Source organism: Coregonus clupeaformis, chromosome 12 (assembly GCF_020615455.1).
Source record: "Coregonus clupeaformis isolate EN_2021a chromosome 12, ASM2061545v1, whole genome shotgun sequence".
Classification (NCBI taxonomy): Eukaryota; Metazoa; Chordata; class Actinopteri; order Salmoniformes; family Salmonidae; genus Coregonus; species Coregonus clupeaformis.
In genome coordinates this window covers 33,307,801-33,451,979 of record NC_059203.1, presented here as the reverse complement: position 1 = coordinate 33,451,979, position 144,179 = coordinate 33,307,801, and the positions used below count along the sequence as shown (strand labels likewise).

At 42.6% G+C, this 144,179-nt stretch overlaps 3 protein-coding genes and 2 long non-coding RNA genes across 7 annotated transcripts; 1 reads left to right on the top strand and 4 right to left on the bottom strand.

Annotated features, from left to right (window-relative positions):
• Positions 1-2,535: 2,535 nt before the first annotated feature.
• Positions 2,536-4,595, bottom strand: LOC121578634 (D(1B) dopamine receptor-like). Its single transcript, XM_041893003.1, has one exon. The coding sequence runs from the start codon at positions 4,334-4,336 to the stop codon at positions 2,957-2,959; it is 1,380 nt and encodes a 459-aa protein (XP_041748937.1). The 5' UTR covers positions 4,337-4,595; the 3' UTR covers positions 2,536-2,956.
• Positions 4,596-19,047: 14,452 nt separating this feature from the next.
• On the bottom strand, positions 19,048-25,090 carry LOC121578633 (proton channel OTOP1-like). The gene is made up of 6 exons (XM_041893001.1): positions 24,300-25,090; positions 23,671-23,807; positions 22,830-22,888; positions 22,448-22,578; positions 20,340-21,244; positions 19,048-20,055 (listed from the first exon to the last, which is right to left on the bottom strand). Exons 1-6 carry the CDS (start codon positions 24,679-24,681, stop codon positions 19,885-19,887), a joined length of 1,785 nt encoding a protein of 594 aa, XP_041748935.1. The 5' UTR covers positions 24,682-25,090; the 3' UTR covers positions 19,048-19,884.
• A 27,746-nt stretch (positions 25,091-52,836) lies between these two features.
• LOC121578632 lies at positions 52,837-54,476 on the top strand. The gene is made up of 3 exons (XR_006002798.1): positions 52,837-52,877; positions 54,038-54,160; positions 54,280-54,476. It is a non-coding gene; the product is annotated as an uncharacterized LOC121578632 (long non-coding RNA).
• Positions 54,477-55,656: 1,180 nt separating this feature from the next.
• On the bottom strand, positions 55,657-66,293 carry LOC121578031 (transmembrane protein 128). 3 transcript variants are annotated; one of them, XM_041892083.2, is made up of 5 exons: positions 66,095-66,292; positions 61,710-61,842; positions 61,120-61,281; positions 57,346-57,454; positions 56,468-56,507 (listed from the first exon to the last, which is right to left on the bottom strand). In XM_041892083.2, exons 1-4 carry the CDS (start codon positions 66,192-66,194, stop codon positions 57,355-57,357), a joined length of 495 nt encoding a protein of 164 aa, XP_041748017.1. In that variant the 5' UTR covers positions 66,195-66,292; the 3' UTR covers positions 56,468-56,507; positions 57,346-57,354. The 3 variants fall into 3 exon arrangements, with proteins under 3 accessions (XP_041748019.1, XP_041748017.1, XP_041748018.1); XM_041892084.2 differs by lacking the exon at positions 56,468-56,507 and adding an exon at positions 57,173-57,188; XM_041892085.2 differs by lacking the exon at positions 57,346-57,454 and having other exon boundaries at positions 55,657-56,507; positions 66,095-66,293.
• An 8,451-nt stretch (positions 66,294-74,744) lies between these two features.
• Positions 74,745-125,922, bottom strand: LOC121578033. Its single transcript, XR_006002725.1, has 4 exons — positions 125,820-125,922; positions 125,596-125,705; positions 75,475-75,562; positions 74,745-74,823 (listed from the first exon to the last, which is right to left on the bottom strand). It is a non-coding gene; the product is annotated as an uncharacterized LOC121578033 (long non-coding RNA).
• Positions 125,923-144,179: the final 18,257 nt, after the last annotated feature.

The window sequence follows — 144,179 nt, the reverse complement described above, 5'->3', positions numbered from 1 at the left end:
ATCCCTTTACAGATGGTATAGTGTGTGTTTGAAACAAGAAAACATAGGGCTGTATTCAATTCGTAAAGCTGAACCGTTACAGATTCCATGATAGAAATGTAAAGGTAATTTCCGATTGAGACAACATATTTACTGTGAACGCAGTCTCCGCTAAAGAGGGAACGTTGCCTTTAAATTTCAATCATGCTGTAAAGCTGAACTTCCGAGATGTGGATTGAATAGAGCCCTAACCCTCAGATGGACAGAGAGGTTTGAAGTTGTTTTTGCATCCAACTTTCTGTTTGCAATGTTTGCAAATGGCTTTGAATTACTCTGCAGTATGTTCAGGTATCATCAAATTTATTGCAGCTTTCAACCTTTTCAGTGGCATGTTGAAAGAGCTATACAGTAGTTGAGCATCACAACTTATTTATACGTATCTGTGCAAAACATCATTGGTTAAATGGTTTGACTTGATTATGTACATCTGGGGCAATGGACATTCAGGAGAATGGACATTTACTAAATGTTCAGATAGAAACGTATTGCGTAGATCAAATATGAATGTCAGATAGATTGGAATAGTATAGGAAATTGTGTGTGATCTATTAATTGTATTTCTATCTTGAACATGCAGTTACATAGACAACCCTGCCATTAGTTGAAGGCAGCCAATCCAATAGTTTCCAATAATACAAAGATCTGTTTTAAAATAGGTACGAAAAAGTAGTCACTTTCTGAGATCTGTTTTCAAATAGTTTTGAAAAGTAGTCACTTTCTGTGATCTGTATTCAAATAGTTTTGAAAAGTATTCATTTTTGGGGATCTGTATTCAAAAAAAAAATATTCCCCCGGGAAAATTATTAATTTCCACAAAGCATAGTTATCCCGGATCTGAGAGAGCGAGAGAGAGAGAGAGAGAGAGAGAGAGAGAGAGAGAGAGAGAGAGAGAGAGATGCATCTCTGTGGGAATTGAGAGATGGTTTTGACGGATGTGTAGTGATGGATAGAGAAACCCCCTTGAGCCTGCCTCCGCTTCTTTTCCAAACCTGTCATTGCAGAACATCAAGACCAACTACCTTTCACATCTCCTCAGCACGGGGAGGGGAGGACGAGCGCCAGCACATTGCTAAGCCCATATGGTTTCATCGAGGTGAGAGTATGACGCGCAGCCATCTCCCTACGTTTGAGTCTTTTCCTCAGAGACAAAATTAGGACAATTAACAGTATAAATAAACTCTGTTTTATAGGAAGGAAAAAGGGACAACCGAGGACTCAAAAAACTCTACACAGATGCAAGCTGAGACCAAAGTCTGGAAGATTTCCCTCTGGGTGATTTTGTCTGAGCAAAGTGTGTCTTTTTTCGATTGGAAATGTACTTCTGACAGTTAAGACATGAATGGTTGGTTGGCCTGTGATGGTGGCATGTCCAACTCTGAGTGGAGACCTTGAACAACATAAAGGTGCAACTTTCTTTATTCCTAAATACCAAAAGAGCATTTAAGCGCTTAAGCACTTAACTTAAGATAAATAGCCATCTACAAGTGTGTAGGCCTATTAGCAGTATCATATGTAATTATTTCATGGTATTCTCCTTATTAACTAAGAATGTATGAAATTAGAGATTGCAAATATCAAGTACAGCATTGTTTTCCCGCAAGGGACTAAAACAGGAAGAAGTTCCTTGACTAACTTCTTGTGACTACGTGGCTTTCCTAATATGGACACTGTATATTTGTCAATTTTCATTCTACAAGAACAGTGACCACTAGAATAAATTGAAATCTCTGCTAAATAGCATTTTATTACAAAATGGTTACACACTTCACTGTTAGAATGACAGTATACATTCAAATATCATTTGAACATTATCAAAAGCTGGACATTAGCTGAGGTGAAATGTAGGCTACATCCAGCTGACCATGGTCCCACTGTGGAGTTTCACACCAAGATTCGTATTACCTCATTGCACATCATCTGAATTGTTGATTCATTTGTTGACATATGTGATCTTAAAAGTGTATCATTAACTGGCTACAAGGGAGATGCATAAAGCCAATTAGCTTTCTGGATGTTGTCTGGTGGACTTCCTAATATGGATGCCGTACTTTGGAGCATGGTGAACGGTTGGATTTGTGCATCTTGGCCATTTTTCTCACCAAATAGAGAGGTAGAATATCACACAAAGAATAGAACATCTGCAAGTAATAATTAAGCTTATCGTACATAGCAGGTGTTCACCATAATCATTCAAATTAAGGTTTCCAACAGTTCCTAATTAGATTTGAATCGGTGTGGATTTATTATGGGTAAAGTCAAGTAAGCCTGCTGTATGTGCATAATTCGATTGAGAAAGATTTGTCTGATGTGTGCGTGCGCAAATGTGCTATGCAGTTACGTCTGTGTACGTGTAGAGAGCAGGGAGAGAGAGAGAGAGAGAGAGAGAGAGAGAGAGAGAGAGAGAGAGAGAGAGAGAGAGAGAGAGAGCGAGAGAGACAGAGACACACACACAGAGAGAGAGAGAGAGAGAGAGAGAGAGAGAGAGAGAGAGAGAGAGAGAGAGAGAGAGAATGATTCAGCATTTTAAATATTTTGGCATCATTTAAATTAAACATATTCCAATCATGTAACATTCCCCTTGTTTCAAAACTATATTGCACTCTTACCCAGAATAAATAAGGCGTTTTAAACAACTGCATGTGATGAACGTGCGTGGTTACAATACCCTTGTAAGGCTTTCCTCCTTTTCCAAATAGAGTCCACTGTGTCAATAAGAGCAAATGGTTGCAATACACCTGCTGCTCCGAATACATCAAACTTAGAAGCCATAACCTTAGAACAAATTAATACACATAGACTTTTCTTATGTAATAAGACACCAATTTACGTCACTTTTCAGCATGGGACAACAACACCACATCTCAAATATCTGATTTAAGCAACACATTCTTTTACGCACGAGATGATACAAGTGTATTCAATGTAAACCATTGGGGGTGAATGGTGTCATCCTGTCGAGGCTAATATCTGCCTCACAGTCTTCCAAGTCACAAACAGAGTCGGTGGCATTTTCATTGTTGTGCGATAACTGTGATATCCTGTCAAATATGTCCTCGTGCTCAATGCATTCCACTACGTTGGGGATCATATTGACGTAGGCATTCACGATTTCTTTGTGGACAAGGGTGTCCTGGTTGTAAGAGACCAGCTCGTTGCTAATGTTCACAGTTTCAACTGGTGTTCTGGAGCAGAAATTACGACAACCCAGCAGACTGGCAAATGCTTTTCTGAACTCTGCGTTAAAAGCGTAAATAATAGGATTCATGGATGAATTAGTCCAGCCGAACCAAACAAAGACGTCAAAAGTTGTCTCGCTGACGCACGGGAGACCTGCGTCTTTGTCAGTCGGTGGTTTATCACAGAATGGAACTATGCAGTTCAAAATAAAGAACGGTAACCAACAACACACAAATACGCCCATAATGATCGATAACGTTTTTAAAACTTTGGTTTCCCTTTTAATAGAAGTTTTCAAGGTATTGTGGTGTTGGCACTCGAGTCTGTTGTTGGTCCTGCAACTTGTCGCGTGCTCAGCGGCGCGCTCTAGGGAAGCTATCCTCCTGATTTGGATCTGAGCAATCCGATAGATTCTCGTGTATGTCACAATCATAATTGCTACGGGTATGTAGAAACTTATTAAAGATGAAGATATGGCGTATTCTCTGTTGAGGCTAGAGTCACAGTTTTCCTCTACATCACGGAAGGAGGCGTTATGCACTCCAACTGTTTCGTCTTCGCTGGCTTTGTGCCAGTTCAGTTGGACTGGTATGAATGAAATGAGTACAGACAACGTCCACGTGACGCTTATCATAACAAAGGCAACTCGTTGGGTCATTTTTCTCTCGTACCGGAACGGACTTGATATGGCCCAATATCTATCCACGCTGATAATGCAGAGGTTGAGGATGGACGCAGTTGAGCACATGATGTCAAAAGCCACCCAGTAATTACAAAAAGTACCAAACGGCCAATACCCCGCCACCTCGGCCACAGCTTTCCATGGCATCACCAGAATTGCAACGAATAAATCCGACACAGCCAAAGAAACGATGAAAATGTTGGTCACTTTACTTCGCAAGTGCCGAACTCGGAGCACGGCGGAGCACACCATAATGTTTCCCAGTAGTGTCCACAGGATGAGTAGGGAGAGCAAGCAGCCCGTCACTGTCCGGATGACCAATTCCTTTCCACCGTTGCATGTTGCCTCCGATTCGGTCGAGTTCCACATAATCTCCCCAAGAGGTAACGGGACGGAGTGGCTGTCGTGCACTGAGAGGTATTTCGCGGGGTTCTCCATGTGTCCTCCTCTCAAGTGGAAAGCCAGTCCATAGCTCCATGCGCGTCTGGGGACGCAGTAGTAACCAACTCACGGGGCTCTGTCGTCTCCACAACTGCCATTCTATTTGAAATAAATATACAAACGAAAGATTTGAGATTGCTTAGTGAATTTGCAACAAATGTGTTGCGTCCACGTTGAGCCGAACTGGGCGTTCGGTTCGCGAAATCCAAAAGATTGAAGCGCGTCGCTCATTGGCGACCGGATGTTATTACCTAGAGTGTCGTCTGACATCCCTAGCCGAAGTAAGGCAGCCGCACTGAAACTGTTGGTCGGAGATATTTTCAGTTCGTGAGTGTTTTGAGAAGGGAGGGAGTCCCCTGAGCCAACGCGCACACATGCTCGTGTACACACACACATACATCGGGTGTGGAAACACGCACTTGCACTGCATCACAGTTGTGTGAAAATCAGAATGAGTTAGGCTACCCACGACGCGTAGCCTAAATTACAAACTATAACCTCATTCAAGGATGGAGGTTCTACTTGTCTTGGTAGAAAGCTAACAATGAGCATTCTATTTGATTTATAGGTTGCACACTCATAGCCTACTCCAGTTGTGGGCTTCTATTATATATATATATATATATATATATATATATATATATATATATATATATATATATATATATATATATATAAACATAAACTATGACAGGCCTTTCAAAAGCAACAATTTAATTAGCAAACATTAAGCCATTTTTTACTTAATGTTTTATATAATCTACACTTTTCTATAAACAGTGAACAAATGATGGAGCATTTCATTGCTGTGGGGATAATGATTCACTACTGTATATCCAGTGGTGTTGTCCGTGGTGCTGAAATTGCGCTCGGAACAACTCTCCCTCAGGAATGCGAATTTTACACACGACACTATGTTTGAGAATTAAGCCTTCTTTTGTGGCTGAAATTATATTGTTAATAGACGTTTTCTGTGTGAAAATAAACACTGCATGTGAGGAAGTTCTGCATTTATAAAGGTCATCACTAGCCTACGTTGTGAGCAATTGATGGACAGCTCTCAAATTATGCACGCGTTTGGAATGAGCGAGATGTTTTCAGTTTAATTTCAATTTCAGGCTTCTGCAGACTGCAGCAGGTAGGCTAGACTAACATCCTAGGTGAGTCACTCTCGCAATCTTTACGTGCAAGTAGAGACACAATAACTAAATGCGCTTTAACATCTGCATGTGCAGTGTTTCCTCTTGGCAGTTTCCGGTATTTAAACGTCATTTTTATTTTTAGATGCGTCGACAACATGCCTGTCAAATCATTTTGACACCCCATCAAAATAATCTCTGTGTCCTGTCAAATTCTCTCGAGTACAATCTAGGCTATGTTATGTTAAATTCTGACATTATTTACTTATTTTATTCATGAAACATCGTGTCTATGGTCATCTTTCTTTTTGACTGACTTTCACCTGCCCTGAATAGTGAGTGAGCGTTTATATATATATATATATATATATATATATATATATATATATATATATATATATATATATATATAATGAATTTGTTAGGCATACAATGTCATCAGTGACAAAGATTTATACAAATTGTAAATTAAAATGTATACTATTTATAATAGACTAGCATATGCAAATAGGCTAATATAAAGCATGAAATACATTCAGATAATACCCTGCATTTTTAAATGATTGACGTTATAATTCCGATAATTAATATGTGTATAGTTTGTCAAATACTTAGGGAATATAGTCACAAACGGTTTGGAATAATTTGGGAATTCCATTCCAACAAACGATGGGACTAGGCTAAATGACAAAAATGCGTAAAATTTACATTGGCAGACCTTTATTGAAGAGTTGAATACAAAGATAATGTAGCAAACTGAATTAGGCATCAACCTTTGCAACGTATCTCATTCTGATAGGGGTTTTATGCACTAACGCATAGTCTGCAAGAACGGTAACATTTGTCGCCACCACGTGGCCATTGTGGCGAGTTATTGCATCAAGGCTGAGACTGGGGGTGTGAGCTGACTTCTGGATAAATTTGATTCATCTTGTTGCCAAAAATATGGTTTCAACTCTAGGCACTTGTGGTGAAAGAAGATGATTTCTGCTATTTGAGCATTGAGTTATGATATAGGCCTATGCTCCGATGAAGGTCCACAGTGTAGTTATGAACTTTCCGCTATCGAACGAGAGAGACCAGGGGCTCCTACAAACAGTGGAGGGATATAGGACCCATGCATTTAGGGCCTACATCTATAACGTTTTTTTATGTGAGCAATGTCTTCACTGTTTGTGGATTCGGTTCCCACGGGGGGCCAGTATGAAAAATGTATGCACTCACTAACTGTAAGTCGCTCTGGATAAGAGCATCTGCTAAATGACTAAAATGTAAATGTATTGTGAGTCATGTCTTCAACTAAACTGAAGATAATGGCCCAAATAGCCCTTGATAATTAAATACAGTATAATCTCATTTACATAAGTATTCACACCTCTGAGTCAATACATGTTAGAATCACCTTTGGCAGCATTTACAGCTCTGAGTCTTTCTGGGTAAGACTCTAAGAGCTTTGCGCAACAGTTTGGACACACCTACTCATTCAAGGGTTTTTCTTTATTTTTACTATTTTCTACATTGTAGAATAATAGTGAAGACATCAAAATATGAAATAACACACATGGAATCATGTAGTAACCAAAAAAGTGTTAAACAAATCAAAATATATTTTATATTTGAGATTCTTCAAATAGCCACCCTTTGTCTTGATGACAGCTTTGCACACTCTTGGCATTCTCTCAACCAGCTTCACCTGGAATGCTTTTCCAACAGTCTAGAAGGAGTTCCCACATATGCTGAGCACTTGTTGGCTGCTTTTCCTTCACTCTGCAGTCCAACTCATCCCAAACCATCTCAATTGGGTTGAGGTCGGGTGATTGTGGAGGCCAGGTCATCTGATGCAGCACTCCATCACTCTCCTTCTTGGTCAAATAGCCCTTACACAGCCTGGAGGTGTGTTTTGGGTTTTGAACTTATCCTCTGTAGCAGAGATCATTCTGGGTCTTCCATTCCTGTGGTGGTGCTCATGAGATCCAGTTTCATCATAGCGCTTGATGGCTTTTGCGACTGCATTTGAAGAATCTTTCAAAGTTCTTGAAATGTTGGTATTTGGTATTTTATTAGGATAACCATTAGCTGTTGCAAAAGCAGCAGCTACTCTTCCTGGGGTCCACACAAAACATGAAACATGACATAATACAGAACATTAATAGACAAGAACAGCTCAAGGACAGAACTACATAAAACATTTTTAAAGGCAAACGTAGCCTACATATCAATACATACACACAAACTATCTAGGTCAAATAAGGGAGAGGTGTTGTGCCGTGAGGTGTTGCTTTATCTGTTTTTTGAAACCAGGTTTGCTGTTTATTTGAGCAATATGAGATGGAACGGAGTTCCATGCAATAATGGCTCAATATAATACTGTACACTTTCTTGAATTTGTTCTGGATTTGGGGACTGTGAAAAGACCCCTGGTGGCATGTTTGGTGGGGTAAGTGTGTGTGTCAGAGCTGTGTGTAAGTTGACTATGCAAACAATTTGGGATTTTCATCACATTAATGTTTCTAATAAAAAGTAGAAGTGATGCAGTCAGTCTCTCCTCAACTCTTAGCCAAGAGAGACTGGCATGCATAGTATTTATATCAGCCCTCTGATTACAATGAAGAGCAAGACGTGCCACTCTGTTTTTGAGCCAGCTGCAGCTTAACTAGGTCTTTCCTTGCAGCACTGGACCACACGACTGGACATTAATCAAGATTAGACAAAACTAGAGCCTGCAGAACTTGCTTTTTGGAGTGTAGTGTCAAAAAATCAGAGCATCTCTTTATTACGGACAGACCTCTCCCCATCTTTACAACCATTGAATGTATATGTTTTGACCATGATAGTTTACAATCTAAGGTAAAGCCAAGTAATTTAGTATCCTCAACTTGTTCAACAGCCACACCATTCATTGCCAGATTCAGCTGAGGTCTAGAACTTAGGGAATGATTTGTACCAAATACAATGCTCTTAGTTTTAGAGATGTTCAGGACCAGTTTATTAGTGGCCACCCATTCCAAAACAGACTGCACCTCTGTTAAGGGTTTCAGTGCCTTCATTGGCTGTGGTTACTGATGCATATATGGTTGAATCATCAGCATACATAGACACACATGCTTTGTTTAATGCCAGTGGCAGGTCATTGGTAAAAATAGAAAAGAGTAGAGGGCCTAGAGAGCTGCCCTGTGGTACACCACACATTACATGTTTGACATTAGAGAAGCTTCCATTAAAGAAAACCCTTTGAGTTATATTAGATAGATAGCTCTGAATCCACGATATGGCAGAGGTTGAAACGCCATAACACAAGTTTTTTCAACAACAGGTTATGGTAAAAAATATAAACGACTGCACTGAAATCTAACAGTATAGCTCCCACAATCTTCTTATTATCAATTTCTTTCTACCAATCATCAGTCAATTGTGTCAGTGCAGTACATGTTGAGTGCCCTTCCCTATAAGCATGCTGAAAGTCTGTTGTTAATTTGTTTACAGAGAAATAGCATTGTATTTGGTCAAACACATTTTTTTCCAACAGTTTGCTAAGAGCTGGCAGCAAGCTTATAGGGCTGCTGTTAGAACAAGTAAAGGCCACTTTACCATTCTTGGGTAGTGGAATTACTTTGGCTTCCCTCAGGCCTGAGGACAAAGAGTTTCCTCTAGGCTCAGATTAAAAATATGACAGATAGGAGTGGCTATTGTCACGCCCTGACTTATGGGACTCTAGTATGTTGAGTCAGGGTGTGGAGATCTATGTTGTTATTTCTATGTTTACTTTCTAGGTGTTGTATTTCTATGTTTGGCCGGGTGTGATTCCCAATCAGAGACAGCTGTCGCTTGTTGTCTCTGATTGGGGATCATACTTAGGCAGCCTGTTGGCAATCATTAGTTGTGGGATCTTGTTCCGTGTAGAGGCTTGCATTGTGTTTAGCCTGAGGACTTCACGTTACGTTGTTTTTGTTCGTGTGTTTATCCTTATAATAAACATGTATGCATTTCACGCTGAGCCTTGGTCTGACCCGTCCTTCAACGAACGTGACAGCTATAGTCACCTACCATCCTCAGTAGATTTCCATCTAAATTGTCAATGCCAGGAGGTTTGTCATTATTGATCGATAACAATACTTTTTCCACCTCTCCCACACTAACTTAAAAAAATTCAAATATGCAATGCTTTTCTTTCATTATTTGTTTTTTATGCATGAATAGGATAGCTCACTGTTCATTGTTGGCATTTCCTGCCTAAGTTTGCCCACCTTGCCAATGAAGTAATCATTAAAATAATTGGCAACATCAAATGGTTTTGTGATAAATAAGCCATCTGATTCGATGAAAGATGGAGTTGAATTTGTCTTTCTGCCCATACTTTCATTTAAAGTACTCCAAAGTTTTTTTTCCTTCATTCTTTATATCATTGATCTTGGCTTCAAAATACAGTTTCTTCTTCTGTTTGTTGAGTTTAGTCATATAATTTCTCAATTTGCAGTATGTCAGCCAGTCAGATGTGCAGCCAGACTTATTAGCCACTCCTGTTGCCCCATCTCTTTCAACCATATGGTTTTTAAATTCCTCATCAACCCATGGAGCCTTAACAGTTCTAACAGTCAGTTTCCTAACAGGTGCATGTTTATCAATAATTGGAAGAAGCAATTTCATGAATTCATCAAGTGCAGCGTCTGGATGCTCCTTATTAATCACATCAGACCAACAAATATTTTTTACATCATCCATATATGAGTCATAGCTAAATCTTTTGTATGATCTCTTATACATTATTTTAGGCTCAGCTTTTGGAACTTTGGCTTTCCTGGATATAGCCACTATATTGTGATCACTGCATCCGGATTACGGATACAGCTTTAGAGCAAAGTTCTACAGGATTAGTAAAAATGTGATCGATACATGTGGATGATCTTGTTCCTGTAGTGTTTGTAAACACCCTGGTAGGTTGATTAAAAACCTGAACCAGTTTACAGGCACTGGTTACAGTAAGAAGCTTCCTCTTGAGCAGACAGCTTGATGAAAAACAGTCAATATTCAGGTACCCAAGAAAGTAGACCTCTCTGTTTACATCACATACACTATCAAGCATTTCACACATATTATTTAGATACTGAATGTTCGCTCTTGGTGGCCTATAGCAACACCCCAAAAGCAAAGGCTTTAGATGTGGCAAGTGAACCTGCAACCACAACACTTCAATAACACTTGACATAAGATCTTCTCTAAGCATTACAGGGATATGGCTCTGAATATATACACCTCCCCCATAAGCATTTCTGTCTCTTCTATAGATGTTATATTCTTGTATTGCTATTGCTGTTTCATCAAATGAATTATCTAAGTGAGTCTCAGAAATGGCTAATATATGAATGTTATCTGATGTTAGCAAGTTATTGATTTCATTAAACTTATTTCTAAGGCTACATATATTAATATGGGCTAATTTCAGCCCTTTCCTGGGTAGCTTATCAGAGATAGACATAATACTGAAAATAGCAAACAAAGCAAGAGAAAAAATGTACATTCAGCAGTACAATAATCAATTGGTGTGTGTGTGTGTGTTTGCTGCGGGGTTGAAGCTACGAACCCATAGGCTCTATCATCCCTTCCAGGCTTCTGGGAGGGAGGGTGGACAATGAGCCTGTCATAGCGGATGTAAGCACTAAGCTAAGGACCCTGGGACTAAACACCTCCCTCTGCAACTGGATCCTGGACTTCCTGACGGCCGCCCCCAGGTGGTAAGGGTAGGTAACAACACATCCTCCACGTTGATCCTCAACACAGGGGCCTCTCAGGGGTGCGTGCCCCCCCCCCCTCCCTATACTCCCTGTTCACTCATGACTGCATGGCCAGGCATGACTCCAACACCATCATTAAGTTTGCCGATGACACAACAGTGGTAGGCCTGATCACCGACAACGACGAGACAACCTATAGGGAGGAGGTCAGAGACCTGGCCGTGTGGTGCCAGGACAACAACCTCTCCCTCAACATGATCAAGACAAAGGAGATGATTGTGGACTACAGGAAAAAGAAGAGGACCGAGCACGCCCCCATTCTCATCGACGGGGCTGTAGTGAAGGCCCTGAAAATTGTCAAAGACTCCAGCCACCCTAGTCATAGAATGTTCTCTCTGCTACCGCACGGCAAGCGGTACCGGAGTGCCAAGTTTAGGTCCAAGAGGCTTCTAAACAGCTTCTACCCCTAAGCCATAAGACTCCTGAACATCTAATCAAATGGCTACCCAGACTATTTGCATTGCCCCCCCTTTTACACTGCTGCTACTCTCTGTTTATTGTCTATGCATAGTCACTTTAGTAACTCTACCTACATGTACATATTACCTCGACTAACCGGTGCCACTGCACATTGACTTGGTACCGGTACCCCCTGTATATAGCCTCGCTATTGTTATTTTTACTGCTGCTCTTCAATTATTTGTTACTTTTATTTCGTATTATTTTATATTTCATTTTGTGTGATTTTTTTTGGTATTCTTTCTTAAAACTGCATTTTTGGTTAAGGGCTTGTAAGTAAGCATTTCACTGTAAGGTCTACACCTGTTGTGTAAGGCGCAACAGTGCCTTAGACCGCAGCGGTCTAAGGCACTGCATCTCAGTGCTTGAGGCGTCACTACAGACCCCCTGGTTCGATTCCAGGCTGTATCACAACCGGCCGTGATTGGGAGTCCCATAGGGCGGCACACAATTGGCCCAGCGTCGTCCGGGTTTGGCCGGTGTAGGCCGTCATTGTAAATAAGAATTTGTTCTTAACTGACTTGCCTAGTTAAATAAAGGTAAAATAAAATAAAATAAAAATAAATAAATAAATGTGACAAATACCATTTGATTTGAATTGATGTAAGCAATGTCCCCACGCACTTTGGCAGCGTTCATGGCTGGGATACATTCTTTCCTCTTCTGGCACACAGCTTCAGGACAGTCCTTGTTGAGAAAGATATACGTTCCTCTCAAGTTCTTGGCTCTTTCCAGAACAGCTACCTTGTCCTTGAACCTCAGGAACATGACCACTATTGGCCTGGGCCTGTCACCTAGGCCGGTGGTGAGTTTTCCAGTCCTGTGGGCGCACTCCACCTCAATCTTCCTGTCGTCCATCTTCAATTTCTCAGAGATCATTTACCGCCCAGGTCTCGTGGAGATTCTGCAATTCCCTCCACAACCATGTTGTTACGCCTTGATTTTCACTCGAGATAGTCGGATTTATCCGTCATTGTTATCATGGATTCACACACAGAACTTATGTCCTCTCTCAATAACTTACAGATTACTGTAATCTTGCCATTCTCCTGTTTCAACTCATCGAGCTGACCCTGGGAGAACTGCAAACTTTTCTTTAGGTCCTGGACCTCTCTGGTCAGGTCATCCATTATTTTATTAGTCGAATCCACCAGTATTTGGACAAAGTACTTGAAGCTATTTCTTGTTGTTGTAACAACTGCTTGTTGAACTTTTTTTTTTAAAGATCCTTCACGTGTGATAGAGAGACACCACTGTCCTCGACAACGGCACTCATGTCGGCTTTTGTCTTTGTCATTGTAGCTAACAAAGTTGGTTACGCTGTTACTCCTTGCATTTCCAGACAGGGCAAGTCACAGGGAAGATTAAAAACAACAAACAGCAGGGATCTAGACAGCCACAAACCTAGGACAATCTGCGGTCCCAGCCACAATGGCTAACTGCGTCGCGGGCTGACTGACCTTCATGTCTTAAAGCAATGATCGACTGTCGTTTCTCTTTGCTTATTTGAGCCGTTCTTGCCATAATATGGACTTAGTCTTTTACCAAATAGGGCTATCTTCTGTATACCCCCCTACCGTGTCACAACACAACTGATTTGCTGAAAAGCATTAAGGAAAGAAATTCCATAAATTAAGTTTTAAGAAGGCACACCTGTTAATTGAAATGCATTCCAGGTGACTACCTCATGAAGCTGGTTGAGAGAACGCCAAGATTAAGGCAAAGGTTGGCTATTTGAAGAATCTCAAATATAAAGTATATTTTGATTTGTTTAACACTTTTTTGGTTACTACATGATTCCATATGTGTTATTTAGTTTTGATGTCTTCACTATTATTCTACAATGTAAAAAATTGTAAAAATAAAGGAAAATCCTTGAATGAGTAGGTGTGCCCAATTTTTTTCTGGTAGTGTAAGTCAAAACTGTAACTATGCCACTCAGGAACATTCAATGTCATCTTGGTAAGCAACCTCAGTGTATTTCTCTTTGTGTTTTAGGTTATTGTCCTGCTGAAATGTGAATTTATCTCCCAGTGTCTGGTGGAAAGCAGACTGAACCATGTTTTCCTGTAGGATTTTTCAGAATGTATCCTGAAAAACTCCCCAGTCCTTAACGATTACAGGCATACCCATAACATGACGCAGCCACCACTATGCTTGAAAGTATGGTAGAGAGGTACTCAGTAATGTGGTGTATTGGATTTGCCCCAAACATTCAGGACAAAAAGTTAATTGACTTGCCCCCCAAAAAAATCCAGCATTACTTTAGTGCCTTGTTGCAAACAGGATGCATGTTTTGGAATATTTTTACTCTGTATAGGTTTCCTTCTTTTCACTCTATCAATCAGGTTAGTATTGTGGAGTAACTACAATTTTGTTGATCTATCATCAGTTTTCTTCTATCACTGCCATTAAACTCTGTAACTGTTTTAAAGTCACCATTGGCCTCATGGTGAAATCCTTCCTCTACGGCAACTGAGTTAGGAAGGACTCCTGCATCTTTGTAGTGACTGGGTGTATTGATACACCATCCAAAGTGTAATTAATAACTTCACCATGCTCAAACAGATATTCAATATCTGCTTTTTTATTTTTACCCATCTACCAATAGGTGTCCTTCTTCGCAAGGCATTAGAAAACCCTCCATGGTCTTTGTGGTTGAACTTGTGTTTGAAATTCATTGCTCAAATGAGGGACCTTACAGATGATTGTATGTGTGGGGTACAGAGACGAGGTAGTCATTCAAAAATCATGTTAAACACTATTATTGCACACAGAGTCCATGCAACTTGTTATGTGACTTGTTAAGCACGTCTTTACTCCTGAACTTATTTAGGCTTGCCATAACAAAGGAGTTGAATACTTATTGACTCAAGGACATTTCTGATATACACAGTGGGGAAAAAAAGTATTTAGTCAGCCACCAATTGTGCAACTTCTCCCACTTAAAAAGATGAGAGAGGCCTGTAATTTTCATCATATGTACACGTCAACTATGACAGACAAATTGAGAATTTTTTTCTCCAGAAAATCACATTGTAGGATTTTTAATGAATTTATTTGCAAATTATGGTGGAAAATAAGTATTTGGTCACCTACAAACAAGCAAGATTTCTGGCTCTCACAGACCTGTAACTTCTTGTTTAAGAGGCTCCTATGTCCTCCACTCGTTACCTGTATTAATGGCACCTGTTTGAACTTGTTATCAGTATAAAAGACACCTGTCCACAACATCAAACAGTCACACTCCAAACTCCACTATGGCCAAGACCAGAAACAAAATTGTAGACCTGCACCAGGCTGGGAAGACTGAATCTGCAATAGGTAAGCAGCTTGGTTTGAAGAAATCAACTGTGGGAGCAATTATTAGGAAATGGAAGACATACAAGACCACTGATAATCTCCCTCGATCTGGGGCTCCACGCAAGATCTCACCCCGTGGGGTAAAAATGATCACAAGAACGGTGAGCATAAATCCCAGAACCACACGGGGGGACCTAGTGAATGACCTGCAGAGAGCTGGGACCAAAGTAACAAAGCCTACCATCAGTAACACACTACACCGCCAGGGACTTAAATCCTGCAGTGCCAGACGTGTCCCCCTGCTTAAGCCAGTACATGTCCAGGCCCGTCTGAAGTTTGCTAGAGTGCATTTGGATGATCCAGAAGAGGATTGGGAGAATGTCATATGGTCAGATGAAACCAAAATATAACTTTTTGGTAAAAACTCAACTCGTCGTGTTTGGAGGACAAAGAATGCTGAGTTGCATCCAAAGAACACCATACCTACTGTGAAGCATGGGGGTGGAAACATCATGCTTTCGGGCTGTTTTTCTGCAAAGGGACCAGGACGACTGATCAGTGTAAAGGAAATAATTAATGGGGCCATGTATCGTGAGATTTTGAGTGAAAACCTCCTTCCATCAGCAAGGGCATTGAAGATGAAACGTGGCTGGGTCTTTCAGCATGACAATGATCCCAAACACACCGCCCGGGCAACGAAGGAGTGGCTTCGTAAGAAGCATTTCCAAGGTCCTGGAGTGGCCTAGCCAGTCTCCAGATCTCAACCCCATAGAAAATCTTTGGAGGGAGTTGAAAGTCCGTGTTCCCCAGCGACAGCCCCAAAACATCACTGCTCTAGAGGAGATCTGCATGGAGGAATGGGCCAAAATACCAGCAACAGTGTGTGAAAACCTTGTGAAGACTTACAGAAAACGTTTGACCTGTGTCATTGCCAAGAAAGGGTATATAACAAAGTATTGAGAAACTTTTGTTATTGACCAAATACTTATTTTCCACCATAATTTGCAAATAAATTCATTAAATATCCTACAATGTGATTTTCTGGATTTTTTTTTTCTCATTTTGTCTGTCGTAGTTGACGTGTACCTATGATGAATATCATCTTTTTAAGTGGGAGAACTTGCACAATTGGTGGCTGACTAAATACTTTTTTTCCCCACTGTATATATATATATATATATATATATTTTTTTGTAACGATTTCAAAAAACATAATCCCACTTGACATTGTTTTAAATTCAGGCTGTAACACAACAAAATGTGGAAAAAGTCAAGCTGTGTGAATATTTTCTGAAGGCACTGTATAATTTCGTTCTGACCCCCTGACCATCTGCTCAATAAAAACAATAGTCCCATGGCTGAATAAGAAATGATGGACCCCTGACCTACAGTATGCATATAATTTAACTTAAAATATTTGTCATATTGTCACAATTTTTATCACAGTTGCTTTAATCCAGTACCGTCAGATACAGTGAGGGAAAAAAGTATTTGATCCCCTGCTGATTTTGTACGTTTGCCCACTGACAAAGACATGATCAGTCTATCATTTTAATGGTAGGTTTATTTGAACAGTGAGAGACAGAATAACAACAACAAAATCCAGAAAAATGCATGTCAAAAATGTTATAAATTGATTGGCATTTTAATGAGGGAAATAAGTATTTGACCCCTCTGCAAAACATGACTTAGTACTTGGTGGCAGAACCCTTGTTGGCAATCACAGAGGTCAGACGTTTCTTGTAGTTGGCCACCAGGTTTGCACACATCTCAGGAGGGATTTTGTCCCACTCCTCTTTGCAGATCTTCTCCAAGTCATTAAAGTTTCGAGGCTGACGTTTGGCAACTCAAACCTTCAGCTCCCTCCACAGATTTTCTATGGGATTAAGGTCTGGAGACTGGCTAGGCCACTCCAGGACCTTAATGTGCTGCTTCTTGAGCCACTCCATTGTTGCCTTGGCCGTGTGTTTTGGGTCATTGTCATGCTGGAATACCCATCCACAACCCATTTTCAATGCCCTGGTTGAGGGAAGGAGGTTCTCACCCAAGATTTGATGGTACATGGCCCCGTCCATCGTCCCTTTGATGCAGTGAAGTTGTCCTGTCCCCTTAGCAGAAAAACACCCCCAAAGCATAATGTTTCCACCTCCATGTTTGACGGTGGGGATGGTGTTCTTGGGGTCATAGGCAGCATTCCTCCTCCTCCAAACACGGCGAGTTGAGTTGATGCCAAAGAGCTCGATTTTGGTCTCATCTGACCACAACACTTTTACCCATTTCTCCTCTGAATCATTCAGATGTTCATTGGCAAACTTTAGACGGCCCTGTATATGTGCTTTCTTGAGCAGGGGGACCTTGCGGGCGCTGCAGGATTTCAGTCCTTCACGGCGTAGTGTGTTACCAATTGTTTTCTTGGTGACTATGGTCCCAGCTGCCTTGAGATCATTGACAATATCCTCCCGTGTAGTTCTGGGCTGATTCCTCACTGTTCTCATGATCATTGCAACTCCACGAGGTGAGATCTTGCATGGAGCCCCAGGCCGAGGGAGATTGACAGTTCTTTTGTGTTTCTTCCATTTGCGAATAATCGCACCAACTGTTGTCACCTTCTCACCAAGCTGCTTGGCGATGGTCTTGTAGCCCATTCCAGCCTTGTGTAGGTCTACAATCTTGTCCCTGACATCCTTGGAGAGCTCTTTCGTCTTGGCCATGGTGGAGAGTTTGGAATCTGATTGATTGATTGCTTCTGTGGACAGGTGTCGTTTTTACAGGTAACAAACTGAGATTAGGAGCACTCCCTTTAAGAGTGTGCTCCTAATCTCAGCTCGTTACCTGTATAAAAGACACCTGGGAGCCAGAAATCTTTCTGATTGAGAGGGGGTCAAATACTTATTTCCCTCAATAAAAGCAAATCAATTTATAACATTTTTGACATGCGTTTTTCTGGATGTTTTTGTTGTTATTCTGTTTCTCACTGTTCAAATAAACCTACCATTAAAATTATAGACTGATCATTTCTTTGTCAGTGGGCAAACGTACAAAATCAGCAGGGGATCAAATACTTTTTTCCCTCACTGTATGTACACAGAGGATGTAGTATTGGTGCAGGTTTGCCAATAAGCATTGTCCACAGATTGGCACATACAACTGAGAACAATGTAAAGTAGTTACCATCAATGTAGAACTCCGTTTTTTGATAGTCCACCACAGCCTCAATATGTTGTTCTAAATGCAACTATACTGTAGGGCTACATTTGAGTAATTCATCAATCAACAACTTTACAGAATAAGATTATTTTCAATGCTCACTTTTCAAAACGACATCAATCAAGATAAATGGTTCAGTTTCAGAATTGTTTGTTTGAACCAACATATTTGCTTTTTGGAAAATGAATGTCAGTCAATACTGTATATACTGCACATCTGTGTAAATATTGTATTGTTTCCCTTTTCAATAACATAACAACAGCCCCATCCTTCAGCTGTTTACCAAAACAGTGGTGGCGTGTCTGCTTTGTTGTTGTCTGAACTGCAGATTGCCCCTTTAAAATCCAAAAGGGTTACATAATGTGAAATAAAATGGTGAAATAAAATGGTGAACGCAGCAAAGGCTGTTTCCACCAGGCTAGGCTTAATATGGATCAAATATTGTTCCCTAATTGAAATTGTTAAATATGTTTTATGAAAACACGTCTGTATTTTTGAGGTACATTAGTATAAAATCTAAAAGGAAAGTATTGCCAACAGTCCAATGGATGTTTGCGAGACATTCTGAGAACTACAGTCCAATGGACGTTTGCAGAAGAGCATCCAAAAGGTACAAAACGGCAGGCAGGCTCAGGGTCAGGGCAGGCAGAATGGTCAAAACTAGAAAACAGGAACTAGAGAAAAACAGGAGTACGGGAAAAACCGCTGGTAGGCTTCACGAGACAAGACGAACTGGCAACAGACAAACAGAGAACACAGGTTAAATACCCTGGGGATAATGGGGAAGATGGGCGACACCTGGAGGGGGGTGGAGACAAGCACAAAGATAGGTGAAACAGATCAGGGTGTGACATTAAATAACCAAAGCGAGAGCTGCTTTGGCTTCTTTATGATGTTGGAGTAGCATAATGCTGCGAACACGGTGGTGGATTTGAAAAATGAATGTGGCATGGCAGTTCAATTTAAGTTGTTTCACTGCACTATCTACTTTCTAAAGTTTGCATGGTATCATCATGTTACTCCCTCATAATGCATTCATACATAGCTTGGCTTACATCTGTACTAGATCAGAGACGAGTCAAAACTTTTAACTATTTACATATGCGTTGAATAACACTGGACTTCAGCGACACTTGGATGAAAATCAAAGACAAACCCAAACACTTATGATAGACCTAAATTCAAATGTAATTTTAACTTTTTAGTGCAGTAACACACAACAAAGCAATATCAGACCTGGGTATAAATACTATTTGAAATCTTTCAAATACTTTGGAGGTGCCAGTTCTGGCACATTTCGGGCTAATCCATTGGTTACATTGTACCCTGCCAGCTCAATCATGCACAGCTCAAGTATTTGAAAGATTTCGAATACTGTTTGAACCCAGGGTCTCATATCAATGTCATTTGTTGTTTCGACCAGGTGCTATAAAATGCTTCAAAAGATGCATTGCTACAAGGGACATCTATCTAGTATAAGCCCCCTAAACTGACAAATGTGTTTCCATGCTTATTTGGAAGTCAAAGTACATGACAAGAGCACCTCCTGAAAGGTTGACCTGTATTGCTATTAATTGCCTATATGGAGCCCTTGGTGACAAGTGTTCTTGTGCATGTTATGTTGTCTCGTCGGTGCCTCTTCGTCTTGTCATACTCTTTGGAACACTTCGAAGAGGGAGGCCACAGAGTGCATGCGGTAGAAGAGGTTAATGGGCATGGCAAAATTGAGAACTGTGGTCCATATGGTGAAGCCGAACGTCTCCTCCTCCAGGCCGTTGTCATACTGCGGTCTGCAGCCGAAGGCAGGGAGTATCCAGAGCTGCAGTAAGGAGACACCAAATAAGGTTAAACTTAACTTGGTATTGTTTTTTTTGTATGGTAAATGCGTGTTGTATTTCATAAACTCCTAGCGGCGCAATACATTTCCCTACTGGGATATTGAATGAAAGGTAGATAGTAAAGGTAGCTAGTAGGGTAGGAAATGGGGTAGAATCATACAGTATGTGTGCTTGAGAGCTAGCTATGCCCTATGACAATAACATAAATACTGACTTATCAATAAATTAATCATAATAAATTATAAGTAAAGAACAGGAAGCTTACTGAGATGTTGCACATGAAGAGGAAGACGGCGATGTTCTTCAGGATCTGCCTCTTCTTGCTCGGGTTCACCTCCACGTTGTTCTCCACCTGCAGGGGCACTTCCAAATGTTTCTGTGGGCACCCAGTCCCCTGTCCATTCTCCTTCTGCTCGTTCTCCAGCGTGACGCAGCCCTTGTCCGGGTTCTCGTACGCCTGGTTGATGATGCCATTGTAGGTCGGAGCCAAGGAGGAGGTCACAGAGAATATCTCCGGCGCAGGCCCCCCCACCTCAGCGTCCTCCCTCTCACCGTCCTCCCGCTGGCGGTAGAGGGACTCAATGATGAACAGGTTCTGGATGTATTTCTCCAGGATGCTGAGCAGCGAGTACATCAGGTTGGTCCAGCGGTAGCTCGGGCTGCTGCGTGAGGCTGACACGGCCACCACGCTGCACCAGGACATGAGCCAGGAGCCCACCGACGAACCGAACAGGAGCTCTGTGTCCAGCTTCCGCGAGGGGTTCTTGGTGGTGTCCATGGGCATGGGGTCGGCACGGTAGATGAGCAGACCCGTGATCCCGGCCGAGCACATGAACACCAGCATGACGATGCCGTAGTAGTAAAACATTGCGATGGTCGACTCACGGATGTCCAGGGCATCTTCCACATGGATGATGTAGACCACCAGCACGCCGATGGTGCTGGCCAGGGCGGTGAGACCCAAGATGGGGCCGACCACCAGCCACTGGGTCCTGGTAGCCAGCCTTTTCCGGTTGTACTGGAGGTCAATGGTGCGCCCTATGTTCTTCCACATGACGAAGAGCATTACAGAGACAAAGATGTGGTACTCAATGTTGAAGGGATAAAGGTAGTAGAGGCCGTCAGCGAACATGGAGCAGCCACTGATAGTGCAATTACATTGAGGCTCCACTGAAACACACATTAAAAAAACACAATATCGTGTCAATTTCAAGCCCTGTGCGATCCCACTTTATGTTCTTTACAAAACAGATACCTCCAATTTGTGTATACAAGTAGACTACACAGAGGTTATAAACGCTCAAGTTGTTAAAATATTTAAAAGAATATGTATGGCTATAATGTTTATTTCAATGCTTTTTGCATGAGGCCAGTTGTTTTCTCTGGGTCTTACAGTGCATTCAGAAAGTATTCAGACCTCTTCACCTTTTCCACATTTTGTTACATTACAGCCTTACTTGAAAATTGATTAAATAGTTTTTTCCCCCCACATCACCCCATTATGACAAAAAATAATTCTAACCATTTTAGAATAAGGCTGTAACGTAACAAAATGTGGAAAAAGTGAAGGGGTCTGAATACTTTCTGAATGCACTGAATATAACAGAATGAATCAATCCTTTGCAACAATACACTTTAGAGGGTGGTAGGAAGGGAATTTAGAGTCCAGGCATTTACCAAATGAACTGACGTAGTGCTGTTTGGGCTTCACAGCGCAATGTCCTATTCATTTCAGCTTTGAAAATCTTAATGTAGCAGTGGGTGGTGTGATCAATTTCACCACAAACTGCTCTTCACATGTGTGATGACAATATCAGATTGCTGGATGAAGTGTATCAATCAACTTTCTCAACACCAAAATACACAATTCAGCACAATTTCCTTGTACTTGTTGAAGCCCTACCATTTCCTAATGCTGCCCTCTAAAGACAGCTTCTTAACTCAACCCTGTAGCACCACTACCCCTACCCCTCCTCAAAAAGTAGCACTACGGTGTTGCTCCCTTTAATTAAAAACGGAACACAGTCAGCCTCACAATCGGATGGATTTGAGGGGGCCCGATGGAGCAGCCCTGGCTTAAGATGTATCAGTCACTGTAATTGCAAAGCCCTTGGGAGCAGCCCGGCCTGGGACAATGGTGTCTGAGGTCACTCGAGCTGGGGGGCGGGTGTTGGGGGCCAGCGACCGTGCGTGTCTCGTGAAACCTAAGAGAGAGGCGTTCGATACAAACAAGACCTGCCGGACTGCATAATCCATTCCCCTTTCCCTCCCCTCCAACCCCACCTCCACCCCTGTCTTTCATCCAATGAAGTGAGCTTCTCAAGTGAACTATTGTCCTTTTTTCAAGCAGCCATTCAGCCCTGGTCCCCTTACCTATGGTGAGGTTTACAAAGCCCAGGGCATTGAGCCTTGTATTGTGGTGGTTAAGGAAGTGATTGGCCTCAGACATCACACCGCTGCACCACAGCAGCAGGTTGGTGAAGACTGCATGGATGACGCCAAACCTGATGGGAAACATCCATGAATCAAAATAGAAATGTATTGTCACAATAGTAATTGCTGGTTAGATAAATTACAGGCTGTAGATTCAACTTTGTGAGTACAATGGTTATAACAGGATAAATACACTCAACTGTTTTATTAAATTCCACCAATGAAAAATGTACATGAGGATAACCTAAACATACCATAGGCCTGAGAGGCTTGCATGGCTTGTGACAATCTCATAATACTGGTTTATTATATTTCACAATACCTTTCAAAGGTCTCAAAGGACTTGATGACGTCTTTGATGTGAAACCAAAGGAAATGCACCTAAAACAAAACTCAAAATAAAAGTTGTACCAAACTAGCACTGACAAGACACTCACTATATCAGTCTAAAAAAACTTTTCTGGCAAAGGCTATCATTTGGACTGTGAAAATGAATCACCAGAATTTGAGAACATATCAAGTGACCTCTCAACTGAAGGATTACCTCTGCCTGTGCTACGTTTTACTCCAATAACATGGACAATGACAGGATTATGTTGTACAGACAACTCTCTTTCTTGCCTGAGAAACAAAGTGTACATTATTCCACTTAAGATAAAGCTCTCTACATTACCTGCTTAAGTTGTATTTCGATACCTTTATTGAATAACTTCTGAACAGAGCAGCCAGCTTACCTATAAGGTTAACATATTTAAGATAATTTATAAAAGGGGTTTATACATGGTTAGTAAGTTGTTAATTATTACATTATAAGTCTAAAATAAATAGTTAGCCTATGTACATTGTAATTGTAGGCTCTAATAATACATTGGTTTAAACTGTGTGCTTGTCATTTAGCTGCTTGCCAAATACTGAAGTTATGGCTGCACTGTCAATAATAATCAATAACAGTACATTCATATATAAGCATATTATTAAGCAAGCACCAAAATAACACAATTTCCATCTATGTGTTATAACTGTTTATTACAGCTTTATAAATCATCTATAAATGGAATAATACATTTATAAATTACAAACCACTTTATAAATCCTTGTAAGTATAGGCCATCCTCTAATGAAAAGCGTTATCAAATCAACATAGAATGGGGGTTGTGTCTTACCTGTGCTATTGTGTGAGTTGCGTGGATGATGGGGTATACCACTTCAACAGCCGACAGGCATGATCGATAGCCCACAAAATACCCAATACGGAAGGCATCCATGATCAACGAGAGGAGCGCAAGAAGAGTTAACCCACCTAGAGTCAATGAAACATTCGTTGTTATGGGGCTGCATTGAAACGAAAAAGTATGAAAAAGTAGCCTTTAATTGCTTTTGATGTCAATTGGTAGAGCATGGTAGAGCATGGCGCTTGTAACGCCAGGGTAGTGGGTTCGATCCCCGGGACCACCCATATGTAAAAATATATGCGCACATGACTGTAAGTCCCTTTGGATAAAAGCGTCTGCTAAATGGTATATTATTATATTATTATTTATTATTATTATTATTATTATTATTATTATTAATTAAATGTTTGCTTGTTTCCCCCCCATAAACCAAAACAAATAGATTTGGAAAATCCACATCAGCTACTTGAGAAGCATTTAACTATACAAAAAATTGAATATCATTTAATACCATATTATTCTTATTATGGATTGATAACGTCCTCGAGATATACATTCACAACACCATTTTACGCATGGGAAAGCCTAATCTTCCAAATATGCCCGTGCGTCATCTGCACCTTTTATCCAAGAGGTAGTAGCATGCACATCCTTTTCTGCCTGTAGGTTACTCTGCATGCCTCTCCTCACGATGTACCACATCATCCATAGCAGCTGGACGAGTATGAGGGTCGTGATAAACGACAGCAGGTACTCTTCCTTCACGGATGCGCCATTGTTCCCAATAGCCAGCATCAAGGACACGCCGATCAAAAGTAAATTAGTCCCGTACTGGCCGCTCAGAATCTCCGCATTCTTCCGCGGATAGTCGTCAGTCAAACTGACTTTCAACTTGGTGAATATTTCATTTTCTTGCTCTGAGCTGGAGGACAAGGTGGAGGAACTGTGACAGTCTAACTTATTTAAAGACATACTATCAAGGCCACCGTCGTGCTCAGCCATCGCGCCGAAATCTGTATCATTCGAGTCCGAAAGGAAGCTCAATGTCAACACGGTGTGCTATAAGTACATTTGTGGAAAGCAAAGTGCTAAACCTGTTGCGATAAGGTGGGGACGCAAATGGATACAAACTTTGCCAACTGCAAGTTGATTCAGTCCAAAGACGGTGTCAATTGTTTCTCATGCTTTCATTCAGTGTCCATCTTTACTAACATGGTGTGTTTTACGTATTCTTGTCACCCTGGACCATTTAGCTGAAATTACTTTATATCGCCTTATATACCCGTTGCTGGGTGAATTAAGATGAATAGATTGAATTCCAGCCATCGGTGACCCACATCCGTTGTCCAGTTCGACCCGCCATACGTTTTTTTTGTTGCTAAATTGGTGAACTAAAAGTGCCAATCATACACATAATCTACTTGATCATGGAATAGCTTAATCCCCAAAAAGGTTTTTCTTCCACGGCTCCTGGTTTCTATGGCCGTTGCCAACTAGCACTGGTCGTGTCTACATGCGACTTCTGCTATCAGAATTCGAAGATTTCATAGAAAAGACACGTCCTAGACGCACAAAAGTCGCATTGTGGTCTGATTGTGTTCAGATCTGACTGACCACCTCTGGAGGTGGTTGGATTGTGTGCGGATTTCTCCTCAGTCTGGAAGCAATCAGGCTACCGAAAGCGAGAGGCACCTTCCCTTTTATTATGGGACCACTCTTTTCACAGCATTTTGCCCTGTGGGCGGTGCTATATGTCACGGTGGACGTGGGTTTCAAAGTGCGATGCACGTCCACGTTCAACCTAGAACCCTCTTCCTTGCCACTCCTGTCATTTACCCAAAGTTATTCCTGGTAATTTCCCATGTATTTGGCAAATTATATGGAGTACAAGGAGTGGAATGAAATAGCTGAACAGAGACTGCAACCAGGTTTCTCTGCCTGGGACCTCAAATCAACAGTAGCAGTGTGGGTAAAATCACTGGAGAAGCTGAGCCATAAAAATAAATTGCATTGTTTGCTCTATAACCTGTTAGTTCATATGTCTTGCAACCATGATATATAGGCATAAGGCTGAGACAATAAGAAGACACAGTGGCAGAATAAATTCAACCACACCTTTGTTTCATCACAAAACCGGAAAGCAACCTCTTTCTGGTGAAGTCCACAACGCATATTGTATGTGACAAACAGTTACATAACCTACAACATGGTCAAGCAAGTTAATGTTTCGGACTACTAAACAACTATTGATTTAGAACCATAGAGAGTTACCGGAAGTCGCAAAGAAAACAGGAGCTGCCTCCACTATTCCAGCACCATTTCAACTTCAATATTTCAACATCATCAAATCACCTATTCTTAGACTAATACAGTGACATCTAAAAGATTCCAAAAACAATTGAGTCCAATCAATGTAAGCTAAATATATGGCTGTCCATGGTTCTGACTTCTCTGTGTGTGTGTGCGTGCCATAGGTTCATGCAAGTAGAAAAAACATGTTGACTCACCCTACTCGTAGAGAAACTCCAATGCCACCCTCCTCTCTCTCATGTTGATGAAATGGTCTATGACTGTCATACTATACACCCTTTTATTTTTTGTTGTCCTAGGCTACCTGACTAAAATGCTTGCTGGCTAGACTAACTTCCTTTCATGGGCAACGTTAGCTACTTAACATTAGCCTTCTAAATCTACAGTGCATTTGGAAAGTATTCAGACCCCTTATCTTTATCCACATTTTGTTGTTTTACAGCCTGAATTTGAAATGGATTAAATTGAGATGTTCTGTTACTGGCCTACACACAATACCCCATAATGTCAAAGTAGAATTATGTTTTAGAAATTTTTACTAATGAATTAAAAATGAAAAGCTGAAATGTCTTGAGTAAATAAGTATTCAACCCCTGTGCTATGGCAAGCCTAAATACGTTCAGGAGTAAAAATGTGCTTAACAAGTCACATAACAAGCAATAATAGTGTTTAACATGATTTTTGAATGACTACCTCATCTCTGTAACCCACACATACAATTATTTGTAAGGTCCCTCAGTCGAGCAGTGAAATTCAACCACAAAGACACCCAGTCACTACAAAGCTACAGGCGACCTTCCTAACTCAGTTGCTGGAAAGTAAGGAACCGCTCAGGGATTTCACCATGAGGCCAATGGTGATTTTAAAACAGTTACAGAGTTTAATGGCTGTGATAGGAGAAAACTGAGGATGGATCAACAACATTGTAGTTACTCCACAATACTAACTTAAATGACAGAGTGAAAAGAATGAAGCCTGTACAGAAGAAACATATTCCAAAACATGCATCCTGTTTGCAACAAGGCGCTAAAGTAATACTGAAAAGAATGTGGCAAAGCAATTCTCTTTTTGTCCTGAATACAGAGTTTTATGTTTGGAGAAAATCCAATACAACACATTACTGAGTACCACTCTCCATATTTTCAAGCACAGTGGTGGCTGCATCATGTTATGGGTATGCTTGTAATCGTTAAGGACTGGGGAGTTTTTCAGAAAAAAAAAAAAACTGAATGGAGCTAAGCAAAGGCAAAATCCTAGAGGAAAACATGGTTCAGTCTGCTTTCCACCAGACACTGCGAGATGAATTCACCTTTCAGCAGGACAATAACCTAAAACGCAAGCCTAAATCTACACTGGAGTTTCTTACCAAGAACACAGTGAATGTTCCTGAGTGGCGGAGTTACAGATTTGACTTAAATCTACTTTAAAATATATGGCAAGACCTGAAAATGGTTTGACCAATTTGACAAATCTTGAAGAATTTTGAAAAGAATAAAGGGCAAATGTTGCACAATCCATGTATTTGCCATATTCAAAAAATGCTCATGTGCCAACATATGGCCAAGGTTCCTGCCATGGTCAAACTTGCACTCCTGTAGATCTGAAATTGGATGGTGAAACTTGCCAGCCAACCAGAAAAAGCAAGGGGAAGCAATTCAGGCATTCTTGAAAGTCAGGACAATCCTTGTCCTGCAGAAACATTATTTTTAATAGTTGAAATGTTTTTATGTTGCAAGCAGTAGGCATTTATAATTAAATGTGAAGTGTAGTTTTAGTTACCGGTGACATTACGTGCCACACATACATTCAAAATGATTCGGCAATCATCATTTATTCGAAAAACACCATTCCCATCATCATTTGTCACAATGAAGAAAGTTCGACAGAAGAAAAATCCACCCCTGTGAAACAGATAAAAATGTTGTCGATCTTTAAAAAATGTATCCTTTACCTGTTTCCATTGTCACAAGGATTGGGTTTTCGACATTGCTTATGTCGAATAAATCTGGGTCAATAAAAACAACAGTGTCCATAGGCCTATTCTACACAAAATAGAATATGACGTTTATCTAAACCGTATAGCTCCACATTGACATGATTGGGTGACGGTATGTGGGGACCGAAGGTCCTATATAAACACAAACTCACTTCCTTCACAACAGCTCTGCGCTGCTCGGTGATGGCAAGAAGTATAAATGCCCTGACTACTGCACAGGCCATATCACCGTAAATGCTGCACGGCCAATGCAGACGTTGGATTGAACATGTAGCGTATTTTATGGACGCACCGCCTATGAGTAACATCCATTACTGTAGTTAGGCTTAGCCAACCTGTAGTCTTATTGCTGCTTTTCGACTAAAAGCCAACTAATGCTTGATCCGAAAATGTGGTCGGAGGCTTCATATGGAGGGTGTGACGCAATTGCGGAGCCTCTGGAGGCATGCAGAGGCCAAATTGAGCTCCGTACTGTTTCGCCACGCGCCGCACAAATTTTGTAACAATGTGGAGGGCTCCGTAGAGCTCCTGCACTATACAAATTCAACAGTCAACTAACTGGGACTTCAAATAGGCCTATGGCACGTCAAGGGAACTGTAGCCTACTGTTCAGGTGGGTTAAATGGAAACTGAAATCTAGACACTGACTGTAGGTCTATATCCTTTCACATAGCCTTAATAATAACTCCTGCAGAATTAAGCATTTCTTGCACTGCTCTTTAACCACTTCACCAAATCTTTCCCAAACATTACATTTCTCTTCTTTTTATTTTCAACTGTCTATTTAGCAGCTTTTCTCTTGTTGAATTAACCCCCGACATTAGCTGTTTCCATTAACTTGTCCAGTATTTTTTGTCAATATTTAGAAAGTTCGCATAGAAAATAGATGCGACAATTGCCTGCTAGCGTGCGTTGCCATTTAACTATATTTTCGATAAAAACAGCTGGACGTAATGACGTCACACATAAAACAAATTATTTTCCGCAACAACCTATAGTGTTGAATAAAAATGTAGGCTAGTGGTTGAAGTGTTTTCATTAACCATTTAAGCATATTGCGCATTAATAAATTGGCGACAGCCTGTATGGCCTTCATGTCTCAGGTAGGCCTATAGCCCGCAAAAGCCAACAGGTAGGCTATAGAATGCAATAATTGCCATATTCTAAAAATTCTCATGTGCCAACGTATCGCCACGGTTCGTGCCATGGGCAAACCGAACTTGCACTACTGTAGATCTGAAATTGGATGGTGAAACTTACCAGCCAACCAGAAAATCAAGGCGAAGCAATTCAGGCATTCTTGAAAGTCAGGACAATCCTTGTCCTGCAAAGAAACATCATTTTTATTGTTGAAGAAATTGATTTAGCAAGCAGCAGGCATTTAGAATTAATTGTAGAGTGGAGCTTTATAGTTACGCGGTGACATCAGTTCTGTCTCCTAGAGATGAACGTACTTTGGTGCAAAAGGTGCAAATCAACAGTGCAAATCAACAACAGTAACGGACCTTGTAAATATGCTGGTACAAAACAGGTACAAAAGTATCTATATCCACAGTAAAACGAGTCCTATATCGACATAACCTGAAAGGCCGCTCAGCAAGGAAGAAGCCACTGCTCCAAAACCGCCATAAAAAAGACAGACTATGGTTTGCAACTGCACATGGGGACAAAGATCGTACTTTTTGGAGAAATGTCCTCTGGTCTGATGAAACAAAAATAGAACTGTTTGGCTATAATGACCATCGTTATGTTTGGAAGAAAAAGGGGGATGCTTGCAAGCCGAAGAACAACATCCCAACCGTGAAGCACGGGGGTGGCAGCATCATGCTGTGGGGGTGCTTTGCTGCAGGAGGGACTGGTGCACTTCACAAAATAGATGGCATCAAGATGGAAGGAAAATTATGTGGATATATTGAAGCAGCATCTCAAGACATCAGTCTGGAAGTTAAAGCTTGGTCGCAAATGGGTCTTCCAAATGGACAATGACCCCAAGCATACTGGGCTCCCGAGTGGCGCAGCGGTCTAAGGCACTGCATCTCAGTGCTTGAGGCGTCACTACAGACCCCCTGGTTCGATTCCAGGCTGTATCACAACCGGCCGTGATTGGGAGTCCCATAGGGCGGCGCACAATTGGCCCAGTGTCATCCGGGTTTGGCCGGTGTAGGCCGCCATTGTAAATAAGAATTTGTTCTTAACTGACTTGCCTAGTTAAATAAAGGTTAATATTATTATTATTATTTTTTTTTTATATTTCCAAAGTTGTGGCAACATGACTTAAGGACAACAAAGTCAAGGTATTTGAGGGGCCATCACAAAGCCCTGACCTCAATCCTATAGAAAAAGTGTGGGCAGAACTGAAAAAGTGTGTGCGAGCAAGGAGGCCTACAAACCTGACTCAGTTACATCAGCTCTGTCAGGAGGAATGGGCCAAAATTCACCCAACTTATTGTGGGAAGCTTGTGAAAGGCTACCTGAAACGTTTGACCCAAGTTAAACAATTTAAAAGAAATGCTACCAAATACTAATTGAGTGTATGTAAGCTTCTGACCCACTGGGAATGTGATGAAATAAATAAAAGTTATGAAAAACTGAGTTTAAATATATTTGGCTAAGGTGTATGTAAACTTCCGACTTCAACTGTATATACAGTGGGGAAAAAAAGTATTTAGTCAGCCACCAATTGTGCAAGTTCTCCCACTTAAAAAGATGAGACAGGCCTGTAATTTTCATAATAGGTACACGTCAACTATGACAGATAAAATGAGAAAAAATAATCCAGAAAATCACATTGTAGAATTTTTAATGAATTTATTTGCAAATTATGGTGGAAAATAAGTATTTGGTCAATAACAAAAGTTTCTCAATACATTGTTATATACCCTTTGTTGGCAATGACACAGGTCAAACGTTTTCTGTAAGTCTTCACAAGGTTTTCACACACTGTTGCTGGTATTTTGGCCCATTCCTCCATGCAGATCTCCTCTAGAGCAGTGATGTGTTGGGGCTGTCGCTGGGCAACACGGACTTTCAACTCCCTCCAAAGATTTTCTATGGGGTTGAGATCTGGAGACTGGCTAGGCCACTCCAGGACCTTGAAATGCTTCTTACGAAGCCACTCCTTCGTTGCCCGGGCGGTGTGTTTGGGATCATTGTCATGCTGAAAGACCCAGCCACGTTTCATCTCCAATGCCCTTGCTGATGGAAGGAGGTTTTCACTCAAAATCTCACGATACATGGCCCCATTCATTCTTTCCTTTACACGGATCAGTCGTCCTGGTCCCTTTGCAGAAAAACAGCCCCAAAGCATGATGTTTCCACCCCCATGCTTCACAGTAGGTATGGTGTTCTTTGGATGCAATTCAGCATTCTTTGTCCTCCAAACACGATGAGTTGAGTTTTTACCAAAAGGTTCTATTTTGGTTTCATCTGACCATATGACATTCTCCCAATCCTCTTCTGGATCATCCAAATGCACTCTAGCAAACTTCAGACGGGCCTGGACATGTACTGGCTTAAGCAGGGGGACACGTCTGGCACTGCAGGATTTGAGTCCCTGGCGGCGTAGTGTGTTACTGATGGTAGGCTTTGTTACTTTGGTCCCAGCTCTCTGCAGGTCATTCACTAGGTCCTCCCGTGTGGTTCTGGGATTTTTGCTCACCGTTCTTGTGATCATTTTGACCCCACGGGGTGAGATCTTGCGTGGAGCCCCAGATCGAGGGAGATTATCAGTGGTCTTGTATGTCTTCCATTTCCTTATAATTGCTCCCACAGTTGATTGCTTCAAACCAAGCTGCTTACCTATTGCAGATTCAGTCTTCCCAGCCTGGTGCAGGTCTACAATTTTGTTTCTAGTGTCCTTTGACAGCTCTTTGGTCTTGGCCATAGTGGAGTTTGGAGTGTGACTGTTTGAGGTTGTGGACAGGTGTCTTTTATACTGATAACAAGTTCAAACAGGTGCCATTAATACAGGTAACAAGTGGAGGACAGAGGAGCCTCTTAAAGAAGAAGTTACAGGTCTGTGAGAGCCAGATATCTTGCTTGTTTGTAGGTGACCAAATACTTATTTTCCACCATAATTTGCAAATAAATTCATTAAAAATCCTACAATGTGATTTTCTGGATTATTTTTTCTCATTTTGTCTGTCATAGTTGACGTGTACCTATGATGAAAATTACAGGCCTCTCTCATCTTTTTAAGTGGGAGAACTTGCACAATTGGTGGCTGACTAAATACTTTTTTTCCCCACTGTATATATATATTTCAGAGAAGAAGAAAAAACATATGGGGGATTGGAAGTGATGCAGACAATTACATTGATGGAAGTTACAATCTAGCTGCAATATTAAAGCTGATCTTCCCCCTAACAAAAATATTATAATAATAATACAAAAACAAAAATGAAATGGAACCCCATTGCCACTCCCAATCCCATGGAGATGTCCTCCGGCTCTTCAGTGAGAAGCTCCTCTCCATCCAGGAATACTTGGACGTGGCTCTCATCCGCAAAGCTATTCCCCTCTATTCTTATGGTAGGTGATGGGATTTAAAAATATATATATTAAGGTTACTCAAACCATGTCTCAAACAGTAAATTAACAACTGAGCACACCTTACACAGTATAACTACTAACTTTGAACTGTCTGTGACGTTGGATCATCCTTGAGGAGGCATGGGAGGGGCAAAATGGCTGAAGTGACCTTGAGACCGTAAATTGTAGGGTGTACACTACCGGTCAAAAGTTTTAGAACCCCTACTCATTCAAGGGTTTTTCTTAATTTTTTTACTATTTTCTACATTGTAGAATAATAGTGAAGACATCAAAACTATGAAATAACATATATGGAATCATGTAGTAACCAAAAAAGTGTTAAACAAATCAAAATATATGTTATATTTGAGATTCTTCAAATAGCCACCCTTTGCCTTGATGACAGTTTTGCACATTCTTGGCATTCTCTCAACCAGCTTCACCTGGAATGCTTCTTGAAAGAGTTCCCACAAATGCTGAGCACTTGTTGGCTGCTTTTCCTTCACTCTGCCGTCCGACTCATCACAAACCATCTCAATTGGGTTGAGGTCGGGGGATTGTGGAGGCCAGGTCATCTGATTCAGCACTCCATCACTCTCCTTCTTGGTAAAATAGCCCTTACACAGCCTGGAGGTGTGTTGGGTCATTGTCCTGTTGAAAAACAAATGATAGTCCCACTAAGCCCAAACCAGATGGGATGGCGTATCGCTGCAGAATGCTGTGGCTGGTATTTCTGAGGCTGGTAACTCTAATTAACTTATCCTCTGCAGCAGAGGTAACTCTGGGTCTTCCATTCCTGTGGTGGTCCTCATGATAGCCAGTTTCATCATAGCGCTTGATGGTTTTTGCGACTGCACTTGAAAAAACTTTCAAAGTTCTTGACATTTTCCCGAATTGACTGACCTTCATGTCTTAAAGTAATGATGGACTGTCGTTTATCTTTGCTTATTTGAGCTGTTCTTGCCATAATATGGACTTGGTCTTTTACCAAAGAGGGCTATCTTCTGTATACCCCCCTACCTTGTCACAACACAACTGATTGGCTCAAACACATTAAGAAGGAAAGAAATTCCACAAATTAACTTTTAAGAAGGCACACCTGTTAATTGAAATGCATTCCAGGTGACTACCTCATGAAGCTGGTTGAGAGAATGCCAAGAGTGTGCAAAGCTGTCATCAAGGCAAAGGGTGGCTATTTGAAGACTCTCAAATATAAAATATATTTTGATTTGTTTAACACTTTTTTGGTTACTACATGATTCCATATGTGTTATTTCATAGTTTTGATGTCTTCACTATTATTCTACAATGTAGAAAATAGTAAAAGTAAAGAAAAACCCTGGAATGAGTAGGTGTGTCCAAACTTTTGACTGGTACTGTACATCCAAATACTTTATATAGAGGCTAACCTGTTTGTAGATCCATAGTGAGCTTTAGAAATAGTCTTGCTTTGGTCTGAAATACTGATGACAGAACAGGTCGCCCCACCAGCCTGAAAGACATCAAAGACATATTTTTGTCACGTTTAAAATAACTTACATTGAGCTCTCTCTCTCTCTCTCTCTCTCTCTCTCTCTCTCTCTCTCTCTCTCTCTCTCTCTCTCTCTCTCTCTCTCTCTCTCTCTCTCTCTCTCTCTCTCTCTCTCTCTCTCTCTCTCTCTCTCTCTCTCTCTCTCTCTCTCTCTCTCTCTCTCTCTCTCTCTCTCTCTCTCTCTCTCTCTCTCTCTCACTCTCTCTCTCTCTCTGGGCAGAGTAAGACAGGGACTAAAGGGAGGAGGATAGAAAGTGAGAGTGTATCGTTGGGTCATCTGTCTGTGCGTCTTACCTGTTTGTGGACCCAAACTCTATGAAACCAGGTCACCCCGACACACCAGCCTGAAATACATACATTTGAGACATTCAACATGAGTAGTTAAACATCTAATAAAATGTAACATCTAATGTTATTTTTTTTATGTCAAGTTTAACAATCTAGATTGGGTCATCTCTCTTTCTCTCTGTCCCACTGGGCACACACGCCATTTCAACGTCTGTTCCACGTTAATTCAACGTAATTTCATTGAAATTGATTCAATCAGTGTGTGGGGTGAGTGTGTGTATTGTGTGTCTTACCTGTTTGTGGAGGCTGAGTTTCTCACAGCACCCAAACTCTCTACAACTTAACTGGGGCATGAAAAGACAGGGACTAAAGTCTTAAAGGGAGGAGGATGGAAGGAGATGGCGAGAGACTGTATCATGGGTTTAAATGAGGACATATACATTTCTCAATATTTAATCTACCTATCTAAAATAACTTTAACTAGCTAACTTTAGCTAAAACATAAACAATTATACAACAATTACCAGCTAACATTTCAGGCCATGTAGCTTGGCTAGCTGATGAAAAACAAAGAGTACATTACATGATGTATTGTTTTTTGATAGTAGTTTGATCAATTAATATCTTAGCTAGCGAATAGTTAATGTTTACTCACCTTTCATGTCGATCCGATAGAGAAATATAAGAGTTTCCAATATCATCAAACACCAATTAGTAGACAATTAGTAGGCAATGTCTACTCACAATTGTTCAAAATCACACCTATGATGTCATTGGAAACACTTATCTTCCTACATCTGTTTTACTACAAAACATAGAAATGCACTATTTTCACATACAGTATGTTGATGATGGAGTGGTGCTGGAGATGATGAATATGAAGTTGAAAAATGGTGCAGTTTCCCTTTAAGATTCCTTTTTTAACCTTATATTATCTTAAAGGATCCTCCAGGAACCTTTTCTTTTTAGAGTGTACAGTTAGGCGCTAACATTTAGGCTTATGCATTAATGCCAGATAATCTAAAAGAATGAAAGAAAAACATAAATGTAAACTATAGATATAAATTGGACAAGAATTATACATTTATGGATTTTTAAAGATATTGTTTTCTCTTTATTCAACCCACCCGCCCTTCATCCACACAATATTTCATGACCCTATGAGTCAACTTGCGCATCACTAATGCACGCTGAAATCTCCCACCACTAGCAATGCTCTCCGGGAGAAATTGTATAAAAAGAGTGTGTCCTAAGGGTCCCTTTTCATTATAATGCTGGGGGAAATACGCACCAAGCATGAGAGGAACGTGTTTGTTGGCCTCAAATGCAATAGCGGTGCATGAGTAAAATCACTGGGGAAGCCAAGCCAGGACAAAAAGCCATATTACATCCTATGTTTTGTGATAATTGCGTTGTTTGCTCTTTAACCTCTTAAGGACCGGACCCTTTTTTTTCAATTTTCGCCTAAAATGACATACCCAAATCTAACTGCCTGTAGCTCAGGACCTGAAGAAAGGATATGCATATTCTTGATACCATTTGAAAGGAAACACTTTGAAGTTTGTGGAAATGTGAAATTAATGTAGGAGAATATAACACATTAGATCTGGTAAAAGATAATACAAACAAAAAAAACATGCGTTTTTTTTATATATTTTTTTATCATCTTTGAAATGGAAGAGAAATGCCACAATATAAGCAGGGATGTAGCTCAGTTGGTAGAGCATGGCGTTTGCAACGCCATGGTTGTGGGTTTGATTCCCACGGGGGGCTAGTATGAAAAAATCTAAAAAATTAATGTATGCACTCACTAACTGTAAGTCGCTCTGGATAAGAGCGTCTGCTAAATGACAAAACATTTTTGTATTAATAATAATAATAATAATAAAAATAATTGCCATTTAGGCGCAATTTAGATTTCGGCCACTAGATGGCATCAGTGTTTCAGATTGATCCAGTGAAGCATTGCAATACTAGACTATTTTATATCAAGCCTGCCCAAATGTGCCGAATTGGTCAATTGATACATTTTCTAGTACATAACTAAAGAGAACATACAAAAATGATATGGTAATACAAAATGTAAGTTTACACACTCCCAGGAATGTCATACGTGATGGATCATTAGCTTCTACACTAACGTTCACACATCTAGATGGCCAGGCGGAGTGGGTGTGGAGCCAGAGACAGCAGGGGTTCAAACTGTAGAACCCAGTTCCTACATTTGAATTTAAAAATTGATTTTATCAAACAAAACTATGCTACATTTTATCTCTGGGACCCTTAGGATGACAAATCAGAGCAAGATTACTGAATGTAAGTATGTGATATGTTTTTTGTTGTTATGCACTCTCCTCAAACAATAGCATGGTATTTTTTCACTGTCATAGCTACTGTAAATTGGACGGTGCAGTTAGATTAACAAGAATTTAAGCTTTCTGCTCATATAAGACATGTCTATGTTCTGGAAAGTTTGCTGTTACTTACAACAGTCATGCTAATCACATTGGCGCACGTTAGCTCAACCGTCCCGTATATGGGACACCGATCCCGTAGAGGATAACCTGTTAGTTTAATTGCCTTGACACCGTGATATATAGACACAGTGGCAGAATACATTCAACCACACCTTTGTTTCATCACAAAACCGGAGAGCAACATCTGTCTGGTGGAGTCCACAAAGTATATTGCATGACCTACAGCTTGGTCAATCAAGTTAATGTTTCTGACATTTTCGGACTACTAAACAACTATTGATTTAGAAGACCGGAGAATTATCGCAAGTTGCAAAGAAAACAGGAGCTGCCTCCACTATTCCAGTACCATTTCAACTTCAACATCATCAAATCACCAATGCTTAGTCTAATAAAGTGACAACTAAAAGAGTCCAAAAGCAATTTAGTCCAATCAAAGTAAGCTAAATATCGTGTGGCTGTCCATGATACCGATTTCTGTGTGTGTGTGTGTGTGTGCGAACACTGGAGTGGAGCAGCTGACCGGAGCTAGACTTGGCACCGGTGGTGCGGACTGCTCTGGCACTGGAGTGGAGCAGCTAAACCGGAGCTGGACTAGGCACCTGTGGAGCAGACTGCTCTGACCCTGGACTGGACCGTACCGGGCTGGGGACATGCACCACTGGTTTGGTGCAAGGAGCAGGTACGGGGCGCACCGGGCTGGCGACATGCACCACTGGTTTGGTGCGAGGAGCAGGTACGGGCCGTACAGGACTGGAGACACGCACCACTAGTTTGGTGTGGGGAGCAGGTACGGGGCGTACCGGGCTGGCGACACGCACCACTGGTTTGGTGCGAGGAGCGGGTACGGGCCGTACAGGTCTGGAGACACGCACCACTGGTTTGGTGCGGGGAGCAGGTACGGGGCGTTCCGGGCTGGCGACACGCACCACTAGTTTGGTGCGAAGAGCAGGTACGGGCCATACAGGACTGGAGACACGCACCACTGGTTTGGTGCGGGGAGCAGGTACGGGGTGAACCGGGCTGGCGACACGCACCACTGGTTTAGTGCGAGGAGCAGGTACGGGCCGTACCGGACTGGAGACACGCACCACTGGTTTGGTGCGGGGAGCAGGTACGGGGCGAACCGGGCTGGCGACACGCACCACTGGTTTAGTGCGAGGAGCAGGTACGGGCCGTACCGGACTGGAGACACGCACCACTGGTTTGGTGCGAGGAGCAGGTACGGTGCGCACCGGGATGGAGACACGCACCACTGGGTTGGTGCGAGGAGCAGGCACGGGCCGTACCGGTCTGTGAAGGCGCACTGGCGGCACAGTGCGTAAAGCATGCGTATAGCCTGGTGCCTGCACGGTCACACGCTCCTCAAAGCGAGTGCGGGGAGTTGGCTCTGCTAAACCTGGCTCCGCCAGCCTCTGCTCTAAGGCCCGAGCTCTCTGCTGCTGGAGGGTTAACTCCTCTCTCAGCTCCTCCTGTTGCCTGGCCTGCTCCTCTCTCCGTGCATCCACTGACTCCTCCCTGTGGGCCTCCTGCAGCACCTCCCTCTGAAGGGAGAGCTCCTGCTCCCTCTTCTCTATCAGCCTCCGTAAGGTGGTGGTCTCCTCTCTCAGAGTGCTGAGCTGAAGGTCTTTCAGGGCCTCCTGCTGCTTCGCCCACCACCCCGTGTGCCCCCCCCAAAAATGTATTGGGGCTGCCTCTCGGGCTTCCTTAGCGGTCGGCACCATCGGCGTCGCTGTTGATTCTCCCTCGCTGTCTCCGTCTGCTCCCAAGGAAGGCGATCCATACCTGCCTGGATCTCTTCCCAAGTCCAGGATCCCTTACCGTCCAAAATATCCTCCCATGTCCATGTTGTCTGCTCTTCCTGTACACGCTGCTTTCGGTGGGATCTTCTGTCACGTTCGTCGTGTAAACGATTGGACCAAGGTGCAGCGTGGTATGCGTGCATAATCGTTTATTATATTAAACACCAACAAAACAACAAAAGCAACGTAACGTGAAGTTCAAAAGGCTAAACATCCAACAAGCCAAACTGAAACAAGATCCCACAACATAGGTGTGCAAAATGGCTACCTAAGTATGATCCCCAATCAGAGACAATGATCGACAGCTGCCTCTGATTGGGAACCACACCCGGCCAACATAGACATAGATAACATAGATCTACACGTAGAATTTCACACCCTGACCAAACCAACTAGAGATCTCTATGTCAGGGCGTGACACCTCCTCTCTTTCATGTTGCCGAAACGGTCAATGACTGTCATACAGTACACACTTTTTGTTGTCCTAGGCTACCTGGCTAAAATGCTTGCTCACTACCCTACCTTCCTTTCATGGGCAACGATGAGCCAGCTAGTTAAAATTAGCCTACTCTATCTAGCTACAAATTGAACTTCCATCCTCCCAGGCCAGGGTCAGAATGTATGAATTTATGGTTGGATCAGATTCGCCATTATAATCATTGGCCAGTAAGGAGAATCAAGTAAAACCACAAGTCCAAATCCCTATATCCATCCATGGCTAATTTAGGAAAGGGACAATTTTAGCTAGCTAGCTAGCCACCAGAGGACAACAACACAATGAGATACAATAATTCAATTTTTTTCTGTCAATAACATTTGGCTTTTAATGTGATGTGATTGGTCTGAAGCCAAATCCAAACTGGCTTCCCTTGACACTTATTTTGGGGTGTTCCAGGACCATTTACCGTTGAGCTCACTCAGTGTAGCACAACGCTGATTGGCTATTATTATTAAAGATGTTCTTTAGATAGGGATGCCAAATGATCGCTGGCTTCTTTTGCATTCAATGCTTCGGGCAGCAACAATATCACACTCTTTTTGACCAGACAGCATCAGATAGATGGGCTACACATACAGATATGCACTGTTTCACTTGCTCTGATGCTTTCTCTGGTGACATACATTCAGCCTCATGCAAATTTGAGGAAAATTATGAAACACAGAGAGACGAAAGATACATCATTTTATATATGTAAAAATATATATTGCTAAAAAAAATTGGGAAGCCCGGCTACCATGAATACATGCCACTGCTCCAATACTAGCCCAAAAGCTAATATTTAGAAGGAAAAAAATTGTTAACCCGTTTGCAATTCCTTTAGCTTTGCTTGTTAGATTGCTGGCTAGCTACAGAGGTTGCCTGGCTAGTAAGCTACAGCCATCAAGTTGTTGTGTTATTATCATATTTTGCCCAGACCCGCGCCAGGATAAAGTGACTATGGGGCAGTTGAAATCAGTGAGGGGGCACAATTTTGGGGGGTTCTTGCGTTGGAAATATACAGAATTCTGCTTATATCAAGCTATACCACAATAAACAAAGTTCAAATGCAGAGACTCCGAGACCATTGATTGAGTGCTTTTGAAGTGACAGGTTGACGCAAAATCTGTAGCCTATCTCCGCTGCGATGTATCAGCACAATGCACAGCGCCCTACACACTAAAGCAAGACAGTTTTGGTAATAAATATAGGCTACAAGATAGGTGAATTATCCTATTACAAACAGCTTTTGTGAATGCAGCCGTACACACAGTTGTCTTACCAAAATAATGCTAACTAAATGCTGAAAATAGTAGCCTAGTCATTCATGCATGCAAACAAAAATACTGAATAACAGTTTGGTTTAGAATACAGACAACTGCAAATGCGAACAAATTAATTTAAACAGAACAAAACAGAAGTAACCAAGTAGGCCTAGTAAACAAAATATCAGATCGATAAAGGCATGACACTATCTATATTTAGGCTAGTTACATTAATAGTAAACAAAAGCAGTAAACAAAAGGCGACTGGAGATCCAAATAACCAAAACACAGCCTACAGCCTACTACAGTGAGATGCAGCCAAGCACAGCTGTCTTGCTAAATAAATAGGCCTATAGGCCTGCTTCAAAACAGGGAACATTTTGCCGCTCATGAGTTCAGCAACACGTTGTGATATGGCACAGTATACTTCTGTGGATAACATTTGACCCACATATTCAATTAAGCAATGCCAGCCTACCAATACTTACAGTTCCATTTACAACCACGAAAACCAATAAGCTACCAAGAAAACCATAATATAATTGATCAATTTCTATGATGAAACATACTGCTACTATCATGTTTCAGGAGAAGACCCAGATGCAGACAGTGTCGAAGTAACACAAGTTTATTACAAAAACAGGGGGCAGGCAAACGACAGGTCAAGGGCAGGCATAGGTCAGTAATCCAGATCAGAGTCCAAAAGGTGCAGAACGGCAGGCAGTCTCAGGGCAGGCAGAGGTCAATAATCCAGGGTTGTGTGACAAGGTACAGAACGGCAGTCAGACTCAGGGTCAGGGCAGGCAGAATGGTCAAAACTGGGAAAACAGGAATTTGAGAAAGACAGGAGCAAGGGGAAAAACGCTGGTAGGCTTGACAAAATAAAATGAACTGTAAACAGACAAACAGTGAACACAGGTATAAATACACTGGAGATAATGGGGAATATGGGCGACACCTGGAGGGGGGTGGAGACAATCACAAAGACAGGTGAAACAGATCAGGGTGTGACAGCTCCAGTATGTAGCTATACCCAGGGGCGTCATTTGGGTTCTTGCATTGGAATGATTGAATTCTGCTTATATCACGCTATACTATACCACAATAAACATAAATGTTCAAATGCCGAGACCATTGAGTGCTTTTGACCAAGAAGTGACAGGTTGGCGCAAAATCTCTGCTGTGGTCTATCAGCACCATCAACAGCGCCCTACACATTAAAGCAAGGCTGTTGAAAACCTAAGCTGGCTAAGGAAGTGATTTTGCCATTCCATACCCTAGGTTTTTGCTGAAATGATGCCACTGGCTATACCACCAATATTTTGATTTTAAAAAACAATCAGATAGATTGTTTCTTATCTTTTCAGAAGAGTTGCAGCCTCCTTGATGCTGAGTAATCGATCATTCCATTCTCCCCAAAATCTTCTTGTAAGATCCCCCTCGACTGCCAGTTGGATTAGTTGAGCTTTCCTCAGGTGTAGCATGCTTCTTCTGTGCTAACTGAACACGTTTGTTTAGTGGAAAATGAGTTCTCGCATGTAGCTGTGGACGCCCCAAAAGTCAACCAATGTTTTAGTGCAGTAAGCACGGTCGGCATAGCAGAGAGGCCCAGAGAATCATTGCAGGATATCAAGTGGGGTCCATTTGTCCTCATTGGAGCCAGAGTGGTCGATTTTAGTCTGCAAAAAGGCCTTGTCTGCGTTAGCATTTGACCCAACACAGACCTTTTGACATGGGAAACAAAATGCTGCATCTGCAGTAACTGAGAATTCCAGCCACGCTCGACCTATGAACCAGTTGCTATTAAATTAATGTTTTTGGACAGAAAACCTGGGCTGGCTGCAAGATCGTCAGGAACAGTCGGAGGTGGAGGGGGCTGTGGAGCCATTATCTTGGCGGCGCTTGTGGAAGAGGGGGGGGCGGTAGGCTCTGCACGCAGCACTAGCTCTGGGGCGGCAGGTAGCCTAGTGGTTAGCGAGTTGGGCCAGTAACTGAAAGGTTGCTGGTTCTAATCCCAGAGCTGACAAGGCTATGTTGATGTGCCCTTGAGCAAGGCACTTAACCCTAGTTGCTCTGGATAAGAGCGTCTGATAAATGACTCAAATGTTGCTGTTGCTTGGCCACGGTGGTTTGATACTGCTCATCGCTCTCGTTTAGTTACTTTGGCTAAGCCAATTTCTGATATCCATCATGGCAGAGGCAGATTAGTTGGTTAAAGCTAGTTAAATAGGCTAAGGCACTAATGCTTTTTGCAGCTAGCTAAGAAACTAACTAAATGCTGTAGTGGTGGGGCGTGAGGCAGAGTTGAGTGAAGCAGCTTCAGCTGTAAACTTGACCCTGCCCTTATAAATCAAAATCAAATATTACAGGCGGAGGCGTATCACGTCACTTAGCCTACCACAAATGAGAAGCGTTTTTTCCCACTTTTTATGGAAACCCAAAGGAGTCATACCTAACCGCCCCAGTGGCTTTCCAAAGCCCCCTTACACACATGGTGGCGTGCTCTGTCTATTGTGCTGAAACAGCGCAGCGGAGATACTGAATCTGCGGCAACCTGTTACTCAATCATTTGAACTTTTTTGCTATTTTTATATAGGGACATGAAGCTAAAACTGGGGCACAAGTTTCACAAGAATAGGCTAAATCTGGAGCCGGGCCAGATTTAGCCTATTCCACCATTTGCAGAATGCATACTGGCGGGAAAAGGAATCCAGACACAATGTGGAGATGGTGGACACATTTAACTGTAAGTGTAGATGCATGATGTGTTCGGAATACCATGATCAGAATGCAAAAACTGCATAACTGTCAAATCTAGACATGGATCTCTGTCAAGTCCAGACATGGATCTCTGTCAAGTCTAGACATGGATCTCTGTCAAGTCTAGACATGGATCTCTGTGAAATCCGTTTCGAGGGGTTGTCCCGTGGCACACATAAGATAAAAAGAAAACTATATTTGTCAAACAAACAAACCTCTTAGGCAAGGTTGTACAGGTCGGCTATGGAGCTAAGACTGTCCCCAACTCTACAAATGTCCTATTACCCAAACACGCCTCAGTCCAATAGCCCGTAACCTTTTAACTCCATGTCATGGTTAATAACTATACTTTTCAAGATTGAAAAAAACTAAATCGGATTTCAATGGTCGAATTTGCATTGGCCCTTTTTGTAAATGGCTTTGTTGAACTAGGAAGACTACTCTTCAGTCAGAATCGTTCCCCGTGTGCGGACGTTGTTGGTTGAAATACACTGCTCCAAAAAATTAAGGGAACACTAAAATAACACATCCTAGATCTGAATGAATGAAATAATCTTATTAAATACTTATTTCTTTACATAGTTGAATGTGCTGACAACAAAATCACACAAAAATGATCAATGGAAATCAAATGTATCAACCCATGGAGGTCTGGATTTGGAGTCACCCTCAAAATTAAAGTGGAAAACCACACTACAGGCTGATCCAACTTTGATGTAATGTCCTTAAAACAAGTCAAAATGAGGCTCAGTAGTGTGTGTAGCCTCCATGTGCCTGTATGACCTCCCTACAATGCCTGGGCATGCTCCTGATGAGGTGGCGGATGGTCTCCTGAGGGATCTCCTCCCAGACCTGGACTAAAGCATCCGCCAACTCCTGGACAGTCTGTGGTGCAATGTGGCGTTGGTGGATGGAGCGAGACATGATGTCCCAGATGTGCTCAATTGGATTCAGGTCTGGGGAACGGGCGGGCCAGTCCATAGCATCAATGCCTTCCTCTTGCAGGAACTGCTGACACACTCCAGCCACATGAGGTCTAGCATTGTCTTGCATTAGGAGGAACCCAGGGCCAACCGCACCAGCATATGGTCTCACAAGGGGTCTGAGGATCTCATCTCGGTACCTAATGGCAGTCAGGCTACCTCTGGCGAGCACATGTTGGGCTGTGCGGCCCCCCAAAGAAATGCCACCCCACACCATGACTTACCCACCGCCAAACCGGTCATGTTGGAGGATGTTGCAGGCAGCAGAACGTTCTCCACGGCGTCTCCAGACTCTGTCACGTCTGTCACATGTGCTCAGTGTGAACCTGCTTTCATCTGTGAAGAGCACAGGGCGCCAGTGGCGAATTTGCCAATCTTGGTCTTCTCTGGCAAATGCCAAACGTCCTGCACGGTGTTGGGCTGTAAGCCCAACCCCCACCTGTGGATGTTGGGCCCTCATACCACCCTCATGGAGTCTGTTTCTGACCGTTTGAGCAGACACATGCACATTTGTGGCCTGCTGGAGGTCATTTTGCAGGGCTCTGGCAGTGCTCCTCCTGCTCCTCCTTGCACAAAGGCGGAGGTAGCAGTCCTGCTGCTGGGTTGTTGCCCTCCTACGGCCTCCTCCACGTCTCCTGATGTACTGGCCTGTCTCCTGGTAGCACCTCCATGCTCTGGACACTACGCTGACAGACACAGCAAACCTTCTTGCCACAGCTCGCATTGATATGCCATCCTGGATGAGCTGCACTACCTGAGCCACTTGTGTGGGTTGTAGACTCCGTCTAATGCTACCACTAGAGTGAAAGCACCGCCAGCATTCAAAAGTGACCAAAACATCAGCCAGGAAGCATAGGAACTGAGAAGTGGTCTGTGGTCACCACCTGCAAAACCAGTCCTTTATTGGGGGTGTCTTGCTAATTGCCTATAATTTCCACCTGTTGTCTATTCCATTTGCACAGCAGCATGTGCATTTTATTGTCAATCAGTGTTGCTTCTTAAGTGGACAGTTTGATTTCACAGAAGTGTGATTGACTTGGAGTTACATTGTGTTGTTTAAGTGTTCCCTTTATTTTTTTGAGCAGTGTATATCGTATTTGGCAACATTTAGCACTAAAAGCCAATTTATGCTTGAACAGAAAATGTGGTCGGAGGCTCCGTATGGAGGGTTTGACGAAATTGCAGAGCCTCCGGAGGCATGCAGAGGCCAAATGAAACTCAGTACCGCATCGCAGTGCGCCTCCCAAATTCTGTAATAATGCAGAGGGTTCCGTATAGCTCTGCATTGACATGATTGGTTGACGGTAGGTGGTGGCGGGAGGTATGAACACAAACTCACTTCCTTGACAACTTCCTTCACAACAGCTCTGCCAAGCACAAGAAGTATGAATGCCCTGACTTCTGCAGAGGCCATATCACCGTAAATGCTGCACGGCCAATGCAGAGGTTGGATTGACCATGAAGAGCCTTTTAGGCTGTGTTTCCCAAACTCAGTCCTAGGGCCCCCTGGGTGCACGTTTTGGGTTTTGCCCTAGCACTACACAGCTGATTCAAATAACGAACTCATCATCAAGCTTTGATTATTTGAATCAGCTGTGTAGTGCTAAGGTAAAAACCAAAACATGCACCCCTTGGGGTCCCCAGGAATGAGTTTGGGAAAAGTTGCACTAAGGCCAAGAGTGAAATCAATATAACTATTGTTGGAACTCAAACAAGTGAACAAAGGAGGATTTTGTTTTTAAAAATGGGAGGGGGGATACATAAAAATGTACCCAGGCTAGGCTACTTCTTGTGGCCACTCAATCAGGTTAATGCATTTTTCCCTTCAAACAAATGTATCAAATGCATAATGACATATTTCAATATGAATATGCGGTAAATTAGAGATGCAATTAGTGAAATTGATACAGGTAGGACTTATGGTTGAATAATGGGCCCCATTATATTTTAATATTCTTCCGGACCTCTGGGAAAATCTGACCAGGCAACCCCTAATTTAGATTTACTCCCAAGTGGTTTCCACCTTTTACCCATGATTCCAAATTCCCTTTAGTGCTTTTTGTTACCATAGCTGCAGTATTATAGGCTGAAGATTATAAATTGACAGGGTGCATTGAATAGTGCATACAGGAGAGGCATAAAACAAATAAAGGACCATACGATTATGATCAACTTGCTCATGAGATGTGTTGGCCTATATCGAAACTCAATACTCTACATGCGAAATCAAGTCGTCGTTTCTGTTGTTGTATTAACACTCATTGTTTTAATCATTGCCGTCAAGCAACATCAGGAAATCACCTCATGCACTCTGACGTGAGGTGGTCATCAGCGCTAAACCATTCTGAATGGGAATCCTAATTGTTAATCATTACTCTAAAGGCCTATCAGTCAAATAAACAAACATCCATTAAACCCTGTTAATTCCATCAACCTGATTGATTATATGTTTCTGAACATTTAGATTCGATTGGAGGCGGTCATTTTGCTCACTGTTCATCTCGCCAAACTATTCTTCTTCTTCTTCTTCTTCTTCTTCTTCTTCTTCTTCTTCTTCTTCTTCTTCTTCTTCTTCTTCCAATGACTAAAACTGACTATCCTACCGATCCTTGACTTTGGCGATGTCATTTACAAAATAGCCTCCAACACTCTACTCAGCAAATTGGATGTAGTCTATCACAGTGCCATCCGTTTTGTCACCAAAGCCCCATATACTACCCACCACTGTGACCTGTACGCTCTTGTTGGCTGGTCCTCACTACATATTCGTCGCCATACCCACTGGCTCCAGGCCTTCTACAAATCACTGCTAGGCAAATCCCTGCTCATTGGTCACCATAGCAACACCCACCCGTAGTAGGCGCTCCAGCAGGCATATCTCACTGGTCATCCCCAAAGCCAACACCTCCTTTGGCCGCCATTCCTTACAGTTTTACCTGGTTAAATAAAGGTGAAATTTAAAAAATGAGGTTTACAGTGAGGGAAAAAATTATTTGATCCCCTGCTGATTTTGTACATTTGCCCACTGACAAAGACTTGATTAGTCTATCATTTTAATGGTAGGTTTATTTGAACAGTGAGAGACAGAATAACAACAAAAAAATCCAGAAAAACGCATGTCAAAAATGTTATAAATTGATTTGAATTTTAATGAGGGAAATAAGTATTTGACCCCTCCGCAAAACATGACTTAGTACTTCGTGGCAAAACCCTTGTTGGCAATCACAGAGGTCAGACGTTTCTCGTCTTCTAAATGACGTAAATGTAATGTTTGCACACATCTCAGGAGGGATTTTGTCCCACTCCTCTTTGCAGATCTTCTCCAAGTCATTAAAGTTTCGAGGCTGACGTTTGGCAACTCAAACCTTCAGCTCCCTCCACATATGTTCTATGGGATTAAGGTCTGGAGACTGGCTAGGCCACTCCAGGACCTTAATGTGCTTCTTCTTGAGCCACTCCTTTGTTGCCTTGGCCGTGTGTTTTGGGTCATTGTCATGCTGGAATACCCATCCACGACCCATTTTCAATGCCCTGGCTGAGGGAAGGAGGTTATTACGCAAGGTTTGACGGTACATGGCCCCGTCCATCGTCCCTTTGATGCGGTGAAGTTGTCCTGTCCCCTTAGCAGAAAAACACCCCCAAAGCATAATGTTTCCACCTCCATGTTTGACGGTGGGAATGGTGTTCTTGGGATCATAGGCAGCATTCCTCCTCCTCCAAACACGGCGAGTTGAGTTGATGCCAAAGAGCTCCATTTTGGTCTCATCTGACCACAACACTTTCCCCAGTTCTCCTCTGAATCATTCAGATGTTCATGGGCAAACTTCAGACGAGCCTGTATATGTGCTTTCTTGAGCAGGGGGACCTTGCAGGCGCTGCAGGATTTCAGTCCTTCACGGCGTAGTGTGTTACCAATTGTTTTCTTGGTGACTATGGTCCCAGCTGCCTTGAGATCATTGAAAAGATCCTCCCGTGTAGTTCTGGGCTGATTTCTCACCGTTCTCATGATCATTGCAACTCCACGAGGTGAGATCTTGCATGGAGCCCCAGGCCGAGAGAGATTGACAGTTATTTTGTGTTTCTTCCATTTGTGAATAATCGCACCAACTGTTGTCACCTTCTCACCAAGCTGCTTGGCGATGGTCTTGTAGCCCATTCCAGCCTTGTGTAGGTCTACAATCTTGTCCCTGACATCCTTGGAGAGCTCTTTGGTCTTGGCCATGGTGGAGAGTTTGGAATCTGATTGATTGATTGCTTCTGTGGACAGGTGTCTTTTATACAGGTAACAAACTGAGATTAGGAGCACTCCCTTTAAGATTGTGCTCCTAATCTCAGCTCGTTACCTGTATAAAAGACACCTGGGAGCCAGAAATCTTTCTGATTAAGAGGGGGTCAAATAGTTATTTCCCTCATTAAAATGCAAATCAATTTCTAACATTTTTGACATGCATTTTTCTGAATTGTTTGGTTGTTATTCTGTCTCTCACTGTTCAAACAAACCTACCATTACAATTATAGACTGATCATTTCTTTGTCAGTGGGCAAACGTACAAATACTTTTTTCCCTCACTGTAACCGCGTTTGGCATCCAATTTGTTGCATTACCGCCACCTACTAGACTGGAGTTCAACTCCCTTATCTTTACTTGAAAAATAAAATAAACCAAAGCAAATAAATATCCTACCATCTAACACTACACTCACACCTTCAACACTACAACTAATAATTAACCCCACCCTTCTCCACTGTTTAAATACACTCACTCCTACCTCATGCCCTCAACCTGAAATGATGGGACATCACCACTTAAAACCATTACTCGTGGAGTTGAACTTTCTTAAATTTGCAATTTGCATTCCATCCCAGACGAGCTAAACCACTTCTATGCTCGCTTCGACACAAGCAATATTGAAGCATGCATGAGAGCACCAGCTGTTCCGGATGACTATGTGATCACGCTCTCCATAGCCGATGTGAGTAAGACTTTTAAGCAGGTCAACATTCACAAGGCCGCAGGGCCAGATGGATTACCAGGACGTGTACTCCGAGCATGTGCTGACCAACTGGCAAGTGTCGTCACTGACATTTTCAACATGTCCCTGACTGAGTCTGTAATACCAACATGTTTCAAGCAGACCACCATAGTCCCCGTGCCCAAGGACACTAAGATAACCTGCCTAAATGACTACCGACCCATAGCACTGACGTCTGTAGCCATGAAGTGCTTTGAAAGGCTGGTCATGGCTTACATCAACATCATTATCCCAGAAACCCTAGACCCACTCCAATTTGCATACCGCCCCAACAGATCCACAGATGATGCAATCTCTATTGCACTCCACACTGCCCTTTCCCACCTGGACAAGAGGAACACCTACGTGAGAATGCTATTCATTGACTACAGCTCATCATTCAACACCATAGTGCCCTCAAAGCTCATCACTAAGCTAAGGATCCTGGGACTAAACACCTCCCTCTGCAACTGGATCCTGGACTTCCTGACGGGCCGCCCCCAGGTGGTAAGGGTAGGTAACAACACATCTGCCACACTGATCCCCAACACAAGGGCCCCTCAGGGGTGCGTGCTCAGTCCCCTCATGTACTCCCTGTTCACCCATGACTGCATGGCCAGGCACGACTCCAACACCATCATTAAGTTTGCCGACGACACAACAGTGGTAGGCCTGATCACCGACAACGATGAGACAGCCTATAGGAAGGAGGTCAGAGACCTGGCCGTGTGGTGCCAGGATAACAACCTCTCCCTCAACGTGACCAAGACAAAGGAGATGATTGTGGACTACAGGAAAAAAAAGAGGACTGAGCACGCCCCCATTCTCATCGACGGGGCTGTAGTGGAACAGGTTGAGAGCTTCAAGCACATCACCAACGAACTATCATGGTCCAAACACACCAAGACAGTCGTGAAGAGGGCACGACAAAGCCTATTCCCCCTCAGGAGACTGAAAAGATTTGGCATGGGTCCTCAGATCCTCAAAAAATTATACAGCTGCACCATCGAGAGCATCCTGACTGGTTGCATCACCGCCTGGTATGGCAACTGCTTGGCCTCCAACCGCAAGGCACTATAGTGGGTAGTGCGTATGGCCCAGTACATCACTGGGGCCAAGCTTCCTGCCATCCAGGACCACTATACCAGGCGGTGTCAGAGGAAGGCCCTAAAAATTGTCAAAGACTCCAGCCACCCTAGTCATAGACTGTTCTCTCTGCTACAGCACGGCAAGCGGTACCGGAGTGCCAAGTCTAGGTCCAAAAGACTTCTCAACAGCTTATACCCCCAAGCCATAAGACTCCTGAACAGCTAATCATGGCTACCCAGACTATTTGCACTGCCCCCCACCCCCACCCCCCACCCCATCTTTTTACGCTGCTGCTACTCTGTTAATTATTTATGCATAGTCACTTTAACTCTACCCACATGTACATATTACTTCAACTATCTCAACTAGCCGGTGCCCCGCACATTGACTCTGCACCGGTACCCCCTGTATATATAGCCTCCCTACTGTTATTTTATTTTACTTCTGCTCTTTTTTTCTCAACACTTTTTTTGTTCTTTTATTTTACTTTTTTACTAAAAAATAAATGCACTGTTGGTTAAGGGCTGTAAGTAAGCATTTCACTGTAATGTCTGCACCTGTTGTATTCGGCGCATGTGGCCAATAACATTTGATTTGATTTGCAGTACAATTAATAACCACTGCTATAAACGCTAAAAACCCAATCTTACTGAAACATATATCACTTGCTTGCCTATCCCACTGTACTGGTACATATCTCCTACTCTCACCCCCCAACTTCTTCTCTACTCTTACCCTGGAAACCTCAACCTGCTTCTCTCGCACTGGACATGTCTGATCCCCAGCCCCATGGCCACCCCTACAATTAGCACATACCACCACTTTCCCCACTGCTTCACACTCCTTTGTCTCATGCCCTTCTGCACACTTCTCACACCTTGGAATCTCTCTCCTACATACTGCTGCCACATGCCCATAAGTTTGACACCTGTAACATCGTAATGTACTCGGCACATAATCTCGCACTGGATAACTTATATATCCTAACTTCACTTTATCAGGCAAAGACTCAACTTCAAAACTCAAAAGAACAGACAATGACTCTTCTGTTTCCCCACCCTGTTTACGTCGCACCAAACGACGAGCATCACACACACCGGGAATCTTCTCCTTCAGTTGATCCACTTTTACATTTACTGCTACCCCAGTAATCACTCCTCTCAATGGTGCCCTTTTCTTAAGAGCGAAACAATTCACAATTCTTTCCCCCATTTGTTTAACTCTGAGCGCCTTCTCCCTCTGCCCAACAGAAACACAAACAATTATCACTAGACCACTTCTGGTTACCCTCACCGATTCCACTATACCCAACGCTTTTTTCACCCATCTTGAAACCACAAATGGATCAGCCAAAAGGCAAGGATCCACTTTTTCCACAAACTTCACTCCTACTACCACAGACTCATCTTTATCCTGACCCTCTGCGCAAGCCTATGGCTCCGAGCACTTCACCACACCTAACACCTCCGATACTTCACCTTCTTCCATTTCTACTCCTGTCTTCAGCTCACTTTGCTTACATTTCCTACCACTCTTCTTTAACAAACCTTCTCCCTTTTTCCCGCCATTTTTTACAGACTCAAACTCACAGTCTTCCTCCATCTCTCTCTTAGACCTCCTCTGCCTCTCTTTTTCCCTCCATTCCTCCTCATTCATCCAAGTATACTTATCCTTATGATAATACTGCATTTCTCCTGACCAATATATGTTTCTTGCCTTCTCAAAGGACTCAATTTTCCCCCTCCTTTCCCTTCCGGCGTCTATTCTATCCTCGGCCTCAAAGTCCACAATGACCTCTTCATTGCTCTCCTCTTCTCATCCGCTGTCCTTCTCTTCTGAATCACCATCGTCTTCCGATCCCTCATCCTAGCTGTTATCCTTACTATCAGCTGGATTTTCTCCCATTCCAACTGCTCATCTTTTCGCTGAAGAAGCCATGCTGCCAAAACAGTTATCAAGCTTACGGGGCTGCCTACCCTCCCTTGGTATACGACTCATTCCATATCTCTCTCCACTTCCCACTAAGGGTGTAACGATTCGTTTTAACAACGATTCGATTTGTATCACGATTCGTGGTTGTCGATACGATTCAAGGACGATATTGGTTCATTTAGAACGATACGATCCGAAACGATTCAGTGACTTGAAATCGATTCAGTAACCTTTTAGCCAAACATTCAACCAGTGTGACTGAAATAAATACCTGGATACTGGACAGTGCAGGTGAAGTTTCCTAGATTCCTGTTTCTTGTAAGGACCGCAATGGTGGCTTGATAATTTCTCGCTCGTCGGCTTCTCCTCTGTCGTCCGCCATGCTATGTTTTGTTGTCTTTGCGCCTTTGCGCTGCTGCTGGCGCGGGGCAATGACGTCACGGATAGGCAGACTGAATCGAGTAATGTTTAAAGCCTTTATCATTAAAAGTGCTAAGAAAAAACATTCATATAAAGTCTGACGTGCTTAAATCCAATGGGTTATTTCCTAGTATCGATACAATCGATTTATTACATTTTAAAACGATGTTAGATTGATATATGTTGTCCAAAAGGCCAACTCGCCGAGCACAGATCGATGTAGTTGGATCATAGGAATATAAATCGATACATCGATGTAGTAGATGGATCGTTACACCCCTACTTCCCACCAATTCTTCTTTCTGACCTCGGATTCACGTCCTCCTTGGTGAGTTTCTGATTTCCCCAAACTATTATGGAGCGCGTGCGCATACATGGTGGGGTTCCAACTTCTCTTTCATCATTGTTTGCCAACAATATTAAACCAATAATTAGGGCTATATAGATTGAAATATCCATTGGCTCGACGGAGTCGAGTGTTTTCGATTCTAGGCCAACAATAGTTGTATATTACAAACCACGTTTCCATCCACCATTTTTATGCGAGTAACGTCATACCGTATAACAAATACAAATCTGGACAGCTGTGATTGAAACAGGAAGTTTCGGTGCAATTTTATAAATGCAGACAGATAATTTGTTCTTTTGACATGGTGGGTTATTTTTGTGTCTGTAAAATGTATTACAATGATTATTGATATAATAACCATCATATCAAAGTAAACTTGGAGTCACGCGATGATATGGTGTGTGGTCCTCCCACTACGACTCGGAAAACCATGCAGTTTATTAGGCTACAGATTAAATACATTCTGTTGAACTTCACTGGGTGGTGAAAGTGCACAGTGATCTTGATGCTCCTTTCCAATAAATATCGAAGCTCTTATTCTGGTGACATGATAATCAATGCTTGTCTGCAGTTGGACAAAAAAATATTATCTATTTTATCCATTATAATCACATCATGTAGACTAGCCTACCCGAACTGTATCTGCTAACTGTTGGCTAGAGCGCATGTGCCAAGACCAGAGTAGGCACATTTGCTATTTAACGCAACAGTTTGTGTGACGAAACTATTGGTAGATTTGAAAATGCGATGAAAACACATTGAACTTTAGATGTTTATTCAGTAAGCCTACATGAAAACTTAGGCGGAAAAGTAAATTTTTTGTCAGTTTGGTGGAAACACACCACTGGTGGGAAAATGCGCATATTTTCTTTATGCAGATTTTAAAATATTCACATTAAAATCTGTCCTGAATTGGATGGAAACCTACCTACAGACCAATATTATGCAGTTAAGGTGTCTTGCTCAAGTGTATCTTATTGCAGCAGTTTAAACAAGGGATTAATTCTATAACCATCTTGCATGTTTAGGCCTATACATTTTCAGGTAGTCTATATATCTTCCCAGGGAGATTATAATCATTGATCCCACAACTGTTAGACAACATATAGCTTATCTTGATGCCACTAACAAACCCTCAGACGCACCAAGAGGCCTCTTATAACCAGAGGCACGCACGCACCCGCTCCACCATTGGTATTCTGAAGGGACGCTGGATGCGTTTGGACACAGCAGGGGGTAAGCTGCTTTACAAGCCAGAGAAGGTGAGTAGGACTACTTGTTTTGTTCAGGTTTGAAAAATGGAGAACGTTGTAGAATCTCATTCCAACAATTCATTTTATTTAGTTTTTCTAGCTTTTGATCATCTTTACACCGTTTTTAGGTTTGCAGAATAATCATGGCCTGTTGTGTGTTACACAACATCGCTATGAAGCGTGGTCTTCCACTTCAGCCACCACACCAGGATGTGCGTCCTGACCAAATTGCTGGGACCAGACAACCGACTTGGCGTGGAAGTCAGACAACAAATAATTTCTCGTTTTTGATTTGTTTTGTCCTTTAAATACCACGAATTAAACACATGAAATGACACAGTTTTCAGTGCGTGTTCTTTATATTTTGTGTTTATGTCTGAGTGTTTCTGATATTGTGGCAAGAGTAGAAGCGATTTCACAGAGACTTTGTGCAATCCGCTCCTGGTTATCCAAGACCGCATCGGAGATGACACATGCAGTTGGACGGGACCTGGGGGCACGTACAGAGGCAGTCCTACTGCAGGAAGGCCGAATGGTGTCAGGTTCCTCTTCACAGAAGGGTTGCCTGGATTGGAGATCTGGAAATAACAAAAACGATACTGAAAGTAAAACAGTCACAGTGCACGGATTTCTTTTTTTGTTATGTTTCAGTTTATTCAATATAGGCCTACTGCAAAAGCAATAGGATTTCAAACTGAATAAACTAGGAATTCAGGTGAGGACTCAGTCACATAGGCCCACATTTGGTTTGACAAACTGGTGTAAAATTCCTTTCCAATGGTTTCACCGTTGCTTTCAGTTAAATTATGGCATGAATTTGTATAAATTCAGAAAGACTTGCTTACCGTCTGATTCACTGGTGGGAGATGGCCTTGGAGGATATGAAGCTGTTGTTATAGGGCCCTGGTCAGTGTCCAGTTGCTCCGCTGATGGCATACCTGAGAGTGCCGTCTCACCAATAATGGCCCCGATGCGCTGGTCAATCTCAGATAACTCAGGGCCTGCATGCCCCCCTCCAGTGGTCAGCATATGTCTCTTATGTTTGGCAATGGATTTTTTGGTCTCTGATTTTAAGTCAAACCATTTATTTTTTACATCTTCAATTGAGCGACGTTGTCCAGAAACTGAGTTCACGGACTCCGTGATCTCCTTCCATGCCTCCGTTTTGTTGGTGGCTTTAAAAACACTGGAAACAGTACTAAATATTATGCCTCGTTTGGCATTTACCTGTTGCAGTTGAATTTCTATTTCAGAATTACTGAAGTTCCTTTTTCGTTTGGTGATCGGTGGACCACCACCGTCTGTGCGTCTTTTGGACATTCTCCAACTTTTCTTGCACACGGCCCTGAAGTGTCATGTCCTTATATGGGAATTTGCGGGCCGTTTTCTTATGCTAATTAAGATCAACTGGCACACGCTTTCAATTACGAAGACGTGGGATTCATCATCCTAAGAACACAGGTGCGAACAATTCTGTTGTTTAAGAACATGTCATGAATCCGACGTAGACTTTTCTTATGGAGTTTATTTAGAAAATTCTTAGGTAGATATTGGTGAATGAGGACCAATGTTACCAAAGAAAGAAAAAGAAAGAAAGATACTCAAGTTCATATCAATGATTTTGAAGGTTTTTTGCCAACAAAAGAGGAAAACAAGGTTTTGACATTAGCAACAAACCACTTTTAATTATTTAACAAAAAGTTAAATATATTTTACAGAATTTAAGCAGACACATTTACACTGTTAATAGCACAAAAGCTTTCTGACTCACAACGAAAACTGTGATTCAAAAACCTATACAAAAACTATTTAAGCACATAAAATGCTTTGGTAATTTACTCAATATAATATATGTATGTAAAAAAAAGGAAAAAAAAGTCAGTCAAACTGTAGTCATTCACTTTATGTTGAGGCTTTAGTACTGTAAAATAAACAAAAATAATTGCATTCAGAAGTAGGTACTTAGTTATCCATTATTGGTACTTAAGCTCTCTGAACAAGAATATCAACGCGACATGCAACAATTTCAAAGATTTTACTGAGTTACAGTTCATATAAGGAAATCAGTCAATTAAAATACATTATGCCCTAATCTATGGATTTCACATGACTGTAACCCATGGGTGGGCCTGGGGGGGCATCGACCCACACACTTGGGAGCCAGGCCCACCCAATCAGAATTATTTTTCCCCACAAAAGGGCTTTATTACAGAGAAATACTCCAGCTTCATCAGCTGTATAGGTGGCTTGTCTCAGACAATCCCGCAGGTGAAGAAGCCGGATGTGGAGGTCCTGGGCTGGCGTGGTTACACGTGGTCAGCAGTTGTGAGGCCGGTTGGAAGTACTGCCAAATTCTCTAAAATGACATTGGTTGAGAAATTAACATTAAATTCTCTGGCAACAGCTCAGGTGGACATTCCTTCAGTCAGCATGCCAATTGCACGCTCCCTCAAAACTTGAGACATTGTGTTGTGTGACAAAACTTCACATTTTAGTGGCCTTTTATTGTCCCCAGCACAAGGTGCACCTGTGTAATGATCATGCTGTTTAATCAGCTTCTTGATGTGCCACAACTGTCAGATGGATGGATTATCTTGGCAAAGGAGAAATGCTCACTAACAGAGATGTAACCAAATTTGTGCACAAAATTTGAGAGAAATACGCTTTTTGTGCATATGGAAAATGTATGGGATCTTTTATTTCAGCTCATGAAACACTTTACATGTTGCGTTTATATTTTTGTTCAGTATAATAATATCATTTTGAAATTCGGGATAAGTATTGGAATGAACTAATACTAACAATACCGATTCTTACACAATAAAATTACATTGAGCTGCCGAGTAGCGCAGCGGTCTAAGGCACTGCATCTCAGTACTTGAGGCATCACTACAGACCCCCAGGTTGATTCCAGGCTGTATCACAACCGGCCGTGATTGGGAGTCCCATAGGGCGGCGCACAATTGGCCCAGCGTCGTCTGGGTTTGGCCGGTGTAGGCCGTCATTGTAAATAAGAATTTGTTCTTAACTGACTTGCCTAGTTAAAAAATTGAGATTCATAGGTTTATTAAACATTTGCATAATGGAGAGAAGGTATTGGATTTAACGATTAACAATATTGTTTATAATACTGATTCTTACTATCTATATTGTTGATTCATAAGATCATCTTTATTTAAATGTTGGCATCTTACCTTAACATCTCACCCAAGCATCGATATGAGCATAACAACTCCCATGAACTGGGTAAACAGGAGGACGGGGGTGAGGAACGACCATACAGGCCACAGTGCTATATTAAAACTGGGGAGAAGAAATAACAAATGTGCTTGAGACCAAGATAATTCTGATTACCATTGGAGAGATTGTAAAATAGGCTTACAACTTAATAACCGAAAGCATTATGTAGCTAGCTATTAGCTCACTAAAACCCTTTTTATCCGTAGGGTTTTCAGCAGTTAGCTTCACCCACGGTTGGCTGCGTGTGAACTACAATTCCAGCGCTTCCAACGTTTAGAAATGTCAATAATCATTGTTTGCAAAACGGCTTTCAAAACATATGCCCCTTTATTTTTCATATCAGCGAGAATCTTCCAAATAAAGAAGATACACTTCCTGTAGCAGTTTTACACAGATCCATAAGCTGTGTGTGCCTCAAGTTGACAAACTCCACTTCCTCCACAGTTGCGCTTACACACAGGTGTTCGGGGCATGCTAGATAGTTAATTAGCACAGGCAGCCGCCTATGTCTTCTGTCTGTCTTCCGTAAACAAGCGCTGTAACATGGAGATATTGCCATGCGGGAACACTATCCCTAAACCTATAAAAGGTGTGTAATGTAACCTTTTGATTTTTGAAAATTATTTATAGCTGATTTGAAAGTTACGTTCCTTATGTTTCCAAAAACGTACCGCAAGCAAAGCGTTTTAACGTTCAGAACGAGCGCCAGGGCTCTTAACAAAACTCCCCCAGCCAGAAGATACTATCGTCAATAAGTGCTGAAGGTACAGTGCCTTCAGAAAGTATTCATACTTACCCCTTGACTTATTTTACTAACTTTTATTTAATCAGTGGAGCCCAATTGAGACAAGGGTCTCACTTTCAATGGTGCCTTGAGGACATAAAATAAAATATAAAACTACAAGATACGAGAATAACAAGATAAAATAAGGCCCACTCTTCCATGCAGAACTGCTTTAACTCAGTGACGTGTGGGTTTTCAAGCATGAACTGCTCGTTTCAAGTCCTGCTACAACATCTCAATTGGGATTAGGTCTGGACTTTGACTAGGCCATTCCAAAACTTCAAATTTGTTGCTTTTTATCAATTTTTATGTAGACTTGATTGTGTGTTTTGGATCATTGTCTTGCTGCATGACCCAGCTGCGCTTCAGCTTCAGCTCACAGACGGATGGTCTGACATTCTCCTGTAGAATTCTCTGATACAGAGCAGAATTCATGGTTCCTTCTATTAAGGCAAGTCATCCAGGTCCTGAGGCAGCAAAGCATCCCCAAACCATCACTCCACCACCACCATGCTTGACCTTTGGTATGATGTTCTTATTGTGGAATGCAGTGTTTGGTTTTCGCCAGGCATTACAGGAACCATGTCGTCCAAAAAGTTATACTTTTGAATAATCTGTCCATAGAAAGTTCTTCCAAGAGTCTTGATGATCCTCCAGGTGCTTTTTGGCAAACTTGAGTCAACTTTTTGGACGAGATGGGTCCCATTATGCCTGGCGAAAACCAAACACTGCATTCCACAGTAAGAACATCATACCAAAGGTCAAGCATGGTGGTGGTGGTGTGATGGTTTCTGCATGGAAGAGTGGGCCAAAATTCCTCCACAGCGACGTGAGAGACTGATCAACAACTACAGGAAGCATTTGGTTTGAGTCATTGCAGCTAAAAGGTGGCACAACCAGTTATTGAGTGTAAGGGGGCAATTACTTTCTCACACAGGGGAATTGGGTGTTGCATAACTTTGTTTATGAAATAAATATGTAATTGTTGTGTTATTTGTTCACTTATGTTCCCTTTATCTAATATTAGGTTTTGGTTGAAGATCTGATAACATTCAGTATCACAAATATGCAAAAGTAGAGAAAATTAGAAAGGGGGCAAATACCTTTTCATAGCACTGTACATTACATTAGAAAATCAAACATCACAGGCATAATAAACAAATTATTAAAGTCAATCAAAACAATTGCACACCTCGGTGAACTCATTTATCATCAGGGATCTAAACTGCCTTAGTGATTCCAAAAATGTGGAGCGTTTTACCAGGTGACAAAGTATTTTACCATAATGACAAAATAAATAAATAAAAATTGGGGGGGGCACATTTATTGAAAATAAAATACAGAAATATCTAATTTACATAAGTGTTCACACCCCTGAGTCAATCAATAAATGTTAGAATCACATTTGGCAGTGATTACAGCTGTGAGTCTTTCTCGGTAAGTCTCTAAGAGTTTTGCACACCTGGATTGTACAATATTTGCACATTATTCTTTAAAAAATTATTCAAGCACTGTCATTGCTAGACAGCCATTTTCAAGTCTTGCCACAGATTATCAAGCCGATTTAAGTCAAAAATGTAACTAGGCCACTCAGGAACATTCATTGTCATCTTGGTAAGCAACTCCAGCGTATATTTGGCCTTGTGTTTTAGGTTGTCCTGCTGAAAGGTGAATTTGTCTGCAAATGTCTCTTGGAAAGCAGACTGAACCAGGTTTTCCTCTAGGATTTGCCTGTGCTTAGCTCTATTCTGTTTACCCCCCCCCCCCCCCCAAAAAAAAAAACACCCTAGTCCTTGCCGATGAAAAGCATACCCATAACATGGTGGTCCTCTGTAGCTCAGCTGGTAGAGCACGGCGCTTGTAACGCCAAGGTAGTGGGTTCGATCCCCGGGACCACCCATACACAAAAATGTATGCACGCATGACTGTAAGTCGCTTTGGATAAAAGCGTCTGCTAAATGGCATATTATTTATATTATTATGATGCAGCCACTATCATGCTTGAAAATATGAAGAGTGGTACTCAGTGATGTGTTGTATTGGATTTCCCCCAAACATAACAGTTTGTATTCAGCACATAAAGTTAATTACTTTGCCACATTTTTGGCAGTTTTACTTTAGTGGCTTATTGCAAACAGGATGCATGTTTTGGAATACTTTTATTCTGTACAAGCTTCCATCTTTTCACTCTGTCACTGAAGTTAGTATTGTGGAATAACTACAATGTTGTTGATCCATCCTCAGTTTTCTCCTATCACACCCATTAAACTCTGTAACTGTTTTAAAATCACCATTGGCCTCATTGTGAAATCCCTGAGCGTTACCTTCCTCTCTGGCAACTGATTTAGGAAGGACGCCTGTATCTTTGTAGTGACTGGGTGTATTGATACACCATCCAAAGTGTAATTAATAACTTTACCATGCTCAAAGGGATATTCAATGTCTGCTTTTTATTATTTTTACCCATCTACCAATAGGTACTCTTCTTAGCGAGGCACTGGAAAACCTCTCTGGTCTTTGTGGTTGAATCTATTTTTGAAATTCACTGCTCGACTGAGGGACCTTACAGATCATTAATTGTATGTGTGGGGTACATAGATGAGGTAGTCATTCAAAAATCATGTTAACTTATTATGTGACTTGTTAAGCACATTTTTACTCCTGAACTTATTTAGGCTTGCCATAACAAAGGGGTTGAATACTTATTGACTGAAGACATTTCAGCTTTTCATTTGTAATTAATTTGTAAAAATGTCTAAAAACATAATTCCACTTTGACATTATGGGGTATTGTGTGTAGGCCAGTGGCACACAATCTCAATGTAATCAATTTTCAATTCAGGCTGTAACATAACAAATGTGGAAAAAGTCAAGGGGTGTGAATACTTTCTCAAGGCACTGTAGTTAGCGTCTATGAATGGGTTAGCATGTATCCATGGATTACCTGCATGATGCTGCAATGAAGGCTGCTGTGGTGATAGGGGCAATAGCAGGGTACTCATGATCATAGTGCTGTATTCCCTTAAACCACTCCAGGTATACAATGCAAAACATGGCCAAAGCTAGGCATATTCCCAGCAGTATCACTCCAACATTGAACCACCAGCTGGAAAACAACACAAAACAAAGCACATAAGCAGCAAATACATGACAGGAACTTGTGGTTTGGTTCTTTCGGGAAATGCCATCATCATAAATACATTTCTGCAAACATGGAGTAGATAATAGATAATCCTGCATGAATAAAAGTCTGCCTAACCAAAAAGGAACAAATAAGCGTAATATTTGGGACTTTTCCAATTACAGTGACCAATCTACCCCTTAGTAACCTAAGACCAAACAGAATTTTTGTTATTTTCTGGACAGTGGAAATCACTTCAATAGGAGCGATTCAAGACTACCATCCAGAAACAAAATTCTCCAGTCTGGATTCAGGCTGACGACCCCTTTTGATTACTAATCACAGATTACCTACTGCAAAGACCTATACAGGCACTGGTTTGAGTACAGAAGGTTTTTTCATCACTACAACACCTTTTGATATCGGCATTCTCCGTGATGACGCGGAGGCAGTCGAAATAGTAAGTCAACCCGACAGAAGCCACAATCCAGAAGACGGAATGGCGGTTGATCCGAGGAAGTGGTTTGGCATCTTTCTCTTCTTGACCTGCAAGTTTGAGACAGAATTCCATGGTCATTGGTAATGCAGTAGGCCTCGTCCTAAATCATCACTTGTTCACAATAAGTAGATTCTTCATTTCAAAAGAAACAGAAAAGGCCTAGAGACAGTGTGATTACTTGCTCCCACACAGTTGAATGTTTTGGGATTTGTTGAAGGGCAATACACAATCTAGCTAGGCCTATGTATGATGATAGCCTAGGCTACAACCCACTATTCAGCATCATTTAGTTAAATACTGAATATCGTCTGTCTGCCAAGGACCTGGTCACCACTAATGCAACCAGGCAAAACGCACAAATAGGCTATGAAACCAGATAGAATTTACATCTTAGTCATTTAGCAGACGCTCTTATCCATAGCGACTTACAGTTAGTGAGTGCATGCATTTTCATACTGGAACATTTACACCAGAATATGAGAACAGAAGGTGCCCAATCCGCAACTTTTAAGGTTCAAGACAATTCAGGATTAAACTGCCCCTCATGCTATAAGCGTACTTTTTGAAAAGCCTATTTATTAATCTCTATAATTTAGCAGTTGATTAAAAGTATCGGAGACAGCAGTTGGCTGGTGAAGTGGACAAGCTGTGAAGTCTGTCCTCAGGTATGAACCCAGTGCCCTGGGGTTGGCACTAGAATCTCCTCTAGTTGAAATCAGACCCACCAAGCTGCAGCTGTCCAATACTAGACAGTTATAATAGCAACTTAAAAAGGTCATTTAATAGTATAATTTTTTTAATGTTGCAAAAAATATAGTCAGCGTGAAAGAATAGCCTGGACTGGACCATCCAGCCAGACAATGTTGGGTCTGCTGTTTCTTTTAGGGGGGAATTCGACCAGTTAAGCGTGCATAAATGCAACATAATTCCCTTTTTATGTACTTTTCTCTCTACTTGTATTCTGACCTTGAACTTAAGCATGATAATAGCATGCTATTCACCCGCTATTTGTTTGGGGTGGAGATCAAATAAATTAATGTGTGGTGGAGGTGTGTCTACAGACACGCCGTATTCTGAATTTGACTTCATTCCCTCATAATTCCACCACCTTTATGTGCAATGAAACGATGAATAAGGTCAAGCAACTTGTCGGTTCCAAGTGGAACAACATCTACTTAATTTTTTCTGATAGAAATAACACTGTAATGCACTGTAATTTACAAATTGATAACAGCTACTGCACCTCTATTGATAAGAGCTAGGTTAATGAGTAAGCCGTTTGGCTAAGGGGATTGTAAATATAAATGACAATTGTTTTACATCTATTTTACCTTATGAACTCTGGAGGCAAATGTGAAACCAGTCATATAGCAGCAAACTGAAGCATTTCAACAGATCACCTTTTCCGCAGTGAAGTTTATGAAATGCTGGCCTTATAACTTGCAGCGATGACATTTGGAGACCCAAGCTATAGGCTTCTGTAGCCATGCACAAATAACAGTATAGCGCCAAACCTACCGAGTTGATTTATGACTTATAGAATCATTTAAATTATATGCCCAGACCTTTCACTGTATTTTTGTATTGTGTTAAACATTAGCCACTATTGGTAGCCACCATCAGTTATACCCACATACATTTATAACTGTCACTGACTTTAGTGTTAGTTTCTATAATTCCATTACATAGTTAGTTTACGTTTCTTTCCTCTGTCACGTTTGTGTGGTTGTTCCTGATGATCACTAGCAATAGTGGATCATATTAGACTAACGTATTACAAGTTGTGCAATAATCTGGGACATGTAGCCTATTTAAATCATTATGGAACACAGACCATACGTAGCAGTTTAAACCTGGAGCCTGGCGCACAATTCATGATGACTGGACCGTTGTCATCACAGTTCCGTGATTAGTGAGGATTATTAGGGTAGGTTTATAGGACTACTGTTCAACCCTATTCCACACTTTTCTCACCTTCCAATATTCCATGGAATGAACAATTGAATATGGCAACTTTCAGGATGAATGAAACCACTGTATTTTTGATTCACCAATATATTCTGTGCGTAAAGGCTCTCCAAACCTGTTTTTTATTATTATTCATAAATACTTTCCTAACACTAAATAATATACAAGATCAGAGTATTTTTCAATCTACCAATTGTTGCTGAAAAGGAGACAAATGCATGTATTTCCATGGCTTTCTTTCATTGATCCCTAATATTCTGAACCGTTCTCTCCATATATTCTAGTGAGTCTGTCGAGAAAATTCAAATTAAAAGGTACACCAAATTTAAAGGGATGGCTTTAGATAAATGTACTGAAAATCCTATTGAATTAAAACTCCACAAGAAAATCTGTTGGCCAGCACGTGGAGGAGGGTTTTCAGCGGTTCAATTCAATTTATTCAGCACAAGCAAGGGACCCACACCTGCAAAGCCCGTTACGCACTTGCATAAGGTACGTCTGAAGAGGGAAGAAGAATACTGGGAACAGCAGGAAAATGGTGGATGTTATGTTTGAATCAGATGGCGTGTCGAGTGGAGATGGGAATGAGGATTGGATTACAGTGGTGAATGGAAAAGGAAATAACAGAAGTAAAGTGGTAGTGGAATCTAGTAAATCCAAGCCTAGTTCTGAGTCTTTTTTGGTCGGAGTAAGGGTTTTGGATTGATGTTGTTACCTGGGAGATCCGATTGAAGTCTCTATAACAAATTCTGGATGCGTTGGATGAGGTGGTGTTGATGAGAGTACATTTTAGATTTTTTGGTATCTATGGAACAGAAGGAGTGTGCTCTGGGCCTCAAGAAGATATCAGATTGGAACGTGTTGCGTGTGAATCTTCGAAGCAGGGCCCCTATCAAGAAGTAAAAGCAAAGGATATACGTGAAGAATTGGATCAAGTGGTTGATGCACACCGACGTACCCGCATGGTGGATGGAGTGAGGAAGCCCACTCCATCTATTCTATAGTTTTTTGATGAAGAGTCTCTCCCTTCTCACATGTACTTGGGTTTTATGAGTTGCCCTGTGAGAGCCTTCGTGCCCAAACCCATGCAGTGTGATAAATGCAAAATATTTGGTCACGTGTCAAGTGTATGTAGATGGGAGGGGTATTGTATGCCAGCTGAACCTAAATGCTGCAATTGTGGTGGTGGAACATGCACCCGAATTTCTGAAGTGTCCTGTTAGGGTGAAGGAGACTGAGGTGGTAAGAATAAGGGCTGTCCAGCATGTCTCCTATGCGGAGGTGTTGAGAAGAGTGGAAGAAAGGAGTGAAGTTGAAGAAATAATGGTAGTAGGAGTAGAAACACAAGATAATATTCCTTGTCAACAGAGGGATCCTGCCATTTTGCCTGTTAAGAAGGTGGACTTTGTAGCTTGTATTGCATTGGTTATCAACTGCACAGCGCAAACAGAGAGGAAATCGGAAATAGGCATCATTGTGAGCGTGGCTAGGTTTTTTGGGGGGGACTCAGCGATTTTACAGCAGAGACACTACAAGGAATCCTGTCGATGAATGCTCCGTGCTCACAGGCACCTGAGCCTGTTTAGGGATGTGATTTGAACTGTATGATGTCGGGACCTCCCCCCACTCTTCCTGCAATGGAATATTTTTTGTTTCAATACCCCATACAGTAGGTGGCGGCAATACACCAATAGGTGTAGTCTGACATAAAACCTTAAAGAAGAAGGTAAGTCTGAATACCAACTACTGAGAAGTGCGTAGGAAAGGCATACATTTCCTAAGTCTGAATCGGCCACTTAATGCATATCAGTTTACACAGGCACTGGGCTGAGTCTCGAGTACAGTGCAGAAGTATAGTCTGAAACTATCGTGTTGCTGCAGTGCTGACACAGCTTTTGCATAGTCAAAACAATCAAGAATCAGTGGCATGCCTAAAGATAAGACAATTGTTCTGTTGTCAAATATGCCTACTGGACCTCCTGTACGATGGCACAAAGTTGGCTATATCAGCCCATACTTTATGTGTCAGCTGTAAAAGAAATGCAGGCAGAAATGTAACGTTAGCTACCGTTACATTCGAGACAATCATCTTAGACATAGCTGACGTTAGCTAGAGGATTTTCCTTACAGTACTGTAGAGCCTCAACTTTAGCAAGCTAGCTAGTTATATTAATAGCAATAAGAAATTGGGGAAATTGAATGATAAGCAACGATACAGACCAAATAAGTTATTTACGTATCATTCATTGATGTGTTTACTATTTTTGAGATTCAGTTCTTTGTGCTAGCAACTGAGGGTATTTTCATGGCTAAAGTCTACCGTTCACTTACTCTTTTCGTTGCTGTCACCTGCTGAAACCCCTTGCATGAGAAGATCAGCATCTTTCTTAAATCTATTTCGTAGATTTACGAATTCACTATCAGCAAGCATGTTTGATATCAGGGTGTTGGTCTTGGCTGACTGGCTAGCTAGCGGTGGCTAAAGCTTCCTGGTACCTCACTGACTTCTTCTTATTATTCGGTGTTTAACGTGGGTTGGCATCCAATATAATGTTACATTACCGCCACCAACTGGACCGGATAATAAATCATTATACTTTGTGATACAAAAATGGGGAAACGAAATGAAAATAAAAATTACCCTGCAAACTATTAACCCTACACTCATTAAAAAAACACCACCACATTCCACTATTTTAACCCCATCTAAATCCTACACCAGGCCGACGGGACACTACCATTCAAAACCCCCTGCAATGGAGTAGTAAAATCTCGTAACTCCAAGTACTTCTCTGAAGCTGCCACAACAACACCTATTTTCTGTGATTTACATTCCATTCCTGTGGTACAGTTGATAACCATGGCAATGAACGCTAAAAAGCCAACCTTACTGAAGCACATTTAATTCGTAGGCCCATCACTCTGTACTGACAAAAGTCTACTACTCACCAGGAGCCTCTCAGGATCCCTCCCCCTTGACCCATCTTCCTGTTCTTTCTTCACTGCCTCAGCATACATCACCTTTTGTACAACTCTAATCATGGCAACCTCAATCTGCCTCTCTCGCACCGGACACTTCTGATCCCCTGCAACATGGGCACCCCTACAGATTACACATACCGCTTCTTTCACTGATAGTACACAGTCTCATGCCCTCCTGAACACTTCTCACATCTAGGAATCTCCCTCCTACACACTGCTGCCACATGACCATAACCTTGGCACCTGAAACAAAGTAGTGGGTTCAGCACAAAAGCTTGTATGGGATAATAATTGATTACTTAGTCGGGTAAAGACTCAACATCAAAACTCAAAAGGACAGACATTGACTCTTCTGTTTCACCACGCTCGCCACTGGGTTTGCGTCACACCAAACAGTGGGCGTCACAGACAAGGGAAATCTTCCACTTCAGTTGAACCACCTTCACCTTTACCGCTACCCCAGTAATCACTCCTTTCAATGGCGCCCTTTCAAGTAACTGCTCTTGTTCCCATTCGCGTTGCACGAAGCGCCCGCTCCCTCTGGGTGGAAGAAACACAAAAAAAACATCACAAGTCCACTTCGGGTTACATTCACCTATTCAACGGTACCCAATTCCTTTTCCAACCAACTTTAAACCACATATAGGTCAGCCAAAGGGCAGGGGTCCATTTTCTTCAAACATTTCTCTCCTACTGGACCAGATTCATCTTTATCATGACCATCGGTGCGAAGCTGGGGCTCTGAGATCTTCACCACACCTGCCATCTCAGGTAGTTTGTCCTCGTTGTCTTCCAGTTCACCTCCAAAGCTCAGTCTGGAGCACAGCGCATTCTGCTTGTACTTTACACCAATCTTCCTCCACACACCGTCTGCCTTGTTGTTGCTACCTTCATCAGATTCAAACTCTTTCTCTACTCTCCTTATCTTCTTCTTTCTGTGAGGTTACTTTCTTCGTCGACCTCAAGCCTGGATGTATATATTCATTAGGATCCATATCGCTTTCAATATCGGACGTTACTTTCCCCGGCAGCCAGAGCCAGCCAAGCCCCACTTTAGTGTACATTCTTCTTGGTTTTTCCTCCCTTCTCTCTCAACCTGAGGACCTCCCTGCCCCCACCTTTTCCTGGATCTTATACAGGGGTCTTCCCTTGCCCTTCCTGTTCTACAACTCTTGCCATTTGTTTTAACCACTGTTCTAATTAACCCTTTGGCTTCTGCTTTACTGATTGACACTTCCATATCGACACTAGAATGTTTGAGAGCCTGCTTGGCAAGAACATCCACCTCCTCATTCCCCTCGACTCCCACATGAGCTGGTACCCAGAGGAACCTCACAAATACCCCCATCTGTCTCACCCTAAACAGGCACTGCAAAACCTCATACAATAAATCCTTTCTGCTCAGAGACACAAATGAATTTAAGCTCATCAGTGTAGCAGATGAGTCAGAGCAGATGACTACCCTGTCTGGCCTCACCTCCTCCACCCACTCAGCAGCCAAGGGTATGGCCAGCAACTCCATTGTGTATACGGATAAATGATCCGTTGCTCTTTTTGCCACTACTACCTGTTTTAGGGTCCTTAGATCCATCTGTGAATATATTCAAGACAGCATAGTACTGAGTTCTTAAATGTTTACTTACAATATTTACTGGATCTACTCCTTCCTCACCAGCTCTTACCCTGTAAAGCAACCCTAGGTCTATCATTGGCTGAGGAAGCAACCAAGGTGGGATAGTAGGAAGAACCACAGAGGTTCTTCCAGGCTGAACTCCTTACCAAACAACCCCATCTCTCTCGTCATGCCATTACCTATCCACTCAAAACTTGTATTCAGATCTCGTTCATGCTCCCAGCACTCTAGGAGCACCTTTTTAAGTAGGATGTGTAACCTTATGTCCTTGAAGATTTACCCAATATGTCATGGTTAGTTCTTGTCTTCTCAACTTTAAAGACATCTCCCCCAACGCTACCTGGAGCGCTGCTACCTGGGAGGTCCGGACTGCTCCACAAACTATTCTTAGAGCTTGAGCCTGGATTACATCTAGCTTTTTTCAAGATGTCTGAGCTGCTGATCCATATGCTACACTACCATTGCAGTGGAGGCTGCTGAGGGGAGGACGGCTCATAATAATGTCTGGAATGGAGTCAATGGAATGGTATCAACCACATGGAAACCACGTCTTTGATGTGTATGATCCCACTCCATTCACTCCATTCCAGCCATGATTATGAGCCATCCTCTCCTCAGCAGCCTCCACTGTACCATAGTCCAGTGATGACCTAGATAGCGCTATATATTATAACATTTTCAACATCTGACAGGCAACTCATCACATTTAATATTTCATGTTCCACCCACATCATACAAGTGTCAAACCAGAACCCCAGGAACCTAAACACTTATCCCAATGGGATATTTATCCCAATATCTGGTCACAGTTGGTACAATAAATTATCAATCATAATGGAGAACAACAAAGGACTAATCACACATCCCTAGGGGGCACGTCTGCTGTTGACGTTTATTTAAAGCGACAGATGTAGTAGCAGGCAGGGAAAGGTCAGTGCTATCCAGTATGCTTGGGACGTAACTACCCCAAACCCAAACCCCTATCCTTACCCTAACCTTAACCATAACCCTTACCTAACCCTTACCTTAAAACATTTTACATTTCAACTTCAATGGGGTAGGGACATCACAAGGATTCCAGATAGCACAGACCAAGGGGGAAAATCTAGAAGTTTCTATAAAATTTTTGATTAGAGCCATCCATCAGTCTGAAAATGAAGTATGAATACTGACTGAATATTGTATACAACTGTTTTGTTAGTGTATGCCAATCAGCTTTTTTTGTGTGTATACGAATAATTGTCTACACTAGTTCTATTTATTTATTTTTACAGTGTCTGACTTCTGACTTAAAAATTCACAAATCACTGACCAACATTGTTCATAAACATTTTGTTATTTTTTCCCCTTCATTTTTCATTTCGCTTGCCGAGAGGGTACCTAAAGATCCAGAGTCTCACGTCCAAATTGGCAGGGTGTTGTCAACCCAATTGGAATGATGTAAAATAGGCAGACAATTAGGCCAGTATCTCATAAATTAAGCTTGACTTTATCAATTATGGGCTGGTTTCCCAGACAGAGACTAAGCCTAGTCCTGGACTAAAAAGCTTTCAATGGAGATTCTCCATTGAGCATGCTTTTTTAGTCCAGCACTAGGATTAATCTGTGTGCCCTATGCTTTAAAATGGAAATCTTCTTATATTCTTATTTGTGAATCCTACGCAACAACATTACAAAGAACTAAGTCTAAAATGGAAAATATAAATGGATATGCGTAAATGGGTATGACTTTGAAAAGTAGGTGAAGAAAAGTATGTAAAGATAGTTCCAAAAGACAGACTGCAGAAATGGCTGCCTAAGGTGACCAGTCCAAGCACATTGAACACATAATTGGGCAATACAGTACTACATTCTTATCTGTTATGTATACTTTTACATATAGGTCTATAGGGTACTTGGCCTGGATGCTACACTGCAGAGCAACTTAAGTCCTGTCCAAATGCCAGATGGCAGCCCTGTATGTGTAATACACCAGGGATGGGACTGCAGGGGAATCAATTATGCTTTTGATGCCTTATCAAAAACTAATTTGAAACTTGCCTCAACTGATGTTGAGATACATAATATTTGGCAATCTATATGGGCTTACAGTTAAATGCCATTGTTTAAATTAATGTTTTACATTACTTCCTTAATTAGATCTAAGAAAGACATTTGGCATGTTTCCTTGACATAAATGTAGTCAAAGTATGGTAATTATGAGAAGTTATTTTGTAATACTAATTGAGGTAGGCCCCTAAACTAACACTGTAAAAGTGTGAAGAAATTTGATCAGTGTTATTTCGTAATACACAGGACCTTCTAATCAGCAGGTTTTGCATGGGTGGAGTTGTGGCTTGCCTGGTGACATCACCAGGCGGCAAAAGTAAATATAGACCAATAACAAAGAGTTCCAAACCTTTCTGCCAATAACATCTAGTTTTCATATTACATATCCTTCCCCCTCCCCACTCAGACCACTCCCAGACGGTCCTAGCAAATGTTTTGCTTGTGAAATAGTTTTTAGAGAAAAATCTATTTTAGTTTATTTTTGACCACTTGAATAGAAAACTATTAGAGTAAGTTATTTAATTGTTACCTAGAAATGATTTAATATTGAGATAAAAACAGCTGCATTGGGTGTTTAAAAGGGTTGAAGGTGCTGCCTCTGGTGGCCAATTCACTAAATTGTATTAATAACCCTAACCCTATTAGAGAAATCCCATGCAATTGCCTATTTGTAATCATATTTCAGTGGTGATACTTGGATCAATACTGACAGGTTGAGCAATCAGTATTATTCCCGAAGAACGGAATTGCCCATCGCTGCTAACGGAATTAAACCATGTTAAAAAATCCAATAGCAGTGTGTTTTCATTCAAATAAGTTTTTTTTTTTCTCTGAAAATCCCTATTTTGGCATTACCCACGTCATATTTGTCCAACTTCTAGGAAGAATTTAACCCACTTAAGCCTAAGATTCTGCCACGTTTACACCATCATTGTAAAGTTCTAGCTATTTTGTTGCTTTGGGAATTTAAGATATTTACTTATTTAATGTGATTGATTAATTTACATATGTCCCCCTCAAGTTTAAGGTCCACCCTCTAACATGAACTTAACTGTCGTTTTAATATGGTAAAACTATTCCTTAAAGAAATGTAATAGTAACATCATAGTGTAAAAGCAGATGAGATGGTTCTACTCTTTTTGGCAATTTTCTGGTGTTTTGTGGTGGAGAAACTAAGCGCGCGAGCATAACACTTCAACCCTATTACCCATAGATCAAACCTCTTGAGATAGGAAAACATGTTTGTTATGAAGTTGTACATGTGCACTGAAACAGAATAAAAGGGAGCCCTACTAATACAGGCCAGAAAACACCATACTTGCAAATTTAAGTAACAGCTTTGCTAATACCCAAAGTATGCAACGTATAATTATAGGTAAGCACAGCGATGAATGAGAATCAGTGTTAAACTCGGTGGGATTAGCAGGAGCTTCATAAAGCTGGAGTGATTTCCTCCAGTATCTCCCAGTGACTTGGTTTGTGTGTGTGTCTGCACACTTCTGAGGGGAGGACGACTCATAATAACGGCTGGAATAGCGTGAACGGAATGGAATCAAACATTGAAACCATGTGTTTGATGAATTCCATACCATTCCATTTATTCTGTTCCAGCCATTACTATGAGCCCATCATCCCCAATTAAGGTGCCACCAACAACCTGTACTGTGCAGTGAGTGAGTGAGTGTGTGTGTGTGAGCAGGTAACAGGCTGCTCAATCGAGCAATGGTAATCAGACAGCATTCAAACTTAACCTGAGGCTGACACCTATGTCTTTACATTTACATTACATTTTAGTCATTTAGCAGACGCTCTTATCCAGAGCGACTTACAGGAGCAATTAGGGTTAAGTGCCTTGCTCAAGGGCACATTTACGTCATTTAGCAGACGCTCTTATCCAGAGCGACTTACAAATTGGTGCATTCACCCTATAGCCAGTGGGATAACCACTTTACAATTATATTTTTCTTTTTGGGGGGGTGGAAGGATTAATTTATCCTATCCCAGGTATTCTTTAAAGAGGTGGGGTTTCAAATGTCTCCGGAAGGTGGTGAGTGACTCCGCTGTCCTGGCGTCGTGAGGGAGCTTGTTCCACCATTGGGGTGCCAGAGCAGCGAACAGTTTTGACTGGGCTGAGCGGGAACTATGCTTCCGCAGAGGAAGGGGAGCCAGCAGGCCAGAGGTGGATGAACGCAATGCCCTCGTTTGGGTGTAGGGACTGATCAGAGCCCGAAGGTACGGAGGTGCCGTTCCCCTCACTGCTCCATAGGCAAGCACCATGGTCTTGTAACGGATGCGAGCTTCAACTGGAAGCCAGTGGAGTGTGCGGAGGAGGGGGGTGACGTGAGAGAACTTGGGAAGATTGAACACCAGACGGGCTGCGGCATTCTGGATGAGTTGTAGGGGTTTAATGGCACAGGCAGGGAGGCCAGCCAACAGCGAGTTGCAGTAATCCAGACGGGAGATGACAAGTGCCTGGATTAGGACCTGTGCCACTTCCTGTGTAAGGCAGGGTCGTACTCTCCGAATGTTGTAGAGCATGAACCTGCAGGATCGGGTCACCGCCTTGATGTTAGCGGAGAACGACAGGGTGTTGTCCAGGGTCACGCCAAGGCTCTTCGCACTCTGGGAGGAGGACACAACGGAGTTGTCAACCGTGATGGCGAGATCATGGAACGGGCAGTCCTTCCCCGGGAGGAAGAGCAGCTCCGTCTTGCCAGGGTTCAGCTTGAGGTGGTGATCCGTCATCCATACTGATATGTCTGCCAGACATGCAGAGATGCGATTCGCCACCTGGTTATCAGAAGGGGGAAAGGAGAAGATTAGTTGTGTATCGTCAGCGTAGCAATGATAGGAGAGGCCATGTGAGGATATGACAGAGCCAAGTGACTTGGTGTATAGGGAGAATAGGAGAGGGCCTAGAACTGAGCCCTGGGGGACACCAGTGGTGAGAGCACGTGGTGCGGAGACAGCTTCTCGCCACGCCACTTGGTAGGAGCGACCGGTCAGGTAGGACGCAATCCAGGAGTGAGCCGCGCCGGAGATGCCCAGCTCGGAGAGGGTGGAGAGGAGGATCTGATGGTTCACAGTATCAAAGGCAGCAGACAGGTCTAGAAGGACAAGAGCAGAGGAGAGAGAGTTAGCTTTAGCATGTCTTGATTCTATGGAGCTTCTGTGTACCCGGCCAAGTAAACCCTGTTCTAGGTGCCGAGGAATGTGCTTCAGCCCCGTCCCGTGTGAGAGTCAAATTCACCTCAGGTGCACCCCTCCCCTTGCCCCCTCCTTCTACATCCAATCCCAGAGATAAGGTACCATTTCCCAGCCGTACTGTGGGTTGGGAATGTGAAAAAGAGCCGGTATCCTCCACCACCACCACTGCCATTATTATCCTTAAGGCACATTCAAATAATGTTAGTAAATTCTTCTTGCTCTTGTACCCAAGTAATAGGGAGCAAACAATTAAATAAACAAATCCTGCCACAAAACAGTGTTAAGCCTGCTGAAAATAGGAGGGGTGCTTGACAACAATGACATAAATCCATCAAAAGGGCTTAGCAGGAAAAATTCGACTAAATAATCTCCTTTTGTAAGTTTTTCTTGGTAAGGCCTTTTGATGAATCAGTTTGGGGTGTTAACACAAGTCTTTCAACATCAGGCAAGGTTACTTATCATGTGGGGGTGGTTCTAAACCACCTCCGTTTGTCAGTCTTGCTTTAACAGAACACTCATTAGGTCCGTCCACCCCAATCATTAAATAAGTGTCTCTATTCAAATGAACAGATTTGGCAAACAGGTTAACCTCTTAAGGATCGGACCCTTTTTTTCCATTTTTGCCTAAAATGACATACCCAAATCTAACTGCCTGTAGCTCAGGACCTGAAGCAAGTATATGCATATTCTTGATACCATTTGAAAGGAAACACTTAGAAGTTTGTGGAAATATGAAATACATGTAGGAGAATGTAACACATTAGAAAAGATAATACAAACAAAAGAACATGGGTTATTTTTTATTATTTTTTCCATCATCTTTGAAATGCAAGAGAAAGAACACAATATAATATTGCAGTTTAGGTGCAATTTAGATTTTGGCCACTAGAAGAGCAGTGTGTGTGCAAAGTTTCAGATTGATCCAGTGAAGCATTGCAATACTGGACTATTTTGTATCAAGTCTGCCCAAATGTGACAAATTGGTCAATTGATACATTTTCAAGTAAATAACTATAGAGAACATACAAAAAATTATATGGTTATACAAAATGTAAGTTTACACACTCCCAGGAATTTCATACATGATGGATCATTAGCTTATACACTAACCTTCACACATCTAGATGGCTGGGGTCAGGGTGGGTGTGGAGCCAGAGACAGCATGGGTTCAAGCTGTAGAACCTAGTTCCTACATTTGAATATAAAAATGGATTTTATCAAACAAAACTATGCTACATTTTATCTCTGGGACCCTTAGGATGACAAATCAGAGCAAGATTACTGAATGTAAGTACATTATTTACCTTCAGAGGTGAATGCATCAAACCAGTTGCCGTGATACGTTTTTTGTTGTTGGGCACTCTCCTCAAACAATAGCATGGTATTTTTTCACTGTAATAGCTACTGTAAATTGGACAGTGCAGTTAGATTAACAAGAAATTAAGCTTTCCGCCCATATAAGACATATCTATGTCCTGGAAAGTTTGCTGTTACTTACAACAGTCATGCTAATCACAATAGCGCACGTTAGCTCAACCGTCCCGTATACGGGACACCGATCCAGTAGAGGTTAAACTAATGCCTGCATTCTTCCTAGTCTTTAAGAAACAAGACAACGTTGGTGTCCAATGAAAAGAGTCAGTAAAGGGTCATGATTTGGTGTTAAAGATGTTTTAATCTTTAAGATTATGTTACCTTTACAAAAATTACACGCATACCATGGAGGATGACGGTGAGTTGTGGTATCAAAACGACCATGCTGGAATTCATGCACGTGTGAAAGATTTGCATCTCCTTTACAAGTCTAAATTAACTTTGACTTTAAATTCTCTGAACTTACCTTTAATCTTCTTCTTGAAGAGTGCTAGCAACTCTTCTTCTGATTAGACATTTCCCTCTCCGCTGAATGAGAAGTAAGCTGACAAAACCTGGAAGGAAAATGAATGGTGCCATTAATGAAAATAGCAACATTTACCATCAAGACCATGTCATATCACTATTTTGCCCTACGGGCATAATGCAAAATAGTAAAATCAAATCAAATCAAATTGTATTGGTCGCATATTTAGCAGATTATATTACTGGTGTAGCAAAATGCTTGTGTTCTTAGCTCCAACAGCGCAATAATATCTAACAATACACATCAATACACACAAATCTCAAAGTAAAAGAATGGAATTAAGAAATATAGAAATATTACAATGAGCAATGTCGGAGTCCGGAGTAAAAATATACACTACAGTTCATAAGTTTGGGGTTACTTAGAAATGTCCTTGTTTTCGAAAGAAAAGCAATTTTTTTGTTCATTAAAATAACATCAAATTGATCAGAAATACAGTGTAGACATTGTTAATGTTGTAAATGGCTATTGTAGCTGGAAACGGCTGATTTTTTATGGAATATCTACATAGGTGTACAGAGGCCCATTATCAGCAACCGTCAGTCCTGTGTTCCAATGGCACATTGTGTTTGCTAATCCATGTTTATCATTTGAAAAGGCTAATTGATCATTAGAAAACCCTTTTGCAATTATGTTAGTACAGCTGAAAACTGTTGTGCTGATTAAAGAAGCAATAAAACTGGCCTTCTTGAGACTAGTTGAGTATCTGGAGCATCAGCAATTGTGGGTTCGATTACAGAATAAAAATGGCCAGAAACAAATAACTTTCTTCTGAAACTCGTCAGTCTATTCTTGTTCTGAGAAATGAAGGCTATTCCACGCGAGAAATTGCCAAGAAACTGAAGATCTCGTACAACGCTGTGTACTACTCCCTCTCAGGTCCTCAACTGGCAGCTTCATTAAATAGTACCCGCAAAACACCAGTCTCAACGTCAACAGTTAAGAGGCGACTCCGGGATGCTGACCTTCTAGACAGAGTTGCAGAGAAAAACCCATATCTCAGACTGGCCAATAAAAAGAAAAGATTAAGATGGGCAAAAGAACACAGACACTGGACAGAGGAAGATTGGAAAAAAGTGTTATGGACAGACGAATAGAAGTTTGAGATGTTCAGATCACAAAGAATAACATTTGTGAGACACAGACCAAATGAAAAGATGCTGGAGGAGAGCTTGATGCCATCTGTCAAGCATGGTGGAGGCAAAGTGATGGTCTGGGGGTGCTTTGGTGGTGGTAAAGTAGGAGATTGTATAGGGTAAAAGGGATCTTGAAGAAGGAAGGCTATCACTCCATTTTGCAACGCCATGCCATACCCTGTGGACGTCGCTTGATTGGAGCAAATTTCCTCCTACAATAGGACACTGACCCAAAGCACAGCTCCAAACTATGCAATAACTATTTAGGGAAGAAGCAATCAGCTGGTATTCTGTCTATAATGGAGTGGTCAGCACAGTCACCGGATCTCAACCCTATTGTGCTGTTGTGGGAGCAGCTTGACCGTGTGGTCATTTCATGTATGTTTTCATGGCAAACAAAGACATTTCTAAGTGACCCTAAACTTTTGAACAGTAGTGTATACAGTTGAAGTCAGAAATTTACATACACTTATGTTGGAGTCATTAAAATTCGTTTTTTCAACCACTCCACAAATTTCTTGTTAACAAACTATAGTTTTGCCAAGTCGGTTAGGACATCTACTTCGTGCATGACACAAGTAATTTTTCCAACAATTGTTTACAGACAGATTATTTAACTTATAATTCACTGTATCACAATTCCAGTGGGTCAGAGGTTTACATACACTAAGCTTACTGTGCTTTTAAACTACTTGGAAAATTCCAGAAAATGATGTCATGGCTTTAGAAGCTTCTAATAGGCTAATTGACATCATTTGAGTCAATTGGAGGTGTACCTGTGGATGTATTACAAGGCCTACCTTCAAACTCAGTGCCTCTTTGCTTGACATCATGGGAAAATCAAAATAAATCAGCCAAGACCTCAGAAAAAACAGTGTAGACCTCCACAAGTCTGGTTCATCCTTGGGAGCAATTTCCAAACGCCTGCAGGTACCACGTTCATCTGTTCAAATAATAGTACGCAAGTATGAACACCGTGTGACCAAACATCTGTCATACGGCTCAGGAAGGAGACGCGTTCTGTCTCCTAGAGATGAACGTACTTTGGTGTGAAAAGTGCAAATCAATCCCAGAACAACAGCAAAGGACCTTGTGAAGATGCTGGAGGAAACAGGTACAAAAGTATCTATATCCACAGTAAAACAAGTCCTATATCGACATAACCTGAAAGGCCGCTCAGCAAGGAAGAAGCCACTGCTCCAAAACCGCCATAAAAAAGCCAGACTACGGTTTGCAACTGTACATGGGGACAAATATCGTACTTTTTGGAGTAATGTCCTCTGGTCTGATGAATTTTTTTTTTAATTGTTTGGCCATAATGACCATTGTTATGTTTGGAGGAAAAAGGGGGTGACTTGCAAGCCGAAGAACACCATCCCAACCGTGAAGCACGGGGGTGGCAGCATCATGCTGTGGGGGTGCTTTGCTGCAGGAGGGACTGGTGCACTTCACAAAATAGATGGCATCATGAGGAAGGAAAATTATGTGGATATATTGAAGCAACATCTCAAGACATCAGTCAGGAAGTTAAAGCTTGGTCGCAAATGGGTCTTCCAAATGGACAATGACCCCAAGCATACTTCCAAAATGGCTTAAGGACAACGAAGTCAAGGTATTGGAGTGGCCATCACAAAGCCCTGACCTCAATTCTATAGAAAATGTGTGGGCAGAACTGAAAAAGCGTGTGTGAGCAAGGAGGCCTACAAACCTGACTCGGTTACACCAGCTCTGTCAGGAGGAATGGGCCAAAATTCACCCAATTTATCGTGGGAAGCTTGTGGAAGGCTACCCGAAACGTTTGACCCAAGTTAAACAATTTAAAGGCAATCCTACTAAATTCTAATTGAGTGTATGTACATTTCTGACCCACTGGGAATGTGATGAAAGAAATAAAAGCTGAAATAAATCAGTCTCTCTACTATTATTCTGACATTTCACATTCTTAAAATAAAGTGGTGATCCTAACTGACCTAAGACAGGGATTTTTTACTAGGATTAAATGTCAGGAATTATGAAAAACTGAGTTTAAATGTATTTTGCGGTGTATGTAAACTTCCGACTTCAACGGTATACAGTACCAGTCAAATGTTTGGACAGACCTACTCATTCAAAGGCTTCTCTATATTTTTACTATTTTCTACATTGTAGAATAATAGTGAAGACATCAAAACTATGAAATAACACATAGCCACCCTTTGCCTAGATGACAGCTTTCCATACTCTTGGCATTCTCTCAATTAGCTTCATGAGGAATGCTTTTCCAACAGTCTTGAAGGAGTTCCCACATATGCTGAGCACTTGTTGGCTGCTTTTCCTTCACTCAGCGGTCCAACTCATCCCAAACCATCTCAATTGGGTTGAGGTCGGGTGATTGTGGAGGCCAGGTCATCTGATGCAGCACTCCATCACTCTCCTTCTTGGTCAAATAGCCCTTACACAGCCTGTAGGTCCTGTTGAAAAACAAATGATAGTCCCACTAAGCGCAAACCAGATGGGATGACGTATCGCTGCAGAATACTGTGGTAGCCATGCTGGTTAAGTCTGCCTTGAATTCTAAATATATCACAGACAGTGTCACCAGCAAAGTACCCCCACACCATCACACCTCCTCCTCCATGCTTCACGGTGGGAAACACATGCGGAGATCATCCGTTCTCCTACTTTGCGTCTCACAAAGACACAGCGGTTGGAACCAAAATTCTCAAGTTTGGACTCATCAGACCAATGGACAGATTTCCACCGGTCTAATGTCCATTGCACGTGTTTCTTGGCCCAAGCAAGTCTCTTCTTATTATTGGTGTCCTTTAGTAGTGGTTTCTTTGCAGCAAATCGACCATGAAGGCCTGATTCACGCAGTTTCCTCTGAACAGTTGATGTTGAGATGGGTCTGTTACTTGAACTCTGTGAAGCATTTATTTGGGCTGCAATCTGAGGTACAGTTATCTCTAATAATTTTATCCTCTGCAGCAGAGGAAACTCTGGGTCTTCCTTTCCAGTGGCTGTCCTCTTGAGAGCCAGTTTCATCATAGCGCTTGATGGTTTTTGCGACTGCACTTGAAGAAATTGACTGACCTTCATGTCTTAAAGTAATGATGGACTGTCGTTTCTCTTTGCTTATTTGAGCTGTTCTTGCCATAATATGGACTTGGTCTTTTACCAAAAAGGGCTATCTTCTGTATACCACCCCTACCTTGTCATAACACAACTGATTGGCATTAAGAAGGAAAGAAATTCAGCAAATTAACTTTTAACAAGGCACACCTGTTAATTGAAATGCATTCGAGGTGACTACCTCATGAAGCTGGTTGAGAGAATGCCAAGAGTGTGCAAAGCTGTCATCAAGGCAAAGGATGGCTACTTTGAAGAATCTAAAATCTAAAATATATTTGTATTTGTTTAACACTTTTTTGGTCACTACATGATTCAATATGTGTTATTTTATAGTTTTGATGTCTTCACTATTATTCTACAATGTAGAAAATAGTTTAAAAAAAAAAGAAAAACCCTTGAATGAGTAGGTGTGTCCAAACTTTTGACTGGTACTGTATAATTTAGAACATAAGGTATTACATTTAACCAACAGTCGACTCATCTGACGTCAAAAACTATAGACCTTTATCCCCTCTTTCTTTTCTTTCCAAAACATTTGAGTGTGCTGTCTTTGATCAACTCTCGTTATCTCTCTCAGAACGATCTTCTTGACCCTAACCAGTCAGGCTTCAAGACAGGTCACTCAACCGAGACTGTTCTTCTCTGTGTCACGGAGGCTCTACAAACTGCCAAAGCTGACTCTCTCTCCTCTGTTCTCATCCTAGAGCTATCCACTGCCTTTGACACCATGAACTATCAGATCGTCCTCTCCACCCTCTCAGGGATGGGTGTCTCAGGCTCTGCACATTCTTGGATTGCATCCTATCTTGCAGGCCGCTCCTACCTGTGTCTGCACCACATACTCTCACTATTGGTGTCCCCCAGGGCTCGGTTCTAGGCCCTTTCCTCTTCTCTCTATACACCTAGTCACTCGGCTCCGTCATATCCTCACATGGTCTCTCATATCATTGCTATGCGGATGACACTCAACTACTTTTCTCCTTTCCCCCTTCTAACACGCATCTCTGCTTGGATGTTGGCCCACCACCTCAATCTCAACCTCGACAAGACGTAGCTGTTCTTCCTCTTGGGGAAGGCCTGCCCGCTCAAAGACCTCTCCATCACGGTTGACAACTCCACAGTGTCACCCTCCCAGAGTGCAAACTACCTTGACGTGACCCTGGACAACGCCTTGTCGTTCTCTGTAAACATCAAAGCAGTGACTCGCTCCTGCAGGTTCATACTCTACCACATCTGTAGAGTACGACTCTATCTCACACAGGAAGCGGCACAGGTCCTAATCCAGGCACTTGTCATCTCCCGTCTGGACTACTGCAACTCGCTGTTGGCTGGACTCCCCGCTTGTGCTATCAAACCCCTGCAACTTATACAGAACACTGCAGCCTGCCTGGTTTTCAACCTTCCCAAACTCTTTAATGTCACCCTGGTCCACTGCACACTCCACTGGCTTCTAGTTAAAGCTCGCATCCACTACAAGACCATGGTGCTTATCTACGGAGCAGCAAGAGGAATTGCCCCTCCCTACCTTTAGGCTATGCTCAAACCCTACACCCCAACCCGAGTACTCCGTTCTGCCACCTCCCGCTCAGCCCAGTTCAAGCTCTTCTCTGTCCTGGCACCCCAGTTGTGGAACCAGCTTCCCCCTGAAGCTAGTACAGCAGAGGCCCTGCCCATCTTCCGAAAACATCTGAAACCCTACATCTTTAAACAGTATCTTAAATAATCCCCCTCCTCACCTCGACCCCCCCGCTAAATGTCTAAAATGTCAAATGTATGGCTTCAATACTCCTACATGCACAAGGATAGTCTGCTGTCCATTGTTAAAGTGAAGGCAGTTGTGCAGCCCAGTAATACATCTTCATATGAGGTAGTCCAAGACCTCCAGCTTCATGGGTTAAGTGTAAAACAGTCAATTTGACTCTTGAGGTCTTTCCATTCCAAATAAAGTGGAGAGCAGGCCATTTATTTTATAAAAAAAGTTGTATGGAATTTAAACTGGCAGGGCCTGGAATAAATACATACATCTTTGTAATATATTAATTTTGATAATGTTGACCCTACCTAACATAGAAATGGGGAGAGATGGCCATCTCTGAACATCAGATTCAATCTTATCTATTAAAATAAAGTAATTGATTTTATATGCCTCCTCCAGGTTGCATGGTATCAGTACACCCATGTATTTCATATGTGTCTTTGTCCACGTCCACTTACATTTATTTTTTGAAGTCATAACTAGAAATGGGAATTATTTCAGTTTTCTTCTAATTCACTTTAAATCCTGATACAGCACCATATGTATCCAACAGTAGTAAAATAAATGACAGAGAATGTTCTGGTTCAGATAAATAAAGTATGTAATCTGAATACAGTGATATAATTTGTTGATCTCCACCAATCTCTATGCCCCGGATTGAGCCATGAGTTCTAATTATTGATGCTAGGAATTCTGTGGCTAAAGAAAATAAATAACTAGACAAAGAACATCCCTGTCTTGTCCCTCATGATAACTGAAATTATTCAGAGATCTGTCCATTTGCTTGTATAGATGCTTTGGGGGATTTGTACTGTAGTATCTAAACAGTTTATGATTTTGCTGACGTTTGCAAATGGTGTGTTAGAGGAGTTTGGCTCTGCTTGCGGAAACATCTGGAAAACATTACTATAGGGGCCCCCTAAGAAAGAGGAGATTCGGATGTGTAAAGGCCAGGGATTGGTCTATCTAAAACCACCCATATTATGTTACATAGGATATAAATGCCATGTTTTTGAACAAAGAACGGAGAGATAACATATTACAGATTGGGTCAGTTGTTCTCCAGATTTCTGCAGGAGTCTGTAAATTGATACTGTAATCTTTGATGTAATAAACCATTATAATCAAGGACAGTGTCAGCGGATTTCTTGTCATCACAGCATATCAGCATCGTTGTCTCGACACCACAGTACAAAAGCTCAATCCAGGAAATAAATACCTAACCAAAACCAAATGTTTTTCAGACAGCCACCAAATATGCCCATTCAACCCTATCGAATGCTTTATTTATTTATGCATCTATTCATACTGACACTTTTGGAGCATTCAAGATCTTGGTATGATAGATTATATTGAGAGAGAAAAACCTGCGGCGATTGTCTGCAGACATCCTGTTCTGTAAAACCCTGTTTGATCTGAGTGAATCAACTTTTGTTTTGTTTTACTATGCGAAAAGCCAATATCTTAGCAATGATTTTGTAATCCAGATTCAAGATTGATACTGGGCGAAATTATCTGCATGATAGTGGATCCTTATCTTTCTTTTTAAGCAGGTTGATTGTGGCCAAATATAGTGACTAGGGAAGTACATTTTTCTCTAGAGCTTCTGTGAGCATAAGTAACTTGGCTTTAGTCATTTGGGACGAATGTGTCTATAACATTCCGCTGGGAATCCATCATTACCAGGAGATTTCCCATTTTGTAGATTATTGATGGCTTCCAACAATTCACCTGGGGTAATATTTCTATCCATACTCATGTTCTCTGATTCACTCATAATTGGTAATATGTCCTTACAGTGAAGGAAAAAAGTATTTGATCCCCTGCTGATTTTGTACGTTTGCCCAATGACAAAGACATGATCAGTCTATAATTTTAATGGTAGGTTTATTTGAACAGTGAGAGACAGAATAACAACTAAAAAATCCAGAAAAATGCATGTCAAAAATGTTATGAATTGATTTGCATTTTAATGAGGGAAATAAGTATTTGACCCCTCTGCAAAACATGACTAAGGTACTTGGTGGCAAAACCCTTGTTGGCAATCATAGAGGTCAGATGTTTCTTGTAGTTGGCCACCAGGTTTGCACACATCTCAGGAGGGATTTTGTCCAACTCCTCTTTGCAGATCTTCTCCAAGTCATTAAGGTTAAGAGGCTGACGTTTGGCAACTCGAACCTTCAGCTCCCTCCACAGATTTTCTAAGGGATTAAGGTCTGGAGACTGGCTAGGCCACTCCTTTGTTGCCTTGGCCTTGTGTTTTGGGTCATTGTCATGCTGGAATAACCATCCACGACCCATTTTCAATGCCCTGGCTGAGGGAAGGAGGTTCTCACCCAAGATTTGACGGTACATGGCCCCGTCCATCGTCCCTTTGATGCGGTAAAGTTGTCCTGTCCCCTTAGCAGAAAAACACCCCCAAAGCATAATGTTTCCACCTCCATGTTTGACGGTGGGGATGGTGTTCTTGGGGTCATAGGCAGCATTCCCCCTCCTCCAAACACGGCGAGTTGAATTGATGCCAAAGAGCTCGATTTTGGTCTCATCTGACCACAACACTTTCACCCAGTTCTCCTCTGAATCATTCAGATGTTCAATGGCAAACTTCAGACGGGCCTGTATATGTGCTTTCTTGAGCAGCGGGGCCTTGCGGGCGCTGCAGGATTTCAGTCCTTCACGGCGTAGTGTGTTCCAAATGTTTTCTTGTTGACTGTGGTCCCAGCTGCCTTGAGATCATTGACAAGATCCTCCCGTGTAGTTCTGGGCTGATTCCTCACCGTTCTCATGATCATTGCAACTCCACGAGGTGAGATTTTTCATGGAGCCCCAGGCCGAGGGAGATTGACAGTTATTTTGTGTTTCTTCCATTTGCGAATAATCGCACCAACTGTTGTCACCTTCTCACCAAGCTGCTTGGCGATGGTCTTGTAGCCCATTTCATCCTTGTGTAGGTCTACAATCTTGTCCCTGACATCCTTGGAGAGCTCTTTGGTCTTGGCCATGGTGGAGAGTTTGGAATCTGATTGATTGATTGCTTCTGTGGACAGGTGTCTTTTATACAGGTAACAAACTGAGATTAGGAGCATTCCCTTTAAGATTGTGCTCCTAATCTCAGCTCGTTACCTGTATAAAAGACACCTGGGAGCCAGAAATCTTTCTGATTGATAGGGGGTCAAATACTTATTTCCCTCATTAAAATGCAAATCAATATATAACATTTTTGACATGTGTTTTTCTGGATTTTGTTGTTGTTATTCTGTCTGTCACTGTTCAAATAAACCTACCATTAAAATTATAGACTGATCATTTCTTTGTCAGTGGGCAAACGTACAAAATCAGCAGGGGATCAAATACTTTTTTCCCTCACTGTATATCCTCCTTTGAGCTATTGTTTCCAGATTGATACAGTTTGTGCTAAAATGTTTTAAAGACTGAGTTGATTTCAGAAGGATCCATTGTTATGCTACCATCTGGGGTTTGAATGCTAAGGACGGTACTTTCCTTTTCCTCTTTCTTACTTTGCCAAGCAAGCATTTTCACTGAATTTTCACCTTGCTGAACAAGGTGTAGGGCTGTGGCGGTCAGCCAGTGATTGTCAAGCAAATAACTGCCGGTCTCACAGTAATTGACTGTTAATTAACATAAACACATTTAGCGTCTCCTGGCATTCACACATAGCCTACAAGCCACTGATACAGACCTTTGGAACATCTACATGTAAAAAAGTCTAATAAATCCATGTAATATAGCCTACACCTTCAGAATAAATCCATTGTTTATTTTGGACAGGTCTAAAGAAACATGATATGAAAAAAATGTAGTCTAATTCAGAAGAACAGACTAGCATACTCTGAGTTGTCCTTCTGTTAGGTCCTGATCTGACTATGCAATTTGGCTGTGGGCTACACTAGTTCATTTAGCAGACAAGATTTGCTTAGAATTCTGTGGCATTATTTTATATTATTTTATAGTATGAAGAATACAATTGAACAAAGCTGAATAAAATAGAAAGGATATTTTCTCCAAACGATTTGAGGGAGTGCGCACATGTAGCTATTCTGTGTTGAGCGGTTAACAAAGAAATAGGTACCCCTACAGTATATGCTTCATTTAGAGTTATTAATGTAACTTTAGTTGTTCTACAAACGTTGGGCTATATGTTTTGATTTTTAATACATTGTAAGGCTGCATGATGCGACTCTAATGATGATTTGAAAAAAGTTGCTTGAAAGGCATGAGCTCTGCTTTGTTTTTTTGCGCAGGCTGTACACATTTCATCAGTCTCTCATTCACAATTTGACAAGCACTTGATAATGCCTCGATTTTCCCAGCGGCATCCCCTTTGTGTTGCCGTAATGCACCCTAAAAAAATCCATGCCTTTTGCGGCCAGTGGCCGTTGTGCCCTTGAGCTAAATATAATAATTATAATTCCCTTCTCCCTGAGTGCTGCGTGCTCCGAAGCACCTTTCACTCACATGGCTCTCCATCACGTGATCGGGTCTTTCTCACAGGCTTCAAGTGAAGACTGCGTGCGTCCTTATCCAATTCCGAGGTGCATATTGAAGATATTGGAAGAACTGTCCACATTTACTTTTCGTCAGCCAACAAGATGAGTAGGCCTAACGAACAGCAAAAGCACTAGCCTATGTTAATCTACTATCCCCCATAGTAAAAAAGTTGACCTATTCTATTCTGTGTGAGAAATAAATATTCCAAACATAGTCTGGGACAGTTGTGGGATGCGATAGATCCCAAATTCATACAACCACTAGCATCTAAACAACTGTTTTACACAACGAGGCTGACGCAACAGATCACAACGTTTAGCTTAAAATGTTGATAAACTATTAGGCTATATCTTCACATTATAAGTGCAGCAATGTGCACACGGCAGTAGGCTATAATCTCAAATGTTCCATTAGCGGGAAAACACCATTATCAAAAGTGACTGCAAATGTGATTATGCATGTAATGCTTTTATTATAAAGGTGCATGTTTATGGTAAAAATTATCTTTCCCAAACTTGAAACTCACGCGCTGCTTATGTATGCTGGTTAGGCTCTACACCCCTTGTAAAGCGGATTAATGTGCTTAATTTTAAGAAGTTATTTGGCCACTTTAGTTGTGATACAAACCTTATCACAACTAAAGTGGCCACTCAATATTAGGAAGGTGTTCTTAATGTTTTGTAAACTCAGTGTATGCTTTAAGAGCTACCAATAACAGTTGGGCATACTTCATTATCTACATTTATTTCCCAAAATATGTCTATCTTTGTGTTGAGATATGAGGTAAACTCCTTATCTCCAAGTAACATTGTGTTGGATCACCAGGTCTTTGTTATTGGCATAGGAGGTTGGAGCTTTAATGTGCTATACTAATTTGATTTCCGCGGGGTGCAAACATCGGCTCTAGGGGGTCAACCCCCTAGAGCCCCTAGAGTTGATGTCCGTGCCCATCGACTCTAGGGGGTTAAAGAAAAGTTGAATATGAATTGTGGACGTGAGTAATAGGAGTATTATCTTTCAGTTGGATGTTTATATCTCCACAGTTCACATAGACCCATCTCTTTGATGTCGTGGTTTAATACTATAGACATATTAGGAAGAGGATATAGTTTAGTTAATGACTTGTCTAGAGTTGCATCCTGCATCACAATTAAAATCACCCCCAATATACCAATCCTGTTACATTGAGATAGTTTAGTAAAAGGTCATTAATGAACTTTGGGTCATCTTCATTTGGGAATAACAATTCAGTAAAGTGACTTGTGCCAGTTTTCCTTTTACCATTGTAAAACATCCATTTGGGTCTGTAGTAATTTCTGTAGACTAAAATTTGACTTTTTTTTATCAATGAGAAATTATATGCCTCTAGATCTTGAGGAGTATGTGGAGGAGAATGCCAACCCATCCCAAGCTCGCCCAAACCTTTCACTTTCTATTGCTGATGGGTGAGTAAAAAACAGATGTTGGTGTTATTCTTTTTCAAATAAGAAAATATCTTAATTATTTCGTCTGGCTGCACAATTCCATTGACATGCCATGTCACACATGTTAATGTATTCATATCTTAAGTATTATCCACAACACGTGATATTGAGATGGGTCTTTACATATTATTTGTCTCATATTGACTCCATACATTATGTAAGGTGTTGGTACACTACATAAACAGCTACAATGATACGTGTTGATCAATTCTCAAGCTTCTTAGTGGGCATAAAAATAATTTAGTCAGCCACCAATTGTGCAAGTTCTCCCACTTAAAAAGATGAGAGAGGCCTGTAATTTTCATCATAGGTACACGTCAGCTATGACAAACAAAATGAGAATTTTCTTTCCAGAAAAATCACATTGTAGGATTTTTAATGAATTTATTTGCAAATTATGGTGGAAAATAAGTATTTGGGCAATAACAAAAGTTTCTCAATACTTTGTTATATACCCTTTGTTGGCAATGACACAGGTCAAACGTTTTCTGTAAGTCTTCACAAGGTTTTCACACACTGTTGCAGGTATTTTGGCCCATTCCTCCATGCAGATCTCCTCTAGAGCAGTGATGTTTTGGGGCTGTCGCTGGGCAACACGGACTTTCAACTCCCCTCCAAAGATTTTCTATGGGGTTGAGATCTGGAGACTGGCTAGGCCACTCCAGGACCTTGAAATGCTTCTTACGAAGCCACTCCTTCGTTGCCCGGGCGGTGTGTTTGGGATCATTGTCATGCTGAAAGACCTAGCCACGTTTCATCTTCAATGCCCTTGCTGATGGAAGGAGGTTTTCACTCAAAATCTCACGATACATCGCCCCATTCATTCTTTCCTTTACACGGATCAGTCGTCCTGGTCTCTTTGCAGAAAAACAGCCCCAAAGCATGATGTTTCCACCCCCATGCTTCACAGTAGGTATGGTGTTCTTTGGATGCAACTTAGCATTCTTTGTCCTCCAAACACGACGAGTTGAGTTTTTACCAAAAAGTTATATTTAGGTTTCATCTGACCATATGACATTCTCCCAATCCTCTTCTGGATCATCCAAATGCACTCTAGCAAACTTCAGACGGGCCTGGACATGTACTGGCTTAAGCAGGGGGACACGTCTGGCACTGCAGGATTTGAGTCCCTGGCGACGTAGTGTGTTACGGATGGTAGGCTTTGTTACTTTGGTCCCAGCTCTCTGCAGGTCATTCACTAGGTCCCCCTGTGTGGTTCTGGGATTTTTGCTCACCGTTCTTGTGATCATTTTGACCCCACAGGGTGAGATCTTCCGTGGAGCCCCAGATCGAGGGAGATTATCAGTGGTCTTGTATGTCTTCCATTTCCTAATAATTGCTCCCACAGTTGATTTCTTCAAACCAAGCTGCTTACCTATTGCAGATTCATTCTTCCCAGCCTGGTGCAGGTCTACAATTTTGTTTCTGGTGTCCTTTGACAGCTCTTTGGTCTTGGCCATAGTGGAGTTTGGAGTGTGACTGTTTGAGGTTGTGGACAGGTGTCTTTTATACTGATAACAAGTTCAAACAGGTGCCATTAATACAGGTAACGAGTGGAGGACAGAGGAGCCTCTTAAAGAAGAAGTTACAGGTCTGTGAGATCCAGAAATCTTGCTTGTTTGTAGGTGACCAAATGCTTATTTTCCACCATAATTTGCAAATAAATTCATTAAAAATCCTACAATGTGATTTTCTGGATTTTTTTTAATCAATTTGTCTGTCATAGTTGACGTGTATCTATGATGACATTTGCAGGCCCCTCTCATCTTTTTAAGAAGGAGAACTTGCACAATTGGTGGCTGACTAAATACTTTTTTCCCCCACTGTATTAATAAAACATCAAAAACTAAATTGTATTAATCCCTCATCTTCCTCTTTCCCCTGCTCCCCTTTCATGTTTTCCGCATGAATCTGTCCTGTACTGTTGCACAGGTGAGAGAGCGACCTTATTGGTGCCTCCGTAGTGACCATTCCTTTTATTTATGCAGGTTATTGGTCAGTGACTGTATCTATGCAATACAAAGAAAATATACATATAGTCTTGGCCAGACTTAAATGCGCTCTAGTCAAACACACAAATGTCCTATTTTAAGAAAGTGCATTATGAAGGGAAAGAAATTACATATAATAATATGACTTATGATTCCATTGGTCATTATTTTACGATTTATTTTAATACATTTTATTATTAATTTGAGTCAGTATGTGTAATGTGATTATTATTAAGGAGTCCTGTTGTCACGCCCTGACCTTGAGAGCCCTGTTTTTCTCTAGTTTGTTTGGTCAGGGTGTAAATTCTAGATTTTGTATTTCTATGTTGGCCGGGTGTGTTTCCCAATCAGAGGCAGCTGTCGATCGTTGTCTCTGATTGGGGATCATACTTAGGCAGCCATTTTGCCTACCTTAGTTGTGGGATCTTGTTTCTGTTTTGGCTTGTGCAGCCTGTTGAACGTCACGGTTGTTTGTATTTTGTTGTTTTGATCTGTATTCAGTGAATAAAGGAATATGTACGCATACCACGCTGCACCTTGGTCTGATCTGTCTATCAACGAGCGTGACACCTGTCTAGGGCTGGTTCTACCTTTTGAGATAGATGAGACCCTTCTGAAGTATACAGCGTGATAGGCCTACCACTTATTTTTTCAGCCAAAGGAAAGAAATACGTTATCCCTCTCAGGATACAACAGAAAAAACATCACTGTGTTAATTGACAATAAAATGGATTTAGGCCATTTATTCACCTGATTTTATCAGCTACATTTTCAGATGGCCTAGCTACAATTCTTGTACATCCCCACCTTGGGATTCAGTTAATTCATTAATTAATTTCAATATAATTGTCCAACAACAATTGTGGGCTTAGCGCACATAGCCTGCTTGTTCGTCTCTCTCTTTTATTAACTCTGTAATTGTTTCTTCAACATTCATTCAACCAATTCATTAAAATTATTAATTGAACTTTCTATGGGAGAATTTAAAAAAAGTTTAATCGACACGTGATGACAAATATTTCAATTAATGTATCAATTTCCCCGTTATGATGCCTTAATTCGGGCAAAAGTAAATGTATTTATTTTAAAGGGAGAAAGAACAATGGACATAAGTATTGTGTGCTTACAATTTCAGCATCTTAGGCCGTTTGACATTTGATCTCTCCCAGTCATTTTTTACATTGGCTATTTAAATGATTTCCACCCACCCAGGCCTTTTATAGCCTATTGGCTGTGAAGCATTCAAAAATAATTGTCCAGATAATAGCAATCATCATGTTGTCTTGTTCACTTGTCAGTTCATTACTTAAACAAATTACTCAAATACACCCATCTAGTACCGGGTCGAACACCATTACACCACCGCTACCAGCCTGTACCGTTGACACCAGGCAGGATGGGGCCATGGCCAACAACCTGACTCTGCCATCAGCATGATGCAACAGGAACTGGGATTTGTCGGTCGAACCAGGCAATGTTTTTTCCACCTCAGTTGTCCAGTGTTGGTGATCGCGTGCCCACTGGAGCCGCTTCTTCTCATTTTTAGCTGATAGTAGTGGAACCCGGTGTGGTCGTCTGCTGCAATAGGCCATTCATGACAAGGACCGACGAGTTGTGCGTTCCAAGATGTTGTTCTGCACACCACTGTTGTACTGCGCCGTTATTTGCCTGTTTGTGGACCGCTTGTTATCTTGCATGATTCTTGCCATTCTCCTTCGACCTCTCTCATCAACAAGCTGTTTTCGCACACTGACTGGATGTTTTTTGTTTGTCACACCGTTCTCGGTAAACTGTAGACCAGGGTTCTTCAATTCCGGTCCTGGAGGGCCGAAACACCTCTGTTTTTCATCCTCTCCTTCTAATCAGGGGGTAATTCAGACCTGGGACACCAGGTGAGTGCAATTAACTACCAGGTAGAAATAAAAAACAGAAGTGTTTCGGCCCTCCAGGACCGGAATTGAAGAACCCTGCTGTAGACACTGTTGTGTGTGAAAAGCCCAGGAGGCCGGCCGTTTCTGAGAACCTGGAACCAGCCTGCCTGGCACCAACTATCATACCAGGCTCAAAGTCGCTTAGGTCACTCGTTTTGCCCATTTTAATGTTCAATCGAACAGTAACTGAATGCCTCGATGCCTGTCTGCCTGCTTTATACTGCATAGCAAGCCATAGCCACGTTACTCACTGGCTGTAGGAGCGAACTCTTTTCGTGAACGGGGTGTTGTACCTTAATAAACTGGCCACTGAGTGTAGATCATGGCTATAGTCTACCAATTAATGGGTTGTCATTTAGGCTGCATAGCCAATAGTGTTATTCATTTAGACAGATTGCCTGGGTTAGGGGTGTGCCGAGTAGTCGGACAAAACGAGTATCGTAACGGATATGAGCAATTTTCTGGATACGATTACAAACCGAGTATTTTTTGGTAATTATCCGTGATTGAAAAAAGAAAAACAGGTGCCAGCACGCATCATTTTCATGTCAGTCAATCATGTGTGAGGATTTACGTGGTCTAAATGACTCAACTGGGTCTCTGTAAAGAGAAGGGCGGGCTGTCCGTTGATCCTGCTGCTATGATTGTATAGAGTGAAGCTGTATTTCTCCTTCCACTCGCTTCATAATTTCACACAATCAATTTTCCTCACGTTTTTGGTCTGATCATTTAGATTGCTGCTGCCTGCTACTATGATAAATCACATGGCGAGGACGTTTGCTATTAAGCTATCAATGTGCATATTATCTAACAAGTGGGGCAAGGTTAGGGGAAAAAAAGATGAAACGCTGATGAGCATTATGAGTGACAGAAAACTTGGCTGTCCGCTATAAGACTGGTGTATTGCGGGTACTATTTAATGAAGCTGCCAGTTGAGGACCTGTGAGGCGTCTGTTTCTCAAACTAGACACTCTAATGTATTTGTCCTCTTGCTCAGTTGTGCACCGGGGCCTCCCACTCTTTCTATTCTGGTTAGAGCCAGTTTGCGCTGTTCTGTGAAGGGAGGAGTACACAGCGTTTGTCACGATCGTCGCAAGCAACGGACCAAGGCGCAGCGTGATATGCGTACATCTTTTAATGAGTACTATTACAATAACAACAAAACAACAAAACGATACGTGAAGTCCTAAGGTAACAAAACACAAACCTCTCCGGAACAAGATCCCACAAATGACAAGTGCACAACAGGCTGCCTAAGTATGGTTCCCAATCAGAGACAACAAGACACAGCTGCCTCCGATTGGGAACCACCCCGGCCAACACAGAAACACACGATCTAGAAAAGAACACATAGAAAACAAAACATAGACACTACACATATAAACTAACACCCTGGCTCAACATATAAGAGTCCCCAGAGCCAGGGCGTGACAGTACCCCCCCCCCCCTCCAAAGGCGCGGACTGCGACTGCGCCAACTAAACCCAACAGGGGAGGGGCCGGGAGGGCATTCCGCCTCGGAGGCGGATCCGGCTCCGGGCCTGACCACCACCCTCTAACTACCTCCCCGTAGCGCCCGTGGTCTGGTCTGGCCCCGCTGGCTGGAGCTGGACTGGACATCGGTGGAGCGGATTGTTTAGGCTCCGGTGTGGAGCAGCTGACCGGTACCTGACCAGGCACCGGTGAAACAGGCACGGGCTGTGCCGGACTGACGACGCGCACCACAGGCTTGGTGCGGGGAGCAGGGACGGGCCGGACCGGGCTGGCGACGCGCACCACTGGCTTGGTGCGGGGAGCAGGGACGGGCCGGACCGGGCTGACGACGCGCACCACTGGTTTGGTGCGGGGAGCAGGAACGGGCCGGACCGGGCTGATGACGCGCATCACTGGCTTGGTGCGGGGAGCAGGAACAGGCCGGACCGGGCTGACGACGCGCACCACAGGCTTGGTGCGGGGAGCAGGAACAGGCCGGGCCGGGCTGGCGACGCGCACCACAGGCTTGGTGCGAGGGGCAGGAACAGGCCGGGCCGGGCTGGCGACGCGCACACAGGCTTGGTGCGAGGGGCAGGAACAGGCCGGGCCAGGCTGGCGATGCGCACCACAGGCTTGGTGCGAGGGGAAGGAACAGGCCGGGCCGGGCTGGCGACGCGCACCACAGGCTTGGTGCGGGGAGCAGGAACAGGCCGGGCCGGGCTGGCGACGCGCACCACAGGCTTGGTGCGGGGAACAGGAACAGGCCGGACCGGGCTGTGGAGACGGACTGGAGGTCTGGAGCGAAGAGCTGACACAACCCGTCCTGGATGAATGCCTATTTTTACACACTCTGTGTGAGGCATCAGCACAGGACGTACAGAGCTGTGTACTCGTACTGGCACTACAGCACGTGGCACTGGCGCAGGATATCCGGGACCGAGGAGGGGTACTGGAGGCCACGAGCGTTGAGCCGGCACACTCCGTCCTGGCTGCATGCCCACCTTAGCACGACACGTGCGTGGTGTTGGCACAGGACGTACAGGACTGTGCCGGACCACTCGCGGCACAGTACGCAGCTCCGCATACCTCGGAACCTGCCCAGTCTCACGCTGTCTAGCCTGAGTCGGGGAGTTGGCTCAGCTCTACCTCTAGGCTCCGCCAACCTCCCTTCCAGCCCCCCAAACCCAGTGGCCTCCTCTCCTAATCCACAAACTCGCCCTGTAGCTGCCTCCAGCAGCCCCGTCGTCCATGCCGTGTGCCCCCCCCAAAAAAAATTATTGGGGTTGCCTCTTGCGTGTCCGACGTCGGCACGGTTGGTGCCGCTGCTCCTCTCTATGGCGCGCCTCCACCGTCTCCTCCCACGGACGGCGATCCATTCCGGCCTGGATTTCCTCCCAAGTCCAGGATCCCTGCCCGTCCAAGATCTCCTCCCAAGTCCAGGCTGTCTGCTCCTGGACACGCTGCTTGGTTCTGTTATGGTGGGATCTTCTGTCACGATCGTTGTAAGCAACGGACCAAGGCGCAGCGTGATATGCGTACATCTTTTAATGAGTACTATTACAATAACAACAAAACGATACGTGAAGTCCTAAGGTAACAAAACACAAACCTCTCCGGAACAAGATCCCACAAATGACAAGTGCACAACAGGCTGCCTAAGTATGGTTCCCAATCAGAGACAACAAGACACAGCTGCCTCCGATTGGGAACCACCCCGGCCAACACAGAAACACACGATCTAGAAAAAGAACACATAGAAAACAAAACATAGACACTACACATATAAACTAACAACCTGGCTCAACATATAAGAGTCCCCAGAGCCAGGGCGTGACAGCGTTGTTCAAGATCTTCAGTTTCTTGGCAATTTCTCGCATGGAATAGCCTTCATTTCTCAGAACAAGAATAGACTGACGAGTTTCAGAAGAAAGTTCTTTGTTTCTGGCCATTTTGAGCCTGTAATCGAACCCACAATTGCTGATGCTCCAGATACTCAACTAGTCTCAAGAAGGCCAGTTTTATTGCTTCTTTAATCAGCACAACAGTTTGTAATAATTGCAAAAGGGTTTTCTAATGATCAATTAGCCTTTTAAAATGATCAACTTGGATTAGAAAACACAACGTGCCATTGGAACACAGGACTGATGGTTGCTGATAATGGGCTTCTGTACGTCTATGTAGATATTCCATTAAAAATCATCAGTTTCCAGCTAGAATAGCCATTTACAACATTACAATGTCTACACTATATTTCTGATCAATTTGATGTTATTTTAATGGACAAAAAATGTGCTTTTCTTTCGAAAACAAGGACATTTCTAAGTGACCCCAAACTTATGAACGGTAGTGTATGTCGAGCAAAATGTAAATAAAAAAAAATAAAAAAATGATTTCAGAGGTTTAAAAAGGAACAGAAAGGAACGATATAAACCATAACTTTTTTTTAGTTCGAACCGGTTCAGAATTTTATTTTTCTGGTCGGCACAGTGGAACGGCTCAGCGCCAGGTTTCTACTCTATTGTGCTCTGGTTTTTCACTGTTGTACTTCATTGTTTGTAATGTTAAATCATCTTCTCATAATATCACAACAGGCCTCCATGCAAAGCTCCAGTGTCTTCCTAAAACCCTGATTCTTTTCTCTTCTGTACAGTGTGCTCAATCTACTGTACCTGCTCTTGGAAAACTCTCTGGAGGCCATCTTTCGTTTACATCCACCTACTGGTTCTTTTGAGAGTCATTCACCACAAACAATCAGGGGAGTAGAACAATGGCCTAAACACAGGGAGGGACGCAGACATTTTCAAAAGTGACCTGTCCGTAACCCTATTTGGTTCCCAGGGATTCAGAAATCTAAGCAGACAAAATAGCATTAATAAAGACAATGGTGTCATAACTTCAATGTCATTGTAGGCCCCACTTAGTGACTACTGCCTACTAGGCCTTTTCTTCACACAGTCCTCAGCCTGTGATCTTTGTTATTCTGTGCTCTTGTATGTTTTATGTCAATTGGTGTTGTTTTGTTCTATCCCCCCTCCTCTCATAGGTCAGTCCAGTGAAGCTGATCTATGCTTATGGGAAAACTGATGACATCATTGTAACAGTAGTAGTTATATTGTCAGTCTAGGTCTTAGAAGTAGGCTACATAACAGTAAAGTGGTATTCGTAGTAGTAATTGTAATCAGAATTTAGTCGTCTGGAGTTGTAGGTACTGTATATTGGTTTTGAACACCTCCAAAACCTTTGGAAGATCATATGACTCTAAGTTACATGTGAATGTGTTGCTCCTGCTCAAGTTTTAGAGAAGAGACAGAAACTCCACAACGTTGAAGTGCAATAACACAGAACTCTAGTAAGCTTTAATTAATTAACTGAGTTTGCAGGCAGGTAGCCTAGCAGTTAAGAGCGATTGGCAAGTAACCGAAAGGCCGCTGGTTCGAATCCCCGAGCTGACTAGGTGAAAAATCTGTCGATGTCCACTTGAGCAAGGCACTTAACACTAATTGCTCATGTAAGTCGCTCTAGATAAGAGCGGCCTGCTAAATTACTAAAGTGTAAAAAAGTGGTGAGAGGACCTTAGGTGGGAGATGTGCTTCAAGTGAAAGAATTACATTTTACATATGTGACGAATGTTGGAATTGAAGGAGAGAGTAGGGTCGAATTTCACACCCAGGTTGGTGATGGCTGAGGAGAGGGGAATGATGTGGCCATCTATGGCAGGGCGGATGCTGCAGGAGTTGGTGATCTACTGCATTGTCTTGCTGCTGTTGAGTTGGAGGAAGTTGTTCTGCATCCAATATTTAACTGCATCCAGTCTTTTTAGCTAACATTCCACTCCTGTCATTTGCCAAAGAGACTGCCCTTTGAATCTTCAAATATGAACATTCTGTCATTAATGAGCTCGAGGAGATCAGAGAATTTGATCCTTATTCAATAACCCTCATTGCTAACCTCCAGGTTATGCAAATATTGGAACTATTTCTAAAATTTGGGGAAACAGTGAGGGGAAAAAAGTATTTGATCCCCTGCTGATTTTGTACGTTTGCCCACTGACAAAGACATTATCATTCTATAATTTTAATGGTAGGTTTATTTGAACAGTGAGAGACATAATAACAAAACAAAAATCCAGAAAAACGCATGTCAAAAATGTTATAAATTGATTTGCATTTTAATGAGGGAAAGAAGTATTTGACCCCTGTAGTGGCTTCCTTTCCTCTTTACCATAGCCACTGCCCTAGCCTGAAGCGGGGTTGTTTCGGACGCATACAGTCCACACTCAACGTTTCCAAACGGCCAAACATTCAATGAGATCCAGGGATATAGTGCAACAAAAAATGTTTATTCTTCTTATCTAACAAAAAGGTATTCTCCAATCAACTTAAAGCAGAGATTACTTGAAATGCAAATACATAATATAATATGACCTGTCTGTCTGTATTTCTGTATGTCTATATGGTCAAAAAACTATACCGCTCCCGCATCTAGCAAGGACTCCTCCCCCCGAAGGCCCAACTTCCTGCCTTTATACTAACACAATTAACACAGTACAATGAATGGGCAAGAGGGGGGGCCAAAAACTGAGTTACACTAATAACAAATGAATATATCTCAATCCAGTAAATAAATCATAAAGGTACGTACCTAATATTTCATCATATACATTAATATTTAATATATTTACACAAATGTACATGGAGCTCAGTATGTTCAGTCTTTTATACAAATATGCCCAAATCGGCTCTAACATACCGGCCCCTAATTGTTGACTGCACTGAATGCACAACAATTACTTAATATTCAAACGTAGAGCCAATACAAAAACATTCTATACCAGAGCACCATTACAGTTCATAGCTATATACAAATATACAAGGTGCCATATAGGAAAATAGTCCATAGATCTCAGTCTGAGTTGAAGTGTAAAGGTGTTCAACTTCCAAAAAATGTCAAGAGTTTGACGTCCACAAAATGTATGACATCAAAGAATGTAAGAGTACGACATCAACGAATCAGAGGTGCACGTGATTCAAAGATGGAGCACTGTGTGTGTGTGTGTGTGTGTCTCACTTCGTCGCCTCAAGGAGCAGACAGAGTTTATTGATAGGTCTCTGTAGGATATTGGTCTTAGTCTTAACCATGACGCTCCGGTCAAGACCTTTGGCCCCTGGCAAAGCCTTCACCACACGCCCCATTAGCCAAGAGTTCCTTGGGGCGGTGTCATCGACGATGACCACAAGGTCACCAGGACTGAAGTTTCTCTTAGTTTTGTTCCACTTGTTCCGCTCCTGCATAAGTGGAAGATACTCCCCTGATCCATCTCTTCCAGAAGAGGTCAGTGATATATTGTACTTGCTTCCATCTCCTTCGTGAGTATAGGTCACTTCTCTGGAATAGTCCTGGTGGCAGGACTGGCTTTGCTTTCAGATGAAGCAGATGGTTCGAGTCAGGGGTTCTAGATCGTTAGGGTCATTTGTTACAGTAGTGATTGGTCTGTCGTTCATAATCGCCTCAACTTCACACAAGGCTGTCTGCAAAGCCTCATCATCCAGTACTTGCTCTTTAAGGACTGAATAGAGGATATTTTTCACCAGTCGGATCAACCTCTCCCATACCCCCCATGGTGGGCTCCAGAGGGAGGGTTGAATGACCATGTCACTCCTTCCTTCAGTAATTTATTTTGAATCTTGTTGTGATCCAGCTCTTTCAGAGCTTCTCCTAGCTCTCTGTGTGTTCCAACAAAGTTGGTGCCATTGTCTGTTCTGATACTTGTTACTGGGCCCCTTCGACAGATGAACCTGCGCAGGGCATTGATGCAGGAATCAGTATCCAGATAACTAGCAACTTCTAGATGGACAGCTCGACTCACAAGGCAAGTAAAGATCACACCATACCGCTTCACATGAACGCGGCCTCGCTTCACCTCTATGGGGCCAAAGTAATCTATGCCCACATGGGTGAAAGGCGGCAAATCAGGTGCTACCCGATCTTGTGGAAGGTCAGCCATCTTCTGTTCCCCAGCTCTAGCTTGCATCCGCCTGCAGAAGACACAGCTCTTAAGGATCTTCCTTGCTAAGGAGTTGGCACAGGGTATCCAATATCGCTGGCGAAGTCTAGAAAGCATGTGACCTCTCCCAGAGTGGCCAACCTGCTCATGGATGTGGAGTAAGATCAGTCTGGAGATGTAGGAGTCTTTGGGCAGGATCATAGGATTCTTTAGTTCCGTAGGCATAGCAGCTTTGCTTAACCTTCCTCCTACTCTCAGAATGCCATTGTCAACTATTGGATCAAGCTTACAGATTGAGCCGCTTCTCTTGGCACATTGTTTTCCTTTTACAACTAGTGCAATTTCTTGTTTAAAGTGCTGTCGTTGCTCAAATCGAATGATGACCTTTTCTGCTTCATCTAGGTCATCTACAGACAGACTTTCTTTTCCAAACGTCAGTTTGAACTTGTCAATTTGTTCCTTCAGTGAGTTTGTCAGACTCTGATCTGATCCTGGATCAGTTTGGGTGAGAACTTTCCTTTTCTGGCTTAACTGTAGTAGAAGTCTCTTCAGTTTCAGCATCCAGGCAACTGCTTTCTTCAAGCTGTTCCATGTTGAATAGTACTCAATCAGTTTGCTGGTCGGACTCTTTTCTTCCACACATGTACTGTTTACGATGACGTCTTTTCTCACCTCTGGATCATCTGGAGGGATGGAGCCAAGCTCCTCGGGGACTTTCGGCCATTGTGTTTCTGTTTTCTCCAGGAATTCTGGTCCTTTGCGCCATCTCTTTGAGTTCAGGAAAGTTTCAACATGTAATCCTCTTGAGGCATCATCGGCTGGGTTGTGTTTGGAGTTCAAATACCTCCACTGTTTTGCTTTCGATAGGTCACGGATCATAGCAACCCTATTAGCCACAAAAGTATGGAATCTCTTGGTATCGTTGCGGATGTATTTTAGCACCGACTGGCTGTCTGTCCAGAAAGTTGACTCCTCAAGTTCAATCTGGAGCTCCAACCTTAACATCCTGTCCACTCGCACTGCCAATGTTGCTGCAGCAAGTTCCAGTCTGGGGATCGTCATCTGCTTGAGTGGAGTCACCCTTGATTTCCCCAGTATGAATGCGATGTGGACCTTTTCCATAACGTTTGTGAACCTAAGGTAGCTTGCCGTGCCATAACCTTGTTCACTTGCATCACCGAAGTGATGCAGCTGTGCGGTCTTGATTTGACCAAAGTTCTCCGGCATCATACACCTGTTGATCTGGAATCTGGAGAGCTGGTCCAGCTCTGAGAGCCATCTCTTCCATGAAATAGAGTGTTCTTCAGGGATGACTTCGTCCCATCCACACTTTAGCTTGCAGAGCACTTGAAGAATTTGCTTTGCCTTTAATACGAATGGGGCGAGGAAACCTAATGGATCATAAATAGAGCTGACAGTTGAGAGAATACCTCTTCTTGTAAGGGGTCTGTTCTTGACAGTGACCTGGAAGTTAAACACATCCCTTTCAATGTTCCATCGGATTCCAAGTGCTCTTTCAACAGGCAGCTTTTCTCTGTCCAGGTCCAGTTCTTTTATCTGCTTGGCTTTGTGTTCATCAGGGATAGAAGCTAGTACAGTGCGGCTGTTGCTGACCCACTTGGTCAATTTGAACCCACCTTGAGAGCACACATCCCTGAGGTTTCTTGTGAGAGCTATGGCTTGTTCTTCTGTGGCCACTGACTTGAGGCAGTCATCAACATAGAAGTTGGACTTGACTGTTTGAATCACCTCTTCATCGTACCCCTCACAGTTGTCTTCTGCAGTCTTTCGCAGTGCAAAGTTTGCACAACTTGGAGAGGATATAGCACCGAAAAGATGTACTGTCATTCTGTACTCCTCCAATCTTTTGTTAGTATCACCATCCGGCCACCATAGGAATCGCAGGAAGTCTAAGTCATCTTCATGGACACGTACTTGATGGAACATTCCTTCGATGTCTGCCATCATGGCAATGTGCTCTTGCCGAAATCTTAGCAAGACTCCTATAAGCGTGTTTGCCAGGTCAGGGCCTTGAAGGAGTTCACTGTTAAGAGATGTACCTTTATAGGATGATGAACAGTCAAACACCACTCGTATCGTTCCTTTGCGCTTATGGTGAACGCCATGGTGTGGTATGTACCATACCTTGCCTTTCTCTCTGAGGAGCTGTTCTTGTGGTACCTTCTCGGCGTAACCTTTTGTTATCATCTCTTCCATGAAGCCTTTGTACTCTGCAGCGTAACCTTTGTCCTTCTTGAACTTCCTGATAATATTTAGAGCCCGCTGCTTTGCCATGTCACGGTTGTTTGGCAGGACTACATCTTTGTTGCGAAAGGGCAACGGTAAGTAGTAGTGATGGTCTTTGAGGGTTATGGAGCTTGATACTATCTCCATAAACCTACGATCCTCAGCTGACATCTCACTTTTCTCTTCATACTCTCTCTCAGGGAAGTCATGGTTGTACTGATTTACAAGAAGAACCCCCAGGTCGGCCATTGAGATACGATTAGCCATCACCGTAGGACGCCCGGATTCTTCTGCCATGGTACAACTGTTGAGAGGACCATTCATCACCCATCCAAAGAGGGTTTTCACTGCATACGGTCCGTTGCCTTGGCTATTTATGATTTGCCAGGGTTCCATTGCCTTTGGAGCATTTACGCCAATCAGAAGTTCGACGTCAGCATCAATCTCCTTCAACTGAACCTCTTTCAGGTATGGCCACCTTTTGAGCTCTTTCTGAGTGGGAATGTTCTCTCTTGTCACTGGGATCTTATGTTGGGTGTAGACCTTTGGTAATGCAAGAAATGTGTCGCCTTCCACATTGCCAATCTCTAATCCAGATATCTCAAAGCTCTTGGTAGGACTCTCCTGCCCCATTGTGCGTAGCAGAATTTCAGTCGCACTGCCTTTAGCTTGCAACTGCCTCATGAGTCTCTCCGTACAAAATGTTGCTGAGCTACCAGAATCGAGAAACGCATAGGTTAACACAGACTTGCTTCCATTTGCCACCTTTACTTGAACTGGCACAATTGCAAGTGCACAATCTGTACCGGCCCCGGTATCTTCACCAGCTTCCAGTGAAACAAGAGCACTGCTGACAGTCTCCTCCCGCTTTACTGCTACACCACTCATATCTGCCTTTTGAGATCTAAATCTCTCTCTTCCTTCAATGTGCAGGATAGTGGGGTGCTTTCTTTGACAGCTCTGACAGGTCATCCTTCTTTTACATTCTCTGCTTAAGTGTCCTCTCATCAAACAGCCAAAACAAAGGCCTTTTGATCTCAGAAACTCAACCTTGAATTCATGTGGCTGTGCCTTCACCTGTTGGCAGTCGACCAATAAATGCGCACCAGCACAAAATATACATGAGATACTGGGAGCATCAGAAGGGTAGGTGCCTGGTCTCTTTACTTTGAATGTTTGTTCTTTTAAAGGTTTTTCAGAGTCACAATCTGCCACTACAGCTACTGTAGTGGCAAAGCTGCTTCCCCTACTCTTGGACTTGAACTGCTGTTTAAAGTCAGCTTCTGTTTTGGGTTTTAAAAACCTTTTGTTGTACAGGGGATCTTGAATATCTCCATACAACGGATCCTGCAGTATTTTGGCCTGTTTTTCCATGAACGTTACCAGGTCACTGAACTGGGCCCTCAGGTGACTTCTCTCTAAAATATCACATGCCATAGACCTCCATTTTTCCCTTAGTTTGTAGGGAAGTTTTGACATGATCAGCTTTATGTTGGAGGGAAGATTAAGCTCTTCCATGTTCTGTAGGTCTTGCATAGCGTTACAGCAACCTCTTAGATAGAGTGCATAACCACCCAGTCCCTTTCCATCATCGGGTTTGATGTTTGTCCAGTTCCAAGCCTTTTCCATGTAAGCAGTGGTGACTTTGATTTCATTGCCAAAGTGTTCCTTTAACAACCTCTTAGCTACTGCATGAGCCTCTTCTGGCTTCCATATGCAGACAACTACGGACCAGATCCTTGGGCTGACCAGAGGTGTATTGTTCCAGGTAATAAAGCCTATCCTGGTGACTGCTTGTCTTATCTTCTATACCATGCTCAAATGCACGCATGAATGGCCTAAAGTTTAGAGGATCACCGTCAAACATAGGTATCTCCCTAACAGGGAGTGTGGCTTGTTTGTGCTGTAGTACAAGGAGGTCAGCAATTTCATTCTGCCTTTGCATGACAGTAGAGAGGTTATCATGGCTGGTATTATGGCTGATACCCGCAGTGTTGATTCTGTGTCGATTGCTAGACCTTGCTGTTGGCTGCTGAAGAGTGTGGTTTACGACTGTTTTCGGAATAGGGTTTGATGGCTTTGTGGTCGGTTGTTGTAAAACTCTTTGTAGTGGGGTCTTTGGAACTGCACCTAATGCAGCAAACTCAACAGGTGATGGTTCAGGTTCCACATAGACCTCTGGTTCCTGTTTCTCAAAATAAGAGTTCATTCCATCTTCTTGGCTTAGTAAATGGGCTGCCACAGAATGGGATTGAGAAGTTGACTCGGTACTCTCCAGGACCTTCAGTTTGGCATTATATGCTGCTATGTCCGTTTCCAGTGCCATTTTTTCCATCCTAACATTCAGTTGAGCTTTCTCCAGTTCCAATGCATGCTTGTCTTGTAATGATGCTTGGCGAGCTAGTAGAGCTGCTCGTTCTGCCTCGGCTTTAAGGCGTTCAGAGGACACTGAGGAAGCAGTCTTAGAATACTTAGTTTTACTTGATATTTTTGACACATTGGAAATGCTGTCATGTGGTTCAATGAGCGTTTGTGGCTCAACTTCAGCCTTTTTCCATATTTCCACCTCTTTCAGGAAATGTTCATAAGTTCTCATTCTTGGTTGATAATAGTTAATGCTCTCCTGTTCCTGTTCCTCCTCTGTGACCAGCTCTAGCACAGATTCATGAGCCTTCTTAAAGTCATTGAGCACAGCATCAAATGCTTCAAGACTCTCATTCACAGTTGCAATGTTTCCTCCATCAACAAGAAGGACTTTTATTTCATTCATTTTGCGTGTACACACTCCAAGTTTGCCTCTCCGGGCTGCATAGAGTGAATTTAGATGCTCCTCTGCCCTCTCCAGTGGAGTCTTATTTGGGATTTCCTCCTCCATCATTCACTTTTAGTTCACTCAATTTACAATGACACGGTTGTTGGTTTGATTGTTAAACGTAATGCCCCTTTAGACCTCCTTTAATCTTTAAAAACACAGTCATCCATTTCAGCATATTGACCCATTTTGAATTGCACATGTGCAAGTTTGGCATTTTAGATGCGTTTTAAACATTTCATCCCGTTGAGGTTTTGTCCCTTTAATGAAGTTTTAACACGCAGTATCTTTAGATCCTTAAGTTGCATTCGTTGCGTTGATGGATTGCATTTCCACGTTAGGCCAAATATTAGATATATGATTAGGCTACATTGTGCATAGGATCTGTGTTTCCCAAACTTAAACTTCTTAATTGTTTTCACAGCGCTGTATTTTGAATTCCATTCCCAAGTTTATCAAACATTCCAATTATAAGCACATTTGCGCTTCCATAATATGCATGATCAAACGATCGCCTTGAACAGGGCAGCTCATTCATTCGCAGTGGTTACTCACGGCTGGCAAAATCTAGGAGTTCAAATCCTTCCAAGCGAGCTGTCCTTATGGTCCGAATGCAATTACAAATAGAACAAAATCCAGCGTGTGTCCGAACCGGAGATTTCCTTCCGGTAGTAATCCTTCACGGAGTTTTTTTGACTTGAATATAGTGGCTTCCTTTCCTCTTTACCATAGCCACTGCCCTAGCCTGAAGCGGGGTTGTTTCGGACGCATACAGTCCACACTCAACGTTTCCAAACGGCCAAACATTCAATGAGATCCAGGGATATAGTGCAACAAAAAATGTTTATTCTTCTTATCTAACAAAAAGGTATTCTCCAATCAACTTAAAGCAGAGATTACTTGAAATGCAAATACATAATATAATATGACCTGTCTGTCTGTATTTCTGTATGTCTATATGGTCAAAAAACTATACCGCTCCCGCATCTAGCAAGGACTCCTCCCCCCGAAGGCCCAACTTCCTGCCTTTATACTAACACAATTAACACAGTACAATGAATGGGCAAGAGGGGGGGCCAAAAACTGAGTTACACTAATAACAAATGAATATATCTCAATCCAGTAAATAAATCATAAAGGTACGTACCTAATATTTCATCATATACATTAATATTTAATATATTTACACAAATGTACATGGAGCTCAGTATGTTCAGTCTTTTATACAAAATATGCCCAAATCGGCTCTAACAACCCCTCTGCAAAACATGACTTAGTACTTGGTGGCAAAACCCTTGTTGGCAATCACAGAGGTCAGACGTTTCTTGTAGTTGGCCACCAGGTTTGCACACATCTCAGGAGGGATTTTGTCCCACTCCTCTTTGCAGATCTTCTCCAAGTCATTAAGGTTTCGAGGCTGACGTTTGGCAACTCGAACCTTCAGCTCCCTCCACAGATTTTCGATGGGAATAAGGACTGGAGACTGGCTAGACCACTCCAGGACCTTAATGTGCTTCTTCTTGAGCCACTCCTTTGTTGCCTTGGCCGTGTGTTTTGGGTCATTGTCATGCTGGAATAACCATCCACGACCCATTTTCAATGCCCTGGCTGAGGGAAGGAGGTTCTCACCCAAATTTGACGGTACATGGCCCCGTCCATCGTCTCTTTTGATGCGGTGAAGTTGTCCTGTCCCCTTAGCAGAAAAACACCCCCAAAGCATAATGTTTCCACCTCCATGTTTGACATAATGTTTCCACCTCCATGGATGGTGTTCTTGGGGTCATAGGCAGCATTCCTCCTCCTCCAAACACGGTGAGTTGAGTTGATGCCAAAGAGCTCGATTTTGGTCTCATTTGACAACAACACTTTCAACCAGTTCTCCTCTGTATCATTCAGATGTTCATTGGCAAACTTCAGACGGGCCTGTATATGTGCTTTCTTGAGCAGGGGGACCTTGCGGGCGCTGCAGGATTTCAGTCCTTCACGGCGTAGTGTGTTACCAATTGTTTTCTTGGTGACTATGGTCCCAGCTGCCTTGAGCATTGACAAGATCCTCCCGTGTAGTTCTGGGCTGATTCCTCACCGTTCTCATGATCATTGGAACTCCACGAGGTGAGATTTTGCATGGAGCCCCAGGCCGAGGGAGATTGACAGGTCTTTTGTTTTTCTTCCATTTGCGAATAATCGCACCAACTGTTGTCACCTTCTCACCAAGCTGCTTGGTGATGATCTTGTAGCCCATTCCAGCCTTGTGTAGGTCTACAATCTTGTCCCTGACATCCTTGGAGAGCTCTTTGGTCTTGGCCATGGTGGAAAGTTTGGAATCTGATTGATTGATTGCTTCTGTGGACAGGTGTCTTTTATACAGGTAACAAGCTGAGATTAGGAGCACTCCCTTTAAGAGTGTGCTCCTAATCTCAGCTCGTTACCTGTATAAAAGACACCTGGGAGCCAGAAATCTTTCTGATTGAGAGGGGGTGAAATACTTATTTCCCTCATTAAAATGCAAATCAATTTATAAAATTTTTGACATGCGTATTTCTGGATTTTTTTGTTGTTATTCTGTCTCTCACTGTTCAAATAAATATACCATTAAAATCATAGACTGATCATTTCTTTGTCAGTGGGCAAATGTACAAAATCAGCAGGGGATCAAATACTTTTTTCCCTCACTGTACATGCTGATTGCTGAGAACAGTCCCATAATTTCAATGCCGTACAACTTCATCCACAAGCTGGAAAACTAGGTATGGCAATTCAAACAAGCTTGTACTAGGCTGCTGATCGAGCATGGTTTGTCGTAGTAGCCAGTGCATCATAACTACTGAGAGTGGAGTGATTTTCAGAATTAGGAACTAGTGTCAGGCGGATGAGCGATTTTTAGAGATGAGTTCCACATCCAACAAGACAGATCGATTGAGGGATGAGCATTGCGTAGGAGTGACGTCATCTGACGGGAGACATTGGCCATGTTCGAGAGGATCAAAACCGTAATGTGTCATGGATAAATTGTGACTGACTGATCTACAAATAATAATAAGTAGTTATTGTTTATGCAATATTCTTTGTAAATCATTCAGTCCGCAGTCACCTGCGCTTTGGGCTGCAATGCTGAACAACCCCAATGTTTTCCACAGATCACGTTGGTGTCCAGTTGCTAAGCAACCGTTTTTTGTTGTCCAGACGAAAACCAGTCTGTCAAAAGTTGCTAGCTCACATCTAAATTCTCAAACTAAATACATACTGCAATTCCAACCACAAGACGTCATAGCTTTAATTCTAAGCCTCAAAATACAACACCGGGGCCCCTCAGGGGTGCGTTCTTAGTCCCCTCCTGTACTCCCTGTTCACCCATGACTGCGTGGCCAAGCATGACTGCAACACCATCATTAAGTTTGCTGATAACACAACAGTGGTAGACCTGATCACTGACAACGATGAGACAGCCTATAGGGAGGAGGTCAGAGACCTGGCAGGTTGGTGCCAGGACAACAACCTCTCCATCAATGTGAGCAAGACAAAGAAGATGATCGTGGACTACAGGAAAAAGATGGCCGAACAGGCCCCCATTACCATCGACAGGGCTGTAGTGGAGCGTGTCGAGTGTTTCAAGTTCCTTGGTGTCCACATCACCAACAAACTTTCATGGTCCAAACACACCAAGACAGTCGTGAAGAGGGCACGACAACACCCTTCCCCCCTCAGGAGACTGAAAAGATTTGGCATGGGTCCCCAGATCCTCAAAAAGTTGTACAGATGCACCATCGAGAGCATCCTGACCGGTTGCATCACCGCCTGATATGGCAACTACTTGGCATCCGACCATAAGGCGCTACAGAGGGTAGTGCGTACAGCCAAATACGTCACTGGGGCCAAGCTTCCTGTCATCCAGGACCTACAGTGGGGAGAACAAGTATTTGATACACTGCCGATTTTGCAGGTTTTCCTACTTACAAAGCTTGTAGAGGTCTGTAATTTTTATCATAGTTACACTTTTAGACGGAATCTAAAACAAAAATTCAGAAAATCACATTTGTATGATTTTTAAGTAATTAATTTGCATTTTATTGCATGACAGAAGTATTTGATCACCTACCAACCAGTAAGATTTCCGGCTCTCACAGACCTGTTAGTTTTTCTTTAAGAAGCCCTCCTGTTCTCCACTCATTACCTGTATTAACTGCACCTGTTTGAACTCGTTACCTGTATAAAAGACACCTGTCCATACACTCAATAAAACAGACTCCAACCTCTCCACAATGGCCAAGACCAGAGAGCTGTGTAAGGACATCAGGGATAAAATTGTAGACCTGCACAAGGCTGGGATGGGCTACAGGACAATAGGCAAGCAGCTTGGTGAGAAGGAAACAACTGTTGGAGCAATTATTAGAAAATGGAAGAAGTTCAAGATGACGGTCAATCACCCTCGGTCTGGGGCTCCATGCAAGATCTCACCTCGTGGGGCATCAATGATCATGAGGAAGGTGAGGGATCAGCCCAGAACTACACGGCAGGACCTGGACAATGACCTGAAGAGAGCTGGGACCACAGTCTCAAAGAAAACCATTAGTATCACACTACGCCGTCATGGATTAAAATCCTGCAGCGCATGCAAGGTCCCTCTGCTCAAGCCAGCGCATGTCCAGGCCCGTCTGAAGTTTGCCAATGACCATCTGGATGATCCAGAGGAGGAATGGGAGAAGGTCATGTGGTCTGATGAGACAAAAATAGAGCTTTTTGGTCTAAACTCCACTCGCCGTGTTTGGAGGAAGAAGAAGGATGAGTACAACCCCAAGAACACCATCCCAACCGTGAAGCATGGAGGTGGAAACATCATTATTTGGGGATGTTTTTCTGCAAAGGGGACAGGACGACTGCACCGTATTGAGGGGAGGATGGATGGGGCCATGTATCGCGAGATCTTGGCCAACAACCTCCTTCCCTCAGTAAGAGCATTGAAGATGGGTCGTGGCTGGGTCTTCTAGCATGACAATGACCCGAAACACACAGCCAGGGCAACTAAGGAGTGGCTCCGTAAGAAGCATCTCAAGGTCCTGGAGTGGCCTAGCCAGTCTCCAGACCTGAACCCAATAGAAAATCTTTGGAGGGAGTTGAAAGTCCGTATTGCCCAGCGACATCTCCGAAACCTGAAGGATCTGGAGAAGGTCTGTATGGAGTAGTGGGCCAAAATCCCTGCTGCAGTGTGTGCAAACCTGGTCAGGACCTACAGGAAACGTATGATCTCTGTAATCGCAAACAAAGGTTTCTGTACCAAATATTAAGTTCTGCTTTTCTGATGTATCAAATACTTATGTCATGCAATAAAATGCAAATTAATTACTTAAAAATCATACAATGTGATTTTCTGGATTTTTTATAGATTCCGTCTCTCACAGTTGAAGTGTACCTATAATAAAAATTACAGACCTCTACATGCTTTGTAAGTAGGAAAACCTGCAAAATCGGCAGTGTATCAAATACTTGTTCTCCCCACTGTATATACTAGGCGGTGTCAGAGGAAGGCCCAGAAATTATCAAAGACTCCAGTCACCCAAGTCATATACTGTTCTCTCTGCTACCGCACGGCAAGCAGTACCAGAGTGCCAAGTCTAGATCCAAAAAGCTCCTTGACAGCTTCTACCCCCAAGCTATAAGACTGCTGAACAATTAATCAAATGGCCACCCGGACTATTTATATTGACCCCCCCATTGACTCGGTACCAATACACCCTGTATATAGCCTCATTATTGTTATGTAATTTTATTGTGTTACTTTTTATTTTAAACTTTAGTCTATTTAGTTAAAATGTTCTTAACTCTATTTCTTGAACTGCATTGTTGGTTAAGGTCTTGTAAGTAATCAGTTATGTTGTATTCGGAGCAAGTGACAAATAACATTTGATTTGATTTAAACTTGCCTAAACAGCTAAATGTTTGTTTTTGACTTTGTTAAAATTACAGGGCTGTCAACTCTTACGCATGGGGCGTAAGACACATAGTCTGGTTGCCATCTCTGTTCAGCTATTACATTCCTCTCCTTGCCACTACTGTCATTTGCCGAAGAGACTGGCCTTTCAATAGTCACAGTCGGTATTAGATAGAACGTCACGGCCCCGCTTGCCTGTGGGGAAAATAACCTGTGCTTATCTAGGTTACCCCATTGGCTCACAGCAAAGAAAGTCAATTTTCTTGTTGTCTGCTTGTTTTAGTCAATTACAAAACTACATTTAAGACAAGTACCACATGTCCGCTCCCAAGAGTTCTAACTACTTAGAAAAACTTAATATTGTAGGGCTTCCCTCATGCCCCTTTTCATGACGGTGCTAGCAGACACGTGAGTGAGTGCTAGTTAGCTACCGACCTGAACATTAAGCTAGCCAAGACCAACCACACAAACAAACTGACTATACAGCTACAAGTAGTGAGTGGAGTTACAAACGGAATATACTAAACAAGTTAAATGTCTTACCTGTGATGAAATGTTTTACACACACATAGCTACGTGTAGCCTACTTGGACACTGGATCCCCACATTTCCCACTCTCCCATGCCGAATGGCCTGAAGCCACAGCACAGGGCTCTTCTCGCAGGCTCTTTTTCCCTACATGGGAGCATTGCGAACCGTAGGTTGGTATTTTTTTCCTGGCTACATGTACATTGAACAACACAGCAGCTTTCCGACATCTTTTGTTATTTCTGTATAATTTAAAAAAACTCAATGACGAAGTTGGCTCTTTTACAATGGGGGTCAATGGGAAATAATGTTTTCCCCAATTTGTGGGTGTGGTCGAGGGGAATTCCTTAGATGGCGTAGCAGTGCGGTCGTGCACTGTGTGTGTGTCCATGTAAATAGCCTGTTTATTGTATTTTTCGTACATATTTCCCTATTACACTTTTCATCCTTCTACTAAATATACTTTCCTGCAACCCGCCTCACTCAATGTGGAATGGATTCTATTATTGACATACCTTTTATCTAGAATCTCCAGTTGAAACTAGCTAGCCAGCTAACTAGCTACTTGCTATTAGCCACCGTTAGTGGTTTTCACCCAGAACATCGGATTTTCTGCCGTAATAACTGAATCACTGGACATTAACACCGGATCGCAACTAGCTAGCCGCAACCGAATGAATGTTGCTGTTGGCTAATCACCACTGCCCCCGAAGCAAGCACCAGTTAGCCTTGAGCTAGCCTCGAGCCAGGCCCATATCCCGGCTATCTACCTCTCTGTCTACCAGACGGGAGTAGCCAGCTAACTAGCTACTTGCTATTAGCCACCGTTAGCGGTTTTTCACCATTGTCCGTGGCCTGCACTACCTACCAGCCAGCTCTAGCCTGGACTATTATCGGCACAGCGCGTTATCGACCCAGAACATATCGTTTTTTCTGCCGGAATCACTGAATCACTGGACGTTTAACTCCGGATCATCGCAACTAGCTAGCTGCAACCAAATGGATGTTGTTGTTGGCTAATCAGCCTTGAGCTAGCCTCGAGTCAGGCCCATCTCCCGGCTATCTACCCCTCTGTCAACTGGACGGGACCTCCTAGAGTCGACACGGAGCCCCGCCGATCCATCACGACTGGTCTGCCGACGTAATTGTCTGTGGTTTCAACAGGCTTCCCGTTGCGACGACCACGAAGATCCATCTGCTAACCCCGGCCCGCTAGCACACGCAAACAACAGCCGTGCTTCCTACTAGCCAGTGCTGTAGCACCAATTCGAACTGCTCTCGGACTCACATATTGCTGTTCACTGGACCTTATGATCACTCAGCTGCACAACTGATGCCTGCTGAACTGTTCCTTTACACGGTACCCTGTCCTGTTTATCTGTTTGGCCTCAGCCCAAACTTTCATCGCCATTACCAGTTGTTGTCTTAGCTCTCTCGAATAACACCTGTGATTGCTTTATGCCTCTCTCCCATATCAATATGCCTTGCCTATTGCTGTTCCAGTTAGTTCTTATTATACAATGTCACTGTAAAGTACCAAGTCCCTCTCAAACTGCCTCAAATAGCTCCTTTGTCCCACCCCCCATACACGCGGAGAACGGCTCAATCGGTGCCTCCAGTGATGCTATCGCTTTCATTGTTACCCAACGCTTAGGTTTACCTCCACTGTACTCATATCCTTCCATATCCTTGTCTGTACATAATGCCCTGAATCTATTCTACAACGCCCGGAAATCGGCCCCCTTTACTCTCTGTACCCAACGCACTGGAAGACCAGTTCTTATAGCCTTTAGCCGTATCCTTATTCTAGTCCTCCTCTGTTCGTCTGGTGATGTAGAGGTTAACCCCTGCAGCCCCCAGTATCACTCCTACTCCCCAGGAGCTATCATTGGTTGACTTCTGTAACCGTAAAAGCATTGGCTTTTTGTATGTTAACATCAGAAGCCTCCTCCCTAAGTGTGAGTTATTCACTGTGTTAGCACACTCCGCCAACCCTGATGTTCTAGCAGTGTCTGAATCCTGGCTTAGGAAGGCCACCAAAAATTCAGAAATGTCCATCCCCAACTACAACATTTTCCATCTAGATAGAACTGCCAAAGGGGGTGGAGTTGCACTCTACTGTAGAGAGAGCCTGCAGAGCTCTATCATACTATCCAGGTCTGTGCCCAAACAGTTTGAGCTCCTACTTCTAAAAATCCACCTTTCCAGAAATAAGTCTCTCACTGACAGACCCCCCTCAGCCCCCAGCTTTGCCCTGGACACCATATGTGAATTGATTGCCCCCCATCTATCCTCAGAGTTCGTATTGCTTGGTGACCTAAACTGGGATATGCTTAACACCCCGGCCATCCTACAATCCAAACTAGATGCCCTCAATCTCACACAAATTATCAAGGAACCTACCAGGTACAACCCTAAATCCGTAAACATGGGCACCCTTATAGATATCATCCTGACTAACTTACCCTCTAAATACACCTCCGCTGTCTTCAACCAGGATCTCAGCGATCACTGCCTTATTGCCTGCGTCCGTAACGGGTCTGCGGTCAAACGACCACCCCTCATCACTGTCAAACGCTCCCTAAAACACTTTAGCGAGCAGGCCTTCCTAATTGACCTGGACCAGGTATCCTGGATGGATATCTATCTCATTCCGTCAGTAGAGGATGCCTGGATGTTCTTTAAAAGTGCTTTCCTATCAATCTTAAATAAGCATGCCCCATTCAAAAAATTCAGAACTAAGAACAGATATAGCCCCTGGTTCTCCTCAGACTTAACTGCACTTGATCAGCACAAAAACATCCTGTGGTGTACTGCATTAGCATTGAATAGCCCCGCGATATGCAACTTTTCAGGGAAGTTAGGAACCAATATACACAAGCAGTTAGGAAAGCAAAGGCTAGCTTTTTCAAACAGAAATTTGCATCCTGTAGCACTAACTCCAAAAAGTTTTGGGACACTGTAAAGTCCATGGAGAATAAGAGCACCTCCTTCCAGCTGCCCACTGCACTGAGGCTAGGAAACACTATCACCACTGATAAATCTACAATAATCGAGAATTTCAACAAGCATTTTGCTACGGCTGGCCATGCTTTCCACCTGGCTACCACTACCCCGGCCATCAGCTCTGCATCCTCCGCTGCAACTTGCCCATGCCCCCCCCGCTTCTCCTTCACAAAAATTCAGACAGCTGATGTTCTGAAAGAGCTGCAAAATCTGGACCCCTACAAATCATCTGGGCTAGACTATCTGGACCCTTTCTTTCTAAAATTAGCCGCCGAAATTGTCACAACCCCAATTACCAGACTGTTCAACCTCTCTTTCGTATCGTCTGAGATCCACAGAGATTGGAAAGCTGCCGCGGTCATCCCCCTCTTCAAAGGGGGTGAAACTCTAGACCCAAACTGTTACAGACTTATATACATCCTGCCCTGCCTTTCGAAAGTTTTTGAAAGCCAAGTTAACAAACAGATCACCAACCATTTCGAATCACACCGTACCTTCTCCGCTATGCAATCCGGTTTCCGAGCTGGTCATGGGTGCACCTCAGCCACGCTCAAGGTCCTAAACGATATTATAACCACGATCGATAATAGACAGTACTGTGCAGTCGTCTTCATCGACCTGGCCAAGGCTTTCGACTCTGTCAACCACCGCATTCTTATCGGCAGACTAAATAGCATTGGTTTCTCAAATGAATGCCTCGCCTGGTTCACCAACTACTTCTCAGATAGAGTTCAATGTGTCAAATCGGAGGGCCTGTTGTCTGGACCTATGGTAGTCTCTATGGGGGTGCCACAGGGTTCAATTCTTGGGCTGACTCTTTTCTCTGTGTATATCAATGATGTCGCTCTTGCTGCTGGTGATTCTCAGATCCACCTCTACGCAGACGACACCATTTTGTATACATCTGGCCCTTCATTGGACACTGTTAACAAACCTCCAAACGAGCTTCAATGCCATACAACACTCCTTCCGTAGCCTCCAACTGCTCTTAAACACAAGTAAAACTAAATGCATGCTCTTCAATTTAATGCTGCTGGCACCCGCAAACCCGACTAGAATCACTACTCTCGACGGGTCTGACCTAGAGTATGTGGACAACTACAAATACCTAGGTGTCTGGTTAGACTGTAAACTCTCCTTCCAGACTCACATTAAGCATCTCCAATCCAAAGTTAAATCCAGAATCGGCTTCCTATTTCGCAACAAAGCCTCCTTCACTCATGCTGCCAAACATGCCCTCGTAAAACTGACTATCCTACCGATCCTTGACTTCAGCGATGTCATTTACAAAATAGCTTCCAACACTCTACTCAGCAAATTGGATGTAGTCTATCACAGTGCCATCCATTTTGTCACCAAAGCCCCATATACTACCCACCACTGTGACCTGTACGCTCTTGTTGGCTGGTCATCCCTACATATTCGTAGCCCACTGGCACCAGGCCATCTATAAATCACTGCTAGGCAAATCCCCGCCTTATCTTAGCTCATTGGTCACCATAGCAGCACCCACCCGTAGTCTGCGCTCCAGCAGGTCTATCTCACTGGTCATCCCCAAAGCCAACACCTCCTTTGGCCGCCATTCCTTCCAGTTCTCTGCTGCCAATGACTGGAACGAACTGCAAAAATCTCTGAAGCTGGAGACTCTTATCTCCCTCACTAATTTTAAGCATCAGTTGTCAGAGCACCTTACGATCACTGCACCTGTACACAGCCCATCTGAAATTAGCCCACCCAACTACCTCATCCCCATATTGTTATTTATTTTGCTCATTTGCACCCCAGTATCTCTATTTGCACATCATCTCTTGCACATCTATCATTCCAGTGTTAATACTAATTGTAATTATTTTGCACTATGGCCTATTTATTGCCTTACCTCCATAACTTGCTACATTTGCACACACTGTATATATATTTTCTACTTTCTATTGAATTTTTGACTTTATGTTTTGTTTTACCCCATATGTAACTCTGTGTTGTTTTTATCGCACTGCTTTGCTTCATCTTGGCCAGGTCGCAGTTGTAAATGAGAACTTGTTCTCAACTGGCTTACCAGGTTAAATAAAGGTGAAAAAAAAAAATTATGACTTCAATATCGACTCGGAGTATATGAACATTCTATCATTAATGAACTTGAGCATATCAGGATATTTTATCCTGATTTGATAACCCTCATAGCTAATATCCAATAACAAAGGTTATGCAACTCTTTGTTATTGGAAAATATATAACTTTAACTTCTCAACAGATCGTTGGTGTCCGGTTGCTAAGCAACCATTTTTTGTTGTCCAGATAATAACCAGTCTGTCAAAAGTTGATAGGTAATGTCTGAATTTTTCAAATTAAGTACATACTGCAATTCCAACAACAAAATGACTTAGCTTTGATTTTAAGCCTCAAAATCCAAAAACTTGCCTAAACAGCTAGCTAAATATTTGTTTTTGACTTTGTTATAATTACAGGGCTGCCAACTATTACGCATTGGGCGTGAGACACATAGTCTGGTTGCCATCTCTGTTCAGCTACTACATTTCACTCCTTGCCACTCCTGTCATTTGTCAAAGAGACTGGCCTTTCAATAGTCCCAGTCGGTATTAGATAGAACGTCACGGCCCCGCCTGCCTTTGGGGAAAACAACTTCTCGTTACCTAGGTTACTCCTGTGGCTCAGAGCAAAACCTTGAGTACAACAAAATGTCTAAAGATTACTTTTCAACATGACCTGCTCCCGAGCGTTCTAACTAAGAAATACGTAATATTGTATTTCATGACAGTGCTAGCAGACACGTGAGTGAGCTACCAACCGGACCATTAAGCTAGTCAAGACCAACAACACAAACAAACAAACAGACTATACAGCTACACATAGTGAGTGGAGTTAAACGGACTATACTAAACAAGTTAAATGTCTTACCTGTGATAACATGTTTTCCACACACATAGCTGTGTGTAGCCTTCTTGGACACAGAGTTCCCAAATTACCCACTCTCCCACGTCGAATAGCCTGAAGCCACAGCACAGTGCTCCTTGGACATGTCTTACCTGTGATTAAATGTTTTCCACACATTTAGCTAAATGTAGCCTACTTCGACACCGGGTCCCCACATGTCCCACTCTCCCACGCCGAATAGCCTGAACCCACAGCACAGGACTCTTATTGCAGGCTTTCTTTCCCTACATGGGAGCATTGTGAACCATAGGTCTGTATTTTTTACCTGGTTACATGTACATTGAACAACACAGCAGCTACACAGCAGCTTTTCGGCATGTTTTGTTATTTCTGTATAACAAAAAATCTATGACGAAGTTGGCTCTTTTACAATATGGGTCACTGGGAATGAATGTTTTCCCCAATTTGTGGGCGTGTTCGAGGGGAATTCCTTATTATGATTTCAATATCGACTCAGAGTATCTTCAAATATGAACGTTCTATCATTAATGAGCTTGAGCAGATCAGAGGATTTGATCCTGATTCGATAACCCTCATAGCTAATATAAAATAACAAAGGTTATGCAAACCTTTGTTATTGGAAAATCTAAAACTTTAACTTTTATTTCTCAACAGATTGTTTGTGTCCGGTTGCTAAGCAACCATTTTTTGTTGTCCAGATGATAACCATTCTTGCCTCGATGATAGGTCATGTCTGAATTTCTAAAATTAAATACATACTGCAATTCCAACAACAAAATGACTTAGATTTGATTTTAAGCCTAAAAAAAAAAAAAACGTGCCTAAACAGCTAGCTAAATGTTTGTGTTTGACTTTGTTATAATTACAGGGCTGCCAACTATTACGCATTGGGCGTGAGACACATAGTCTGGTTGCCATCTCTGTTCAGCTACTACATTCCACTCCTTGCCACTCCTGTCATTTGTCAAAGAGACTGGCCTTTCAATAGTCCCAGTCGGTATTAGATGGAACGTCATGGCCCCGCCTGCCTGTGGGGAAAACAACTTCTCGTTACCTAGGTTACTCCTTTGGCTCACAGCAAAACCTTGAGAAGTACAACAAAATGTCTAAAGATTACTTGTCAACATGGCCTGCTACCGAGCGTTCTAACTACTCAGAAAAACATAATATTGTAGAGCTTCATTCAGGCCCCTTTTTATGACAGTGCTGGCAGACACGTGAGTGGGTGCTAGCTACCAACCGGACCATTAAGCTAGTCAAGACCAACAACACAAACAAACAGACTATACAGCTACACATAGTGAGTGGAGTTAAACAGACTATACTAAACAAGTTAAATGTCTTACCTGTGATAAAATGTTTTCCACACACATAGCTATGTGTAGCCTATTTGGACACAGTGTTCCCAAATTACCCACTCTCCCATGTCAAATAGCCTGAACCCACAGCAAAGGACTCTTTAATTTAAAAAATGTTTAAGTATTATTTTTATATATATATATATATATATATATTTTTTTTGGGGGGGCTCAGCTTTAATATTGCAGATAGATTGTAACTTCCATCAATGTAATTGTCTGCATCACTTCCAATCCCCCATATGTTTTTTTCCCCACATATACATATATATATATATATATATATACAGTGGGGAGAACAAGTATTTGATACACTGCCGATTTTGCAGGTTTTCCTACTTACAAAGCATGTAGAGGTCTGTAATTTTTAAAATTTTCAAATTTCAAAAATCCAGAAAATCACATTGTATGATTTTTAAGTAAGTATTTGATACATCAGAAAAGCAGAACTTAATATTTGGTACAGAAACCTTTGTTTGCAATTACAGAGGTCATACGTTTCCTGTAGGTCTTGACCAGGTTTGCACACACTGCAGCAGGGATTTTGGCCCACTCCTCCATACAGACCTTCTCCAGATCCTTCAGGTTTCGGGGCTGTCGCTGGGCAATACAGACTTTCAGCTCCCTCCAAAGATTTTCTATTGGGTTCAGGTCTGGAGACTGGCTAGGCCACTCCAGGACCTTGAGATGCTTCTTACGGAGCCACTCCTTAGTTGCCCTGGCTGTGTGTTTCGGGTCGTTGTCATGCTGGAAGACCCAGCCACGACCCATCTTCAATGCTCTTACTGAGGGAAGGAGGTTGTTGGCCAAGATCTTGCGATACATGGCCCCATCCATCCTCCCCTCAATACGGTGCAGTCGTCCTGTCCCCTTTGCAGAAAAGCATCCCCAAAGAATGATGTTTCCACCTCCATGCTTCACGGTTGGGATGGTGTTCTTGGGGTTGTACTCATCATTCTTCTTCCTCCAAACACGGCGAGTGGAGTTTAGACCAAAAAGCTCTATTTTTGTCTCATCAGACCACATGACCTTCTCCCATTCGTCCTCTGGATCATCCAGATGGTCATTGGCAAACTTCAGACGGGCCTGGACATGCGCTGGCTTGAGCAGGGGGCCCTTGCGTGCGCTGCATGATTTCAATCCATGACGGCGTAGTGTGTTACTAATGGTTTTCTTTGAGACTGTGGTCCCAGCTCTCTTCAGGTCATTGACCAGGTCCTGCCGTGTAGTTCTGGGCTGATCCCTCACCTTGCTCATGATCATTGATGCCCCACGAGGTGAGATCTTGCATGGAGCCCCAGACCGAGTGTGAATGACCGTCATCTTGAACTTCTTCCATTTTCTAATAATTGCGCCAACAGTTGTTGCCTTCTCACCAAGCTGCTTGCCTATTGTCCTGTAGCCCATCCCAGCCTTTCAGGTCTACAATTTTATCCCTGATGTCCTTACACAGCTCTCTGGTCTTGGCCATTGTGGAGAGGTTGGAGTCTGTTTGATTGAGTGTGTGGACAGGTGTCTTTTATACAGGTAACGAGTTCAAACAGGTGCAGTTAATACAGGTAATGAGTGGAGAACAGGAGAGTTTCTTAAAGAAAAACTAACAGGTCTGTGAGAGCCGGAATTCTTACTGGTTGGTAGGTGATCAAATACTTATGTCATACAATAAAATGCAAATTAATTACTTAAAAATCATACAATGTGATTTTCTGGATTTTTGTTTTAGATTCCGTCTCTCACAGTTGAAGTGTACTTATGATAAAAATTACAGACCTCTACATGCTTTGTAAGTAGGAAAACCTGCAAAATCGGCAGTGTATCAAATACTTGTTCTCCCCACTATATGTAAACTTCTGACCCACTGGAATTGTGATACAGTGAATTATAAGTGAAATAATCTGTCTGTAAACAATTGTTGGAAAAATTACTTGTGTCATGCACAAAGTAGATGTCATAACCGACTTGCCAAAACTATAGTTTGTTAACAAGAAATTAGTGGAGTGGTTGAAAAACAAGTTTTAATGACTCCAACCTAAGTGTATGTAAACGTCCGACTTCAACTGTATTTAGATATCTGTAATTTACATACAGTCCCTTGCAAAAGTATTCATCCCCATTGGTGTTTTTCCTATTTTGTTGCATTACAACCTGTAATTTAAATTGATTTTTATTTGGATTTCATGTAATGGACTTACACAAAATAGTACAAATTGGTGAAGTGAAAAGAAAAAAATAACTTAAAAAAATATATAACGGAAAAGTGGTGATCCAATTACCTTCAGAAGTCACATAATTAGTTAGATTGCACACAGGTGGACTTTATTTAAGTGTCACATGATCTGTCACATGATCTCAGTATGAATACACCTGTTCTGAAAAGCCCCAGAGTCTGCAACACCACTAAGCAACGGGCACCACCAAGCAAGCGGCACCATGAAGACCAAGGAGCTCTCCAAACCAGGGACAAAGTTGTGGAGAAGTACAGATCAGGGTTGGATTATAAAAAAATATCCAAAACTTTGAACATCCCACGGAGCACCATTTAATCTGTCCATAGAACATTCTTCCAAGAGTCTTGATGATCATCCAGGTGCTTCCATGGGAATTTTGGGCAAACTTTAGTCAACTTTTTGGATGAGATAGGTCTCTATATGCCTGGAAAAAACCAAACAATGCATTCCACAGTAAGAACCTTATACCAACGGTCAATCATGGTGGTGGAAGTGTGAAGGTTTGGAGATGAACAATATGATCTTACAAGATCTTACCTTGACACTGTCTTCTCACAAAGGAATGACCGCAGCAGGTCATAACGGTATTGTTTATTGTTGTTCTTCAAGTTATATATTGCGCCAAATAATGAGTATATTCAGTGCGTTAACTTTTCAACTGTCTCCAAATCATTTTGAAATCAGAGCATATGCACCTGCAATTCTAGATCACGAGCGTTGTAACCCCGGCAGCTTCCTGCCCCCACACTGTGACCCGCGGCAGATTGAAGCTTGAGATTGGTTTAGTAAGGGTCCAGGACCAAGGTGATTGGATGCGCATTTGTAAAGAAATGCCCCTCACGAGTAGAGTGGCGTGCAGCCACGGCAGACTGGACAGGCACGTTCATTCTCTGCTGATCAAAGTTTATGAACTCAATTGTCAAAAGAGCAGCAATGCAACTTGTAGCGCTGTTTTGTACACATAATTGTAAACAAATACATTTGCCGTCCCTGTTGCAGAACGCTTCCTTATACGCATTGCCCCCAATATAAAGAATTGACAAAATAATATATTTCCAAACAAATTTATGTATTACAATTATTGTCACATTGTCTCAGTATATATAAACATCTGTTCTGAAAGGCCTGCAACACCACTAAGCAAGGGGCACCACTAAGCAAGCAGCACCATGAAGACCAAGGAGTTCTCCAAACAGGTCAGGGACAAAGTTGTGGAGAAGTACAGATCAGGGTTGGGTTATAAAAAAATCTGAAACTTTGAACATCCCACGGAGCACCATTTAAATCCATTATTTAAAAAATGGAAAGAATATGGCACCACAACAAACCTGCCAAGAGAGGGCCACCCACCAAAACTCATGGACCAGGCAAGGAGGGCATTAATCAGAGAGGCAACAAAGAGACCAAAGATAACCCTGAAGGAGGTGCAAAGCTCCACAGCGGAGATTGGAGTATCTGTCCATAGGACCACTTTAAGCCGTACTGTGCACAAGCTGCTAGGCACAAATGAAAAATATCTTGCCTATGTAGAGTAAGATGATGGCAATGTTTTTCAAATCAGCCTCAACCACATGAAGATTGATATTCATTCGATTATTCATGAATGTGGGTTAATTTTTATTAATCAAATGTCACATGAACATATTCAAAACCCCGGTATTTAGGAAACATAGATCAGGGGTGGGCTGACAACCCTCTTGGAGAGCTACTTCTAGGCAGGATTTTCTACGTTCCTATTTTAAAGGGATAGTTCATCCAAATGAATTACATATTTACATGTTCGTTTCCTATGGACAAAAAACACTTAACAATAAATTGCAATTAAAATAGCAGAGCAATCAGCCAAGGCTGCCATAAGGGCACCATGACAACTATGTATCATAATGTCATGCATTGTCTTTCATCAGATGGCGTCACTCTTACGTGATGCTTGTCCCTCAACCGATCTGTCTGACTTGGAATGCATATTAACATTTATATTTTCCAGTGCATCCGCCATTAAAAAATGAAAACATAGTTCCTAATTGTCCCCCACAATGAAATCAGGTAGGGAACTGTGGATCTGTCGCTGTCCATTAGTACGTTTGTATGTTCGTTCGTCACACAATATCTCAAACAGCACTGGCACGATTTTGATTAAACTTGGGTGAATGATTCGTCTTGCTATGGAGATCCGACATTTACAGAATTACACTGATTGGCCCAAGGGGGGCGCTGCATCATTCGTGGGGGACATGTTTATTGTTGCCTTATTTATAATATCACTGCACTCTTGCATAACTCTACACGAAATAGGCAGAATAACTAGCTAAATTGTTACAAACGTGACAGTGATTTAATCGTTTGCAATTGTGAGAAAATATAAACAAAGCAGTGGATTTGAAAATCATGCTAGCTTTCGTGCCCATTGTCAAACTTCTGAAATACTTTTACATTTTGCCGACGCTCTTATCCAGAGCGACTTACAGTTAGTGAGTGCATACATTTTTTCATACTGGCCCCCCGTGGGAATCGAACCCACAACCCTGACGTTGCAAGCGCCATGCACTACCAACTGAGCTTCAGGAGGCCTACAAATACTGCTCATTGAAGCACACAACTCCTTAGCTAGATGTGAAATGGTGCAACTTCACTAACCAAAACACGTCAACATTATTTACAGATTTATAATTTTAGCTTTGATTAATTCAGCCTGTTTTGAGGGTTCAAGTTTAAAGTTTTAATGTCACATGCACAAGTACAGTGAAATGCCTTTCTTCAGAAGGCGATGTCACCTACTTAATATTTTCCGAAGTTAGACAACACATTGTAGCCAAACTACTTTAGAAATATCCCATTACCCTTTGCGAGATATGAGACGGATCAGTTTAGGCGGAATCTGACGTAAGACAATGAATGGCATGGCCTTAAGGACAAAAAGGAGCTCACACCCCTGACAAATAGGATCTGCTCATATTAACATTCCTGAGGTTCAATGCCTAGTTTAATGTGTGTAACCTTTTCTCTGGGCTCAGTGCCAGGTTTCTACGCTATTGTCCTCTGGTTTTTCATTGATGTGCTTCATTGTTTGCAATGTTTAATCTTTTTCTCATATTCTCATTACAGGCCTCCATGCAAAGCTCCAGTGTCTTCCTAAAACCCTGACTCTTTTCTCTTCTGTACAGTGTGCTCAATCTACTGTACCTGCTCTTGGAAAACTCTGTGGAGGCCATCTTTCGTTTACATCCACCTACTGGTTCTTTTGAGAGTCATTCACCACAAACAATCAGGGGAGTAGAACAATGGCCTAAACACAGGGAGGGACGCAGACATTTTCAAAAGTGACCTGTCCGTAACCCTACATGGTTCCCAGGGATTCAGAAATCTAAGCAGACAAAATAGCATTAATAAAGACAATGGTGTCATAACAGGGCGGCAGGTAGCTTAGTGGTTAAGAGTGTTGTGCCAGTAACCGAAAGGTCGCTGGTTCTAATCCCCAAGCCGACTAGGTGAAAAATCTGTGCCCTTGAGCAAGGCACTTAACGCTAATTGCTCCTGTAAGTCGCTCTGGATAAGAGAGTCTGCTAAATGACAAAAAAATTACAAGTGTCCTAACTTCATTGTCACAACATTATGTAGGCCCCACTTAGTGCCTACTAGGCCTTTTCTTCACACAGTACTCAGCCTGTGATCTTTGTCCTTCAGTGCTCTTGTATGTTTTATGTCAATTGATGTTGTTTTGATCTATCCCACCTCCTCTCATAGGTCAGTCCAGTGAAGCCGATCTATGCCTATGGGAAAACTGATGATATCATTGTAGGAGTAGCAGTAGTTATATTGTAGATCTAGGATACTGTAACAGTAAAGTGGTATTTGTCGTCTAGTCGTCTGGAGTTGTAGGTGTATTGGTTTTCAACACCTCCAAAACCTTTGGAAGATCAAATTACTCTTTAAAGGTTCATGTGAATGTGTCGCTCCTCCTCAAGTTTTAGAGAAGAGATCGGAACCTCCACAACATTGACGTGTATTAACACAGAACTCTAGAAGGCTTCATAGATACTCATGATCATCAGTCTGTATTCTCTCTCCTTCAGGATTATCATATCACAAAGAACTGGATTCCCCTGGTGGAAAAGAAACAGAGCTACACCATCCTGTCGCTGACCGAGGCAGAAGGTCAAACCACCATAACCTTCTGGAAGGCTATCCAGTCATGTGACGAGGACGACTTCCACATCACCGTGAGTCAACTTTTTCACACAGAGACACAAACTTCAAGTAATGTGTACTGGAAGTCTTAAAAAGATTGAAGAGGACAACCATGTTTGTTTACAAATATCTAAGCAACCTAAAGCCTGTTTTGAGAGTTGTTCACCTTTTACCTAGATAGATGTATTCTGTAGAACAAAGTTAGAGATGAGTTGAAGGTGGCAGGTAGCCTAGCGGTTAAAGAGTGTTGGGCCAGTAACCGAAAGGTCGCTGGTTTGAATACATGCGCCGACAAGGGTAAAAATCTGTCTGTGCATTTGAGCAAGGCACTTGAACCTTAATTGCACCAGGGGTGCCATACTACTATGGCTGAAGCTGTAAAACAGCACATTTCACTGCACCTATCCGGTGTATGTGACAATAAATAAATAAAATTGGGGGGGGTTTCTCAAGTTAGGGAGGGCCAAAATATCCTTCCCCAGTATGCCATCTGTGCCATGGTAATAATGGCATGGCCTTACGGACAAAAAGGAGCTCACACCCCTGAGAAATAGGCCATTCCTGAGGTTCAATGCCTAGTTATGGAGAATGTAAGAGTGACCTCACACACATGTCCTGTAACAGGATCAAATTGTCCCTCTGGATCAGGCACGTCAAGTCTTTTATTTTGGGTTGAACAGGTCAAATATGATTGAATTCAATGAAATGGAATTGATATTGTGTTATTGGTTATATGGGAGGTTGTATCCTTAGCCTTGAACATGTGACTGTGGAACAGACCCATATGGAAAAGAATCAAGTAATCTAATGCATGTTTTTCCTTATGTCAGTGGTGTATTTGTATGTGTTAACTTAGGTAGTTGCCTTATCTAATATCTATATAATAATATGCTAAGGAATTCTAAGCTGCTGGAAGATCTCCTCCTACAATTTTGGACGATTTTCTTCCTCCCACATGGGATTATCTACTTCATATTCCGCTGTGTTTTGTATTTGTGTTTATTTTCCCGGTTTTTGTGTTTGGAATGGCAAATTGCATCATCCTGACAATACTAGGCTACTATGATGTAACTGAAGACAGAAGTTTTCCAAATTCAAACTGTCATAATTGTTGCATCATCATTTATACCATGATGACGTCACTAGGCCTATTAATTATAATGCTCATTGACTGGACATTACAAATTACCATGGCAAATATGCATCACAATAGTAATATTAATTGTGCAACACGCAGCAATCCACATAGCTACAGTAGTATTAACTGCGCTGCTGTGCTTATAGTCTATGGCGGGCCCGTGCGTAAAATCTTCAACAATTCTTAAACTAACTCTCAAATCCTATCAAATAATGCTGTTAAATGAAGCAAGGTGTATAATGAGTCAAATAATCACTAGGCCTAAAACATAGGAAACAAACGTGAGCTGGTAGATAAACTGGAGAGATGGAAATTAGGCCTACCTCCACGCTTGGATGTGGTCGAATCCGTGCGAGCTACAAATTCTAGCTGGTCACTTCACTCAAACCTTTCTATTTTTGGGGCAGCTAAAACCATGTGCACTCAGGGTAGCCTATGTGGAGAGAAGGGTAGAAAGAGAGAAATGCAATGATTGCGCAACATTTCAAAATGCAAACGTGTGAAAAAACAGTAGGCTACTGTAGTGTAGGTTATTCGTCGGTGTTACCGTCAATCAAGGAGTCTGCTTAGGCTGTATCGTGTTCAAAGGCCTTTATTCAAACCACGAGGTTCCAGCGTAAGTACGGACACAATGTCCGGAGAACCAGACCCAAATAAATCTTGCTTTATTCTAACTCTTCGTCGCTGCTCCCCCCTTTATATAGCCTTCCAAGAGTTGAATAGCTCCCTCTACTGTTCAATCCCCGTATCTTACCACCCACTTCCTGTCTGTCATATGTGACGTCACGCTAAAACCTTCCCTCTTGATAGCAATAATCAACCTTCCATTTCTTCCTGAAAAACCTTTAACAAAGACATAATTTTAATACACTACACTACTTACTTACTGTTGTGGTTTTGGTTTCGAGTTTCCCATTCCTGATTATCTATCCACAAGTGAAGTAGGCTATCTGTCTGTACACAAAAGATGTAGGCCTGAGTAAATTAATTTCTGTGGAACAAAATATATCTGCAATTCTGGAGCCCTATTTTGACAGTAAAATTATAGCAACAATAGCCTAATTATTAACCCAAAAATCATGCCTATCACTGGTTTAGGTAGGCTATTGCAAATCAAAACAACTTTATCATGCATTCCTGCTTGGAAATGTTAGATGAAACAACTCGAGTTGAGAATATTGGTATATCCAGAGACCAAAAAGCTGAACAGACAAAAATATTTTAGAATTGCAGGAGGGGGGAATTGCATTAAATAAAAGTATTAATTTCCAATGATTTACTCTGGACAGGTGCCACTAGTTGTTTGTTATAAGTCAACATATAAAAAACCATGACAATTATTATTAGAAAAATACAATATTTGTATGTGTGTATATATATATATATACATACACACACACATATATATACATACATAAATACATACATACATACATATATATATATATATATATATATATATATATATATATATATATATATATATATATATATATATATATATATATATGTATGTATGTATGTATGTATTTATGTATGTATATATATGTGTGTGTGTGTGTTCAGGTATGCATTTCCAAAGTTACGGCTGCGCAGCACCTCCTATTGGACAGTTATGTCTTTGGTCTCCGATCCAGGGTTTATAACTAATACCTGCTTAGCTTTGATATTTGTCACTGACTACTACCAATGTGCTATCAAGAGAATTATTGTTGAGAGATCTCCACTTAATAACTAAATAGATTCACTGCTGCTATCAAAGTCATTCCTCCTCCTCTGTCCTCCTCTTCTCTCCCCTTTTATCCTATCCTCATCCTGTCCACCTCCTCTCCTCCTCTTCCTCACCTCCTCCTGTCCTCTTTCTCTCCTCCTCCCCCTCCTCACCTCCTCCTGCTCTCCTCCTGTTCTCATGTCCTCCTCCCCCCTCCTCCTCCTCCTCCTCCTCCTCTTCCTCCTCATCTCCTATCCTCTCCTCCTCCTCTCCTGCCTGTCTTTCTGCTTTCTCCCTCCCTCCTCCTGCTCCTTGTCCTCGATGTTGACTTTGCTTCTTTTTTCAATAAGTTTCACATTGCATGCATCAATGACTTCAGACAGTGGTATACAAGTGCTTTGAAATGTGTGTGTCCAATGTATGTGAGACCTTAGATAGCTTACATGTCTCTAGTATGGTTTTTATATGCATGCAACATTTTGGTTGTTAACCATCCATATATGTCAGATATTACAAGTATCTTCTATGAATCTTGTAAATGTATATGCTGCCATATTTATTACTTACAAGTTCCAGGTAGACCATAAGAATCTTGTTAAATTATTCTCTATTTTTTTCATATGGAGAATGGACTGGTAACACAGATAGTATTTATTATTATTATTTATTACATTTCTATAGTGCTTTTCATAGAATCTCAAAGTACTTAAAGAGCAAAAAACAAACAAGCAATGTATCATGACAGGTCAACCAATAGAGGCCAAATCTATTGAAAGCTGCATCCTATGAATATGGAGAGGGTAAGTTTGTGGCTTGAACGAAGAGAGCTGGGCAGAGGATGGTAGATTATGTTGATGGAGTCTGCTTATGATCTTGTAGATGGTAAGTCTGAGAACCAGGAGTCTTATAGACACTATACTTATCCTCTTCCACTCTGTGTAGTACCCACTTGGGTGATGCCTCAACAGCTCTGGGCGCCAGAAAGCTCACCACACAAAGTTCAGAATGGTAGTCAGTCGTCTTCTCTACGAGCCCTCTGCCTCAGCACTGCTATATTCCTCTATCTCCCATTCCTCTCACGCTTCAGGTGACTCTTCAAATTATGTTCTCAAAAGATCAGGAATTGGCAGCAAGGTGAAACAAAAAAGATGGTACTGTGTCCAGATGCATTTCTTCAAACAAACGCTAGCTAGCCAATCCAAAAAGTGTTAACCTGTCAGTGAATCTGACAAATGAACACAGTAGTTCCTCTTCCACTGCAGATTACTGTCCCTGTAGAACATGTACTGTATATACACTGCAAGGTCATGAAGGGGACAAAGCTCAACAGGAAAAATCATATCACTAGGGTAAATGACCCCTCTCTCTTTTCATGGTCTAAGCATTTTACAATTATGACATAAGTTTGTCATTAGAGCCCATAGAGGTTTCTGACGTCTCTTCCCGTCCCTGCTCCTTCTCTCTATCCCTCCCTCTCTCTCTGTCGGTCTCAGATTGAGCCGATGATCGAGCACCTGGACCTGGTCCATCACATGGTGGTCTATGGCTGTCCCTTGTCTGTAAACCAGGGTTTCCACTAGCTTCTATAGCCACAAAGTCAGATTCCACAGTCACAAAGTCAGATTCCACAGCCACTAAGTCAAAATTGGGTTACGAATAGGGTCAGGTTTCAAATCCAATTTTAAGAAGATAAATTATAGAAATGGTGGGGTTTATGACTTTAGAACAGGGTTCCCCAACTGGCGGCCCGCAGGAGATTTTATTTTATAATTGGTGAACATAAAAGACTGTAAAAACACCAACAAATCAGCTCCAAGTGATTTTAATTTTGAAAAATCTGTTCCAAAGTATTCCCACGCACAATAGAGAGATATACAATATATATACAAAAGTATGTGGCAACCCCTTCAAATTTGTGGACAGGTGTATAAACTCGAGCACACAGCCCTGCAATTTCCATAGACAAACATTGGCAGTAGAATGGCCTTACTGAAGAGCTCAGTGACTTTCAACGTGGCACCGTCATAGGAGGCCACCTTTCCAACAAGTCAATTAGTCAAATTTCTGCCCTGCTAGAGCTGTCCCGGTCAACTGTATGTGCTGTGTGATGTCACGAGAGGCTGTGTCCTGGAGGGACGTTACATCCCCCTGAGGTGGCTGCAAACCCAGACAGCTATGGCTCCATCTGCTGGTATGGTCGGGAACTCCACCCCTCTATGGCCAATCTTCCCACGCAGCTGAAACAAATGAGGAGCTGATGAGCTGAAGGTTGGGGGAAAGGGAAGAGACACAGTCTCCAACCTGGGCTCTCTGGAGGACAAGAGTGCTGCACGTCCACTTCCATGAGGAATATAAGGATTTGGAGATACTTACCTTTGGGAAATACTCACCTTTGGATATATGCACCTGTGGAAATACGTGAGAGACATTTGGAAGGACTTTTTGCTGGGTTGGCCACTAGCTGCAACGTGGACTACAGTAAGGCTGGGGAAAAGTTATCTGAGCGAGTGAGAATTATGATTTTGGATGTGGAAGAGACATCCCTGAACTGTTAACCCTTAAAGAGCCACAAGAGAACAGAATTTTGTTATATTTTCGTTAATTTCCCAAGACCTATAATAAAATCCTTGTTTTGTTTGAACCTTGTCTCCTTGCACTACTTGAGCAATCCCGCTGAAAGCTGTGTAGCCTCTCGTGACGTCACAGATGGTGGAGAATACAGGCACGCTCAAGCGTTAATAGTGCATGTCAGAGGAGGATACCGAAGGTTTGATCACCCAGTTTTCCAAGTTGGCCGTAGGCTCCCCGCCGACTGAAATGGAGGACATATTGAAAGCCCTTGTTGCTGGCCAGCAAGCCCAGATGCAAGCAAACGTGGCTCTCTTGGAGGAGCAAAAGAAAGCCAACCTTCTGAAGGCAGAGGAATTGCAGTTGCAGAGACAGAGGGTGGTCCAAAATACCCGCCCAATAAAGGCAAGTGACTTTATATCTAAGATGGGAGCTACCGATGACATTGAGGCATACCTGCATGCATTTGAGGCCACGGCCACTAGGGAAGCCTGGCCCAAGCAACAGTGGGTTGGTCTGTTAGCCCCCCTTTCTAACCGGGAATCGCTGAATGCTGTCCGGGACCTGGGCCCTGACCAGGTTACTGACTATGATGCCCTGAAGTCTGAGATCCTCAGCAGATATGGACTCACAAAGTTTGGTATGGCCCAGCGCTTTCACAGCTGGACCTTCCAACCAGACCAACCTCCTCGGGCGCAGATGCATGAACTTGTCCGAATCGCAAGGAAATGGCTGGATCCGCAGAGGAATACAGCAGCGGCGGTGGTGGAGGCCGTTGTGGTGGATCGTTACCTACGCGCCCTGCCTTATGAGGCAAAACGGTTCATCAGTCAACAGGCCTTGACCACGGCTGATCTGACCGTGGAAGCTGTGGAAAAGTACCAGGCCACAGCGGAGATGCTGAATGCTTCCTGAAAAGACCCCAGGAGTGCGGCCCCACCACAAATGGGAAGAACCCGTCCAAAGGACCCCAAGGTCTCGAACCCAGCCACGTCAGGACTTATCCCGGCTCCAGGGGGAGCCAGAAACCAGGCGGGTCCAAGAAGAGTACACCAGGAGGGGGAAACTCGACAGTGTTACCGGTGTGGGGAGATGGGACATATCTCCTGGCAGTGTGGGAAACCAGCCGATGAACCTATGCCCACTGCGGAGTCCTCCAGCTCAGCACCCACACACCGTTTTGCCTCGCTCTTGGGAGTCGTAGATGGCGGCCCAGATCGACCCCCCACCTGCCCGGTAACTGTGAATCACCATGATGTGGAGGCCTTACTGGATTCTGGTAGCCGGGCCACCCTGGTGCGTAAGGATTTGGTGGGCCCAACGTGTCTGACCCCGGGGAAAGTCCTCCCAGTTTCCTGTGTCCATGGGGACACCAGAGAATACCCCATTACTGAACTTACAATGACCAGCACACGGGGAACCATACACACGACGGCGGGGTGGTTGATTCCCTCCCCGTCCCTGTCCTAATTGGACGAGACTGCCCAGCCTTTTACCCACTCTGGAGAGAGTCTCAGGAGAGGATAACCCGAGTACCTCGGAAACGGAGAGGCAAGACTCATCCTGGGAAGGCTCCGGTGCAATCCTCCGAGTTACTCACTCCCGCCCGGGCTCTGATAGGGATGGCAGGTGCCCAGACCGACACAGAGACGGAGCTACAGAATCTGGACAAAGAACTGTCTGGTCTGAAGGGGACCGCTGAGAGGTATCGTTTGTTAAAGCAACAGTTAGACATGAAGACAGAAGAGTTAGATATCCTCCAGGCTAAACTCCAACAGAGCTCCTTCCCTAAGCAACAGGAGGGGCTGGAGAGGCTGCGCAGGACCATCGAGGAGTGTGAGGAGACCCTGCGCAGTAGTAAGGAGGTCCAGAAGAAGGCAGAGGAGAAGTACAAGGTGTTGGAGAACAAGATGAAGAATGCGGAGGCAGAGAGAGAGAAGGAACTGAAAGCTGCTCAACAGAAGCTAAACTCTGCTAAAACCAAGGCTGATGCGTTCAGTAAGAAACTCAAGGAGAGACAACAGGAGGCTGTGTCCCTGGTCCTAGAGTTGGAGGAGTTGAAGAGAGAGCAGTCTGGCAAGCACCACGGCAATGCGGACGCCCTCTCCCGGCGTGATGCCTTCTTCGCTGCCTTTACCCCGACGAGGACGTCGGTCCCGAGGAGGGGGATGTGTGATGTCACGAGAGGCTGTGTCCTGGAGGGACGTTACATCCCCCTGAGGTGGCTGCAAACCCAGACAGCTATGGCTCCATCTGCTGGTATGGTCGGGAACTCCACCCCTCTATGGCCAATCTTCCCACGCAGCTGAAACAAATGAGGAGCTGATGAGCTGAAGGTTGGGGGAAAGGGAAGAGACACAGTCTCCAACCTGGGCTCTCTGGAGGACAAGAGTGCTGCACGTCCACTTCCATGAGGAATATAAGGATTTGGAGATACTTACCTTTGGGAAATACTCACCTTTGGATATATGCACCTGTGGAAATACGTGAGAGACATTTGGAAGGACTTTTTGCTGGGTTGGCCACTAGCTGCAACGTGGACTACAGTAAGGCTGGGGAAAAGTTATCTGAGCGAGTGAGAATTATGATTTTGGATGTGGAAGAGACATCCCTGAACTGTTAACCCTTAAAGAGCCACAAGAGAACAGAATTTTGTTATATTTTCGTTAATTTCCCAAGACCTATAATAAAATCCTTGTTTTGTTTGAACCTTGTCTCCTTGCACTACTTGAGCAATCCCGCTGAAAGCTGTGTAGCCTCTCGTGACGTCACAGCTGTTATTGTGAAGTGGAAACGTATAGGAGCAACAACAGCTCAGCCGCAAAGTGGTAGGCCCCAAGCTCACAGCACGGGACCACCGATTGCTGAAGCATGTAGCGAGTAAAAATTGTGTAGCACGTCTGTCCTCGGTTGCAACACTCACTACTGAGTTCCAAACTGCCTGTGGAAGCAACGTCAGCACAATAACTGTTTGTCAGGAGCTTCATGAAATGGGTTTCCATGGCTGAGCAGCCGCATACAAGGCTAAGATCACCATGCTCAATACCAACCTTCGACTGGAGTGGTGTAAAGCTGGCCGCCGTTGGACTCTGGAGCAGTGGAAACCCGTTCTCTGGAGTGATGAATCACGCTTCACCATCTGGCAGTCCGGCGGATGAATCTGGGTGAGGCGGATGCCAGAACGCTGCCTGCCTGAATGCATAGTTCCAACTGTAAAGTTTGGTGGAGGAGGAATAATGGTCTGGGGCTGTTTTTCATAGTTCGGGCTACGCCCCTTAGTTCCAGTGAAGGGAAATCTTAACGCTACAGCATACAATGACAATCTAGACGATTCTGTGCTTCCAACTTTGTGGCAACAGTTTGGGTAAGGCCCTTTCCTGTTTCAGCATGACAATGCCCCCATGCTCAAAGTGAGGTCCATACAGAAATGGTTTGTCGAGTTTGGTGTGGAAGAACTTGACCGGCCTGCACAGAGCCCTGACCTCAACCCCATCAAACACCTTTGGGATGAATTGGAACGCCATCTGCGAGCTAGGCCTAATCGCCCAACATCAGTGCCCGACCTCACTAATGCTTGTGTCTGAATGAAAGCAAGTCCCCGCAGCAATGTTCGAACATCTAGTTTAAAGCCTTCCCAGAAAAGTGGATGCTGTTATAGCAGCAAATGGGTGACCAACTACATATTAATGCCCATGATTTTGGAATGAAATGATTGTTTTAGTCAAATGTTATATCTGTTTGGGCTTGTTGTGGTCAATTTGCAGACTACAATAAAGAAAATGGTCCCACGGCTGAATCTAGTTGATGATCCCTGCTATAGAAGCTAGTGATGCCCATGAACCAGACGTACAAGCAGAAATGTCACATTAGAGGACCAGAGGATGAATACCAGTGTTTCGTCAGCAACAAAAAGAAAGTACTTCCAGGTCATAGAATTTTGGAAATTTTCATTGTATATTGCCATGACAAAAGTCAGAATTGATGCAGCAAAATCAAGCATTTCTGCATGCAGATATCACCAAACAAAAATTGTTAATTCCTGGAGGGGCTGTAAAATGGGGAGACTAGACACTATATGGTAAACATTCAGAAAAGGTTTGTTGACAAATATCTAAGCAACCTGTTTTAAGAGTTGTTCCCCTGTAACTAAATATCCTGTCACTGGCATACCAGACACCCCCGCAACCCCACAAGGCAGTGGTTCCACAAGATCTGGGGGCCCATGCGCCTGTCATCAAACCAAAGTTTATTCCTCACATGCTTCACAAACAACAGGTTTGAATAACAGTGAAATGCTTACTAACGGGCCCTTCCCAACAATGCAGTGAGAAAGAAAACAGAGAAATAATAGAAAAGTAAAACATGTAATAATAAAAGTAATAGTAAATACACAATGAGTAACGATAACTTGGCTATATACACGGGGTACCAGTACCGAGTCGATGTGCAGGGGTACGAGGCAATTGAGGTAGACATGTACATATAAGTAGGTGTCTAAAGTGAAAGATAATAAATAGTACCAGCAGCTTATGTGATGAGGGTCAACGCATATAGTCCGGGTAGCTATTTGGTTAACTATATAACTAACTATTTAGCAGTCTTATGGCTTGGGGTTAGAAGCTGTTCAGGGTCCTGTTGGTTCCAGACTTGATGCATCAGTACCGCTTGCCGTGTGGTAGCAGAGAGAACAGTCCATGACTTGGGTCTTTTACTTTTTGTAGGGCCTTCCTCTGACACCGTCTGGTATAGAGGTCCTGGATCGCAGGGAGCTTGGCCCCAGTGATGTACTGGGCTGTAAGCACTACCCTATGTAGCATCTTGCGGTTGGATGCCAAGCAGTCAATCACAGTTGCGATTGATGTCTCTATATACAGTGCCTTCGGAAAGTATTCAGACCCTTTGACTTTTTCCACATTTTGTTAGGTTACTGTCTTATTCTAAAATGCATATTTTTTTAAATGTATTCCCTTATCAATCTACACACAATACCCCATTATGACAAAGCAAAAACAGTTTTGGGTTTATTTTGCAAATGTATAAAAATAATAATAATAATGAAATATCACTTTTACAAAAGTATTCAGACCCTTTACTCAGTACTTTGTTGAAGCACCTTTGGCAGCGATTACAGCCTTGAGTCTTCTTGGGTATGACGCTACAAGCTTGGCACACCTGTTTATGGTGTGTTTCTCCCATTCTTCTCTGCAGATCCTCTCAAGCTCTGTCAGGTTGGATGGGAAGCGTTGCTGCACAGCTATTTTCAGGTCTCTCCAGAGATGTTCGATTGGGTTCAAGTACGGGCTCTAGCTGGGCCACTCAAGGATATTCAGAGACTTGTCCCAAAGCCACTCCTGCATTGTCTTGGCTGTGTGCTTATGGTCGTTGTCCTGTTGGAAGGTATATCTTCACCCCAGTCTGAGGTCCTGAGCACTCTGGAGCAGGTTTTCATCAAGGATCTCTGTGCACTGTGCTCCGTTCATCTTTGCCTCGATCCTGACTAGTCTCCCAGTCCCTGCCGCTGAAAAACATCCCCACAGCATGATGCTTCCAACCCAATGCTTCACCGTACAGATGGTGCCAGATTTCCTCCAGATGTGACGCTTCGCATTCAGGCCAAAGAGTTCAATCTTGGTTTCATCAGACCAGAGAATCTTGTTTCTCATGGTCTGAGAGTCTTTAGGTGCCTTTTGGAAAACTCCAAGCGGGCTGTCATGTGGTTTTTACTGAGGAGTGGCTTCCGTCTGGCCACTCTACCATAAAGGCCTAATTGGTGGAGTGCTGCAGAGATGGTTGTTCTTCTGGAAAGTTCTCCCATCTCCACAGAGGAACTCTGGAGCTCTGTCAGAGTGACCACCGGGTTCTTGGTCACCTCCCTGACCAAGGCCATTCTCCCCCGATTACTCAGTTTGGCCGGGCGGTTTGGTGGTTCCAAACTTCTTCCATTTAAGAATGATTGAGGCCACTGTGTTCTTGGGGACCTTCAATGCTGCAGAAATGTTTTGGTACCCTTCCCCAGTTCTGTGCCTCGACAAAATCCTGTCTCGGAGCTCTACGACCAATTCCTTTGACCTCATGGCTTGGTTTTTGCTCTGTCATGCACTGTCAACTGTGTGACCTTATATAGACAGGTGTGTGCCTTTCCAAATCATGTCCAATCAATTGAATTTACCACAGATGGACTCCAATCAAGTTGTAGAAACATCTCAAGGATGATCAATGGAAACAGGATGCGCCTGAGCTCAATGTTAAGTCTCATAGCAAAGGGTCTGAATACTTATGTAAATAAGGTATTTCTGTTTCAGTTTTTTTTATAAATTAGCAAACATTTCTAGAAACCTGTTTTCACTTTGTCGTTATGGGGTACTGTGTGTAGATTGCTGACGAAATTGGCTGTAACGTAACAAAATGTGGAAAAAGACATGGGGTCTGAATACTTTCCGAAGGCACTGTATATTGTTTTTAATCGTTTTGACAGAAACCCTCAAAGTCATTCATAAAACATTTTAATTTCCATATGTACTAGGAAGCTACGTGTTTGTTTCCTGGGCTTCAAGAATGTGACTGCTCAAAGTGCCTCAGGCCTTGAAAAATAAATTATTTAACTGATTGAAAGTAAGGGGATATGGGTGAACAAATGCCTTGGTCAAGGCCATGATGGCGCCAGTGCAATGAGTGGAGCTTACTCAGGTGTTCCAAAGTGCATATCAAACCGAGAGCCTAAGATTCTTAGGTACAGTGCATTCGGAAAGTATTCAGGCCCCTTCCCTTTTTCCACGTTTTGTTACAGCCTTATTCTGAAATTGATTAAATTAATTTAATCAATCTACACACAATACCCCATAATGACAAAGTGAAAACAGATTTTTTTAAATGTTTGCAAATTTATAAAAAATTATGAACAGAAATACCTTATTTACATGAGTATTCAAACCCTTTGCTATGAGACTAAAAATTGAGCACAGGTGCATCCTGTTTCCATTGGTCATCCTTGAGATGTTTCTACAACTTGATTGGAATTGTCCGTAGAGCTCCGGGACAGGATTGTGTCAAGGCATAGATCTGGGGAAGGGTACCAAAATAATTCTGTAGCATTGAAGGTCCCCAAGAACATAGTGGTCACCATCATTCTTAAATGGAAGAAGTTTGGAACCACCAAGAATCTTCCTAGAGCTGGCCGCCTGGCCAAACTGAGCAATTTGGGGAGAAGGACCTTGGTCAGGGAGATGACCAAGAACCCGATGTTCCTCTGTGGAAATGGAAGAACCTCCAGAAGGACAACTGTTACGAGAATTTTGTTATCTCAATGGTTGAAGTCAACTACTTCTTAAATCTTTGAATAATTCCCAAAAGGTTGTAAGTCTCTTAGTTTAAATAAATTAAACAAAGACCCAATTCTGCTCATGGTCAGCATATTTATTCATGAGAGCGCTCTGCAACAAAATGGTAGTACAATCCTTTTATACACACACATCATACAAAAACCCCACCCCGCTTTAGCACACACCTGGGTTTAGCTCATGTGATTTTCCTCTGCTCTCCTGACCATCAGGTCACACACACATACACACACACACATGTTCTTATCATAGTCTACTCCTTGCTCGGGCAGGCTGCATTCTTCAGTTGTCGCCGTCCTCACAATATTCTGCAAGTCTTTTCACTCCCCTTTCCCTGTGTGTTTTTTGAACCAGTCTCTTGTTATTGGTTTCAATCGTTTTGCACATCTGCTTGCCTAATTACAAGACACAAATACTCTGTTGCTGTGATATAAACACATTTGATTAACTCTCTAAGCTCTAGTTTACTAATTAGTCATACATTATTAGTTTAACTGAGGGTGTGACCTTTTAGTCATATCTTACTCACACATTTCTTTATCAATCCACCCTTTTACTAAATTTCACACACACATTTAAAATACATTCTTATAAAATGAAACACACAACAAGGCATGCAACTTGTTTTGCATATTAAATTAATCACTAGTACAAAATACACTATAAAAATACAATTTGTCTTGCATTGCTACCAAATTTTACTTTCAACCATAACTCACTCTCCTTGTTAGGATTTTCACTATAACTTTAATTGAAAAGATAGTATACTAAACATCAAAAATTGTCTCATTTAATACAGGTTCATCAGGATTGAAATGTTCTGCATCGTCCACTAGAATGGGAGGATATAGGTCGTCGTACCATCGGTCTGAGTAGGGAATGGGCCCATAGGTCACTGCTTTCTCCAACACCTTGCTCACCAACCCTCTGACACAGGGAATAAGACAACATCCACAAAGAACAAGCATACCCATACAAGCTATAGCTGCACCCAGAATAGTTGCAACAATAGTTTTCCATTTACCAAACATTTCATCAAACCATCCAGTCAATGATGTATTCACCCCCCAGTTCTCAGCCCATTCCTCACTTAATGCCATGAGACTTGCCAGTGCTCTAGTTACTGTACCATCTGGGGCTGTATTGTTGGGGATAAACGTACAACAATGACCTCCCACCATCTAGCAAACTCCGCCCTTCTCTGCTAAAAGCATATCGGGAGCCAACCTATTCTGCCAGGTCATGAGTGAGGTGGCGGATAGTTGGTCTGAGATTCCCTTTACTGCATCCCTTGTCTAATTAACAAGCCTTTGTTGATTGTAATGGATGTAATTAATCCAGTCAACATTTGTATTAATTGTAACCCACCAGAAAAACGTTGTTGTAAACCCTTCACCAATTAGATCTTCGATTCGCATTACTTTGGTGTCTATAACATTGATAATCTCCGGGGGTCATGGTGAATTGGGGTGCCTTAGTATTATCCTTTTTAAGAGTGGTTATTTTAATATCAGAACAATTAGGTGAGGTTTGGTTTGATCCCAAATCTATCACACAAGAAAACAACATGGTCTGAGGCATAGGTGCAGTTAAAAGGGTTGGCCTTCCTGTTGAACAGGCATAGTTTGACCCAACGCCCTAGCTGTGTAGTTCATCCACTTTACCCAGAAGTTCTCTTTTGAAATTTCTTCTACTTCTCCTTGGTTCATTTCCTGCATGAGGAAATGTTCTACCCTTGGTGATTTAGTGCTATTTAGGATTCCTTCTGAGGGCCTTCCAAGGGGTATTAGACTATTTTTTTATACCTCTGGTGATAACATTGGATCTACCTGCTGTTCTGTCTCGGAGGTGGAAGATTCATTTCTCTCCTGAAAAATGAACCTCATACATGTATCTGCCCCGTGCTCATCAACACAGGCCCAATAGTTCCTTGCTATGTCATCTTGCATAATTGACTTTACCGTTATCACCAGTTCCGTTTTACATTTATCATGGGTTTGTTTAATTCCCCATCGGTGTACTGCATCCATCCCATTCTCATAGTATGTTCCCCAGGTATGTTTAAACACCTTTGCCCAAAGACATATGCTATCCCCAGTGCAAATGTATTTACCATACCTTCTAGGACCTTCCTTTCTTGTACACGCCCCCTTCTTACCAAAGCCCCCAAAACCTCCTATTTCTTCATGGGAGAAGTCGAATGGTATCTTGAATCCCCCATCTTGTCCTAAACTAACTTTAACTATAAAATAATCATTTCCCCAATAGTCGTTCTTGGTTTCAGTATTTCTACGAGATCGAATCAGTGCCTTGGTATTATTTTGTTAATCATTTCCCTGTTTAGGTTGACCTGGATTAATCCATAATATGGTTAACACGATGATGCAGCTCAGAGTCCCCCAAAATCCCCAAAATCACAATCCCAATCCTGTCCCTGACCCACCTGCCTGGTACTTCCCCATACCCACACCTCTAGGAACACCCCACAGTGATGAAAGATCGGGGTAGGGTTTCTTCGTTAACAGAGTTTACCCCTGAACCCTAGTGGGTCAGTTCTTCTCTTTAACTCTGTGTGTGTTCAACGGTGCTGGTATGTGGGCGTACCTTTTTGCAGTGGGTAACGTGGACCCAAGTGGCTCTCTCAGATATTCTTACAGCGAAGGCAGTTACCAATAGGACTTGGTATGGTCCCTCCCAGCGGGGCTGCTTCCAGTCTTTCTTCTTTAAGGATTGGATCCACACCCAGTCACCTGGTTGGATAGAGTGGGTTACCTTCTCCTTTAGTTCTCCTGTGGGACAAACAATCTTTGACATACGGGTTTGGTTAACGAACAGTCTCCTCATGTGTTCTGCCAATGTGTCTTCTGCCTCTATGTCTGCCTGTTCTAGTCTACCTAACTCGGGCATTCTATATGGTCTCCCAAATACCTTCTTCAAAAGGGGGATAACCTAATTTATCTGGTGTTACCCTAATCGTCATTAATACTATCGGTAGACATTGTACCCAATTTCCTCCCTTCACGCCGTGTAACTCTATAAAATCCATTTCCAATTGCTGGACTGGATATTTTGCCAGGTGATATACCCCCTGGGGTGCTCTCTCTACCTTGGTGATTATTCTGTGCACAGATGACACATCTGGAACAAAAACATATTTTTTTTAGTAGTTCGTTATACCATAGGCCACAAAATGTTTCCTAAGTGTTTCCTAACCTGTTCCTGCTCTACCAAAGTTTTTCCTAACCTGCTCTACCATCCCCCCTTTACCCATGTGTCAATATTTCCGCAAATCAAAACAGTGAGTTTAATAAATTTAATCATTTATCCTTATGCCAGACATTATCTCGTAGGATTGCCCCTTTCTTTACAGTATGAAAATGTATGCACTCACCAACTGTAAGTCACTCCGGATAAGAGCGTCTGCCAAATGACCAAAATGCAAATTGTAATCAAGAACATAGTATAGTCTGTTTCCCTGTATATTGTTCCTGTCACCCTTCTTAATGTCATATTTCACTCATTTGCCAATATAATCCCTTACTTCGTATAAATAAGCAGTGATATTTTGTTCCCAGGCATCTATAAAAAAAAAAAAATTGATACGTTGTCTCCTACTGTCCCTTAACGTATACTGTAGGGGATTTCCCTCAATCCTGGGAAATAAAGAAAATAAACTCCCCTCAGAACACATCGGATAACTCCATGTTTCATTAAATTCACTAAACCTATAAATAACAAACCCATATCCACTTTCTGGTAATCTACTGATTTAAACCTGTTGCATTAATTTATTAAAATATAAACCTATTGTTTAATAAATTCAGAACCTTCGAAAAAAATTTACTACGCCATCAGCCTAATAGTAAAAACGATCTCCCATTGTTCAATGTGAACTGTCTGCAAACTATTCAGACATCCGCTTCACATTACCCTCTGCTTCGTTTACTAAATCCTGGCATTAGTAAATTCTATCCACACACCACCAAAAACGAATAATATATTTGCATACACGTAACTAGAAAGCATGAATGTAATACCATTCTTGCTTAACCAATGCAAATCAACATTTCTCATCACCCAATTTCTATTATTTTTTCCACACATGAAATCCTCTACAATCTCTACCCTCATCTAAATGTACCACGGGAATTGAATTGGCTCTCCAATTCAATTTCCAACGATACCTATCCGTGGATGTGCTGTGCTGATTTCCATTCTCAATGTTGACCCAATCAGTGATCCTCTTACCCTTGGATACCCACTGGCCCATGTCTTTCCAGTCCTCTGCTGGCTTCTTTGCTAGGGACACATGTGGGTTCCATTTCTCTCTTAACAGTCTCTGACTTTGGGGCCCTAGTTTCACTTCCACTGCTGCGTGGGTGTTGTCATAGTGAAACCATTTTAGTGCTACAGTTCTTTCTGTGGTTTTAAATAGTGCTTCCTCAGAGATTGAATCTGGACCTGGGTGTTGGTTATACCAGAGAGTACAGTGTAGGTCATCGGGGTACATTTTAGTGGGGCCTGGTACCACATCATCAGCAAGTTCCATTAAGGTTCGGGGAATATCAGTTATTCCCCCCCATAACAAGTCTTGACTATACCAATAACATGGTTCCCCTTCCCCACAGACCACCATATTGTCTCTATGTGTGCTTTCATTCCCCTCTCAGTGGGCGTGACGGCCACATTCAATTTAGACATTACATCACGTCCTAGTAAGTTTACCGGACACAGCTTGGATATCAGGACGGGTATGGTTGCCTCTCCTCCTGATTGGTGATGTTTTAGGGTTATTGGGGCTGATAACCGTTCAATAAAGTGATGACCAGAGGCAGATCGCACTATGATTTTCTCCCCATCAATCCTCACTCCCTCTGGTTTGTCTGCTGAACAGGTTGCTGTCCTGCAAGCCCCTGTATCGCATAGGGATTTAATTTTCTTACCCATTACTGTCAATGTCAAATAAGGTTTCTGTTCCTGTTGAAGTGCTAGGTCAATAGTAGCCAATTCAAACACCTCACAACTTGGATCAGTGGGCTCCTCAGTCTCCCCTCACTAGAATCTACTCCCAGCAGAACTGACAAAAAAACTAAACAGACTGTGATTTCCAGGACACTGCCCCTTTGTTCTGGCCTCACTATCTCCCCGAGAGTTGGCACTCCTCTTTTCTCTCCCGTTCTGCTCTTCGTAAACTGCATACCTTTTAACCTCAAACAGTGTTACTGTGCCCCAACCAATCAGTTTCTTTTTTATTGTTTGAGAAATGTCAGGCCTCATTCCGCTTAAAAAGGCTATTTTTAATTGTTGATGATACGGCCCATCTGCTACCTGTTAGCACTCATGGATTTTAGAAAAATCAGCATGTATATGGTAGTAATCTCTGATTGTTACATAGTTGATTAAGTTTATCTCGATACTCTCCGTCTACGGCCCACTGTAAAATAACTCCGTCCCCCCTTCCTGGGGTCCAGTCTCCCTTCACAGTTGCCCAATCCTATCCTACCACTATCTGCAATCTCGATGGTTGTGGCCTGTTCTCTTACAGTATTTGCACGGCGCCTCACACTCTTTGGCGAAGTGCCCTCCCTTGTTACAGTTAAAGCACCTATTCCCCCCACTGTAGCCTTCACTTTTTCCTGGGTTTCTACCTTTACCCGCTATCTCCCCCAGAGTGGCCATCAGGTACTCTGCTCCTTTCTGCTCTTTCTTGGGTCTGTCCTGTCTGTTATTCTGCTCATGATGAATTTCATGTCTCTTAACCTCAGCTAGTGGTTTCACTTCCCACCCTACAAAATCTTTTTAATGGTTCTGCTTATCTCTGGTCTCATTCCACTGAGGAACGCTATCTTTAGTTGCTGATGGTAGGGCGTATCATTCCCCTGTCTCTGGTCTGGCTCGGGTATGCCACTGTTTGCGTTGAACACATCCTTAAGCCTCTCTAAGTATTGGCTAACAGTCTCACTATCCTCTTGTTTACACTCATGTACTTTAAAGAAGTCTGCATGACGATGGTAATGTTCCCTGAGGCTATTACACAATTAAGTTATTTTCCCAACATACTCTCCGTGATCAGCCCATGGCAAAAGTGCCCTCTGGGCATCCCCTGAAACCCACTGCCCTCTAACGGCAGCCCAATCATTCTTGGGGTGGGTAATTCCTTCTACCGCTCGGGCCACATCCCTCTGTGTTCATGGCCTCTATACATCTAAGGTTGCTGGGGCCACTTCATTCCCTGCCAATAGATTAGGTAAGTCTATCATTGGGTACTGGCCCCCTCCTACTTTCTCATCTCCTGACTCATACTGACTCCCTCCTGAGCTCAGCTCCTAACTGGACTTTTGTTGTGGGGTTCAAGTCTCCTCAGGGACCTGGGTCTTCCAACCTTCGGTCCCTTGACCCCCCTATTGTACCCTAGTACTCTAGTTACATTCTTAGCCTTCTCTTTCCATCTCTCTCTCTCTCTTTCTAATTTCTGCAATTCCAATTGGGTTTGCTGCTGTTGTTCCAAAAGTTTCTTAAGAACCTCAACTGTACTTTCTTCCTTTTCTGCCTCAGCTTCCCCTTGGTTCTGGTAAGGGGGTGGAGGCTCCACAGCGGCAGCCTGCTGTGGCACCCTTCCCCTCACCACCACTACTTCATTGTCTGGATTTCCCTCCAGGCCTAATCTGCCAAGGAGGGGTATAATCTGGATCCAAACCGTTCTACAGGGGGAGCTGTGGGTTCTGTCTTAGACCTTTCTTACTTACTTTTTCCTCTCTGTTTCGAGACTCAGAGAGCCACACCCTGGCCATATCTAGCCCTTTCACTCGCTCTCTCTCTACTCTGCCTTTACACACCTTGTGCATCTGTTTTACCATGGATTCGAGTTTGTCTGCGTCCAGACGTCCCTCAAAACCATACCTCTCCCTCCACCTGGTCACATAATGGAGTTTTCTCCTATCCCTTGACTCCTTTTCTATATAACAAGTAATTCAGAACAGTTTCACACAACACCTGGAATCACCCCTTCCTGTTTAAGTAGTCTTGACTAGTCCCCCAGAATTATCTCATACTGTTACGGAGGAATTTATCCCCACAATGTAATCTTGACAATTCCTGACAGTCTCATACAACAGGAATGGGTTCTCCCTCTTTCCTAGTGATCTTAACCGTCCAAATTTACTCAATTATATTAACCTTCTTTCACACGCGACCTATTTCAGTCTCTGTCTTTGGAATTTATTCTTAGATGTGACTTTTGAGCAAATATTAAGTCTCACACTTATACAACCTTACAAGATTATTGGTTAAC

What these genes read in the sequence shown, in the direction of transcription:
- LOC121578633 (XM_041893001.1), bottom strand. Translation starts at nt 24,681, where the DNA reads ATGGCTGAGCACGACGGTGGCCTTGATAGTATGTCTTTAAATAAGTTA. An exon ending in TACTACCTCTTGGATAAAAG is followed by an intron (nt 23,808 to 24,299) that starts GTGCAGATGACG and finishes CATTGACTCTAG; the next exon opens with GTGGGTTAACTCTTCTTGCG. An exon ending in CTTTGTAAACCTCACCATAG is followed by an intron (nt 21,245 to 22,447) that starts GTAAGGGGACCA and finishes TGTGTGTTTCAG; the next exon opens with TGGAGCCTCAATGTAATTGC.
- LOC121578634 (XM_041893003.1), bottom strand. Translation starts at nt 4,336, where the DNA reads ATGGAGAACCCCGCGAAATACCTCTCAGTGCACGACAGCCACTCCGTC.
- LOC121578031 (XM_041892083.2), bottom strand. Translation starts at nt 66,194, where the DNA reads ATGCTTGCTGATAGTGAATTCGTAAATCTACGAAATAGATTTAAGAAA. An exon ending in AGGTGACAGCAACGAAAAGA is followed by an intron (nt 61,843 to 66,094) that starts GTAAGTGAACGG and finishes TCAAACTTGCAG; the next exon opens with GTCAAGAAGAGAAAGATGCC. An exon ending in TTCATTGCAGCATCATGCAG is followed by an intron (nt 57,455 to 61,119) that starts GTAATCCATGGA and finishes TCTTCTCCCCAG; the next exon opens with TTTTAATATAGCACTGTGGC.